Source organism: Sciurus vulgaris, assembly GCF_902686455.1.
Source record: "Sciurus vulgaris genome assembly, chromosome: 4".
Taxonomy (NCBI): domain Eukaryota; kingdom Metazoa; phylum Chordata; class Mammalia; order Rodentia; family Sciuridae; genus Sciurus; species Sciurus vulgaris.
This window is the reverse complement of record NC_136464.1, coordinates 11,955,372-12,097,942: the sequence shown is the minus strand read 5'-3', so window position 1 is coordinate 12,097,942 and position 142,571 is coordinate 11,955,372. Positions and strand designations below refer to the sequence as shown.

The 142,571-nt window shown below is 44.4% G+C and overlaps 5 protein-coding genes across 13 annotated transcripts; 2 read left to right on the top strand and 3 right to left on the bottom strand.

Annotated features, from left to right (window-relative positions):
• Window positions 1-35,597: 35,597 nt before the first annotated feature.
• On the bottom strand, window positions 35,598-44,962 carry LOC306659544 (uncharacterized protein). The gene is made up of 4 exons (XM_079137174.1): window positions 44,655-44,962; window positions 42,357-42,440; window positions 38,773-38,892; window positions 35,598-35,672 (listed from the first exon to the last, which is right to left on the bottom strand). Exons 1-4 carry the CDS (start codon window positions 44,783-44,785, stop codon window positions 35,651-35,653), a joined length of 357 nt encoding a protein of 118 aa, XP_078993300.1. The 5' UTR covers window positions 44,786-44,962; the 3' UTR covers window positions 35,598-35,650.
• Window positions 44,963-45,215: 253 nt separating this feature from the next.
• NANOS1 (nanos C2HC-type zinc finger 1) lies at window positions 45,216-48,110 on the top strand. The gene has a single exon (XM_079137170.1). It carries the CDS (start codon window positions 45,380-45,382, stop codon window positions 46,250-46,252), a length of 873 nt encoding a protein of 290 aa, XP_078993296.1. The 5' UTR covers window positions 45,216-45,379; the 3' UTR covers window positions 46,253-48,110.
• A 2,149-nt stretch (window positions 48,111-50,259) lies between these two features.
• On the bottom strand, window positions 50,260-85,877 carry EIF3A (eukaryotic translation initiation factor 3 subunit A). The gene is made up of 22 exons (XM_079137151.1): window positions 85,655-85,877; window positions 78,428-78,618; window positions 78,133-78,269; window positions 77,558-77,721; window positions 75,593-75,792; window positions 74,263-74,471; window positions 71,690-71,861; window positions 70,006-70,110; window positions 69,543-69,641; window positions 68,091-68,207; window positions 67,672-67,857; window positions 66,788-67,135; window positions 66,246-66,350; window positions 65,855-65,968; window positions 64,235-64,357; window positions 63,561-63,714; window positions 62,673-62,857; window positions 58,210-58,298; window positions 56,170-56,858; window positions 53,728-53,929; window positions 52,714-52,904; window positions 50,260-51,504 (listed from the first exon to the last, which is right to left on the bottom strand). Exons 1-22 carry the CDS (start codon window positions 85,701-85,703, stop codon window positions 51,263-51,265), a joined length of 4,071 nt encoding a protein of 1,356 aa, XP_078993277.1. The 5' UTR covers window positions 85,704-85,877; the 3' UTR covers window positions 50,260-51,262.
• Window positions 85,878-102,591: 16,714 nt separating this feature from the next.
• DENND10 (DENN domain containing 10) lies at window positions 102,592-137,383 on the top strand. 8 transcript variants are annotated; one of them, XM_079137161.1, is made up of 9 exons: window positions 102,592-102,703; window positions 105,319-105,515; window positions 107,544-107,623; window positions 111,494-111,642; window positions 112,895-113,006; window positions 115,605-115,705; window positions 117,918-118,025; window positions 118,865-118,959; window positions 121,136-122,390. In XM_079137161.1, exons 1-9 carry the CDS (start codon window positions 102,649-102,651, stop codon window positions 121,310-121,312), a joined length of 1,074 nt encoding a protein of 357 aa, XP_078993287.1. In that variant the 5' UTR covers window positions 102,592-102,648; the 3' UTR covers window positions 121,313-122,390. The 8 variants fall into 8 exon arrangements, with proteins under 8 accessions (XP_078993287.1, XP_078993290.1, XP_078993285.1 ...); XM_079137159.1 differs by lacking the exons at window positions 102,592-102,703; window positions 121,136-122,390 and adding exons at window positions 103,135-103,460; window positions 135,506-137,383 and having other exon boundaries at window positions 105,299-105,515; XM_079137160.1 differs by lacking the exons at window positions 102,592-102,703; window positions 121,136-122,390 and adding exons at window positions 103,135-103,460; window positions 132,316-132,553 and having other exon boundaries at window positions 105,299-105,515.
• On the bottom strand, window positions 124,235-142,013 carry SFXN4 (sideroflexin 4). Of its 2 annotated transcripts, none has more exons than XM_079137168.1 (14): window positions 141,702-142,013; window positions 139,951-140,016; window positions 138,044-138,118; window positions 137,628-137,654; window positions 137,486-137,540; window positions 136,010-136,035; window positions 134,927-134,980; window positions 134,786-134,842; window positions 134,564-134,629; window positions 133,530-133,608; window positions 132,437-132,552; window positions 129,213-129,298; window positions 127,049-127,166; window positions 124,235-125,054 (listed from the first exon to the last, which is right to left on the bottom strand). In XM_079137168.1, the coding sequence occupies exons 1-14, from the start codon at window positions 141,792-141,794 to the stop codon at window positions 124,977-124,979; spliced, it is 996 nt and encodes a 331-aa protein (XP_078993294.1). In that variant the 5' UTR covers window positions 141,795-142,013; the 3' UTR covers window positions 124,235-124,976. The 2 variants fall into 2 exon arrangements, with proteins under 2 accessions (XP_078993294.1, XP_078993295.1); XM_079137169.1 differs by lacking the exon at window positions 141,702-142,013 and adding an exon at window positions 141,364-141,513.
• Between the last annotated feature and the right edge of the window lie 558 nt (window positions 142,014-142,571).

Here is a 142,571-nt window from a genome sequence, read left to right as displayed (position 1 = left end):
AGCAGACCAGAAATCCTAAGTCACAGATCCTCTGAGTCTGTGGGGGGATCTGTTCCAGGCTCGCTCAGTCAATGGCAATAAGTGACATTCCTTGGCTTGGATAAGCCACCCCATTTCTACCTGCATCTTCCCTGGCTCTCCCTGGTGGACCTCTGTCCAAACTCCCCCTTTTATAAGGTCCATCCTGATCCAGAATGGCCTCATCTTTACCAGTTACACCTGCAATGGCCCTATTTCCAAATGAAGTCATATTCTGAGACTGGCAGTTAGGATAGAACCTCTGGATTTGGGGTGAGGTGACAGAACAATTCAATCCCCAACAGGCCGTTTGTGGAATAAAGACTGAGCGAGTTGGGGAGAGAGGCTAAGAGGCAGGTGAGGAGGCCATTAGGATTCTGCTGTCACATCCCCTTGGAGCCTGGCAGTCACTGAGCCCCTCAGAGCCTCTAATCTCTCACCTGTAAAGTGGGACCATGATCTGTGCTTATTTCCCGAGGACCAGAGAAAAGGATCCACATGGGTGTGATAGGACAGCCCCCCTGCTCCCGCCAGAGCCCCTGGGAAGCTCTCTGCTAACAGCCTGGGAGCTGCTCTGTGCCCCCAGGGTCAGCCCGAAGACTCGCTTTTCACTCCACAGACACTAGGGACCCAGAGAGATGTTCCCAGTTAGAGATGAGACCTACCAGACAGCAACTGCCACACTGCAAGAGAAACAATACACCTGGGTGTGGAGCACAGAGGGCCAGCAGCCACAAGGAGGGCTTCAGAGAGAAGGCCCCTCTCCAGTCCCGAAGCCAGCACCAAGGGCCACAGGCGGCCTCAGAGGCCAGTGGAGGCGAGGAAGCGGTTCTCCCCTATAGCCCTGCTCACTCGGCACTGTTCACCCAGGGCTGACCACACCCCCGCCAACTTCTGACCTCCTGATCTGTGAAAGGACGCACGCATGCTGTTTTGAGCCACTACGTTTGTCGTCATTTGTTCAGCAGTGGTGGACGAGTTCAGGTGGAGTGGACACTTGGTTCCTCCAAGGAGCGGCTCAGGCATGGGACAAGCAGAGGGGCTGGACCCTGCTTCTCAGCAGCCCCAGGTGAACTGCCCACCCTGACCACCTCACAGAAGGGGCACAGGGGTGGCTTGGGTACAGCTTTGAAGCCTTGGGTCCTCTGAACGACAGTGACCGATCTGGGGCGGAGGGACCCCAGAATGACAGTACCAGCAGGGCCCTCACACCATGACCCGACTCCTGGTGTTGCCGATGAGAAATCTGAAGAGAAAGACTCACCCCAAGTTCCATGGGAATCAGAGGTCAAAGCCAGGACGTAACAAAGGTGTCCTCGAGTCCAGACCCTAGGGTAGGAGCTGCTCAGGAACTCTGCAGCCCTCCAGGGTGGCTCTCCACTATGCAGTTCAACTTTCCAGACGAGGCATTTTACCGAAGCTCGGCTCTCGGACCACACAGGAACGCCACACTGCGTGCACACCTGGAGCCCTGGCTCAGAGGCAGCTCGGAACCCCCGGTGGCACCCACTCCGCCTGGCTCCCCACCCGAGGAAGCTCACTGCAGCTGCCCACAGCAGTTAGGCCATTGCTCGGGCCGCCAGCTAAGCTCGTCCCTCATTCCCAGGTCGGCTTGGAGGCTGGCTCTGCACGAGGACTCATTTCCACCCTCCGGCCCGGAGGGAATAAGCAGGCCCGGGTGGAGGCCTGGCTATCAGGCCATCTGCACAGGCAGGGCTCCCGGGTGGCCGCGTGCTGCATGTCGGCAGGTGAGCGGGAGAACAAGCCTTTTTTAGGGCCTGGGATCCCACTTTCTAATTTAAAGAATCTTTCAAGTCTCAGGAAACTCACTGAACATTCCAAACGGGTCCACTGGCAGAATCCTTCCCCCTCAGTACCGACTGACAACTCACCCTCCGCTCTTGGTGTTTTGTGTTCACAGAAAGCACGTCATAAAAACAAATAAGCTATTGGCCATTACGTTACTCTGTGGGGTAAAAGGGGTCTTGCACAAATGTTAAAGGATTTTTAAACACAGCATTGTTTCCAGCATGGCGGGGCCTTCAGAGGAAGTCTGGGGGAATCAGTCGCGACACTCTTCATTAGAAGATCTTGGTGCACAGGAAGCACCAAAAGTAGCAGCTTCTCCTTTCTCTCTTCCGAGCACCAGGATATTTATTGTCATCATGTGAAGGTCCATTAGTGACAGTCCTGGAAAATGGCTCTTTCAAGGTCGGTGAAACACAAGCAAAGGGGCAAGCTAAGAAATGACTCCAGATGCAGGCAGCTCTGCGGCCCTCAGTGGCAAAGGGTGCCCAGTCCAAAAGAAAGCTGGACACCGAGCTGCAAGGTTGGCTTGCTTTCGGATTAAACCAGGCACAGCCTGACTGCAGAAACCAGCTGCTGCTTTCGTGCCAGACGCTGCTAAGTGCAATGCCGGCTGGGATTCTCGGAAGTCCCGTGGGCTGAGGTCTCCGGGGGCCTCCGCATCTTTCCCTGCTCAGCTGTGTTCCCAGGGGCCCACCTAGCCCCAGGGCCCCAGCTCCCTATTGTACCCTCAGCAAGAGACTAGAGGGCGGGAGTGGAGGGCACTTGGAGAGGCTGCTCTCAGACACTACAGATGGGCAGAGCTGGCTCCTCGCCTCTGGGCCAGCAGCTCTGGCCAGGGACCCTGCTCCAGCCCCCAGCACTGTCCTTCCTGCCCTCTCTTGCCAGAGTGGTAGGTGCTCTGCTCCCTGCTGCTAGTGCCAAGGTCCTGCTGCACCCCAGGTGGGTTTCTCTTGTCCCCTCCTCCCTGTGTGGACAGTCCCTGAACTCTCCTCAGGTTTCCCACTTGAATGTCCCCTCTGTTTCCTACAGGACCTAAGTGACCTCGAGGAACCCTCCTTGGACTGCTCCAGCTCCCTCCTTGCACTGCCCTGAACACTTGAAGTCAATAGCCCTCGATTCAGAACAGAAAGTCCTGAGCCTCAAATAGCTCACAATTGTTCCAGAAGCGCCCGTGAGGAGTGCCAAGCCGCCTTGTGACCTTCAGGTCAGGGACCAGGACATCCACGTCCTCCAGTCCACACAAGGTCTGCTAAGCAGATTGAGCTGGCCATACCTGCCACAGAAGGCCCCCTTCCCTGCCAAGCTCATGGCCCATGAAAGTAGTGGCTAAGATGCCAGGTGGGGCCAAGGGTGGGCCTGGGGAGGAGAAATCTGTGAGTGACCAGAGGGAAGGCCAGCAAGTGGCATCCCGTTCCCCTCCCCACTGTCCCACCTCTTCTCTCCCCCTTTAACCAACAGCCTGCTCTAAGGCAAGAGGCAGCTTTGGCTTCTGGCTTTCCTATCCAGTGACAGGTCATCTGGGGCCACACTGAAGTCAGGAGTTGAGGCCAGGAACCCCCAGGACCTCCGCCCTGTGGCCTGGAGTTCTGGCCTGGTCCAGCAAGTTTCCACAGGCCCGGCAACCTGCAGGTGGTGAGGGGCTTGCGCCAGCCAGGGAAGGGCCAAAACTCAGCTTCACCACTCAGCAGGTGTGGTTCCTGGGTAAGGATCTTGATCTGGCTTCCCCGAAGGTGGACTCTGACACAGGGCCTGGGTGCAGGTGGCTTCTCAGGGACGCAGACCCAGGAGGCACAGGCAGCGGGTGGGGAGGTGCCACAGAGAAGGGAAGAGAGCCAATGAGAGTGAGGGAGTGGGCCTGTGCCTCCATGGGGAGTGAGCCCCACAGGGAGCCCTGGTCGCTGGTAGAACCCCCAGTGCCCACCGTGGGCGCGGGCCTGGCCTGCCGACCTCTGCCCTCCGTGGCCAGGGATCTGAGGAGGGCTCCAGATATCTGGTCTGCGCTTCAGACCAGACCAGCACACAGCCCACTACCTTCCCTCTGCCAGCGAATGCCCTTGAGAAGAGAGATGGCAGTCACCAGCGCGTGCAGGGACAGTTCGTAGGCGACCTCGGACGTGGGCTGAGGATTCACCCACAGCATGTCACTTCGCTTTGCTGAGCCTCACTGACAAGCAGGATGATGAGACTGTTGGGCCCACCCAGCAGGATGCACCGGGACGGCTCTGTTTGTGCGGCTGTGGCTGCTCCAGAGTTGCATGGCACCGTGGGTGCGGGCCTCCCAGCACGGGGGTCCCGGGAGGGACTCTGACTTGGATAGGAGGTGAGCTCCCAGCGGGAGCAACGCTGAAGGCTGGGGCCATTTTGATCAGCGAGAGGAGGATCCAATTTGATGACCAGACCTTCCCCTGGGGAATCGCTGACACTGACTCTGGAAGGGACATCAGAGGGAATCACAGTGCAGCCCTTCTGTGGAAAAGGGAGGGAGCCAGGGCCCAGAGAGGTGGGGCGACTCCCGCCAAGTTGGTGTCCTGACACTGAGGCCTGTCCCTCATCACCACCACCTGGCCTGTACTGGGCCCATTGTCCTGCCCTCAGCCTCCCAGCTCCACCTCCTCCAGATGGCCACAGTGGGCCTGAGGCACCATTAGGACAGGTGCCAGCTCTTAAAGGGCCAGCTGCCCGGTTCTGCGGTCCAACTCCCTCCTCATCAAGGATCTCACAAATGCCACTAGCAACTGTGATAAAGCCAAGTGTCACAACGCAAGAGAGGAACTGTCAGGCGAGCCCAGCCTTGTGCTCCCTGAAATCTGCCATATATGTGTCATTCTTTGGATTTAAATCCTCTCAATTCTGTAAACCATTCCTGAATACTTTTAGAAGCCAGACGTTGAGGAGGGAGGCCAGAGGAGACACAGACCCAACTCAATGACAATCAAACCATAGAAGTTTGAGGGTTAAAGGATGATGGGCAAGCAAACAAAGGAGCAGCAAGTGTGCCTGGGGCACAAAGGGCTGGCAGTCATTGGGTCTGAATGGATGCATAGGAGTTTGCCAGGAGAAAGGAAAGAAACCTTAGGAAGGAACACACGAACAGAGAAGGGAGTGTGAGCAGCCCAGGCGGAGGGATGGGCTGGGCCACAATGGAGAAGCAGGCAGGGGAACAGCGTTCGCAGCCAGGGTCCATCCTGATTGCCCAGTGCCTGTGCTTCTGCCAGTTGCTAAACAAGCTGACCATCACGCATGGTTGGATAGCACCTGGGCAACACACTGTCGTCAAAGAATTGAGGGTCGGGCTCACTTTTACAGAAAAATCCCTCTGTGAACACCGTCAGGATGGCCTGATGCTGGGGAGGGTGCAGGGGAGGAGAGCCCGGGTCTACTTGCCGGGCCTCTCCACGGAATCCTCACACAGCTGCCAGGTGGACCCAAGTCCCCACGCTGCTCGTGAATAACACTGATGCCACATCCCAGTGATATCACTGTAGCTAACTAGTGTTCCCCTTCAGTATCTGTGGCCTCTGGACTTCTTTTTTTTAAAAAAGGTTTATTGCATCAACGCTCAACAGGAGGCATGTTCTGGAAGGTCCCTCGATTCACAGGTGAGTCACCGATGAGACTGGAGCTGATGGCACATGTCCTTCAGCCAGTATTGGAGCGGCCCTCTGGGGTGAAGCAAAGCACCAGACCTCAGCTACCAACGCGGCCGAGAGTAAAACAACGGAGACCTTGGCCCTCATGGGGTTCCTATTACGGCAGAGAAATAGAAAGTAAAACAATAATTCCGCTGTGAGAGGCTCTGTGAGGGCGATATGCCGTGATTAATGGTGGCGTTGGCCAAACTACGGCCTTCTTATCAAATCCAGCCCGCAGCCTCCTCTGTACAGCAACAATCAAAACAAAAGGAAAAGAAGTGCCACCCAGAGCTCAAAACCCACAAGGCCTAGTATATTTGCCATCTGTCCCTTGACAGGAAAACATCTGCCAAGGAAGAAGCAGGGGCTCCCCACCAGCAAGGTCTGGGTTCCTACCTGAGCCATGGTTGTCTTCTACTTCCTCAGGGCCGCCTCTACCCCCGGAGGATGAAACACTGAAACGGTTCATCCAAAGTGCCCTTACTCAGCCACCTGCCTGTTAGCCAGGACTCCGATTTCCAGGCGGCGCCTCCTTCCCCACCTGCTGTCTGGGGTCTTGCTCAAGTGGCCGGACCTGAGCAGCAACAGGGCCTCACACTGGCAGAGCAGGGAGCCACACGGGCACCAGCTTCCCACACTGCCCTGGTCCCTCTGCTAGACCTCCTGCCTGAAGCCTTGGTTTTTTAAAAAAAAAAAAAAAAAATAGATGCTGCCTCAGGACCCCTCCCTGGAAATCCTAGTTGCATTTATTTCAGTCAAATAAATTTCTCAGTCCATACCTCAGATTTTAAAGCCTGGCATCAGACAACAGTCCAGCGCACCTGGAGAGGCCATAACACCCTCCAGCAGCATGGCGGAGGGAACCCACGCCGAGCAAGAAGGGCAGCCGGGCCCCTCAGCCCTCGCACCATCTGTGAAAAGGTCCATTACATTTCTGAGCTGAAAAGGAACCAAGGTGACTCTTTCAAAAAGTTTGTCGCATCAATGCTCAACAAAGTCTTTTCTCTCTCACCTGCTTGCCACCCTGGAAGGTTCCAAGTGACTGTTTCCTTCCCAGTGAAACTTGTGCCTCCGTGGAAAATAAATCACTCCTGAACAGTTAACTTTGACATGGGAAGTGAGCCCGTTCCTGAGATTAAAGAGGCTTCTGTGTCCACACAAAGTGACTGGACAAATTCTTCCTGTCGTCGGGGTGAGCACACTCCCTTTGGGGATTGTGTGCACGTGTGTGCTGGAATGAAACCCATTTGGGCTTTGCAGTTCCTAGATATGTGCTCTACTGAGCCCTACACCCAGCCCCAGAGGGGACCCTTGGAAGGATCACACGGAAGAACAAACTGAATGAGAAACAGCAGGGAACACGGTAGCTGGTACCTGATGAACCAGGATGGCTGGGTGGGGAAGCTGAGGCCCAGGTCGAGGGACTGCAGAGCAGGGACCTGGGGCTGGGGGTGTCGGTGGGGTTCAAACAGGAAAAGCATTTGCAGGTGGTCGCAGGAGGCCTCAGACCCAATTCCTTCTCCCACACTTCAGGCCAAACGCCCTCTGGCGCCAGGGGAACAGTGGACATGAATCCAGCTCTGTAACAGGGACACTGAGGACCTGTGGGGAGGGAGGAGCTGTATCCAAAACAGGAAATTGAATTACAGCTTAAATATTGGATCCGAGACCCACAGGCTCCTTCCCACCCTCAGATCTCAGACCGCTGGCAGAAACACAAGCCAGAGCTTGCAAGATTCTTCCAGGAGCAACCTGACTGACTCCAGAGAAACGCTGCAGGACCCAGGAGTTGGTCTTGTGTCCTCTAGGGACAGATGCTAGCCGTGCTTGCCCTTGGGGAAATACGTCATTTAGAACTAACCCCTGTCAAAAAACACAACTTCCTACACTTGCATTAGCTCCTGCCAGCTCTCGTTCAGAGGAGGGGAAATCACATGCCGTGTTTGACGTGTGTGGTTACAAGTTCCCAGAATCCACTTAGGTTTCTGTTATGACTGTCTCTCAACAGCTGAGCCAAATCACCCCAGAGCGAGGGTCTCAACTCTGCAATCAGAACCACCTGGGGTGCCTTAACCAACACCAGCCCCACAGTTCCTCTGTCCTGAGATTCTGATTTAATTAGCAGGCAAGAGCCAGATTTCCTAGTTTTAAAACCTCCCCCCAAAAAAGAAAATAAAAGCTCCCCAGGTGATTCTGAAGTGCAGGAAGATTCAGAAACCATGGCCTCTGAGTGAAGCAATTGACTCCCCAACTCCCATGAGAGGAGCAGTGAGCCTTTGAGAACATACTTTTAAATAAAATTGTACAAGCAATCATTGCCAGATATCTAAGAAAAACTTTTAACATGCAAGACAGACCAAAATAATCTATGTGCAGGAAACAGAAATTACACAGGAAGATCAAATATTTGGGCCAGGGGAGAGATCCTTAATTTCTCAGGCTCTCAGATTAGCACAAATATTAAATCCATGAAATCAGAATGAGACACTTAAAAAAAGAAAGAAAGAAAAAGAAACATTTAGGCAACCAAAAATAACTTTAAAATATTAGAAATAGAAAAAAAAAAAAAAAAACTCAATGAAGGCTTGGAAGCTAAAGATGATAAAATCTCCCTATAAGTAAGCAAAAGGTAAAGAAAACTAGGAAATAGGAGAGTAACCCCAAGAAGATCAACATCAAAATAAGATGTCACAGAGAGAGACCAGGAAAACAGAAGGGAAGAAAATGTCAAAGAAATAATTCAAGATGAAGGCCCCGAGTTTTCAGATTTAAAAAACTTTTCCAGGAACCTGCAGAGGATGGAAAAAACTCTACGAAGGCAGGAGTTGAGGGAATTTAGTCACTGAGTTTCTCCCCATTAGAAGCTAGAAGACAATAGAACAATCTTCTGAAGGAAAATCACTTCTATTTAGAGCCCTCTATCTAGGCAAACTGCTAAGCTACCAATTAAGCAAAGAATAGACACTTTCAGATCTGAAAAATCAAAAATGTTGCCAGGTGCATTGGTGCACCCCTGTAATTCCAGCAGCTTGGGAGGCTCAAGCAAGATTGCAAGTTCAAAGTCAGCCTCAGCGGTTTAGCAAGGCCCTAAGCAACTTAGTGAGACCCTGTCTCAAAATAAACACATTAAAAAGGGCTGAGGATATGGTTCAGTGGTTAACTACCCCTGGGTTCAATCCCTGGTACCAAAAAAAAAAAAAAAAAAAAAAAAAAAATCTCTGTCTTGTACCTTTCCTCAGAATGTTTTTAGAGATATTCCACCAAAATGAAGAAGAGGAATTAGACAGGCAAAGGAGAATATCCAGAAAACCGTGGCACCCAGGATGACCTAAGAGCAACTAATCCAGATGGTACTGGGGCTCTCCCCTGCCTCCTGTGCAGCAAAGGCCTGAGAATGTGAGCTTAGCTCCACCAATGGGCTGCATCCACAGAGATTTCACTTGTAGAGAAAACCAGGTAAAGAACAGGTGTTGATGGGAAACTACTCTCAGGAAATGACAGAGAAGGAGGCATACGACCTGCTGGGACAGTAGAGTGGATACCTGGGCATCCCTAACATCTAGCTCTGCCCCTGATGTTCAACCTTCAAACCCAGGCCTCCTCCCTCCTGAAGATTCTGGAACTGGTGAACAGCATGTAACAAATTGTTCTTTTAGCATTCTGCCATTTGCAACTAAGCTCCTGAGGGATAGAGTGTAACCAAATATTTAGGGCTGAATTCATAGCTCATGTGGCATGTAAAACATTTTGGTTCAAAATGGACCACATATAAGATAGTGTATCGAATTGCCTGGTGATGATGTAATCAGCTTAGTTTGGTAAGCACACTCTGTGACATTGACACAATGACAAAAAATCACCCAATGATATGTTTCTCAGAATGTGTCCCTGTCATTAAATAATGCATGATTGTGTACAGAAAAAGATTCAAACAAAAAGGCAATTATCAACTCCAAAGAGAAAAAAATATATCAGAAGGAAGGGTAATCATAGTGCATATACTACATGGATCGCTTGGGAGCAAAATGTTTAACCTTATTAGTGTAGCATTGAACTTGATTTAAAGTTATATCAGGAGAGGAGATAGGGGAAGTGTCTGTGTGTGTGTCAGGGTGGAAGAGGTATTAGTTTCCTGTGGCTGCTGTAACAAATTACAAATTCTACCTACCGAAGGAAGCTTATAAGTACTGGAGGAGGGAGAGAAAACAAATTTTAGCTTACAAATGTGGTAAGCTAAAATGACACAAACTTAGTCTCTTACACTTACAGGCCAGAAATCAGAGGGTCTCCCTGGGCTGTAAGCAACCTGAGAGTCAGGCTGCCTTCCCTGCCAGAGGCTCTAAAGAAGACACACTTCCTCGCTCACTCACATTTTACCAGAACGCAGCTCCTCTCAGTGAGAGGGCTGAGGCGCTGGTCCCCTTGCTGGATGTGAGCTGAGAGCAGCTCCCAACTTCTGCAGACCTCATATCCCTTTACTGGGCACATGCCTGCCTCTAGGCACCCCCTTAGCCGTCACTGACCCTCCTCCAGCTAGTAGCCCAGTTCTGTTACCACAGCACCTCGCGTGTCCCCTCTTCTAAGTCCCTTGTAAACTGAAATGGCACAGTTCTACCTACCGAAGGAATCTTACAAGTACTGGAGGAGGGAGAGAAAATAACATGACAAGCCAACCAGAGAGAGAGAGGGCAAAGACCCATGAGATGCAATGAGGCATCGACTAGACGCTCTGACAGAGAACCCTGCTTTCTTGAGAGTCAGAGAAGCTGAAGCAGAAAGAATGAGAAGGCCGAAGCTACTGCAGCCATTCTCTAACTCTCAGGATGAACCTGGAGATAGGAGCCCACACGGAAGCGAACAGGAAGAAAGAAGGAGAGAGCTGCCACATCCCATCGACAGCCCTGCAGCTAACTAGTATTCCCCTTCAGCGTCTGTGGCCTCTGGGACTTCTGATCCTAATAACAATAATTACCTTGAAGCAATGGGTGTATATCAGAATCACAAGGGACACATTAAAAAGGAAAAAAAAAACCAGGTCTGGTCCCATTCCCCCGATTCCTGATTCTCTTGATCTGGATAGGAACAGCCCTGGGAGGATGGGGAAGAGAGGAGAGTCAGGAAAGGACAGGAAGAGAGGGGGAGGGCTTCTGCCAGCTCTTCTCATTTTGATAAGGTTGGTCTGATAAGGCTTGGCTCCTGCCTCCCTGTTCATGCAAAACAAGCGCCAGGTCAATTCAGTTTCCTTTCTCCTCCCCTTTGCCTGAGGAAATGGGAACTCCCTGACATTTTGGTGGAGCAGAAGCAGAGATGGGGAGAAGGACTTTGTTCTAGAGGGCAAAAGCAGGGGCTCTGGCCCTGGGAGAACAGCATTCCACCCTCACTGCTCAGAAGGTGCTGCTGGGCCCAGGAAGCCTGAATCAGGAGGGAATAGGAGGCCATGCCGAGGCTGGGATGGGACAGGAAGGCTGGCCTGACCCCGCGGCCCTCCTGTAAACTCCCAGAAGAGCCAGAGGGAGAGCAGGTGGAGGTGGCTTGCTGGGCACAGTGACCCCACCCATGTGCTTGGAGACAGGGGCCGGCACACGCTGGCCTCTGGGACTGCTGCAGCCCAGGTGCCAGGCCAGCCCCAGGTCCTGCGTGGCCCTGGACACCACATGGAATCTGAACCGCCTGGTTGGGCCCTGAGCCATCCCCAGGTCCACGCTCAGGCCCCAGATGACAATTCAAGTACGTTAAGACGTGGGGCCTGAGCCCCTGAGACAGCACCCACTCATCATCCCTCAAATACGGCTGGGGCGGCAGGCAGGAGGGAGAAGCAGCAGGAGCCCCCCTGGGGCTTGATGTGTGCCCCGAGAAACGTCCCCAGACCCGTCCCATTCCTAAAAGGAGAAGCAGCCCCAGGCCGGGGCCAGCAGGTGTTCAGGAGGCTGTGCTGTGCGGCCAGGCACAAGGCCCCTTCCTGCCCCTGAAGATGACTGCAAGCACCTCTGGGCTCAGAGGTCCTATTTTCCTATTTGGAGGAGCAGGACTCCTGGCCAGAGGTAAGTCTGGGCCCAGCTCAAACTGACCTGAGTGGCCATCCTATGTCCCCGCTGCTGGTATCCCTACTGCTCACTCGAGAAAGGCTCTCCAAATGGAACTTCTGAGTGAATGGTAGGGGAGGCCAGTGAGGATGTAAGGGTGAAATGATACAAATGAAATGCATTACTCCTCCTCCTCCTCTTCTCCTCCTTATTCTTATTCTTTTCTTTTTATTATTTTGTACAAGGAGTGCTTGACCACTGAGCCATGTTCCCGACCCTTTTTATTTTTTGAGACACAGCCTCCCTAAGTTGCTGAGGCTAATCTCAAACTTGGGATCCTCCTTCCTCTGCCTCCCAAGTCACTGGGATTACAGGCATGCGCCATGGCACTCGGCAGCATTTTATTATTTTGACAGCTGATATCTATGTGTAGGTACTACTTTGATTATATCCATTTTGCAGATAAGGAAACTGAGGCTCAGAGATTTGCCCAAGGGTGCACAGCTAGTCCATCACTGAACAGAAGAGAAGGGCCTGATGCTGCCCAAGAAGTACTTTCATAAAAAATAATTTTGTCTTCAACAACGTCAACTACTCTGGCTGGCTCTTTCCAGCTGCAGCAGGTAACTGTGGAACAAAGTCCTCAAACCCCTCCTGGCTTTGAATTCGGCAAGGGCTGGGGCCAGGTGGTAGGAGGGTGAGGGTATGAGCCCCTCTGGTGGGGGGGGCATCAGCTGCTGAGAAGAACATACAAGGGGCCCAGGCTGCAGAGCCAGGCCTCCTCCCAGGGATCCACAGGCCCTCTCCTGCGCCTGTTCGATCTTTCCTCAAGTGTCACCTTCATGACACCCTGACCACCTGCACCAAAATCGCCACCCCTCTTCTGTCTTCCCCCCACACTTTCACCATCATCGTGAGCCTCGCTTCGCTCGAGTCCAGCCGGCTCTCCCCGAAGGCCCTGCTCCTGGCTCCAGGCTTCAGGGCCACGTTGCAGCCCAGCCCTTGGTGAGCAGAAAACCTGGCTTCTCCAGCTGGAACCTGCAGTGATCACCCAGGGACTCTGTTAATCAGGGACTGAGTCAGGAGGGCTGCCAGTCCTGAGAATCTGCAGCTGTGGTGAGTTCCCAGGATGCTGTGGGCGGGCCAGGATTGAGGCCCTGGGCCTGAGGACCAGGCTTCTTTCCATTCTCTCTTCCTCCTCCATCTCCTCCATCACTCCATCTCTTCCCTTCCCTCCTCATCTCTTGCTTCCTTTTCCCACTCCTGCCCCAGGAATGACCTGGCACCCTCAGGAATCACCCCATCCCGCTGGACTAGAAGGCCAAGATCTCTGACCTGCTCCCAAGGGGCTTGGGGAGCTGCCTGGCTCCTTATTTGCAGAGGCAAAAACACAGCTCAAGCAGGAGGCCCCGGAGTTGGGCGAGTGGGAGCTGGGCGCCGGTTCCCTCCTTAATAGCCACATAATGACTCCTATTAACGGCCCATCAAAGGCAATTACTCCTCCGAGAAACAAAGCCCCCCACAAGCCATTTTTCTCTGCTTGTAGAAAATGCGCTCCTTCCACACCTGCAGCCTGGCTTCCCGTCCCACTCCCTGGGCGGGCGGTTCCGACGGGTCTGTCTTCCTCTCCCCCAGCGGTTTCCCAGCTGACAGCTCCCAGCCACCCGCCCTCTCCCATGGCGGGTAGGGGGCTGGAGGAGTCCCCTTAGTCCTTCATCCGTTTCACATCCGTGAGGGCACTGGACGGAGCCATGAGGAACCATGGGAGCCGGGAGCCACCACGGCCTGTCCTACAGGGAAAACTCCCCCGTGCCCACGTTTACAGGAGCGAGCGTGTCTAGGCGCATGGATCTGAGAGTGAGAGGCATACCACCTGCCGAGCAGCAGCCCATGGCCGGGAACAGGCACGGATAGTGAGCCCCGAGCCCAGTTTTGCCTCCTGGGCACCTGCCCCGACGCTGAGCGCTTTCCCCTAATGCCTCATTTAACGTCACAACACTGAATGTGAGGCAGGGACAATTCCCCAGCTAAGGAAACCAAACTTAGAGGTTATTACCTGTTTGCCCCAAATTGGGTTTCACTCCACAGCTGTCAATCTCCAATCTTTAAAAAAAATCTACTAAAATTTGTTTAAAGTATAAACTATGAGAAGTAAAACAAAAGCTAGGAAGTACTTGAAAGAATATCGTCGTGACCTCTGGTTAAGCAAAGATGTTGTCACAGGGACACAGGAGGTGGTGCTCGAGAATTTTCTCAGCATATGTGCCTGCGTTCCACTTGGGTCTGGAACTGCATTTGCGGAAGAGCTTATGAAGGCAGAGAAGAGGAAACCTGTTGCCTGTGATCCCCAACAAGGTCTGAGGATCCAGGTGGTGGACACCAGGGGGTGCCTCTTCCCCAACAAGCCCTCTGCTCCTACTCTGCCTGACCAGCTGTCTCCTGACAGCAGGACCAAGAAAGGAGTAGGATTTCCTGGAGAGGTCGGTAAGGAGGACAAAGGCCCAGGGGTGGTGTGGTCTACAATCCTCTGGTGGCGAGCTTCCCCTGCAAGTCACTGGCAGTGCCACTGAGGTTCAGAAGGTCAGTGCATGCTGAAGCCTCCCAGCAAGTGCCCCACGCCAGCAGTGATGCCAGAGTTGGGGGACACTGGAAGATGCAGCTTCCTTCTGCTGCTAGGAAGAGGTGAGGGCTAAGTCCAGAAACCAGAACCCAGCCGTGACTCGTGTTCCCACCAGAGTTTTCAAGCTGAGGCCATGAGCTGTTGTAGGCCTGACCGCCTGACCCAGGCAGAGGCCAGGGTGAGCACAGGCTCCGAGGCAGGGGACGGTCCTTCGGCAATCCACTCAGGGCTGGGAATACCTACCAGGCACAAGCTCTGCACTCCAGCTGGGACCTGGCATGTTATTTCCCTTCTCTGAGCCTCAGCTATGCCCTGAATAACAAGAGGATAATAATCCAGCTTAATCCATGAAGGGAAATGGGATGAGGCGCCGTGTTCGCCCGGCTTCACCAGACCATCTCTCGGATCTACAGCTGAGCTTCATTTCTGTTCAGCTTCATTTCTGTCCACTGAGTGGGAGAGACTTACTCAAGCAAGGGAGCCCATCCCCTCGACTCCCTCTGGGTTGGCTTCCAAGTCCTATGTGTCACAGGCCTGGGAGGGAGTGGACAGAGATGCGCCCAGCTGGCCTCTGTCCAGGTGACCTCTCCTAAGAGGTCCTGCTGTGTCTGGTCACGGGGTCTGTGTGACCTGCCTGTGGGGTCTCTGCTGTCTCCCTCTCCCACACCAAGGCCCTTCAAGCCATCAGCACTCACCCTGGCCAGGGTCTCTCACTCTCATAGCAAGTAACATTTTGGACCAGATAATCCACTGTCCGTGAGCCCATCCTGTCCAATGTGGGGTGTTTAGTAGTGTTATGGTTGGGATGTGAAGTGTCCCCCAAAAGCTCACCTGTGAGACAGTGCAAGAAGGTTCAGAGGAGAAATGATGGAGATGTGAGAGTCTTCACCCAATCAGTGAATTAATTCCTGATGGGATGAACTGAGTGGCAACTGAAGGCGGGAGAGTGTGGTTGCAGGAGGTGGGCACTGGGGGCGTGGCTTTGGGTATATATTTGTATCTGGCAAGTGGAGTCTCTCTGCTCTCTGATCATGATGTGGACTTCTTCCTTCCACCACACTCTTCCACCATGATGTTCAGCCCCGAGGAAGGGAACCAACCTTCTGGGAACTAAGACCTCTGAAACCATGAGCCCTCAAATAAACTTTTTCTCCTTTAAAATTGTTCTGGTCAGATCTTTTAGTCCCAGCAGTGAAAAAACTGACTAAAACAAGCAGCATTCCTGGCCTGGACCCATGACATACAGCACATCCCCACACAACCGTAGTGCCAACCAAAAATGTCTCCAATATTGGGAGGCAAAACCATCCCTGGTCGGGAACCACAGAACAGGGCATGGAGCCCCTGCTGCTCCCCTCTGCACATGATGTGGTCTCCCAGGCACTTGGTCCTGACCCACCTGGCTGGCTCTTCTGCCCTGACCACTCTGAACTCTGAGTAGCCCAGAGCCCCCCAGAGCTCTGTGAAGACCCTGGACACCAGCTCGGGATGAGGGGGCTGGCACAGGACAGGCAGTATCCCCTACAGAAGCCTGCAAAAGATGCAGCCCCAGGCATTCAGGAACAGGCCGTGAGGAGGGGCCCCCACCTTGGGAGACGGGCTCCCCCTCAGGCTCCCTGCTACAGCGTGAATGTGTCCCCCAAGTTCATGTGTTGGAGACTTAAGTTCAACAGCATTGAGAAGTGGGACCTTTAAGAGGTGATCAGGTCACGAGGGTCCTGCCTCGGGGATGTCTCAATGCCATCCTGGAAGAAGAGGGTTACTTAACAGAGGTGGGTTTCTGATGGGAGGAGGAGACTGGCCCCTTCCCTTCTATCTTGCCCTGCCTTTCTCCAGCCTACAGAACAGGAAGAAATAAATCTGTTCTGGATAAATCACTGTCTTGGGAATTCTGTTACAGCAGCACAAAATAGAGTGAGACTCTCACCATTTCAGATGTTCAGACCAGCTGCCCAGCACAATTGCCCTGCCCTGCAGATCCTCAGGTCACTTCAGTGCCTGCCCTCATGGCACCCACGCTGCAGCCTGAGCCACTGAAGTCAGCCTTGGAGTCACTTCCCAGACGTGCACTTCCATCACCATTAAAAGGAAGACCAAAGACCAAGTGATGCCATGCGCGTGCATGAGTATGTCACGACGCATTCCAATCTTACTCAGAACCTAGTGCACCGATTTAAAAAACCAGAAGGAAGCCCGATGGGGTAGAGAAAGGAGGTTAGGAGGAGGAAGCGGGAGGAGGGGAGGGAAATAGGAAGCACTGGGAAACTGAAATGCAGCAAACCACGTTATATGCATTTATGACCATGTCCAAATGAACCCTCTATTATATACTATAATGAACTAATAAAAAACGAATTTAAAAAATGTCCCGGAACCTCCTACCATTTTGAGTGCTGCCCAACTCATGAATCGTTCTTTGCTTAAATAAACTCGGTTAAAGAAAAAAAAAAAAAAAGAACAAAATACAATTACTCTAACTTTGCTACTTCTCTCAAAAAGAGGAGCAGGGAGCCGAGTCTTGGGGTGGGGGAACAGCATCATTAACTGCAGACATCAGGAAGCATGGGATGCAGACAGAGCCAGGTGGCAATGGACTGGACTTTATGAAATCGGTTTGAATTAAAATGTGTTTTGCCTCCTTCTCTTCCAGAACAATGTCTCTTCAGAGCATCTCCTAACCCTCAGTGCCAAAAGGCAAATCTGTTCTTTTTACTGTTTTATTGGTTTTGTTTGTTTTGTTTTCTGGTACTGTGGATTAAAACCAGGGGTGCGTCACCACTGAGCTGTATACCCAGGCCTTTTGGAGACAGGGTCTCAATCAGTTGCTTAGAGCCTTACTAGTTGCTGAGGCTGGTTTTGAACTTGTGATCCTCCTCCCTCAGCCTCCTGAGTCTCTGGGATTATAGGCGTGTGCCACCATGCCCCAGTGCAAATTTGTTCTCCCATCCAAGATGGAAGTGGCTGGGGCAGCCAGGAGCCCCACAGTCAGGAGGAGAGCCTTTAAGATACTCAAGGTCTTCTTCTAGCCCAAATTCTCAGACAACTACCTGAACCTTCCACCCGCCCCTACAGTGGGGTTTGGAGATCCCTTCTCCCCGCCTTAAGGATGGACCTGCAGGACATTCTGAAATTCCCAGGGAGAACTGATTTGACAACGACTCCAAGGGGCAACCAACCACTTTGTACAAAGAACAGAAACAATGAAACACCCGTGAACCTCAACAGACATAACACGATCAAACCACGGAGGCAGCCCAACGTGGGAAGCCACTGTACCTGTGCCTCCCCTAGAGGTCTCCCAGGGCCATCTGCCGGGGGTTGTCCTGCTCTCCCCGGATAAAGCAGGCGGGCTGCCTGTCCACATGCATTCCAACAACAAGTGTGCTGAGTGTCCGCACTGTCTTGGGAGGAGGGGCTGCAGCACGACCAGGTTCCCGTTGCCTCCACTCCTCGTCCTCACGGAACTTGAGGGAGACAAACTGTGAGCAAACCAGCACAACCCTGGGTGAAGTCTTCGCCACACCATGCCAACTGCTCTGGGAGGCAGTGACCTCTGCCCTTCAAAATCAGCAGGGCATCTTGACGTGTTAAGAGACAAACTCAAGTAAGCAGAGGTGGGAGTGTGAGTAGGACACCCCCATTCCCCTGCCCACACATCAGACTCCTCTGCAATAGACCCGAGAGCTGTCCACCTGGGTCTCAGGGCCCACGTGATCAGGCTGCCTAGGGCCGTGGGAGAGGAAAATCTGGACCCCCTCACAGTCCATCTGAAGAGGACATGTGTGCCTTTCTCACCTGTATGGTCCTGGTGATGCCACTCTACCCTTTATCCCATCCTTACCAGATCCTGTGAGGGAGGCAGAGCTGTGGCCATCACACCCATTTTGCAGGCAAGGAAATGGAGGCCCAGGAAGGTCATGTGACTCTGTAGCCACCAGAGTCCGGTGGCTCTGTAGGTCCCCTGGCCAGAGCTCTCCCTGCCCCATGCTGCCTCCCAACCAGACTGGCATCTCCCAGGAGGTGACGGTCTCTGTTCCAGGAGGCTTAGGGAGTCCTTCTCAGCGGAATCAAGCTCTGGGTTCCAAGAAAGGCCCACGACCTCCCTGGATGATCCCGACTCCTGGACCCCCTGCCTGAACCCAGGCAATGAGGCAGCCCGGCCACTTTCCCCAAAAAACCTCTGCAGCTCGGAAATAACCCTCAGGTGTGCGGAACCAGGAAGCGCTCTTCAAGAAGCCAAAAAAGAGAGGACACAAGTGTGTGGCTTGGGACACTTCCCATATTTCTTTAACCTGGATGTCAGGGCAAGGGCACCTGAGAGTGGGTGGCAGGTGAGCACAGGGTCAGAGCCACCCTGACGTCCCCTGCATCTGCCATGTGGCCGAAGTCCTCAGGGCCAGCTCCAGAGGAGGAAGGTCTCTCGGGCACCACCATCTCTCAAAGCGCAGCTGTGCTTGGGTGACGGGTTTATTTTTACAGGCTACATTTTCTCCTTCTAGAACCAAGTAGCTCCAGGCGAGGAAGAGGACATTTACACTGCCAAGGGGAAAACCCAGGACAGGAAAGCCAGGACCACAGAAGCCCCCACACTAAGATCCCAGGCTAATCCTTAGGCTTGCCCTAGGCTGCCCCTACATATAGTCCAGGAATTCCATACTGTTACGGGCTGAAACATGTGCCCCCAAAATTTATATGTTGAAATCCTAACCCCTAATACTGTAGAATGTGTCTTCATTTGGAGACAGGGTCTTTAAAGAGATAATTAAGGTTAAATGAGGTTCTTGGGGTGGACCCTAATCCAATGATTGGCATTCTTATAAGAGGAGATTAAAGAGGATTCTGGGAAGGTGGCAGATTAGAAAGCAATCATACTAGACAAAGGTGCCAAAAACTTACAATGGAGAAAAGATAGCCTCTTTAACAATGGTGCTGGCAAAACTGGAAATCCATATGCAGTAAAATGAAATCAAACCCCTATCTCTCAACGTGTAGGAAACTCAACTCAAAATGGATCAAGGATCTAGTAATTAGACCTGAGACCCTTCACCAAATAGAAGAAAAAGTAGGCCCAAATCTCCATCACATTGGCTTAGGATCAGACTTCCTTAATAAGACCCCCATAGCACAAGAAATAAAAGCAAGAATCAATAAATGGGATAGATTCAAACTGAAAAGCTTTGTATCAGCAAAGGAAACAATTAAAAATGTGAAAAGAGACTACAGAGTGGGAGAAAATCTTTTCCACACACACTTCAGAAAAAGCACTAATCTCCAAAGTTTATAAAGAACTTAAACTTTACACCAAAAATACAAAGAACCCAATCAATAAATGGGCTAAGGAAATGGACAGACACTTCACAGAAGAAGATATACAGGTGATCAACAAATACATGAAAAAGTGCTCATCATCCCTGGTAATTAGAGAAATGCAAATTAAAACCACCCTACAATTTCATCTAACTCCAATAAGAATGGCTACTATCAAGAACACAATAAGTGTTGGCACGGATGTGGGGAAAAAGGCACACTCATACTTTGCTGGTGAGGTTGCAAATTGGCGCAGTCACTCTGGAAAGCAGGATGGAGATTCCTCAGAAAATATGGAATGGACCCACCATTTGACCCAGCTATCCCACTCTTCAGTTTATACCCAAAGGACTTAAAATCAGCATACTACAGTAACACAGCCACATCAATGTGCATAGCAGCTCAATTCACAATAGCTAGATTGTGAAACCAACCAAGATGCCCTTCAATTGATGAATGGATAAAGAAACTGTGGTATATATATATATATATACTATGGAATATTACTCAGCCACAAAGAATAAAATTATGGCATTTGCTGGTAAATGGATAAACTTGGAAAATATCATGCTGAGTGAAATAGGCCAAGCCCAAAAAACCAAAGGTCGAATGTTCTCTCTGATATGACGATATACAAAGAGGAGGGGTGATGGGGGAAAGAGAAGAATGAAGGAACTTTGGATGGTGTAGAGGAAAGTGGGGCAGAAGGGGTTGGGGGAAGGAAAGATAGAATGAAACAGACAGTATCACCCTATGTATATATATAATTACATGACTGGTGTGAATCTACATCGTGCACAACCATAGAAATGAAAAGTTGTGCCCCATTTGTGTACAATGAATCAAAATGCAGTCTGTAAAAATTTTAAAAATTAATAAAAAAGAAAGCCATAGGAATCTGTCTTTCCACCTAGAGAACAATTGTACTGGAAGAATTTGTCTGTGTAATTTGGAACTCTGGAGACTTTTGGAGGCTCATCACTTCCAGGGAAATTACAGTTAATTTCTGTCCATCTCAGCACAGCAGCTGCTCCCCATTTCCCAGCCCCAGCAATGTGGCCAGCAGCTGTCCGTCCGTTCCTAAGGTGACCCGCACATAGCTTATGGGAGTCAGGGTGGACAAAACTGGACCCTGTCCTCCAGATCCCAGGGATCTGTGCTCTGATCATTGACTGCTATTTGTGATCCCAGGGCGCAGACTGAGAGGCAGACAGCTACCCTTGTTGCATCCCCCTTTGTTGCAAGTCCTGCCCCTTCTGGCTAAAGTGGTTTCCATGAGATTTTAAGGGCCTTCATTTTTCTCCTTTATTCCTTTGAAGACCTTTACATTAAAGACTAGGATGTTTGAAAGCAAGTGCATATCAAGGAACACTCAAAGTAATCATGCATGCCCAAGAAAAGGTGCAGGTCTAGAAAAGATCTTTTCTCAGAAAAGAAGGCCTTATGTTAATACCTCAAGTGATCCTTGACCCCGAGGCCACCTACAATAATAATTTTTTACAAAAGTGTTTCTGTGGGGGAGAAAACTATGGGAAGTGGGGATAATCTGATTTCCAGAGTTACTATATTATTAGATTCAAATGTTTAGTTTTAAAAAAAATCACAAACATATAAAGGAACAGGGGAGAAAATGGCCTATTCAAGAGACAAATATACATACATACATATTGTCTCTGAAAGGACCTGATGTGGATCTACTACTAGACAAAGATTTAAAACAACAATTATCATACAGATTATCTAAAACTAAAGAAAGATGTAGCAAAAGTCAAGAAACGGTATATAAGCAAAATAAAAAAATCAAAATAGAGCCAGATGTGGTGGCACATGTCTGTAATCCTAGTGATTTAGGAGGCTGAGGCAGGATGATTGCAAGTTCATAGCCAGCCCGAGCAACTTAATGAGATCTTGTTTCACATTTTTTAAGAAGTAAAAATAAAAAGTACTGGTGGTGTACCTCAGTGGTAGAGTGCCCCTTGGGTATGAGAGGAGAGGAGAGGGGAGAGGGGAGATGAGAGGGGAGAGGAGAGGGGACGGGATGGGACCCCTTACATTAAAGACTAGGATTGATGAGAGGAGAGAAAAGAAAAAAGCCAAAAATAAATTCTAGATAAACTCTAGAACTAAAAATAAAAATACATGAAAAGTTCACTAGAAGGAATCAAAATCATATTTGAGCAGGCAGATGAAAGAATCATTGAACTTGAAGCTAGGACAGTGGAAATTATTAAGGCTGAAAAACAGAAGAAAAAAAAAGATTGGAGTGGACAGAGCCTAAGGGATCTATAAGACACCATCAGCAGATCAACATACACATTGAGGGATTTCCAGGAAAGAAAGGTGCAAAACTCTCTAAAGAAATAATGGCTGAGCTCTTCACAAATTTAGTGAAAGACGTGAATATAAACCACCATGAAAGCTCAATGAACTCTGAATAAGACAAATTCAAAGAGGACACACTGAGACACGTCATAATCAAACTTTCAAAAGACAAGGAGACTGTAGAGAGAAGCAAGACAGGTGCAGCTCATCACATACAAGGGACCTCATTAAGGCCATCAGCAGATTTCTTCCTAGAAACTTTGAGGCCAGAAGGTAATGAGTCAATATATATTCAAAGCACTACAGAAATATAAAAAAGCTGTCAACCAAGAATCCTATGTCCAGCAAAACTGTCCTTTGAAAATGAGGAAGAAATTAAGACACCGTTGAGGAAGTTTATTGCCAATGAACCTGCCCCACAAGAATTGCTCAAGGGAGTCCTGCAAAATTACATGAAAGGATACTAGACAGTAATTTGAAAACATATAAAGAAATAAACATCAACACAGGTAAATATCTGGGCAATTATAGCTAGTATTATTGTAATGAAGATTTATAACTCTACTTTTTGTTTTCTACATGACCAAAGAGAATATTTTTGAAACAATTAGTCTAAAAGCTAGATACTTTTCTGTAACTTTGGTTTGTAAGCCTACATTTTGTTTTTTATATAATGTAATAAATGGAGTTAAAACAGTTATTTATGTTTGGAGGCACACAATGTATACATATACACAATTGTATGACAACAGCAACTGAAAGAAGTGGACAGAGCTCTAAAGAAGAATTTTCTTATATGATTGAAGTTAAGTTGACATAAATTCAAATTAAAGTGCTATAACTTTAGGATGTTAAATGTAATCCCCATGGTAACCACAATGAAAATGGTGATAGGATCTATACAAAAGGAAATAAGAAATTTAAACATTTCAGTACCCCTCCCAAAAAAGCAAATACAAGAAAACAATAATAGAGGAAATGAGGGACAGAAGAGTTATAAGGCACGGAAAACAAGTAGTTAAATCCATCCATAAGTGATTAGTTTAAACGTAAGTGGATTAAACTCCCCAAGTGAAAAACAGAGACTGGCAAAATGGATTTACAAAACACAATCCAACTATTTGCTGCCTATAAGCAACACGCTTTAGCTCCACAGACCTGATAGCCAGATAAAGTGGCCCATGCCTGTAATTTCAGCAACTTGGGCAGCTGAGGCAGGAAGCTTACAAGTTCTAGGCCAGCCTGCACAACTTAGCAAAACCCTGTCTCAAAAAATAGAAAGGATGTAGCTCAAGGGCAGAGGACCCCTATATTCAAACCTCAAACTGCGAAAAAAAAATGAAAATCCACAGACACAAATAGTTTGGGAACAATGAAAGAAAAAGATCATTCATGCAAACAGTAACTAGAATGGAGCAGAGGTAGTTTACTAATTTCAGACAAAATAACCTTTAAATCAAAAAAGGTTTCAAGAGACCAAAAGGGCATTATATATTAATAAAAGGTTCACTACAGCAAAAAAAAACAATTATAAACATATATGCACCTGATAACAGAACATCAAAATAGATGAAGCAAAAACTGAATGAATTGAAGGTTGAAATAAATAGTTCTAGAATACAGAACTATTAGATTCTATATTAAATATAGAATTCCAACTATAGTTGGAGACTTCATTACCCCATTCTCAATAATGGCTAGCACAACCAGATAGAAGAAAGTAAGGAAATAAAGAACTTAGGCAATACCAAAAAACCAGTGAGGGCTTTCTCTCCCCCAACTCACTTTCTTTCTCCTCCTCACTTTCCACTCTCTCTAGCGCGCCCCCTTTCTCTTTCCTTTCTCTTTTCCTCTCATTTTCTCTCTTACCCTGCAGGGAGGCACTGTTTGCTTAATAAACTCCCTTATGTGAAAAAAAAAAAAAAATGAGATCTAACAGACACATAGAGACACTTCATCCAACAACAAACACATTCTTCTCAAGTTCAAGTGGAACATCTACCAAGATAGAATGTCAGGCCACAAATTAAACCTCAGTAGATTTTAAAAGATGGATATCATAACAAAGTGTCTTCTCCAACCGCAATGAGATGACGTTAACACACATAATAAGCAAAATTGGAAGAGCCACACATCTGTGGATATTAAATGACATACTCTTAACCAACCAATGGACCTAAGGGAAATTAGAAAATACTTAAGAGATGGATGAAAACAAAACACAACATACCAGAACTTACTGCAGCAAAAATAGCAGTGCTAAAAAAGAAACGTACAGCTATAAACACTTGTATTAAAAACCAGGAGGATCTCCAGTCAATGACTTAACACTACAACTCAACAAACTGCAAAAAGAACCAACTAAACCCGCAGCTAGCAGAGGGAAGAAAATAATAAAGATCAGAGAAGACGACTGGGGGTGTAGCTCAGTGGTAGTGCTTGCCTCGCACGCTCAAGGTCTTGGGTTCAAGCCCCAACAGAGCAAATAAATAAAAAGCTAAAAAATTAGAGGAGAGATTTTTTAAAAATCAAGAAAAGCAAAGTAACAGAGAAAAAAAAAATCAATGAAACCAAGGCTGATACTTTGAAAAGATCAACAAAACTGACAAGCCTTCAGGTGGAGGGACTAAGAAAAGAGAGAAACTCTCGGAAGGAAACAGAACAAAAGCTTCAGGCCAGTGGATATGACAATGACCTCTCAAGTGCGACACACAGGCACGGGTGACAAAAGAAAAAGAGACAAACAAGGTTTCATGAAAATTAAAGACTTCTGTGCATGAAAAGATGATCCCGCCAAGTGAAAAGGCAGCCCACGTGATGGGAGAAAATGTGTGCAAACCACAGGTATCTGGTAAGGGACTCACATCCAGATTGCGTCAAGAACTCCGCAACTTCACAACCCCCACAAACACTCAATTCGAAAATGGACAAAGGACTTGAGTACACGTCTCCTCCAGGAAGACGCCGACAAGCTTCCCTGAGGGACAGCACTGGCACCTGCTGTCGCAATCTTGAAGAGCTTCCCAAGTGACTCCACCTCGGTGGGCACTTGCAAGTTTGTACCTGGCTTCCTCTGGACATCAGCCAACATGCCTTTTCCACTCCCTGCTTTCCTTTGTATCCTTTTTCTATCATAAATCTTAGCCACGGATTCAATCCTTTGAGTCCTTCTAGCGAAGGACTGAGCTGTGACCAAATCTGAGGGTAATATTGGAAACCACTCCCAACACACCTGTGTCGCAACCAGCACCACCAAACTCTCGGGTCTGGAAAATGGCGAAGGGGGATTGGAAAATAAAGATTCACAGACCTAGTTCTTGAAGATAAAGCTGGGATTAGGTGGAGCTCTGCTCTCTGATGGAGATAAAATCTAAAGAGTTAACGCCAGCAATCTTTATTTATATACGACTCACTATCAGGTTAAAGACTATGCAACCATTATTCTTTGTATTCAGGAAAGTTACAGAAACTAGGACATCTATGTAGTTGTTCCACAGTTGCAATCCACAGTTGCAAAGTGCAATGTGAGGAGCTCTGTGTAGATCTCAAGAAAGTCCATTGTTTAAAGTTACCATAAGGTGGGCAGGAACTGGAGAAGCGGAGCTGGTGAACAATGTGGTGGTCTAGCATAAGAATTCCTTCCTTCCAGGGAGCTGTGTGCCTGAGCTCAAGGTTGTACAGAGCCTCCTCAGGCAGGGCATTGCTGCAGTAGCTAGGCATCCTGTGCCCTTGCACAGAAACATTCCCGGGCACCAGGCATGCCACAGCCATGAGCGCATCAGGACCCCTGCTCTCCCATCCTCCGCCACCACTCTTAACACACCTGCTTACCCTCCCCCTACAACAGCCGGCCCTTGACCCTCTCCTCATTTGGAGCATGTTCTTCTCAAACTGTGGACCCAAACCTCATCCCAGCATCAGGGTGACCAGGACAGGAACCTTCTGGAAAGCCTGCATTCATCCACACCTTGAGTTGTTGTGTCTGGAGCCAGCTCTGGACCAGACAGAGTGTTGCCTAGCGCCCCTGAGGCACTGATGCTCACTTAGGCTGGGGAACATCTGGTTTAGAGGAAGATCTCCTCTGCCCAGAATCTGGACACCCGAGTTTTAGCACCAGCTCAGACGCTGACCTGAGGGTCTCTCTTGGGCACGCCTTCTCCCCAGGGCTCCATTTCCCTCTACCAGTAATTCAGGGACTTGGCCCTCACTCAGGGATGGTAGTATTTGGGGGGGTCAAAGGGCCTTCTGGGAGCCAGATGCAAGCAATGAGCCCTCTTCCTAGGACACACACATGCACACACGCACAGAGGAATAATTTTACCTACAACCTAGAAGCTCTCACAGTTCCCATGAGAAGATCCCTGGCTGATTCACCCGGAAGGCCCACCACCCCTCACACTGATCCTACCAACAGCCCAGCCAGGCGATGAAGCTCTGTCACCTCAGACCCCCAACTCACGGACTGATGTTTTTTGCACCCTAATGTCTGTAAAATTGCATACACCAAGACTAATTTTCTCTCCAGAGTGCTACAGTCAGAGATAGAGCATTATATCAAGTACGGTTATTAAATTTCCATATTTAGATGTGCAAAGCCAAGCTCCTCCAGGAGTCCTTGGAAGCCATTCAGTTACTAATAATCAGATCTGCAGCTGTGGCAGCGAGAATCCACATTTTCATTTGGGTGGAGTGGAGGCTGAGGTCCCAATCCAGACTCACCCTCAGGTGTCTTGGCCACCCGTGAGTGCAGGCAGATTAAAGAGGAGAGATGAGATCAGAGGAAATGGGATCTCCTCTGAGAAACCCCCCTGACCTCCCGGGCACACTGGGTTACAGCCTCCTCTGGGTCTGGCACTGTGCGTGGGCAGCTCTGACATGGTCTGGCTGTTATGGTGGCTCCTGGCGTCCGCCTCCCCAGAGTGGGAGCAACACGAGTTCCAAATCTATCTCTGCATCCAGGTCAGATGCCCAGTAACCACTGAGTAGCAAGGGAGAGGGAACCAGCCACGGGGCTGAAGCCTGCTGCTTTCCTAATGTCTTCTTAGTCTTGGAAATTCGTTCCTCCTCGGCTCCAGGGGGAAGCCATGATCAAGCTCTGGTTCAAGTATGGAAACACAACCTAAGTCAGGCCAGTGAAATTCCATCCTGGGGGTTTTGTAGAACCTGTCAGAGGAGAGGCACTCTCCACTGGGGATCTGAAGCCGATTGGATGGACGTCTGCAGGTGGCCACCTCTGCTGAGGGGGTGGAGCATGAGCCTCAGGTGGAAGCCAGCTTTGAGGTTAGTGGTACTGAGAGCAGAGGCTCTGGATCCACTGTGACTGAAGCCTGGGTCATTCTAGAGCTTCCAAGTTTCGTCAGTCAGTGAATGTCCTTTTCGAGTCCATTAGAGGTGATTTTCTGTCACTTGCAAACAAGAGTCCTGGCTAAGGCTCCCAGATTCCCCACTTCCCTTGATTTACTGGGTACCTTCGTAAAGGGTACGTCCTAGGCCTGAGGGTGGTGATGGCTTGCTTGAGGTCATAGAGATGCTTAGAAAGGGGCTGAGACCAGAACTAGGTGGCCTGACTCTCAGGTCATCCTCCAGAGGCAGCACCGCCTCGCCTCTCTTCCTGGAGGCCCAGCATTGGACCAGACCCAACAGCCAAAGCCACCAAAGGCAACGAAGAGCGAGATGCTCCGTTAGCTGTATGCCACCCCCACCCCACGGCGTCCAGGCCACAGACCAGCAAAGGTGCAAACAGTCCCCATGGCAATCAGTGCAGACGCTACTTCAGCCTGAAAAGGGGCTTTCAACGGGAAGGAACCAGAGTCAGAAAGGGAACTGGGGAGAAAGCCCAAGATAGAGCCCTGAAGGGTCACCTCCACTTTGTCCATCGACTTGGCCACTCCTGCTGCTGCGGCTGTTGGAATCAACCCCAAGAACTGACCTGCCTGCTAACGTGCCTGCAGGTAGTTGCCACAGTCCCTGCGTACAGTGCACCGGGCATCCTCAGTCCTCACACAGGCCCGGGAGGGATGTTCCGGCCTAGGAGTAACACAGCAGCCCGCCTACAGGGGCAGCTGTCATTCGGGGCCCAAGCCTGTGCTTCTGGAGTCCTGAGTGTGGCTGAGACACCTGGGCATAATCTTTCTTTTTTAGGCTAACTTTTCATTGTTGATTGATTTGTAATTTTATCATGCTGTGGTTTGAGAATGTGGTCTGCATATAGGAGTTCTTCATTATTTACTGAGACTTGCTTTGGACTAGCAAGCGATAAACTTTTGTAAATACTCCACATCTGCTTGAAAAATAAACATATTTAAATGATAAAACAGGGTTAGAATTCCTTATGTTTCCATCCAATCGAGACCGATGTTTTTCAAAATTTTTTGGTCTTCTAGAGTTCTCATTTTCCAAAAGGTGTGTTAAAATCTCCCATCCGTATAGCTGCCAGTGTTTCTGTTTATTCTCATCATTTTTTTTTTTCTTGTGTGTATCTGAAATAACTTTGGTATTAATCCTGGCTGCTATTTCTTCCTCGTGGTGATTCTTCACGTTCTTTGTGATTTTAGATTCTAAATTCATCCTCAGCAGTTGCAAGATCCCTGAATTGTGAAAGAAAAAAAAAATAAAGTTCTACGTCAAGTGAGCAAATGTTTGACTCAAATTCAGCACTAGAAAGTCCCCCAACCATTGCCAGACCAGCCTACAGGCCCACAGCCCCCATAGAGAACATCATGTAATAAACTGCCCAGACTTGATGGATTGAAACAGCATCATTTATTCCACTTAGAAATCTGCATCTGGGGGCTGGGCTCAGTGGGAATGGTACATCTCTCTCCTACCTGGCCTCAGCTGGTAGAGGCCGAGAACTGGAACAGTTGAAGGCTGAACCAGGCATCTGGCAGTTGACACTGTAGGTTCAGATGGCAGGGACTGCAATAGCTCAGACTCCTCATTCACCTTGCTCTAGTTTGTGTGGCCTCCACATGTGGCCTCTCTGGAAGGACAGCTCTGCCTAGCCAAACTTCTTATATGTTGGCTCAAGAGAGGAGAGAATCAGAGAAACTGAATCCTGTTTGTTACTTAGTTTCAGAGTATCATTTCTTCCATGTTTGCTTATTTGGTTTTTGGGTTTTTTTTTTGTTTTGTTTGTTTTGGCTTTGGGGGTCCCCCCCACCAGCTTGGTCCCAGGGATACTTAACCACTGAGTCACATCCCCAGTCCTTTTTTATTTTTTATTTATTTTGAGACAAGGCCTAAGTGGCTTAGAGCCTTGCTAAATTGCTGAGGCTAGCCTCCAACTTGGAATCCTCCTGCCTCAGCCTCCCAAGTTGCTAGGATGAGAGGCGTGCACCATTGCACCCAGCTAGTCCCTTTTTAAGGCCCAAGACCAGCTCCTATTTAAAGGGAGAGACACAAACATCCCAGTAGAGGAATTTCAGCCTCACATCATAAAAGGAACTTGTGAGATGGGCTACATGGATTGCAGCCATGTTTGGAAAATATAGTCTACCCTGTCTCCTTCACAAAGAACCCTGCCATGCCACCCACATAGCCTTCCCTTATGTGACCTGTTGCCATCGGCTGGTTCCTATGCACTGGAGAAGGGGAAATAACCAGACATTTTAGGAACTGCTGAACACTTGCTCTGAACCCACATGATACAAAGTGGCCAGGGTGTTGTGGACCCAGGTCACACATGGACTCAGAAACATGAACTTCCACCAGGCAAGGCTCACATGGCTACTGATGTGTCTTCATTCCCCAGGGGAACCAGCCAGTCACCCGTGACGAGCCTGGACTGCCTTGGATCACTGTCCATCATGGACGGCAGCACTGTTTTCTTGTTGGAATTCAATCTTGAGAGATGGATTTGCCTTCCCTGCTGGCCAAACTGCAAAAACTGCCTGCAGAGGTGTCCTGGGTACCTAACTCACAGTGGTGGTATTTACTTGGGGGCCAGTGCCAGGAGGAGAGGAAGACTTACATACCTAAATAAAATACAGGAACTTGTACAACTAATACTTAACCATCATCAAGTTCAGATTAATCAAGGGTCCTTTCTGACAATTTAAGCCCAGCAGAAGTCATGTTTCAGTGAAGAATTATTTTTAAATTAATGTCCCAAGTCAAGCATGATATCATAAACCTATAATTCCAGTTACGCAGGAGGCTAAGGTAGAAGGATCACAAATTTGAGGCCAGACTCAGAAACTTAGGGAGACTGTGTCTCAAAAAAAAGGGGGGGGGGGGGCTGGAGTATAGCTCAATGGTAGAGCTCTTGCCTAGCATATATGAGACCCTGGATACAATCCCCAGCACCGCCCCTCAAAAAAAATCCTGCCCTACCATAATCAAATTTATTGAATAAGAACTTAGAATTAGAAAACAAAATTTCTAATCAATTATAGGAAAGCATTTCTTCAACTGCCCACTAAGCTTTCTACAAGTTGCAGGCCCAGAAACAAGATGACCATTTAATTCTACTTTTCAAAAAATGCATCCTTGTATTCTGAAGCCACCCTGAAAACAGTATGTCCCAACACATATCACACGAAATAAACCGGAACTTTCCCAGGAACTGACGTCGTGCATGGTCAAGGTCCCCCCGGAAGTCAGCTCTCTGACCACTCCGAACGGATCCATGACTCGGCTGTAGCCCATTCCCACAGGGGACCACTCTGACCTCCTGGCCACCCCTCCAAGGGACCAGGACAGGCTCTGACTGCCAGGTCCATCCTGGCAGGTGCCTGTGCCATGGTTTGGGGTCTCCTCCTCAGTCTGGAAACAGTTTCTCTGCCCTCAAAGCCTGAGGCACTCAGAAGGGATTGGGGAGGCACAGAAGTAGAAATGGTGCCCACTAGGGCTAGACTTAAAAGCTTCCTTGCCAGGTGAGTTCAGATCCAGTTTGTCATTGAATACAACTGTCAGTGGCTGCAGAAAGGGGCTCGAGGTGGCCACGTTGACTCACTCACCCTTTACTAAACACTACCTCCGCTCAGAGCTATGAGCTAACAGAGGAGCTGGGAGGTCCTGCCAAGGAGGACAGCAGAAAGTACCAACACTGGGCTGGGGAGATAGCTCGGTCGGTAAAGTGCTCGCCTTGCAAGCACAAGGCCCTGGGTTCAATCACCAGCACCGCGAAAAAAAAAAAAAAAAAAAAGTACCAACACTGTGACAGGGGAATTTGAGTCTCTCACTTTAGGAAGCGGGCAGGGAGGCGACCTATGTGGGTCAGAGAAATGGCGCTGGTAAAGTCTCCTTCAGAGGCAAGAAGCAGAATCCTAGATTAAACAGGTCACACTAAAAGAGATTTATTGGATCATCTAACCGGGAAATCCAGGGGTATTCTGCTTCAGGAACAGCTGGATCCAGAGGCTCAAGCAATGATGTCTTTAGTGCTCCGTCAGTATATAGTCCTCTTTTGCACGGGGGTGATCTTCCCATGCAGGCAATATGGCCACTGGCCGTCACAACATCACAGGTGAGATGTGACAAAAAAGAACACTTCCCTCTTGCAAGGTTCTCCCATCAATCTCAGGAAAGGGTCCAGTTAATCCTGGTTGAGTCATGTCGCCCATGCCTGAGCCCATTCCGTGTCCAGGGGAGAGGATTCTCAGACTGGTCTGTGATGTGACAGCAGCAGAGACATGATTGACAGCCCTACCAGGACCACCTGCCATGAGACAGGCATTGTCCAGAAAACTTGAGGATGGAGTGCGGGAAAGCATGCTTCATCAGCCAAAGGCTTGAGCAGGCTGGAACTAGCCTCGATGACCAGGTAGGGTTTACTTGGGGACTTGAGGAGAGCAGAGGGCCCAGATGTGGAAGAGGAATGACCCAGAGGATAACTGAAGGAGGAATGGACAGCAGAGGAGAGCCCAGGGCTCCACTCACTTGCTCAGCTCTCCCTCTCCAGGGCCGTCACTCTGCTGGAACCTGGGGGAGGCAGGTGGGTGCAAAGGGGAGAGGCGAAGAAGCACAGAGGACAGGACTCCTGGGTGGGCTACTCAGAGAACAAGGTCGGCACCACCAGATCCTGGCTGGAAGCCCACTCAGGTGTCCATGCTGGCAGCCAAGAGGTCCCTGCAGAGGCCCGCTGGCTGAGTCTCCAGGGATGAGGGAGGCAATCACTGTCAGACTTCCACGGCAGAGGCAGCAGCAACAAGAAGACAGGAGCTCCACATCTGGAATCTGACGTCCTACGTCCAAACTCTGGCATTTTTTTAAAAAATGGGTCAATATATAGCTAAATAAAGAAAAAGAAATACTCATAATTCCACCACCTAAGGCCACTGTTACAACCTTATATATCTTCCTATTCTTTCATGTTTTTATATAGATATACACAAAACATATAAAAGCAAAGATACATACCAATGGTTTAACAAAAGGGGGATGCGCAGTGTTTGATGACCCCACTGAACAGTGGTGGGCATCCACGTTTCCAAGTCATCGCCTGCCCTGCAGCGAGGCAGCCGGGACCTAAAGGCAGGTAGCCGCTGGCCAGGAGATCACGCCTTGGACTCCCCCAGCAGATCCTGTACAGCCCTGCACCTCAGAGCAGCCTACAGGACAGCCATGGTTCCTGCCAGGACTCTGCTTCCCAGGAGCTGTTGCCTCCTGCCCTCCGGCTGGACTGGACTACTCAGGGAGATGAGCTGACACTTAATCTTTGGTGGGAGACAAAGTGGGCATGTCCCAAGCACAGCCAGGTGGTCAGGATCCAGCAGGGGCTAGGAGATACATGCTGTGCTTTTCTTTGGTGCCAGAAGGGAGCTATTCATTAGCAAATGCCACAGAACTGGACACCACGGGCGCAGACAAGGCATCCAGCATGCTGAAAGGGAACTCCGTCACCCAGAACCTTCTCAGGGAACTAGAGGAAAGTGGACAGATAAAAGACTAGCTTGAAACACACCCAATACTGCTGCTGAGACACAAGAGCACAATCGGAGCTGAATCAAAGAGTTGGCAGGTGAAGAGTGACAGCTGTGGCATCTATTGGCCTGGGTTCAAATTCCCTTCCAGCTTTCACGGTCTGTGTGGCCTTGGGTGTGTTGCATTCCCTCTCTGAGCCTCACCCTCCACAGCTATAAAATGGGATTGACTGTAAAATAACCCTCCCTGGGTTGTTGGGAGATTAAATGAGGTAGCAGTGCTGGGTCCGCTACTCCAGGTTTTTATTACTTAGCTGGCAGTAATGCAAGATAACACATGACTGAATATGGCCACAGGATAAGACACTCAAAACTCCAAATTGTGTGTTAATCATTTTCTAAGCTGTAGTGTACATTTCTTACTTTCTTAAACAGAAAATGAAATTTAACATGTTCCCAAGAATTCAGAATTAACATTGCCAAATCACCATATTCCGCTCCATGCAGTAATACCTACAGATGCCCGTCCGCCTCCTCCTCTACCACTAACAGCTGAGAAGCCAGGTAAGAGAGTGAGTTCCAAAAGTGTGTAAAGGAAGGATTAATGGGCTCCTAGAGAGGGGCCGACCCTTCTGCTTAGCAAAACTGCAACAGCAGGTCACCTCTGTTCAGAGATATTAATCCCAGCCTTTCAACTCGCTTACCTCTCTCAAGCCTCATCCTGGATGGCCAAGGGTTGGGGGTGAATTAAAAAAAGTGACCATTACTTCCTAGAAGTATGACATACAAGTTCTTTTCTAGAAATGAGAGTTCAGCAGAACTGAATTAAAGTCTCTGACCTCTGGGTTTCTCCTTCCAATCTGTGAGGACCCTTCTGGAGATGGGCGTCATCCGGAGAAGAGCCAGCTGCAGAGGGCCTCAAGGGAACGGTGTGGGTCTCCTGAGCCATGATTTCCCAGCCCCTCCACCGGTTCCCAGGTTCCTTTCCCTGCAGTCCTGGCTTGCCCTACCCACAGACATTTGCAAAGTCCCATGAAGTGTGGAAACCTGAATGGGCAGAGTCCCTCCCTACAGAGCCCCTACCGAGTGAAGGAGCACACAGATACCAGCGTCTCCCACCTTGTGATGGGGATGTGACAGGAACAAAATCCCTGAGGACTCAGAGACAAAAGCAACCAGGTCTGCTGCGTGGGAAACGGGGAAGCTTTCTGAAGGGGAAACTAGAGTCCAGGCTTGACAGCAGACAGGAGGAAGAGGAGGGTATTCCTGGCAGAGCAAGCAGCTCTCGCAGAGGTGTGATCAATCATGCAAGCTTGTGTGGAGCTGAAGGAGGGCTGGGAGGAGGCCGAGGCCACAGTGCCTTCAGCATTCAGCTATCATCGCAGTCCCAGCAGGACCAGAAAAGGACCCAGGAATCCCCAAGAGCTGACCCTGGAGAACCCCAGTCCTGCTTTAATATTCAGGAACTGAAGGTTCCACATCAGACCCCCAGCCAGGTCTACCCAGGAAACAGGCATATCTTAAAAGTTTGCAATCATTGGGCATGGTGGTGCACGCCTGTAATCCTAGCTACTGGGGAGGCTGAGGCACAAGGATCATCAAGTTTGAGGCCAGCCTCAGCAACTTAATGAAACCCTGTCTCAAAATAGAAAAGGGTAGGGTTGGGAATGTAGTTCAGTGGTAGAGCATCTCTGGGTTCAATCCCCAGTATTGGAGTGGTGGGGAGCCTGTGGTCACCTGCTGGATCAGTAACCACGGAGGAGCAACCGGCCCTGAGTACACAATGTTTTCATAGAGAAGTTGATCCCCTGGCCAAACAAGCTAAAAATAGTCTCAGGATAGATTTCCAGACAGGACTGACGCATTCAAACCAAAGAGTCTCAAAGATTGGCACAGACGATGAAACCAAAATATCAGTAGGCTCCTCCAGCCTGCAGAGCACTTTGCTCCATCAGCAACGGATTTGCTCGCTGAGACGGGAGTGTGCACCCCCTTTAACAGACCAGGGCTTATCTCCACAGCAGCAAGGGGGGATGCATGGCCCTCCATACACCAACCCCGAGAGTCTAAGACATAGTTAATGAAAAAAGCAAAATGCAGAACTTATGGGATCTCAGCCATATTAAATTTGAAAAGAATGTCCATGTGGGCACGTGTGCATGCATGTGTAAGCACTTGGCCAAAAAAAACAGGGCGACCTCACAAGCCTGTGCAGTGGTTCCATTGACCCCACTGAAGATTCTGAGTTAGGTAACTTGACCATATGGCTCCTTGAGATATAATAACGATTGCTAAGATTCATGCAGCAATTTTTTTAAACATTAAACTCATTCACGACCTGAGTGATGGCGTGTGCCTGGCCCCACCCCTCCATGGAGATAAAACATAAAACACAAACCCAGCCCCGCCCTTGAGACGCTCACACTCCAGGGGAAGTCCGGGGAAGAAACCCCAGAGGGCAAGACCCCGCAGGCGGAGGGCGATATTAGTGTCATCTATACTGTTCATATTCTTAGAACAGGAAAAAATCCACTATTTGAATAGTTAAAACATATTTTTAGTGTTTCCATTGAAAAGTTACTTTTGCACTTGAGGTGCTTACTCTTCAAGTCTCCTACCCAACTCCCAGGAGTTTCTTTTAAATAGTTTTCGTTTTCATTACTATAATAGTAATGTGCATTGAGAAAGCAAAAAATCTAGGAAAAAATAAGGATTCTGAATGTTTTCACCATACGTAAATGATGTTGGAGGGGACAAATATGTTCACCCTGATTTGAACAGTATGTAGTAATATTTGTGTGGGGACCTGGACACAATTTGGTAGGCCCTGAAGAGAGTCATCGGCAACAGCTACTAATAATAAAAGACCAAATGCACAATTTTTATATTTTTGTGTATCAGTGAAAAAATAAATTTAGAATTTTTTTTTTTGAAAAGTGAAACACAGATCTGTACCTGTCCAGAGGGACCTTGCTACACTCCTCACTATGCTAATTGCAGACCTCACCCTGTGGGATCCTCACAGCTACACCATAGCCATTTACGGATCAGTCCTCAACCAGAGGCGAGCTGGCCTCTGAAGAACAAGAGGCAAAGTCTGGAGACATTTTGGTTGTCCCATTGGAGACGGGGACAACTGTTCCTGGCATCTAATAGATGGTCCAGGGATGCTGCTAAGCCTTCCACAAGGTACAGGACAGGGTGGCAAGACACAATGCAGAACCCACCCCAACGTCCACAGTGCTGAGGCTGGGAAACCCTCAAGGCAACACCTTGGCCAGGCGCCGTGGTGTACACCTGTAATCCCGGTGGCTCAGGAGGCTGAAGCAGGAGGATCGAGAGTTCAAAGCCAGTCTCAGCAAAAGTGAGGCACTAAGCAACTCAGTGAGACCCTGTCTCTAAATAAAACACAAAATAGGGCTGGGGATGTGTCTCAGTGGTAGGGTGCCCCTGAGTTCAATCCCCAGTACCCAAAAAAAAAAAAAAAACAAAAAACAAAAAAAAAAACAGACAACAACTTGCCCAAGGGCACACAGCTAGTGATGCAGGCAGGATAATAGCATCCCAAACCGGAGCACACACTGCCTTCCATGCCAGGGCAAGTAAAGGTGGAAATAAGATTACAGTTCCTAGTCAGCTGAACCTAAAATAGGGAGACATCTGAATTACCCAGGTGTGCCCAAAGCAATCACAAGGGCCCTTATGAGAAAGAGGTGTGTGTCACAGAGGTGCAGAGTGGGATTGACTCAACCCAACGTGCTAGCTTTGAAGACAGGAGTCCTTCAAAGCCTAGCTTGTGACCGATGTTCAAAGAAGGGGGAAAAACGATCTGTAATCCTGTATCCCAGGGAGAACCACTGTTACTACTTCAGAATTAGATCAGTTGCCGATTTAAATTGTGAGCATTTGTCCAGGTCATTAAAAAATTAAACCATAACTTCCACTGACTATATAATAATAACCACCATCACTGAACTACACTTATTTTTTTTTTTTTTTTTTTTTTTGGTACTAAGGATTGAACCCAGGGGTACTCTGCCACTGAGCTACTTCTCCAGCCCTTTGCATTTTCTATTTTTAGCAAGGTCTCACTGTGTTGCTTAGGCCAGCCTTGAACTTTCAATCCTCCTGCCTCAGCCTCCTGCCTCTGCCTCCCACGTATTGGGGATTACAGTTGTGTGCCACCCGCCCAGCTGTTCCTTTTTTTTCTTGGCTATTAGGTTGTTTTCAATTCTGTACTATTACAAACAATCCCACAAATAATTTTTTTTTGGTGTAATTTCTGAGTGCATCTTGGGTTACAGTCATGCACATGATATTTTGGCCAACAATAAATGCATAAGATGGGAGAGCCATAAGATGATATCACCTAAGGATGTGACGGTTATCTTGATCTCAGGATGAGGCAATCATCCCACGAGACATTTCTCAGGTCAGGTCCCCATTGAAAACAGGACTGTTTCCTCAGAATGAATTCCTAGAAGTCAAATCACTGATTCAAAGGGAAGGAAAACACCGAGACTCTTAACAGACCCTGCCGAAGGACTCTCCACACAGGAAGCACAGGAAAGTATCCACGTCATCATATTCCTCAAAAATCTAAAGAATTTTGAAAATATAATCTGATCAGTGAAAACAGTATCTTGCTTAATCTGCCCTTCTTTGGTTATTAGAGGAGAACTTTTTTCTCTTGTAGCTACAAATCGCTTTATTTCCTCTATGAATCTTTTTCCTCCCCCCACTGTGTTAACTTCTTTATTGATTACCAAACGGGGCCCTCAAGAGGTACACCAAACTCAAGTCTTCTGACGCTCCTCCTATGCGTGACCACCACACTCATGCAGCTGAAGACTAGTTAACAGAACCGACAGGAGATACCCAGGCCCTGGCTCCAAAGGCTGCAGGACGAGGGCCTAGCGCTAGCACTTCTGCCCAGGGGACAACTCTCCGGTATAAATTCAGCTTCTGGTCTTTATGCTTTGGTCCTGGGCGGTTTTTACAGCAAATCCATGAGTTGTTTTTTGTTTGTTTGTTTTTGTTTTGTTTTGTTTTGTTTTTCATATACTTTGCCCATCTTCTACTTCTGGGTTCATCTTCTAATCAGTTTGCTTGGATTGGTCTTTGCCAGTGCTGGGGATGGAACCCAGGGCCTACATGCTAGGCAAGTGCTCTACCACTGAGCCACAACCCCAGCCCTGTGTGTGTGTCACTGGAAACTGAACCCAGGGGTGCTCTACCACTGAATTATAACCCCAGCCTCTTCTATTTTTATTGCAAGACAGGGCCTAAGTTGCCTACGCTGGTCTTGCAATCCTTCTGCCTCACTCTTCCCCAATAGCTGGGATCACAGGCGTGCACCATCATGCCCAGCTCAGTTTGTTAGGGTAAATATCAATATGCAAGAAAGTAACCCTGTATTCTCATATGTGCAAGAGACATTTTACAAAGTATATTTGGGGAAGGTATTTGCCATGCACATTTGTCATGTTTTAGGAAGCTATCTGCCATAAATAGTTGTTTGCTATGGCCTTAAATTTTAGCACTCTGACATTGTTCCTGTTTTGTGCCCTCTTTCTCCCAAGTTCATTAGATCTATTGCTTTTTCCTCGGGAACTTCATCATCTAAATGCCTTTCAAGACCCTCCCAGTTCAGAGAAGGAATAAATATTTACATGCATTTCCTTTAGGTTGTGTAGTACAGTTTAATTTCCTAAACTTAACTCTTTAATTTACAATCCATTGGACCATAAAATGCCAACCATGAAGACAACATTCTTGCAACATTTCAAAATTATAAACAGCTGGAAAAGTGAAATTACAACCCCAAGAAAATTTTGGCCAAAAGTAACCTTGAATGTGACATACACTAGATTGCAGGTGTCCTTGCTGTGGTCCAGCAAGGCTGTTAGGCACAAAGGTCAAGCAGATCACACGGGACCCCTCCAGCAGAAGCATCCCCTATCCTCAAACAAAGCCCTGGTCAACTTCTGCCTCACCCTGAGATTCCCCAGGGCTGGACACTGGAGTAGATGCTGATGGTTCCCTGGGACTTCCTCCTCCTACCATGCCATGCTCAAGTTCACAAAGAAGCCAAAGGCCTTGCCTGGAGCTGCCCGAGTTCCACCTCCCTGTCCATCTCCCACACCCCAAGGAGAAAGGATGGAAGCTCCTCTAACCTGCTCGCAAGTGGAGATTGGCGTCTGCCTGGATAGAGAAGCGGGGTCATCAAAAGGTGATGGTGCAGCCTGGAGCAGTACTTCCCCTTCTCCATGGTGTTCCTGAGTGTTGGTGCAGTGCTGCGGATGGAGCCCAGGGTCTCTCACATACTAGGCGAGTGCTCTCCCTAACTACACCCAACCCTGGAGCAGTGATTCTCAAGGACAGCGTCTGGCCAGTATCTACTAACGATAAAGAACCCAAGACTGCAAATAATTCACTTTCCCAAAACTTTTTCCCATTTTTAAAAATTGTTTGTTGATGGACCTTTATTTATATGCAGTGCTGAGGACTGAACTCAGTGCCTTGCACATGCTAGGCAAGTGCTCTACCACTGAGCCACAACCCCAGCCCCTCCCCTATTTTTAAGACATGGGGTCTCTCTGTGTTGCCCAGGCTGACCCCAAACTCCTAGAATCAAGTGATCCCCCTGCCTCAGCCTCTCAAGTAGTTGGGACCGCAGCACCACCACCACGCGCAGCAACTTCCCATTTTTAGTATGCAGCTTCAAAAGACAATCACAAAGAAAAGAGTGAGGTGTACAGAAAAACTACATATAAACCTGGTGCTTTTCCATCACTTTCAGTGGCTCTCCCTGGTCCCACACCGTCCCTAGAGCCCCAGAGCAACAATGTCCCAAGTCTCCCAGTCATTCCTTGCTCTTCTCTACAGTTGTACCAGATATGTTTCAGTTGTGCATGATTTTTGGTATTAAAATTTCTTAGACCAATCAAATTCAGTGAAGTGTGTTGGAGCAAAACAAAAACAATTCTCTGGCCGGGCAGCTCCTGAAACCAGGACAGCGTGATCAGACCGAACTTCCAGGAGAGCAGCAGCGAGGTCCGGAAAACAACCTAATTATCTATAGCCTAGTCAATCAACCAGTCAATTGGTTACAGATTAGCTAGTTAATTGCTTACAGCTTAATTGGCTACAGGGCCTCCTGCAACCAACCACAGCTCAGTCACTGCAATTAAGCTCTATTGGTTTGGGGTGTGGGGCCCAGTGCAGGTGCACCTAGAACCTATGGTCTCCTGCAAAACACGACTTCCTATATTTATCAAAGTTGAAACGGAGTACATTTCATTCTTTTGCAATCACACTTTTTTCATTCAACATTATGTTCCTGAGGCTCACGTTTTCTCACCTACTCTGATCTACTCATTCATACTGCTCAATGTGTCCCACTGAATAAACACATCACAAGTTATGTTCACAGTTTACTGTTGATGAACAGTCGGGCTGTTTCCAGTTTGGGGCAATTAAGAATAGAGCTGCTGTGACCATCTTTTACAACTTTGAGGTATGACTTATATCACACAAAACTTTCTCATAATAAGTAAGCCCACTTAGAAATGGGCATAATTGTGCATCCCTCACCACGGCCAGTTTTAGAACATTTCCTTCACCCAGGAGGTCCTTCATGCCTGTCTGCTGTCAGTCCCACCCACCCACCATCCATAACCCCAAGAACTGCTAATCTGCTTCCTAGCTCGATACCACTGTCCTTTCTAGAAATTTCATACAGGTGGAACTGTACAATATCTTTTATGTCTGCCTTCTTCCACTTGGCATGTTCTTAGAATCATCCATCCTGTTGTGTGTACCCATAGGTTTTCCCTTTTTATTGATCAGTAGTAGACCATTCTGTGGATGGTCTACTAGATTTTGTTTATCTATTCACCAGTTAATGGGCATGAGAATTATTTTCAGGCTAATAGGAATGATGCTGCTAAGAATACTTGTGTACTAGGCTTTGGACCTGTGTTTTCGTTTCTCTTGGGTAGATACCTGCTCTACAACTATGGGTCATATGGTAAATTCATATTTTGTTTGTTTAGTTTTGGGCAATGCTGGAGATCAGACCCAGGGCCGCACCCACGTCAAGCAAGCCCTCTGCTGCCGAGTTACACCCCCAGTCCTTTTTATTTTGAAACAAAATCTCACTAGGTTGTCTAGACTAGCATTGAACTTGCGACCCCCCTGCCTCGGTCTCCCAAATTGCTTGGGATTACAGGAATAAGCCACTATACCCCATCGGAGTGCTTTTAAATGACTTGGTTTTGTTTGGGGGACATCTGACACAGAATGGGATGTACCTATTTTGACCATTTTCCCCCAAATGGTACTCACTCTGTTCCTTCCCACTGTTGTACCATGCTGGCCCTCCCAACCTTCCTAGCAGAATCCCAGATGCCCCAAGAACGACCAGGTGCATCTGAAGAGGCACAAACCCAGCTTGGAGTGAGAGAAACAGGTGCAAGTCTCAGTCCTGCTACTTCTTAGCAGCTTGGGTCTCTGCAGTAGCACGAGGGAGTCAGAGACCTGGCCTCACAGAGCAGCTGGGCAAGGTGGGGCTGAGACATGGAGGAATCACTCCAATTAGCTGGGAGCCTCCAGCCCACAGGCAGGAGAAAAAGGCCATACCCCAAAGCACCTGCCCCCAACTCCCTAATCCTTCGAGACCTTGTCTACATGCACACGACTGCGTCACAGCAGCAAAGCATGCCTTTTTGACAGGAGTACCAAATGCATTTTCTTTGTGTTACTACGGGTTTCCATTAAAACAAAGTCAGCTGCAAGAATACCCAGCTCCAAGTGGCTCAAACAAGTCACTGACACAAATGTCACCAAGGCTTTTCTTTAGCTTCTCCCGGAAGTCACCACCAGTTTGCCAACTTTTTGTCCTGAAAACTTGTCACCTCAGGGCTGCCACAGCTCCATAACCTGAGCTTCAGAAGAGGAATTTCCTGGTCTGATTTTTGGGTGGTTTCTTCCTTTTTAAATTAGGGACCAAAATCATTCCCAGATTCCCCCTAACAGACACCAGCTCACACCTCAAGGGCCAGGACTGGGTCAGCAGCCCTCTTCTTCCCCCCACTTTGACCAGGGGAAATGAGTTATTTTCTGCTTGTCCTAAACCTGTCACAGCTCACTCAGGGGGCTGAGGGAAGGACTCTAAATAAGCAAGGAGGGTAAGCAGTTGCCACTTTACATGAGGAGTCCCTTCATTCTCAAGGAAAGAGCTGTGGCCTAGAGGGGTTAAGTCCCTCATCCAAGGCCAACTGTGTCTTTGCAACCTGGCTGCGGGGCCCAGCAAGCTCCCCGCTTCATCAAGGGGTGCTTCCAGAGGCATGACGTGGACAAAGTCATACCCTGCAGGCAAGATCTCCCCAAGTGCCCAACCACGCCTCACCCCTGCAACCCCACAGCTGGGGCAGCCAAAGCACGTCCGGCCCCTTGCAAAAGCTTGGCAAGCAGGCCAGCAGGAACCCAGAGTCTGACAAACGGCAGCTCCAGAGCTGCTGGACACCAGCCGAGCTGCCTCATTCCCCAGGGCTGACCTCATGCTTCTGAAGAGCCTCAAGATGCCCAAGGCCTGTGTGCAGCCTCTCAGGGTTCAGCTCCGCTGCCAGCAAAGGAAACAGCCCTGGCGGGGGACGTGCAGAGCAGCGGGAACGCAGAGCCCAGGCAGCCCACCCCACCACCACCCAGAAGAAACGGAGCAGCACCCCTAACTGCTCAGACGAGGCCCGATGCCCACCTGTCTTCTTGTCCTGACTGTCGGAGGGTGTCCTTTGAGGAAATGTTCACACTCTGGCTGTTTCCATCCGCTTCATTCAGACTCCTGGAAAGTGAACACAAGACAGTCAGACTTCACGGGACACAGCAAGAGCAACTCTCGAGTCAGTTCTCCCACCTCAAAGAGCTGGCAAGCTCACAGCCAGGCTGGGGCCTGTGCTTGGTGACAAAAGTAACAGTTTATTTTACCCAGAGCCGGAGCAGCTGCCCACTTTGGCCCTTCTATGGCTACTAACAGCAAAGGCTTCCAGTACTATGCCCAGCATGTGCCCAGGGTCCAACACCTTCATGTACTTCACTTCCACTTCAGACCCTCCTTTGGAGCCAAACACCTGCTTGACAGTGAACAACGGTAACAAGGGGCAAGGTGAACAGCCGTGGAAATAGCACAAGGCCAGACTCCAGAACATACATGTCCCTTCCCTTCTGGGGCGTCTCTGTCCCATCACCACTGCCCACTCACTCAGGCTGCAGGTCCCAGGCAAGGCATTTGTTCTTATTCAAGTTCATGTAAAAGTTTCTATTCTCCTCATTCAATCACAGGAGCTAAGAACTGTGTGGGGCAAGAAAGGTCTCATTTGTTTGCCTTCCTCCCTTGGGCCCCACCCAGAGGGAGCAGACACAGCAGCTAGCAGTTTAAAATGTTCTTTGTTGAAGTTTTTCTCAGAATGATGGTTTCCACTCTTTAGAGCTCAAAAAGTCTGCAGGCCTTGGAGGTATGCAGGCTGTAGGGCTGCATGATCAACATGGAACTGTCCACTTACAGAATAATAATCTTCATACCACTCGGGAGGCCAACTTTCTCATGGTAAGAGTTCCAATTCAGGGTCAGCAACCTGCCAGGCCTCTGCAGGAGCCCCACGGCACTTGGGCTCTTCTATTTATTTTTGGTGGGAGAGAGGGAGGAAATAAAGGATGGCTTTTTAACTTGAATGCCAACACACACTTGAACAAGGAACTGTGTTGGCAAGTGCACTGTATTCCTGCCTGGTTTCAGGTCTCACATCACCTTTTGTCAGAGGCTAAGAGGTGAGACAGAGCCTGGAAAAGCCCTAACCCAACAGGTGATCAGAACAGGTACCACTTTACTGCCTCAAGTCCTTCCCTGAGCCTGCCAGCAGGCCCTGGATTGCTTCCTGCAGGTAGGGGCCCATGCCAGAGGCACATCAGACCACCTCACTTCTCTTTCCAGCATCCCTGTGCTCTGCATTTGAATTCTGTCAATGTATGTGCCAATTCCATCTGAAATACCTTCTGGGCCTTGGTGTGGGAGGCCCCAGTGTGATCTAGGCCAGAGTGATCAGGCCCCAGTCCTGGCTGTGGCTGTCACACAGTTACTGTGTAACTCAAAAGAAATCCTTCTCTTCAGAGGCTCATTTTCTTCATCTGTAAAGACTAGAATGAATGATCCCAAAGGCCTCTTCCACCACTGACATTGATTCACCCACTCATTCATTTTAACGTCAGCTCAGGCCAGCATTAGCGTCCTCTGTGGGGCCACCCTAAACCTATGGATACAGCCGGACCTGGAAGCATGGCTTCCAGCCTCAGGAGGGCTGCCACTGTCAGGCATCCCATCTCTTAGTTTCAATACCCACCACATGGTCCACAGCGGGGCAGGCAAGCCTTGCCCTGCCACTGGCCCAGCTACCAGGGCAGGTATTGTCCTGGGCAATAACCTAGGTCACATCCTAGAAGGGCCCTCAGGGCCTCAAACCTGTCCTTCTTTTGATCTTAAAGGGAAAAAAAAGTTACCTGTCCCTGGGAAAGGCAAGACTACTTGTCATCCTCCCAATCACAAAGTATCTTAATGTTGTTCTTCATGGTTTTTACCAAAAATATATATATATATTTGTTTCAAAGCATTAAATTATAATGTTGGATATGCTATTCTTCATGTTGCATACACCCTAGATTTCAATCCAGATGCCCCAGGGGTGAGGGACTTCACACGGGTCCATCACCACTGTCCTAAGCTCTGTGGCCCGCGGGAAGATTTTCTGGCCCAGTCCCCACTCCTACCTAAATCACCAGCGAATGGCCCCAGGCTGAACACCTGTTGGAAGGCTGCTGCGCTGTGGGAAAGTCCTGTGTCCCTCCGCTACTTACTAAGGCAAAACCATAAGCTCTCTGAGCCTTGGGGGTTCGTGAGGATTTCATTCGGCGGAAAACGTTTGCGAGCCCGGTGGGAACGGAAGTTACTGGGTCGCTGGGCGTCTACGATGTAAGAGCTGCGTCTTAAAATCGCGCCTTGTCCTACCTCCCACGGCTTCTCTTGCTGATGTTGGCAAGAAGCCGGGAGGCAAAAACAGGGCTTCTTGGTTCGCGGGCCCGGGGCCATTCAAGGCTGGGAGGTGGGCGCGCAATCCTGGGGCATAACCCGGTCGCCATCCGGAATCCGGTCCTCGGCGACCCTCAACACTAGATTCGGGGAGACCCAGCCTGGTCTCCCGTTCCAGTCCCAGGGTCCCGCTCTGGGATCAAGGCGAGCCTCCGCCCGGGGCGGCTCTCCCCTACTTTCCCTAAGCTCCCAGCTGCGCGCGCCGCGCACGCCCCCTTCCCAGCCGCAACCAATCAGCATCGGGAGCGGCGCCCGTGGCGCGGGGGCTCTGGTCCGCAGCCAGTTAGCGCCGCGGTCCGAGGCGGCGCCTCGCCCGCCCCCTCGCAGAATGAAAGGCGCCCCGCAGCTGGCGAGGCGGGCGCTGCGTGCGGGGCGCGGGAGTCGCGCGGGTCGGAGTGGAGCGCGCGCACTGCCCGCCCGCCCGCCTCCGCTCCGCCTCCGTCCGGGGCGCGGGCGAGGTGGCCCGGGCGGGGGAGCGCAGGGGGCAGGGCCGCGGCGGCGAGGAGGAGCACGGGGAGGAGCGGGCCCGATAAAAAGCAGCGAGGCGGCCCCACCCGCGGCTGGCCGGCGGGCAGGCTCGGCGCGTCCCTTCCGTCCGGCCTGCGCCGGCGGCGGGGAGGCGGCGCGCGGCCCGCAGCCCGCCCATGGAGGCTTTTCCCTGGGCGCCCCGCTCGCCCCGCCGCGGCCGCGCCCCCGCGCCCATGGCGCTCGTGCCCAGCGCCCGCTACGTGAGCGCCCAGGGCCAGGCGCACCCGCAGCCCTTCAGCTCGTGGAACGACTACCTGGGGCTCGCCACGCTCATCACCAAGGCGGTGGACGGTGAACCGCGCTTCGGCTGCGCCCGAGGCGAGGACGGTGGCGGCGGCTCCCCGCCCTCTTCGTCGTCCTCGTCCTGTTGCTCCCCCCACGCGGGGGCTGGGCCCGGAGCGCTGGGGCCGGCGCTGGGGCCGCCCGACTACGACGACGACGACGACGACGACAGCAGCGATGAGCCGGGGTCCCGGGGCCGCTACCTGGGGGGCGCGCTGGAGCTGCGCGCGCTGGAGCTGTGCGCAGGCCCCGCCGAGGCTGGTCTGCTGGAGGAGCGCTTCGCCGAGCTAAGCCCGTTTGCAGGTCGCGCCGCCGCGGTGCTGCTGGGCTGCGCGCCCGCCGCCGCCGCCACCCCCGAAGTGACGCCGCGAGAGGAGCGGGCCCCGGCGTGGGCGGCCGAGCCCCGACTGCACGCTACCTCGGGGACGGCCGCCGCCCGGCTGCTCAAGCCCGAGCTGCAGGTGTGCGTGTTCTGCCGGAACAACAAGGAGGCGGTGGCTCTCTACACCACCCACATCCTGAAGGGCCCCGACGGGCGAGTGCTGTGTCCGGTGCTGCGTCGCTACACGTGCCCCCTGTGCGGCGCCAGCGGCGACAACGCGCACACCATCAAGTACTGCCCGCTCTCCAAAGTGCCGGCGCCGCCCGCCGCGCGTCCGCCGCCGCGCGGCGCCAGGGACAGCCTGCCAGGCAAGAAACTGCGCTGAGGGCCCGGGGTCCCTCTACGGGCACCTGACGACACCTGGGTCCCTGCCTGCCCCCGGTTCTGGTCTGCGCACCATCTTCTGCCTGCTGGGGAGGCGCTGAGCTGTCGGCACCGGCTCAACACTGAACATCGTCTGGGTTTTCAAAAGAAGTCGGCACAGAGTACTTCCTGTCGAGCGATTGAGACTAGACGTCGAGATTTTTTTTTTTTTTTTTGGGGGGGGGCCGTCTCTAGTTTCTAGTTTGCACACATCCAGAACGGCGAAGGAGGCTGGGTGTGTATTTCACTAACTGAAATATGGCAGCCGAGAGACGCTGTTTACTGTATACGTCGACCTATTTTAGATGCGCATTGGTATGAAATTGTCTCTAATCTTGGATGTTTCGTTTTATGAATGGAGGCACTTTACTAGGTCTAGTATATTTTTTTAATAGCCTCTGAACTGAGCTTAAAACTGACGATTTTATGGAATGTCAGCAAAATGACTATTTTATTGTTTGATGCAATATTTTAGTTGTCCTTAGTTATTCTAATTCCAGGTGAAGCAAGCAAGCCCTTGGTAGCTTCAGCATTATGAGAAGTGAAATTTAGTTCTTTCCAGTATTAATTTGGGTGGGTATTCCCTCCTTGTGGCTTGTTTCTGTCCTAACTGGAGGTGTAAAATGCAGTCTGTAGCAGGTAGAATACAGCTCCTTTTATGTACCAGATCTTTTATTACTGAACTAGCAACTAGCCTTTTTCACCTTTAAAAATTGTGCCAAGTCATAATCATATTGTGTATACACTTGGAGATGGTGCTGTTTAAAAAAAAAAAAATCGTGTATTTATACAGTAACAGTATATGATTTCATAGCATTTTCTCTTCATGCCCCCCAAATCCCATTTCCAGTTCTTCACAAATACTAAGAACAGTGTTCAGGCTCATCCTGACTTGCTTGATTTCAAGGGTTCTTCATTAGTGGCCACTGTCCTGCCAATGTCCCCCAAACTAAAATAGAAGATGAGAAGACTCATTTAATAACCTGTATTGAAGATTCCACTCCAAGTTATCTGGCTTCAGATAACCAGTACACCAGAAACTGGCACTGATCAAAAGAACTGTTGGAATTGGAGAGAAGGAACAGCTCCCCTCCTGTAACCAGTCTTCACAGAAGACCCTGATAGCTTCTGCAACCCTGCCAGTTATCGGTGAGAAACCTGATTCACAAAGGTTCCTTCCCCACCTGACTTTCCAAGCTCATTTTAAATTCACCATGCTGAATGCCACACTATAGCACGAAGCTACCTTCCATGAAGACAGATGTAGGAGGCAAAGACCACAGTGAATTATGAGGAACTCATCAGAAATGCACAAACAACTATCTGAAAATACCACCAAGAGATTTAGTCTAAGTACATAAAGCTACCAGTAGGCAGATTTAGCTAGGGTATTAGGAGTCAGACTCCTTTGGTATTAAACAGCTAACTTCCTCCATAGCAAATTGACTTGATCTGGAACACTCACTTGAAGACAAGAGGTTGGGGTAAATAATGCTGGGTAACTGTGGGCCCTTTTGGAACCAAAGGGAAGAGGTAGACAGGCAAGCTGTTATTTTACCAAGAAAACAATCACTGGTGACTCTTACAGCTCCAGACCAGGGAACTGCAGATTTGACTGGACCTGAGCTTAAGTAGCTTAATGAAACCACTAATTGTTCTTTTCTTGTTTTTTGTTTTTGTAGTACTGGGGATTGAACCCAGGGTCTTGTGCTTGAAGATGCCAATTTAAATGAGCTTTATTTGGGGGGATGTTTTGAAGGTCAACATGAAGTTGTTACCTCCACTGTTCTGTGCTACCTTTTCAAAAGGGTCACTATAAACAAATCAGTGCATTTTCCAGGCTGAAAGAACTGGACACATGACAGGACCAATTCAGCTACTTTGAATTTTTTTAAGCCAACTTATACTGCTTCAGATTATACATGTTCAAGCAGGAAACACTGACATGTCCTTAATACATGAGAAATCCCTGTGATGGGATATAAATGATGATTTGCTTTTTTTCCTTCTGTACTGAGGATCTATTTTAACCCAGGATTCTCCCACAACTCTGGTCAAGCTCTACCACTGAACTACTCCCCAGCCCATTCATTTGCTATTCTGACATCGTTACTATTTTACCAAAACTGGGAACACTGAGCATGGAATTTGTTGTAAAGTCCCAAAGCCTAGAGAGTATTGGGCAAGGTCTCCTTACAATTAGTTGGTTGGCCATTATTTTAATCCATTTAAAGTACCCCATATCACACCCCTGGCCCTGGCAAATCTGCCTCAGTTTTGCAGCTAACATTGAAGTACTGAGAGCTAAAATATGAACAGAGAATACTGCTACAAAAAAAGTAATCCCTGGAACTTGACATGAAAACAGTAACTAAGCATTTTGCAAAATTGTTTAAAGAAATTCAAAGTTTAAAAAACAAAAGTTATCAAAAGAACATGTTGCTAACAATATAAGAACATGCTAAGTAACAAGTACATGAAATACTCTGAAGACTTTTTTTTTTAACCAAGTGTGGAGATAGAGATTGCCTTGACCTGCTTTCTTCTGTTCAGACTTTATTTCCAGAGGCTTTCTGGTCCTTTGGGGTTTTTTGTTTGTTTTATTTGTATTATAGTTTTCCTCCAGTCAGTCTTCAAAGTTGCAGTTACAAACTTTGATTAGTATTAGAACAGATGTCATAGATTAAACCAAAACCATACATTTTAAATTATGACAAATGTGTATTTCAAAGAGAAAGCAAAGTATGTGTTAATCCTAATTTTCTTGATAATATTCCCTCCAGTGCCCACATATTTCAGTTATATGAAATTAATAAATCAATCTACAATCAAAATGCTTTTTAAAAAAAACACCAACTGACATCCCACACATACAGATGCCAACTCCCTCCAGGTATGCAACTATGGACACCCAGTGGATAACTCGGGGTCTTTTCTGGACCCATGATATTTCCACCCTCAGACCATCTATATTAATAACAACATTCTCCCCTTTTAAAAATGCAGAAGCCATGAGAACATGGGCACCTCCTAGCACATCAGTGAGTGGGTTGGTTGTACGGCTTTAATACCTTAACAGTGGGCGAAGGGAGGGTCAGAGTCCAGGACAGCAGAAACACAAGACCTGAATTACAAACCAACAGCATCAGACTCTTTCTGCCCTCCCGCTGTGCTCTCAGTTCTCACTTCCAGGACAAAGAAACCCTGAAGAGGATGTCTGGGAAGTGGTCCAAGAATAGGTGGGTTTGCAGACTGGCCCTGAAACCTGTTGCGCGCGCTTCTATATGACTCACCTAAACAAGTCTGATAAAATGAATGTTGACTGGGGCTTATATGTGACGTCACATGTACAGCTCTGCTTTACAGGAACAAACTCACAGCAGGCCATTGCCCCAAATAGTCACTGATCTTGAAGTTTTTATTTATTATGAAAGAAAAGATTCCCCACAAAAGACCTTTTAAGATTTCCACATGTTTGATATACCAGAAATGAAGTGTTTAAAAGTGATTTCCATCCCTGGTAACAAATAGAAAAGCTGTATTTGATTAAGTCAAAAAGCATCAACACTCCCTCTTCTGGCCTTGTAACTGTTACCAATAGGAATTCTCATCATTGCTCTGTAATAATTTCCAGTGTCCATAGCCACTAAAACTTAGTGAAAAACATTCTCTGAAATTAATGGGTTTTCTTCCCTAAGTCCAGGTGAAAATCCAAGATGGTCTCTCACATACACCACACACACACCAACTCAGATGACAGAATGACAAAGAAACTAAGACATTTCAGTTAATAAAGGAAGAGTACTTTATAGGAAATGTCCTAGCTGCATTTCTGTTATTTTCTATTTTCTTTGATGTTGAACACTGAGACATTTAATGGTACACTGATAAACTCAAGTAAAATAAACTCAGCTGAATATGCAAACTTACCATTATAAAACACTTTATGATCACAAATCAACACTAAAACAAATTCTGTAAGTATTTTATTTATCACTGAAGAAAAAACACAGCAGCAAGTTCTGTGTTGGCTTCAATAAGACCAAATAGTTAATCTTTAACATAGCTACTACACTCCAAAAATTGAAGTCAACACAGTCATTACTACAAATTACTTGTTGAAAGAATCTATTCTGAAGAGAAAGAAAATTAGGAAAAAGAATTTAAACAATTCCTCTAAATCGCACATTTATAAATATTGTCATATTTAAAATGCTTGAAAGGCATGAAATCTCCATTAATGGAAAAGCAGTGTGCTATTGGCAACAGAAAAAAACAGCGAGTTTACCAAATGCTTTAAAATTTAAAAGCTGTACTGTTTTGGGTTTGCACTTGAACAGTATTGTCATTACAATAATGACTGCAAATTGCTTTATACTCACCTCCTCTTAAGTAAAATCTACAGAAAAGCCCACTGTATCCAATGTCTGTAATATTTACTGCACTTAGAGTGAACCTAAAAACTTTCTAAATTTAGTTAATAGTAAATACCTCAAAATACCTAAAAAGGTATGTTTCAACCACTAATGGTGTGAAAATTGTTTCAGATTCACTGGTTTAAAGGGTCTTCGAATACATTTTAACAGAAGCTTACACCTCATTCCAAATTAATATCAGATATTTCAAAATCAAACAAAAAAAAGATCAATTCTATACCAAGATACAGGTGTTACTCCATACCCGACAGGTTCACATTTTTAATTTATTTTTTAGTTTTTTCTTTTTTGTAAACAAATGATTGATGAAATAATGCAACACCTTAAATTCCAGAAAATGGCGTGGTTTTCCAACCTTCTGTGGATGCGGTGCATGATCAATCTATTATATAGGATTAATACAAGTTCATGCTTTTTGTGTTATGGTGAAACAACATTAAAGAATCCAATTTAGATTGGTTGAAGCACAAGTATAATAATCCTTGAATGTGATCAAACCTATGTAAGACACGAATCTGAATCCATCATCTTGGGACTTAACGTCGTACTGTGGTCCATCCATCTTCATCAGTCTCATTTTTAGTACGACGAAGGGACTCCCTATCCTTCTCGGCTCTCCATGAGGTTTTTTCTTTTTCACCTTCTCGGTCCCGGTCCCGATCCCGGTCCCGGTCTCTTTCTCTATCTCTTGAAAGAGCTGGAGGAGGAACTCGACGAGGGGGATCCCGCTCCTCGGCCCGGTCATCTTTTCTATCATCAGCACGTCTCCAAGAGCTTACTAAAAAGTTCATAGAAAATAAAGCTTAAGTATCTACCAAACCTAACTCAAGTAAAAGCAATTCTTCCGCCACAAAGAAATCCCACACTGAAAATTAACAGTACAGAATCACAACTTTAAAAAAATATATACAAGTTCTGTACATTTTAATTACTTTGACTATTAATTCCTGACAAAATCTTTAACATATTTAACAGATATAACTCGAAATATGAAAACAAGCAAAAATCATTGGCCTAGGAAATATACGAAGAGTTATAAAAGTTTAACAAAGTGACAAAACTCTGGCTACGCCAATGAGTGTGAAGACACACACAAGCTTATAATCCCAATTACTCTAGAGACAGAGACAGGAGGACTGCAAGATCAAGGACAGTCTGGGCAATTTTAAACTTTAGCAAAAAGTTTTTAAAGGACTGAGGGTGTAACTCAGTGGTATACTGCTTGCCTAGTATGCAAAAGGTCATGGGTTCAATCCCCAGCACCAGATGGAGGCTATGAGGTGAATGGACATTTTTAAACTGAAAGCATTTGGAGCTCTTATTGAAAATTTTAACACCAAATTAGCCATAGAAATATGACATTTTAAATTAATGGCTGCAAATAAACTTAAAATCCTGCTGTGCAGACGAAATACTAAGTGTGAGACAAGTACTTAAGTGCAATGGGCATTTTAAATACATTAGAAATATTTTTTAAAGTTTCAACTATTAAAATTTCAGAAAAAGAGGGGCTGGATTGTGGCTTGTGGTAGAGCACTAAGCCAGCATGTGTGAGGCACTGGGTTCGATTCTCAGCACCACATATACATAAATGAATAAAATAAAGGCCCATCAACATCTAAAAATTATTTTAAAATAAAATTTCAGAGAAAGAAAGTGTACACTTTGTGCTTACCTGCCAGGATCTTAATTCTAAAATAACTGATAAAACTGCTTCTTCCTTTTCACTAAATAAATTTTATCAATACATATTACTCATTATCTAATTTGGTCTATTAGCATACTTTAAATTTTAGAGATTTTTCACAGCTTTACCATTCAGTGAATGAGAATCACAAGTTCCAAACTGAAGTAGACTGTTTACCTGGTTTTGGGTGTTGATGCAAATTTACAAAGTAATTTGCAAAACCCAAAGTAACTTCATAAAACCCAAACTGCCAGAATGGCTGTTCTCCAACACTCCAGCAGTTGTAAATAACACCCATACCTTCTTCACGTTCTGATCTGAGGGGAGGTCCTCTCCGGTCTCTGTCATCTCTGAGATCTCTTCTCTCTCTTAGATCACGTCGATCATCTCTCTCACGACGACGATCATCCCTATCCCTGTCATCACGGCGACTTGAATCTCTCCAGCTCGAAGATTCTTCAGCTGGTCCTCTTCTCCAGCCACCTTCATCCCTGCATTCATTTAAAATGACAAGTTCTTGCTGATGGTAAACTACACAGACAATTGTAAGTGAATACATCATACTCAACTTGGTGCTTACTTTATGAACATTACAAGGACAAGGTTTAAACTCATAACTGGACCTCAATCTGATATTTCAGTCATGGAGAACAAAATTAGGATACCTAGACCTGGGATTCCCACATGGTATCACTAACCACATGTGGCTACTTAAATTTAACTTTAAGAAAGGAAAAAAAACAAAAAAATCAAGGTAGTTCCTTAACTATCTTCCCAGTGTTCGATAGCCAAATGTGACCACTGGCTACCAGGTAGTACCTATATAGAAAATTTTTATCCTTACAGAAATTCGTACTTAATAGTGCTGAGCTAGATTTATCAATGCCAGGCTACTTTGGCAGGGTGAACCACTAATAAAAGTAATGGGTTTTTGATAATTTAAGCTCAATAAAACTTGACTGCTCTTGGGGCAAGAGGTGTAGCTCAGTGGCAGAGCACTTGCCTAGTACGTGTAAGGCCCTGAGTTCAATCCTCAACATCACATAAAAATAAATAAATTTAAAAAAAAAAAAGGTATTGTGTCCATTTACAACTTGAAAAAAATTTAAAAAATAAATAAACTTGACTGTTCTTAAAAACTTTTTTTTACATGATTTAAGAGATAAATGAGAAAAGGTTTCTTGAAATTAGTTTGGAATACACACAAAGAGTATTTAAAAGAATCGTAACTGTAACTCTACAAAGAGTTCAGTTAGAAACATTCAACCTGGAAAAAAGAAAAAAAAGAAAAAAAAAAAAAAAAAACCAACCAACCTAGGTCTTCTAAAGCGATCCTCACGATCCCCTTCTCTCTCTCTGTCCCTCTCTCGTTCAGGGTCTTTCTCATTCTCCTCACGATCTTGACTGTCTCTGTCCCTTTCTTTGTCTCTATCCCATTCACGTTCTTCTGATGGTCTTGATTCTCGAGGTGGACCCCAACTCTCTTCTCTAGCTTTTTCTTTCTCTCTCCATCCACCTATTTTTTAAAATAAGCAGCAAAAACATTTTTCCACTCAAGAAACAGATTGGCAATCATAAACTATCTTAATGTTGACATTAATTCATCACCATTTTAAATGATGATTTAAGACACTCCAATTTCATTTAAGAAAAAATCCTAAAGCCATTGTGTGTCACTGCACAGACTACCTGGGTCCCATTAGATAAAAAGATCGTTAAATTCTTACTGTAAGCAAAGTTTTGGGTATACAATCTGTCCTGATGATAAACAGACTGTTCAATTTAGCACAAAACTTAAGAGCTTTCCTCTTAAAGCCCAAATTATGAGTCATTTATACCTTGCAACATTCTCAGAATCTTCATTACCAAAAAAAGACTTTTCATGTTCCTGTCAACCACCACTTACCACCCACCATCTAGTCATGAAACAAGGACAAATGCTTTGATCCTGCCCAGTGTCTTGAATGTAGCCATGGATCTGAATCTACAAAGAGGTCAAAGGAAGCAAACATTTCAGTGAAAGCTTATCACAGCTGCACCACCAACAATTACTACTGTCGCCAACACTTACATTACCATAGGCAAAGCACTAACCTAAACCATATGCCTAAATTGCCTTGATCAATCCTATCAATAGCTGAGTTGATCTCTATTGTCAGAGTCTGTGCTTGCCTAAAATTAGCAACCCCAACATTTAGTCGTTAAGGCACTTTTACAGTCATTCCAGAGCAGCAAAAACTGTGAGTCACCCAACACACAATGACAGCTACAGTGGGCAGCTCTCTGCCTTCCAGTTTCAGCTCTTACAATAACAAGTGTCTTTTTCAGGGATTATTTATTTAGTGCCATGTTTACATTACCTTTGGGAGGTTTGCTGGTGACTTCGCTGTTTAAAACAGCCCAAGCATACCACTGAAGTGCTATCTAGTGTCCCCAATGCACAAGAGATATGAATCATGTCTCTTAGGGAGAAAATAAATTATGTGTCAAAAAAGCTTTGCTCAGGCATAAGTTACAGTACTGTTGGTAGTGAGTTCTAGGCTCATGAGTCAATATTTTGTTTCAAATAAGGTGCCCTGAAACAAACACATAAACATAGGTGCATAATGACTGGTTGACTAAAATATGATCAGAGGCCCAAAGGAACCTAATATTATACTTCCTCTAGGATTCCTCAGTATTCATGGCAACTTTTTATAAGATGTAACTACCACAATTTGATGAGAATCTATTGTACTGTTAACTCCATTTTATAGGAGGCACACAAAAGTCACTTGCCCAAGGTCAGAACAGAAAAGAGAGAGAGCAGAAACCAAAGGTAAAGGTAAGGAAGCTGTTCGCTTAGATCCAAACTTAGAATGGATTTTCACAGCACAAAGAAAAGAGCTGGAAGTAGGAGAAGCAGCAGAGACAAGTCGGAAGGTAAAAACAAGAGCTCAAAGAAATTATCGTGGCCCAGACCCAAGTTCAAGCAGGGAGAGTACAAAAGTGGGTAGTTTAAAGAACATCAAAAAGGCAGAACTGAACTAAATCGAAGATTAAAATAAAGGATGACACAGAGACCAGAGGAAAGGAGAGTTCCCAGATATCTAGATTATGCAGTTAAGACAGCAGTGACCCTGCAGAGAAGTACAGGTTTTAAACAAGTTGAGTCTGAATATCAATGAATTTCCCAATGGAGACATGTCATGTGTAAAAAGCAGCTGTCACCTATGTGCAATAGGCAGACATCACCTAAGACGGTCACAAACATGTCACAGACACCTACACAACTGTATAAGAATCATAAAGCAAAAAAAAAAAAAAAAGAGCAGACCCAGCACTGAAAATAGAAAATGAGTTCTTCCACCTATAATCCTATGGCCGACAGGAGTGCGCACAAATATCTAATAATTGTACATTTTAAAGATCTATTTTCAAGAAGGCTGGCCTGGGATAGAACTTGAACATATAATACTTAAGTGACGGGAACAGAAAACTAGCTGTCAAACCAGCAGACATTAGACAGAAAGAAAACATGACCAACACCTCTAGAGAAGACAGAAGTGAGGTTATCTGTTTCAGGGTGTGGGACAACAAAGGAAGTTTTAGACTTGAAATTCACTGCATAAGGCATTTATGGAAAAAGGTCTATTTATAAACAGGAAATAAGAATATAACCTGATGTCATTTATCCATTAAAATTTAACTCTGCATGTGACATCAAGCAGATTCCACAAAGCATCTCAACTAGTTGCCTATATACCAGAATTTTACCTGGCTTAACAAATGGTCTCCAGGGACCAGGTCTGGAGTCTTCACTTCGTCTGGGAATCCGATCATCTTCGTTACGCCTGGAGATCCGATCATCATCCATGTTTCTCCAAGGCCCCCTGTCATCATCTGCACCACGCCTGGAAATTCTATCATCATCAGCATTCCTCCAAGGTCCTCGGTCATCATCCAAGCCTCGCCTGGGGCCCCGGTCATCATCCATGCCCCGCCTGGGGCCCCGGTCATCGTCAGCATTACGCCAGGATGATCGCTCATCATCGGCACCTCCTCTCCTGGGCCCCCGGTCCTCATCCATCCCACGTCTTGGTCCTCTGTCCTCATCAGCTGTGCGCCAGCTTCCTCTATCATCATCCAGTCCTCGTCTAGGGGGTCTGTCATCATCTGCATGACGCCAGCTTCCCCTGTCATCATCACCAATTCGTCTGGGAGGCCTGTCATCATCTGCATTACGCCAGGAAGGACGGTCATCATCTGCTCCACGGCGAGAGAAACGCTCTTCGTCAGGACCACGTCTAGGGCCTCTGTCATCATCCATGCTACGCCTAGGGACCCGATCATCATCTGGTCTGAGAGAGGATTCTCTCTCTTCATCATCTCCCAAACGCCTTGGTCGATCTTCATCTCTCCTATGAGGCCTCTCTTCGTCGCGCCCTTCTCCACGTCTCCACTCCCTAGAGGAATAAGCCACACATTTTTAAGGTCAAGTATTTTCACAAAGCATACCATCGTTCAGGAACCGTATTTTATTTCACTGCCTCTTAAAAACCCCTTAAGGCCAGTATGGTGACACAAGCCTAAAATCCTAGCAAATCTGGAGACTAAAACAAGAGGATTGCAAGTTTGAGAACAGCCTAGGCAACTTAGTGAGAGCCTGTCTCAAAATATAAAAAGATCTGGCGATGTTGCTCAGTAGTAGAGCACTTCTGAGTTCAATCCCCAGTACCAAAAAATTTGAAAATAAAAACCACCTAGGGACACTAGTACATGCCTGTAATCCCAGCAGCTTGGAAGGCTAAAGCAAGAGGATGGATCGCCAAGTTCAAGGCCAGCCTGTGCAACAAAGCAAGGCCCTAAGCAAGTTAGTGAGACACTGATTCAAAAGGGGGAGGGATGCAGCTCAGTGGTTAATTACCCCCAGTACCAAAAAGAATAATCATAATAAAAAATAAAAATTAAAAAAAAAAAAAACACTTCTGTCTGAATTCAATATCCTGATCTTTAAGAAAAATTTTCCTTTAAAAAAAAAAAAAAAGTGGGGGAGTGAGGGCCACAAACCTTTGCAATTTTTAAACATTTTACATTGAGTTTTCTAAACCTAATTTCTGTACAGGAACTAAAAAGCTGGCATTCTTATCTACCACCAGTAGTTATTTCAAGGACAGCTACATCTACTTAACAAATCTAAAGGATAAGTGTTATGGGGCTATGCCTTCTTATTCTCTAAACTCAATACTATTAGAGAATTTAAAGAGCCGAAGCAAATATTTCTTAAGATGTTTGGAGGTTAGTCACCATAGTAAGATTGGAATAAACAAGCAGGCATGCATATAATTCTCAGCTTTTCCTTTCTGCATCCCTATAAAATAGATTTTTAATTCTGTAGTTGTAGATGGACAGAATGCCTTTGTTTAGTTTTATGTGATGGTAAGGATTGAACCCAGCGCCTCACACATGCCAGGCAAGCGCTCTGCTTCTGAGCTATAGCCCCAGTCCCTAAACCTGATTTTTAAAACTACTGATAGATGTCAAGTGTGGTGGCACACACCTACAATCCCAGCAACTTGGAATACCAAGGTACAAGGATCACAAGTTCCAGTCTCAGCGACTTAGTGAGGTCCTAAGCAACTTAACAACACCCCGTCTCAAAATAAAAAATTTAAAAAGGGCTGGAGATGTAGCTCGATGGTTAAATATCCCTGGGTTCAACAATCCCAGGTACTGAGGAAAACAGACCCACACACAAACACACACCAACAAGAGTATTACCAGGATCCATGACAAAAATTCTGTAATTCTACTTACTTCTCTGGTGGACCTCTCCTCCACTCAGAGTCAGTTTCAGGTCCTTTTCTCCACGTGCCTTCAGAATCTCTATCTCCCCAACGAGAATCCTGCATAAGCAAAGCAAACAATGGTTCATAATGACAACTGCTGATATTACCAAACATTTTCAAAATTAACCTCAAGCCCTTAAATAAAAGCATGTCTTAATTTTTTTTTTTAAACAGCAATCAGACTGACCATCAAACTAATATTCTCAAATATTGTACCTGGCTTTATAAACACCACCTGAAATCACTCTGAGAGTACCCACCTGGAGCACCTAAAAGAGCTATAGATTACCATTGACCTAGAAATTCCCTTTTGAAGATGATGATGTAGAAAAAAGGCCAAGCGCTCTGAAACATACCTCACAGTTCCTACGGAGTACAAGCAAGCATGAGCACACACACACATACACAACAAAGGGTAGAATGAAATGAAATGTCTCACAGAATGGTTACATTAACAGTGTTTCTCTTTTGAAAGCACTGTATTAAAAACCATGGGAAGGGTGTCAGGAGATATTTAATACCCTACAATGAAAAGGTAAATCTGGCACAAACTTTTCATGAATGGCACACTCCGATGCAGCTTGACTGCTCCTACAAACATAACCTAAGGCCACACTCAAGGATGTAGGGCCCTCTGGAAAATACTGGCTACAAATGAGAAGCACCGAAGGACACATGGCCAGATAATAATTGTTCTCCTGTCATCATGGCTGACTCTGGGCTACTAAAGAGGGAGGCTATGCCAAGAGACTTTTCCCAAGTGGATACTGAGAAAAAATACAAACTTAAAAGTCAATGTAACTCATGGTCACTCCAATGGAGGAAACATACATACCCAGAAGACCATAATTCTCCCACCTCTTCACAATCCCCTTAAAGCTTTTTTTCTTTTTCAACTTTGCCTTTTCAAGGCAACATATTTTTACTCGTGTCACCTTTACACACACAAAAAAAAAGAATTCAAGACATCATCGTCCCCCAACCCCCAACCCCAACCCCTACCCCTTTCAGGGAGGGTGGTACTGGGCCCTGAATCCAGCAGTGCTCTACCTACACTGGGCTACATCCCATACCTTGATTTATTTTGAGACACGGTCTTGCTAATTTGTCCAGGTTGACCTGGAATTGTAATTCTTCTGTCTCAACCTCCTACCAAGTAACTAAGATTACAGGCATGTGCCACAATGCATGGCCATAAATACTGTGAAGATAGTAGAGCAAATAGTGGAATGGGCCATGCTAACAAACTAAACAGGAATTTCAGAGAACCTAGTACAAAAAAAAAAAAAAGATGGTAAGAGTAAAAGAGAAATTTTAAAAGACATAATTCCAGGCAGTGGTACACACCCATAGTCATCTCAGCTAGGAAGGAGGATATAAAGCACAAAGATCACAAATTCTAGTCAGGCCTTAGCAACTTAGTGAGACCCTATCTTTAAAAAAAAAAAAAAAAAAAAAAAACCTGAAAAGGGTACAGCCCAGGTGTGGTGGCACGTGCCTGTAACCTAGTGACTCCGGAGGCTGACGTAGGAAGATTACAAATTCAAAGCCAGTCTCAGCAACTTACAAGGCCCTACGCAATTTAGCAAAACCATGTCTCAAAAGAGAAAAGGGACAAGAAAAGGGTTGGGGATGTGCTTAGTGTGAAGTATTCTGGGTTCAATTCCCAGCACTAAAATAAACCAACAAACAAAAAAAAAAAAAAAACCACACAGAAATAAGAGAGGATTTTGAAGAGAAAAGGGAAGAAAATTCCTTAAGTTAAGATGGTCTTGTTTTCTCCAAGGAGTGATATCTCTGATTTTAAGAGCAAAAATGCCAACAGTGAAGAACAGAAAAGACCTATCACAAGGAACCTAGCAGCATCAGTGAAATGATTAAATTCCTTAGGGACAGAGAAGACTACAGAAAGTTTCAAGGAATAAAACAGAATCTACAGAAGTAACAAGACCAAGACCAGTAACAAGAATCCTCCCCTGTGTGATAGTGCATTAAAAAGAATAGAAGATTTTGAACTGCCACACACTGAACCATTGTTCAAATATGACGAAAAAAAACCCCAAAATCTCAAGATACACACACGAAGACATTCTTCTGAAAAAAACCTAAGATATACAAAATAAAACCAAAATGTATTGGCAAAAGGGAAAACATGATACAGTATAAACATATTTAGGACTAAATAACACTTGTAAGTTTTTTGTTGTTGTTGTTTCCTGTTTTCATTTAGTTTTGGTTTGTTTAAACAAAGCTTTGCAGCTTACTTGGTTGGGCATTTTTCCCTCAAGAAAAACTGGAGAGGGCTGGGAATGTAGCTTCGTGGTACAGCGCTTGCCTAGCATGTGCAAGGCCCTGGGTTCAATCCCCCGCAGTACAAAAGAAAAAAACAAGCTGGAAAACTATCTGCCCTTGATTTTGTTGTGCAATACAAGTGTGTCTCCCAGTGTACTGGTTTACTGTTATGACCAATATATTGGAAATACCTGAATTAGCTTCTTATTGATAGACACATTAGTAATACCCTAATTATTACTGAAATAAAACAAATGAATACCTTAAAAATAAATAACAATTGCTAAAGTGGCTATAAAACTTATGCTAAGGAGTCCTAAGTAGATGGAGAGTCAGTTTTAATGATCTTGAGGCAAAAAATGCCCAGCAATATATAGCAGTAATACTTAAGTAAGCAATGCTCAGAATTTGGTTTTGTTCTGTGGAAGAGATTTCTAAATTTATACTATGAAAATGTAGACAGATTTTAGGGGGAATTAGTGGTAACCACAAGAAGAAAAGAGGAAATAAAGTAAAGTTCTTATATTTGCCTTAAAGAAAAAGGGCTATCAGGGACATGGAAATAGTGAAAAAAGAGGCATTATAGTAACAGTATTTTTTTTTAATATTGTTAGATGTAAATGGACACAGTATCTTTTTGTGTGTTTATTTTTATGTGGTGCTTAAGGATCGAACTCCGTACCTCACGTGAGGCAAAGGCTCTACCACTGAGCTACACTATAGCCCCAGCCCGTTAACAGTATGTTCTTACAACCATGGGGGCATGACTTCAAAAGAGTAAAATGAATAAAAGGACAGACAGCTGGATTTAGGAAAGTTAACTAGAAGAAATTTTTACATCATAAATTACTGCAGGTCAGTTCTTCTCAGGAAGACAAAATTCCCATAAACTAAACAGGATGTAACAGATTTTAAATAACACAACAGTTCTAATTTCATACACATATGCAAAACTGTGTCCAACAGAATAAAATATTCACAAAAACCTAACCATGTATTTTGGAATACAACAAAAATTCCAATACTGAAAACACAGAAATAAAATTGGAAATTAGCAACAAGAATAAAAAACCTATAAATCCTGTAGGGTACAGTGGCACATGTCTATAATCCCAGCAACTTGGGAGGTTAAGACAGGAGGATCATTAAGTTCAAGACCAGCCTGTGCAACCCAGTGAGACTATCTCAAAAAAATAAAAAAGGTCTGGGGATGTAGCTCAGAGGTGTAAAATGCCCCTGGGTTCAATCTGTGGGTGGAAGCCTAAATATCTGTCCACATACATTGTAAAACAGAAAGTAAAGACCATATAGTATGAGGTCCTTCCATAAAGTTAAGCATCTGATATGAATGTGGCACAGACAATGACATGCCAAGCCATTTCTCTTACTTTAAAAATTAACCTGCCAGGTGTGGTGGCATACATGGTAATTACAGCAACTCAGGAAGCTGAGGCATGAGGACCGCACAAGTTCAATCAAAACCTCACTAAGTTCAGCAACTTATTGAGGCTCTAAGCAACTTTGTGAAACGCTGTCTCAAAATTTAAAATTTTAAAAAAAGGGAAACGGGACTGGAGACATAGCACAATGGTTAAGCACCATGGGTTCACTCCCCGGTACCAAAAAAATTTTTTTAAATGTTAAAACAATTTTTGTCTAAAGAGCAAAGTGGGTACATTCCAAGGAAAAGGAAGGACAGGTTTCAGACAATAAAGCAGAAAGAGAAGAAAACGATGACAGAAGAAACTAGTGAAAAAGGCAGTAAACCATGAGAAGCCTAATGTAGGAACACAAAGAACAGACTCAGAGTTCTATGATTAAGTGGGTAACATATAACCAATTAGGAAAAGGAGTTCAAGAGACAAAGACAATAGAGGCAACACAGGTCAGTTTTGGAGATGAGATATGTATTATAAATATTTAGAGCAGTGTTTGAATCATTTAGAAATTTAGTTGAAGGACAGATTCTGAATCATGAAGTTTGGGCATGGGCCTGAGTGTGAATCGTGAACAAGCTGGCAGCTGATGCAGACTGTTGTTCTCTATGCAAGGTAGAATTTGTGTCACCCTCTAGGTATCATGCAAGAATATTAGCTGATAAGCATGAATTTCATTAAAACAAAATAATTCTACGCTCACCTTCCTAGAAAGTGGGTCATCACCAAGTCTTCTCTCCTCTTCTCTGCGGCGTTCTCTCTCTTCAATTTCCAACTCCCTTTGGCGTTTTTTCCTCTCTACTTCTTCTAATTTTTTGACGCGCTCCTGGTATTCTCGAAGCTCTTCCTCACGCTTTGCTCGCTCAGCCTTCTCTCTCTCTTCTCTCTCTATATAATTTATTTGGTTACTAAGTGTTCCTCTCACCAGCACCTTTCCCCTAGTGTTAGAGCTAATCTTCTATGTTAAACAGGAAGCATAAAGTAAAAGTAAATTTTAAAATAGCTAAATGGTCAATATTCAAAAAAACAAGTCTATGCTATTAAACATAAGTTCTGTAATGACTTAGGATGAGATTAGATTTCCTCCCTCCATTCCTGCGAATCTGGGATTCCAGACACAGGGCCATTTGACAGCCTTTCATCTGGTATTCATTCATAAATAAATGTTAATACCTACACAAAATACAGTGATGAAAGACAAAAAACTAGTATGATTTTTTTAAAAGAACATCAAATAAGACTCAGGAGGCTGAGGCAACAGTTGCCCAAGTTTGAGGTCAGCCTGGACAATTTAAGACCTTGTTTCAGAAAATAAATAAAAAAGACTGGGGATATAGCTCAGTGGTGGTGCCCCTGGGTTTAATCCCAGTACTGCAGGGGAAAGGAAAAAAACAAAAGGGATCGAATATGTGGAAACAAGTTCACAGAGGACACAGCATCTCCAATGTAACAACCTGAGAACAGTTTGCTACAGTGCTAAAAAGTTACTTACTTATCTGGATACCCATATTTTCTATGAAAGGAGACTGCCAAACACTACATCTGACATCAACCAGCATCCAACCCTCCAACCTTGTCTATGTGGTTTTACCTTTCAGCATTTGCTCCTCTGCCCTCCTCTGCTCCTCCTCCTCTTTCTCTCTATAGTATGTTATTCTGCGCTCTTCTTTCCGTTGCCTCTTCCGTTCCTCCAAGCGATTATGTCTTTCTTCCGCTAATCGCTCTTCAAACTGTTTAAGTTTTTCCTACAATTAAATGGTTACACCCCCCAAAAAATCTTATTTTTTCAGAAGAACTTAAGAAGATATTTTCACAGATTTCCAAAAGAACTGTACATTTCTTAGAACTAGAAAAAGGAATTTCTGAAGACAAAGACCAGAATTTCCAACCAGATAAAATTTTATATTCATGCCAAATTTCTTTCATTTTACATTGTTGATTATGATACATCCAGTGAGTTTATTTATACAAAATAAATGAATAAATTAGAATGCCTAGGTACTTTGATCTCAAAGTTGCTGATGTTTCATTTCTGAAACATTAAACCTGTACAAAGAAACTTTCACACCTTTAGAAAAATCTGTTCAGGTAGCTTACCATTTAGCTTGTAAACATTTCCAAAAATTTTCTACTAAAATAACATTTGAGTACTCTTTAGTAGACATATTAACTCAGGACAAAATATACCACTATGTTTGCAGAGAATACTTAAGGTAACACTAAAAAGTTCATAAATATACTTTTCCTTAAAACCAGTAAATTCACCTCATAAACTGACTGTCGTGCCGCTTTGAGTCGCATCACAAATAAATCTCTGTCTTCAAGCATTCGAGACATTCGAGTCTTATGTTCAAGAGCCTTTTCCCGTTCTAGTTGCATAGTAGTAATCTGCAAGTACACAATACAGTTAAATTTGAAAGTATTTATTTTACTGATTACTAAATCACTCCAAATTGCTGACATTCTTAGAACAATTGGCAGTCACTCCTTTCCCCCTTCCATCTTCCCTTAAAAATGGCAGGATAACCATCATTCATGCCCACAGGTCCCCAGGAAGGCAATTAGGACCAAGGAATCCTGGGGCATCTATCAGTTAAGACATAGTATTTATTTATTTATTTAGTATCATGATACCAGAAATTTCTATGAGATAAATTATAACATATATGGTAAGATGAAAAAAATGCCACACATAACAAGCACAATGGTTTAATTTTTAAAGGCTTTTTCTTCTCTAAGAAATAACTGAGATTAAGGCAGGGAAAGGTTTTTTCCTTTGTGCCCTAAGTAAAAAAATGTAAGGCTTCAGATCATCCCAGATGTTACTTGTCTGCTATACTTTTCTAATTAGTTTACATATTAAGAGAATTATAAAAATAACCCAACTTTTCCTCTGAAAATTGGAAGAATCAACAACAGTGGGCCCATAATCTCCAGATGGCAATAATTAGAAGGAACTGTGAAGCTGTAATCACCAGTCAACAAGTGTGTACTCTCGCTCCTGCTTGTTCCCCGCAAACCAAAATCAGTTCACTATACTTCAATAGGCATTTGGCCACCATAGGCATTTCCAACTCTGCTTTTCTATCATAAAGTAAATATAATACAGACCAACAAACAATAGAATGAGCAGTTTAATCACAAAAGATTGCAAAGTATAATGCTTAGGAAATGTCCAGAATAATATAAGAAAGTGGATTCATAGCTGCCTAGAAATAAGGTTGTGGGAAGCAAATATGGGACTGACTGCTGATGGCAGTTTATAGTTTTGTTCTAGAATCAGATTGTGGTGATGATTGCACAATTCTGTCAACAGAATAGAAACCATGAATTACATACGTTTGCCATACAGTTCACCCATTTAAAGTGTACATACAGTTGTTTATTAAATAAGTATTCTAGGGGCTGGGGAGATAGCTCAGGTGGTAGAGTGCTTGCCTTGCAAGCACAAGACCCTGGGTTCGATCCCCAGCACCGCATTCTAGTTGTCCTTTGTGTTACATACTCCATTTTTAATCTCTACCATGAATTTCTTTTCTTTTTTCTTCTTCTCTTTGCTATTAGAGATTGAGCGCAGAGTGCTTTACCTCTAGATATATCCCCAACCCTTTTTATTTTGACACAGGATCTCATGAAATTGCTGAAGTTGGCCTCAAATTTGGGATCCTTCTGCCTTAGCCTCCTAAGTAGCTACGATTACATGCATGCAACACCATACTTGGTTCTACTGTGAACTTTCTACTTTTCCAATCTGTTAGTAAGCCAATATTAAATCATCATTTTTAGCAAAAGAATAAGTCAACTGTGAAACCTTGGTCCCATCAAGGGCAAAAGATTTAATTATATAATTTACAACCTAAAAAAATAGTTAAATGAAAAACTCACTCTTTCTTCTTCTTGTTGTTCCCACAGATCCATGTCTTTAATCCTCTGTTCCTCATAAGCACTCTTTATCAAAGGAATTTCTTCCAAACGTTTAGCTCTTTCAAAATAGTCAATCTGAATGGCATGAAAATAAATGCAGTTGTTAAAAAACAAGAAAACAAAAAAACATGTTTTTCAAGTTCCAGGGCTTGAACCCATGTATACCAGGCAAGTACTCTACCAAACATTCTTAGCCGTTATTTTATTGAGACAGGCTCTCACTCAGTTGCCCAGGCTGGCCTAGACCTTCTGATCTTCTGCCTTAAACTCTCCTGAGCAGGATTACAAGGGTGTACCACTGCACCAAGTTCCTTTCAATTTGAGTTGAAAGTTTACCAATCCTCTCATCTACCTTCTTTTCTTGGTTCTTAAGCCGTTCTTGAAGTTCCTTCTTTTCTTTCTCCAGCTGTTCGACTTGTTTAGCCATGATGAAATCTGGATCCAATTCTTCAAGGTCCTAAAAGGTAATATAAACGTACCATCATTAGTAAGAACATGAAAGAAATGCCCAATAATCAACAAAACAGTGCTTTCTAAATTAAATTCAAAATTATTGTTTTGACAATGAATGTTAGTTTAAGATATATAAATACTTCAATGACTATGTAGGAAAAAACACATACAATCTTAACATAGCTTTCTGTCTCCTCCAGTCTACATCCACCCAAACTGACACTTTATAACCTGAAGACACAGGTTACAAACTGCATAGAGCAACTGAAACCAAATGCTTACTCTCAGATTAAGTCACCAAGACAGCTGTAAAAAAAAAGAATGCATGAAATAACCTAATAACCCAAAATAAACCAAAAAATAGCAAAAAACTAATGTTGCAAGAGTATACACAGAAGACCTGGGTCAAACCATGTTCTTAAAGAGTGATGTTCTACATACTTCAATGTCAATATCTTTGAATGCTTTGGCACCCAGCTCTGTCTTCTTGATCTGCTCCAATCGCTCACGAACAGTTTTCTTTTTGATCTGTTCATGTTCCTGTAAGATTCGCTCCTTTTCCCTCTCCTTTGCCTCCTGACGCAGTCTCTCTTCTTCAGCCTTGCGTACTTTCTGAAGTTCAGCTTCCCTCTGTTCCAATTCCTCTTTCTCCCGCTGAATATTCAGACTCTCAAGTCGCTCTTTCCTTTCCTCAATTGTCTGACGGCGAGCCAGTATACGCTGATGTTCCTTCCGTGAATTTTTAAGGTATGCAGTCACTGCCAACTGATGTTGTTCTTCTTTCTCTTGCTTCAAAAACAAATGCATTTTTAAAAATGATTCAAAGCAAAAGACTCGTATTAAATATCAAAAAAAACTTACAAAATAATTCTCATCCACTGCCCTTACCTGTATTTGCATTGCCCAAGCTATTTGTTGGGGTGCTACCCCTATTCAGTCACTGATAGCAATGACCTACTAAAGAACCATCTCTATTTGATAGGTCAACTTTTCTGAGCCCAAATCTACCTTAAATACTCAAGGAATACCGAGTTCACAAAAAAGCAGGAAGAAGTGCTATCACTGTACTCCACTATTTGAGGGTCATAGTATGTACAGCCTGCTGTTTTAGATCACATGATCTGTTATTACAATACCTCTGCAGCATATTTTGGGCTATGAAAGGTATTAAAGTGATTTATTTATCTAAGAAATTTGATAAAATAACAAAACTACCAAGTGAATAGAAAATTTATCACAAATCCATTCTCTCAGGTATCATCTCAAGCCCTTTTGTGAAAGACAAATCACAAGAATCCTCCATTTCCCCCACTAAAGATGTTTACCAGTATATGAGCTGGCTTGATGACTTCAAGTGCCTTTGCAAGCACTGAGGACATGGCTGTGAGCTGATTTCTTATCTGTTCTGAAGGCATGCTCTGCAAATGAGGACCAATTGGTGCATCTTCTCGGGTAGCATAATTCAAATCAGATCCAAAACTCAGGGTTCGAGAAGTGTGGTCAATACGAACCTTGGTAAATTAAATTATCAGAGATTAAATGGATACATTAATATGAAATCATTCTACAAGTAGTTTCACAAAAAAAAAAAATTCAACTGAATTTAGGAAGTTAACAAGAGAATGTTAAGTACAAAAGTAGTTTTAAAAGGTGTCACTATACCAGAAGCACAGAAAATAAGGAATGTGTCTTTCTAGTCCTTTGAGGCTTTCTGCCCACCTCAATGATTCCTTACAGTACACACCTGTAGGTCACAGTGCCTAGCTGCATCTACTATGGCCCGTTCCAGTTGGAAAGCATCAACAAAAGGAACCAGAGAAGTCAAACGAGAAAATTCAATGCTCTGATAAATCTGTGCCACCTGCATAAAAAACACAGGGTTAATAATAATAGCTGCCATTTATTCAGCACTTTTGATGGGCACTCTCATTCATAACATCCTACCATTCAGATCAGAAAAACAAAACTGAACCTCAATTATCTTCACAGTACACTGCTGGAGCTAGAACTCCAATTCTAAACTATCAACCCCAAATCCTACGCTGCAAACCATCACATCATCTCCTCCTCAAGTGTGCCATCTTCTGAAATCAAAGTTTCATAAAACAAAACTAAGGTCACATTAATTCCCCAGTACCATACACATGCAAAAGGTCACATATTTATTGATAAGGAATTGCTACTTACCTAGTACCTTTAAACACTTTTTATTATATTTTTGTCTGAAGGAGACTGGCAGCATTACTATTTATAGTTATTCTGCTAATTAGCCTTCAACTATTTGTGTAGCACATAAGAAATAACACTGCTCACATATACAAAAGAAAGCAGGTCAATAAAATGTGCATATCCTTAAGGGGATATATAATTGAAGAACCCCTCCCGAAATGAAAACAAAAACAAGAGCATTTAAGCTATTACTAAATGTAACGTTTCAACTTACTCAAGAAGTTGGATGAAAGTATGTCAAAATATACTAATAACGAGTGTTAACAAAGAGAAAGGCTGCCTCATTTTCTACTGGATGGGCAGAATTAGTTGAAACTTCTGAGAAGCCATTAAAATTTAAAATTGTGTAAACCAATTCCAGTTCTTATGCTCGAGAAAATCCCATGCTCATGCAAAGACACATGTATGTAAGAATACAACACTATGACATTCTAACAGTAAAGGAAGAAAAAAACTACAAAAAACTATAAATACCACCTGGTTATGAAAAACCATGTAGGTATTAAAAGAAATGAGAAAACCCTTACAGTAGCCAGGTGTAGTAGTGCAGTCCTGTAGTCCCAGCAACTTGGGAGGCTGAGGCAGGAGGACTGAGGGTTCAAAGCCAGCCCAGCAACTAAGCAAGGTCCTAAGCAACTTAGGGAGCGCCTGTCTCAACAATAAAAAAAGGGCTGGAATGTGGCTCAGTGGTTAAATGCCCCTGGGTTCAATCCCTGGTATCAACAAAAAGAAAGTCCTACTTTAGTAACAAGGAAAATGCACAAAGATAGGGTTTAACAAGAAAGTAAACATTCTGTTTCGTTCTGTTTTTCGAAACAAGAAATCACACTAATTTGGACAAGGGTAGAATTGGTGAAAGTTTTCACTTCCTAGGCAATTCTAAATTTTTCCAGCTTTTAGTTTTGTGATTAAAATACTCAAAAGGGAAATTCCAGTTTCTCCATAAAGCACTCATTTGTATTTTTACCTGCTGTAGAAGGCGTAGTATGGTATTGTTCTGCAGTTGAGGCACATACTGTTGCAATTCTGGTTCCTTTTCAGGTTGTTCCCTAACCCAATTGAGAACCTACAAAATCCATTAAGAATTATACTATTATGAAACAAATACTAAAATATCTGAAATGCTTCCAATTTTTTAATACAGAAAACATAAAATGCAAAGAAATAGAAAATTTATTATGAAGCTTCCTGACACTTGTCTGAAGGTGACTGACAGCAATGGCTAAGACAGTCATGCTGCTAATTTACCTCCACGTTTGTTTAGCACATCAGAAATATCTTTTCTCTTGATTTAAAAAGAAAAAAGACAATGAAATGTGCACTGATGCTAACACAGGACAATACTCTTCTCTTAACAGATAAATACAACCCAAAACTGCAATAATACCAGCTACATGGTAACAACCAAAACAAAGAAAAATGCTTATTACCTTTGTGACTCTCTCACAGAGTTTTAATGGGTTAAATTCTACTTCCAACCAGTTGTAAAGGTCTTTTACTTCTGGGACAACATATTGTAGTACATTGAATCGGACCTATGGTAAACAAAACACAAGGTTTAATTAGTCGAAAATTTCCCACTGAGATTCTAACTGGGTATAAATTAGAGAAAACAACAGGGTTGGAAATCTGTGAAATGACTGGAAGATTGTCAGCCTGAACACCTTAAATTTACCAAAATTTATCCAACCATAACCCATGTGAATTTCTTGCCCCACATTATACATCTTTATAGTGAAAGAAAAAGGAAGTAACTGTAAGTCGACATATAAGATATTGGCACAAACATGGCCACCATATAAAATTTATTACCAGTAGCCAATCTATGCAAATTATCACAAAAATTAGGGAAACACTATTTATATTAGGCCTAAACTACAGAAACTTCAAATGTCCATCAACTAGACAGTGTTGCATTCATCTACCAGTAACATCCTCAAGATTACCCAACTATATGCAGGAAATATTGGAGAGGGGAGCTACACCTATAACTATATGTGTACTTTTTTTTTTTTTTTAATTGGAGATTGAACCCAGGGCGCTTAACCATCCAGCCACATCCTTAGTTCTTTTTATTTTTTATTTTAAGACAGGGTCTAAATTGTATAGGGCCTCAATTAGTTGCTAAGGCTGGCCTCACACTTGTAATCCCCCTACCTCAGCCTCAAATCCCAGGATTACAGGCATAAGACACGCTCGCAGCTACTTGTACTTTTTTTCTTATCATTATTCTGTAAACAGTGTAACAGCTATTTACAAAGCACTCACTTCGTGTTAAGTATCATACATAATTCTAGAGATGATTTTAAGTTTATATGAGATGCAAATACTACACTATTTTAGATGAGGGACTGTGGTATCCACAGGGAATCTGGAACCAATCCTATGAAGATCTCAATTGTTGCTTTATACTTTAACTGGATAACAATGATTAAGAACCACAGCTAAAAAAAACATAAAATGATAGCTGGGCACAGTGGCCCACACCTATAATCCCAGTGGCTCAGGAGGCTGAGGCAAGAGGATTCCAAGTTCAAAGACAGTGTCAGTAACTTCGCAAGGCCCTAGCAACTTAGAAACCTTGCCTCTAAATCAAAAATAAAAACAGGGCTGGGGATGTGGCTTAGTGGATAAATGCCTCTGGGTTCAATTCCTGGTACCAAAATAAAAAAAAAAAAAAAAACACATTAAATGAAAAAACACATAAAATGAAAGTTTAAGAGAAAAAGGGTAAAAATACCTTGAGCGTTCAGAATCAGGTCCAAAGCTTGCCTTACCTTTTCTGGGCCCCTCATCCACATGTGGAAGTGCTATATATGTCATCTTGCTTTGTTTTCCTACCACCCGACATAAGCCATGACTACTCTTGCCCATTACAATTTCTTGGACTGACTATCCCACAATATTCCTCAGAACCAGTCCATGTCTTATATCAAAGCTCCCAACAATTAAACCCACTGGAACCACCTGAAAGTACCCCATTTATACCAGTGGTTTCCTGTTCATGACTGAGAACCTCCTTTACAAACAATCAGAATTCCCAGTAATCACAAATTATTCAACTTGATCACAGTTTTCTGTCCAAAAGTGTTAAATACACAAACTTATACTAACCATATCATTAATAAGGCCAATTCGAGTTGGTGGGGCTTGAAGACCTAGTAGTGTTGCAAGGCGACGTTGTTTTTCAACTATAATACCATCCATATCCAGAAGTCGAGCAATGTCAGTACGCTCAGGGGTAATAGGGATGGACAGAGTAGCCAAAAGGACTCGAGTAGACATTCTGTGGTGAAGAAAGTTAAATCTGTTAAGTCAAAATGTTGCCCGATAAGCAGGTAAAGCAGATCAGCAATTACCTTTCTCTAATCATAATCATATAGTATGACATGCCAGTGTCAGAGCATGTACATCACACCTGTAGAGAAACTATGCTCACATTATCCTATCACAGGATGGGATTAATGAAAAGAGAACTGGACCGTGCTTAAATTAATACTCATAAAATCTATTTCAATCCACACACTCACTACTGCTATGGCTTTTTTTAACAAAACTGTGGTCAACAGGAAGAAAAGACACATTTCCTAAACCCAGGAAATAAATGGCAATAAGGAGGAAAAATTAAGGCCAGGCACAATGGCACACTCCTGTAATCCCAGCACCTGGGAGGCTGAGGCAGGAAGATCACAAATTCAAAGTCAGCATCAGCAGCAGGACTTCAAGTTCAGAGCCAGCCTCAGCAAAAGCAAGGTGCTGAGCAACGCAGTGAGACCCTGTCTCTAAATAAAATACAAAATAGAGCTGGGGATGTGGTTCAGTGATCAAGTGCCCCTCACTTCAATCCCTGATTAAAAAAAAAGTCCACCTCGGCAACTTAACAAGGCCCTTAGCAACTCAGCAAGACCCTGTCTCCAAATAAAATACAAAAAAGGGTTGGGAGGCTGGGGTTGTGGCTCAGTCATAGAGCACTTGCCTGGCTGGGTTCGATTTCCCAGCACAACATATAAATAAGAAAAATGCAAACTTTAAAAAACAAAGGGGGGGGATGTGGATGTGGCTCAGTGATTAAGTACCCCTAGGTTCAATCCCAGGTACCGCAACCCCGCCCCAACAAAAAGCGAATACTATTGTGGTAGCAAATGGAGATGGAAGGCAAAAGCTAAATTTGCACTTCCCTGAAACATAAGATGTAAGTCACTGAATTCTGAACACTGTATGACACTAAAGATTGCAGGCTATAGGGGCTCAGCTTCACTATTTCCAAGACTTGTCACAAGGTCTTTGTGAAAATTAAACCAAATAACATACACAGAAGCAAATAAGTTAATGCTTGTTACTATTACAGTACCTACTGATGGAACAGTATCAGTATCATACAGGAAAATAAGTTTTTTCTTATATCATGAAACATAGCATTATATCATGAATGTAACACTGTTACATTCATTATGTAACAGTGAATGACAATGGATATTATCCTTAAGATTTTCAAAGAAAGTAGCAAAATATTAGCAAATTTAATTGTTCCCATATACTACAATAAAGTTGAAGAAAAATAATTTGGTATACATAATTTTACAGAAAGCCAAAATAAAAGGGTCAACCAACTCAAGGAAAAAAGTGGTATGTGAATTGCCTCAGTCCAAATGAAATATATTTTTAAAAAAGTAACTGAAGTATGGAGTTGTGTCACTGTGGTAGAGCACTTGCCTAGCAGTTGCAAAGTCTTGGGTTCGATCCCCAGAAGAAAACCCAGGTAGTGGGTTCTTTCTGTCAAAAGAACAACAACAACAACAAAAAAAAAAAAAAAAAAAAAAAAAACTGAAAGAAAATAAGCTATATGTAATGCCCTTTAGGTTGCTGGGTTATATTATAGATTCTTCTTGTATTCGTAAAAATGTTTTCATGTGTATATATACAACTCTCAACTACAGATGGTGCCTAACTTAGAATGTTTCAACTTACAATTTTGGGGCTTTACCATGTGATAGTAGTATACAGTCAAGAGAAGCAGTACTTTGAATTTTGATTTTAACCCAAGTTAATGGTATAAGCTTTGATACTCTCAAAATGATAGGCAAAAAAAGAAAAAAAAATAAAAATAAAAACAGGGAGCCACAGCTTCCAGTCAGCCACACAATCATGAGGGCCAACAACTGATATCCTGAAATGTACTATGCTGTAAAGCTACAATGTTGTGTGGATCAGATTTATTAAATGAGCTTTTTATTTATCATATTTTCAACTTATAATAGTCTTATCAGGTCATAACCCTATCTAAGTCAAGGAACATTTGTATTCTACAGTTAGGACTATATAATTAGGAAAAAAATAACTTGATGCAATAATTATCTTAACTATCTCATTTTTTCCTAAGAATAGACCACCTGTACATAGAAAGTTCATGCCTCTCACATCTGTACATAGATAAAAGGCTCACTGTCTGTCTCTCCTAATGGGTTTTTAATGGAGTTGGCTATCAGATAAAAGATGACTCCCAAGACCAAGAATATTACCCAAGAAAATGCCTGGTGACATTTTTGGTAGTCACAACTAGGGGGGTTGCTACTGGTAGAGATTAAGTGATGATGCTAAACATCCCACAATGCAGACAGTGCCCTGAACAAAGAATTATCCAACTGATCCATAATTTCAACACTACTCTTCAACTACAACATTCTTACCTTTGCATCTCATCTTGTGTAAGATTCTTTCTCATTTCTCTAGACAGATGGTAAAGACGATGGAGTGTAGATGCATGAAAAAGAGCATTTCCAGACTTCCAAAACACTGTTGAGACTTTATTATAGTAATTTGCCATCAACTGAGGCTTAGGTGGTTTTTTAGACAAAGAGAATAGTCCATGAATATCTTCCACAGCTTTGAATGCTTCCTAGAATTAGTAATATAAATTAGTCACTAAATTCTGAAACAAAAAAATCTAGTTCAAATCTCTGCATGAAACCTAAAACACAAAAACAATAATAAAAGCAGCAAACTGCCTTCACATGTTGTTCTTTTTATTTATCTACAATTTAAAAATATTAACTTCGAATTTTTCAAAATTCTTTAGGAAATATGTAAAGTAAATAGAATATTCACATAATATCATACCACTTAGTGCAGTTTATAAAGGAAAACTGAATGATATGCAACAGCAGCATAAACACAACTTCTGAGTGATGTAACAATGGGAAAACATTTAACTTATCCTCCTTTTCCTAAAATGAGCATGTTTATTTGTCCTCTACAGGTAGTATTTTGAGACAGATGTTCCTATAAGGGGAAAACATTATGGAATGAGAGAGGGAAATCAAGTAACTTTGGCTTGGCTGAAAACTCCCAATTTTTAGTTGGTTCCTTTGTAATTTCAATTAAATATTTTGCATCAAATATATAAAAGCTTTTAAATATTTGGTATTCACTGTGCATACTTCCTAATCCACGGTGCTTATGGAACACTCTAGAGCAGCATCTCTCTACCTCTAATAGAGAAGTAATTTCCAATCTGTCACCAACAAAAACTTTTATGAAATAGTTACTACAAAAGTGAAACAGAAGATGAACTCATTTTTCATTATCAGATTAGGGAGGAAAAAACCTTTGCAGAGGCTGGGGATGTAGTGCAGTGGTAGAGCACGTGTTTAGCTTGTGCAAGGCTCTGGTTCAATGCCCTGCACCCAAAACAAAAACAAAAACAAAAAATTCTGCAAATGCTTTTCTCCTCTACACTTATTTCATCACAGACAAAATAGTTCAGTTCAGAATGGCACCAGTCACAGAACCACACTTTGAACAGCACTGAAAATGTACCATTTTATACAAAAGAACTAACTCTGAAAGAGATTACATGACTGGGCCCAAACTTCACAGGCCCGAAAAACTGAGAATTCCTGTCTAGAACTCATCCTGTTCCATCAGACAGTCCTCATACCAAGATGAAGATATTCATTAAAGGGGAAAAAAGTAATGCTGATTATTACAGGAATAAAAAGCTAGTATTTCACAACATACCTGCCACAGTTCCATGCTGATAGCACTGTCCAACTGAACAAGCCTGGTTTCTAAATGCATGGACTGGCTCTCTGGATTATTAAGATTGATAGCTGTACTTTGGTTATGGTGGCGCTGAATCTGCGACAAGTGCATTCTCAAATTGTCACACAGCTTACGGAATTCAGCCTTACGGGTGTACTGGAGGCAGAATTTGAAAGCTACAAGCATAATTGACAAATGTATTAGACATTTTCCACCATCAACTTGAATATTTGAGGTTTTATTAAGATCTGTTATGATAACAAGATTCACCAAACTCATCTTAAGCATTTGAATGTATTATAAAGGGACGCAACCCCCTCCAAGGGCCCTGACTACTATTTTGAACTCTGACAAAACCAAAACAAACGGTGTCATCATTCCTGGCTTAAGACCAAAATATGGTTCTGAGAGTTACAGATGGTAAAAGATTGGCATTTAGATTTAGGAAAGACTCACGTGCTTCAAAGACCTAGCACTTCAATACTAAACAAGTAAAATATTCTAGGCTAAAATACAATGAACTTACATATCTCACTGACAAAGAATGCAACATGCTTTCATGCTAAAATTACATAGTATACATTGGGTATTTATAGCAAGCTGATTTCAACTGTATACAGACATGCATATGAACCACTTGCTCCATCATTAAAATGTAATAATCTTATTATATCTATGGAGTATTAGTATTCCTTTGCTCTTTAAAAAAAAGTAGTACTTCTATTTCAAAATGCCTAAGTGGTGAAAATTAACTTCAAATTAGTATTAATATCACACTGTCCAAAAAGTTTACTTCTGGAAAGTGAAAATTCACATTTGCTAGCCATGTAAACAAAACAAAACAGCCCAGTGGCTCAGGAGGTTGAGGCAGGAGGATCACAAGTTCAAAGTCAGCCTCAGCAATTCAGCAAAGCCCTAAGCAACTCAGTGAGACCCTGTCCCTAAATAAAATTTTTAAAAAGGCTGGGGATATGGCTCAATAGTTAAGCGTCCCTGGGTTCAATCCCTGTTACCAAAACAAAAAACAAAAAAACAAAAAAAAAAACCCCCACAGGACCCAGTATTCCTAGTAAAACATTTGTAGTTAAAAAATCATTTTGCATTTGAATGAAGAAAAGCCCATCATCTCTGTAAGACTGGCATCATGAGCTTGTCATAAGGGCAAAATACAAAAGGCCAAGCGAACAGTCATATACAGTAAAAAGGCTGCACTCACCACAGGAAAAATATAACAACTGACAATAAGGGAAAAGAGGAAAGACACTTTCAATATAGTCCTTCCTAAATTAAGGGTATGCAGAAAAATGATTAGATATTAAGATGATCTTCAGTCACCAAGAAGGCCTAATTCTATATTGTTTTACTGTGTAGGAAAGAAAAATATGCAGGGCACAGCGGTTCACACCTAAAAATCCCAGCAACTTGGGAGGCTGAGGCAAGAGGATCAGAAATTTGGGGCAGCCTCAGCAATTTAGTGAGACCCTGTCTCAAAATAAAAAATAAAAAGGACTGGGGATATGGTTCAGTGATAAAGCATCCTTGGGTTGAACCGCCCAGTACCCCGCAAAAAAAGAGGGGGAATGTTTTCCACGGAATTCTTTAAAGCCAGAAGATTATCAAAATTGGAACTCAAGTTTACCAGAAAAACAATGGGAAAGTTTTGTTTTGTTTTTTTCCAGTCACCCAGAGAATTCCAAAATGACTTTAAAAACTTTTTAAATGGCATCAATGGAATAACGTTTCATATGGAACCTTTACTGGTAATGTATTTTTTATTCAAGTCATTAGTTTAATACTCAAATAAATGTCAATCACATTTCAATAGAGTAAAACTACCTTGTTTCCTTAAAGTACCTTGGAGAAAAGGTTAAATTTCTGGAAAATCTATTCTAAAAACAACTTTTCAAATCAGTTTATTCAGATTTCACATTATCATTTTACCTTGCTGGGCAATATCATGGTAGAGGCGCTCTACTCTAGAATTATTTCGAAGAAGGTCCAAACATTGTCTGTATGATTCCCACAGGAACTTTACCCAGGGAGTTAAAAGTAATCTGTCAGTCCGATCCTGAGTGTCCTCCCCACTTACAGCACTTAGGAGAACACTACAAAAAATTTAAAAAACAATTTTTAAATGTTGAAAACAATGAGACATTTCCTACTTAGTTATATGATTAAAAAACCAAAACCAACAATGATCATCACAAAATAGTAGTTTCTTTCTACAACTTCATACACACTTTAAAGTTACCTAACTCATCGTCTACACCTAATTCCCAATCTGTATTACAGCTGTTTTAGCATATGCCCTTCCATTCTACATGCTGGTATTTTCCCACTTTTATGAATTTTCAATATTACCTAAGTAACTGATTGGGCACTACACATTTAAAACTTTAAATAGTGTTTTTATTTTTTCCTGATAAACATCTTCTTCAAGTGGAGATGATGGAGACCCATGTAAAGAAAAACACTGAGTTAACTATCAAAATATTTATTAAAGGTTTGACCCATACCTCTCAGGAGTTTGAATATTATCCAGATCTTCTATATCTAACACCATCTGTTGGGATTCTTCTTTAGCAGCTTCAGTTTTTTCCTCTGCCAGTTTCAAATATGCCCTAACAACATCCTCTAAAGACTTAATGTTCACCTAAGCAGGAGGGGGAAAAAAAGCTTAAACCATTTTTTCCCCAAAACAACAAAATGTTTAGAGTAAATTTTATGATAGAAAATAAAACTTTGAAAGGTAAACCCTTCTACAAATCACTAAAAGCACTTTTAAAATATAAAACTGAGTTCTGGTTGTACCTGCTGACAAATGTTCTTATACTGATACAATCCTTCCTTAGCCAAGTGGCTCTTACGAAGATCCACGCAAAGTTCCAAGTATTTCAACATAATCGGCTCGTGTATCTTTTGCCATGTTCTATGTTTCTTACTTTTCATAACATCATAAAGAACATCCAGAGCAGGCTGCTTTTTGCCAACCTCAAGAAATTCTGAAAAAAATAATTCGGGAGAATTGGTCAGTTACATACACAAAAATCTAAACCTTGCTTTCTTAACTAGTTGCTTTAATTTCTTATCTCATTACAAACTTTTTAGATCACATGTATTTTTGACATCTAAAGAAGCTATGCCATAATTATCCCAGGTAGAACAATGAAAAGTGTGGTACTACCTCAAAATGTATAGTGTACAGGTAAAACAACTTCAGCCAATTCCACTGTGACTTAAAAGTTCCAAAAATTGAAGCCATGAGGAAAACTTATCAACTTAGAAAAGTTCAACTTCAACGTCACTTTTATCTGACTGATGAAACTTTTGCTCATTTACACTATCACTTGAGGCAGAAAAACACTTCAGATTGCCTTTACAACTTAAAATCAGTTGACAACACTGAAGTGGGTCATTTCTAGGCTTCCCCCCCCATTCTTTCTCAATAAATTATTGTGGCTAGTCTAATCACACTGTCTTGATTACTGCAGCCTTATGATAATGTCTGGAATTCAGGTAAAGAGTGTGCCATCTTTGTCCTTTAGTTTTGTGCAAGCTAAACTAGGTTCTTTGCCTTTCCGTACATATTAGTTGGTATGGAATTAGTTGGTAGTCATCTTCAGAATAACTTGTCAGGATTTTGACTGGGATTGCATTGAATCTATAAATGGAAGTTTAAAGAACTGACATTTGAGTTTAAGAATTTGCGAACATGGCCTATGGTCCATTTATTTACCCCAGTCTAAACATGAGAAAAATATTAAGATAAATTCCAACTATAAAATGCTATGGTTTGAATGTGTGTTCCTCCAAAATTCATGTTGATACTTAAGCCCTAATGCAACCATATCGAAGAAATGAAAAGGCTCCACCCTCATAAATGGATCAGAAGTTTTACATGAGGGAACTAGGTAAGACTGAAGGGATACGTCATTAGTCTCTGACAGAGAAGGCAGTAACAAAGCACCACTTTGGAAACAGAGAAAGCCCTAACCAGACATGGAATTTGCTGGCATCTTGTTCTTGGACTTCACACACTCCAGAATGTGAAAAATAAATTCCTGTTGTTACAGAAGTACCCAGGATGTACTATTTTGTTACAACACAAATGCACAAAGAACATTCTACAAAATACCTTATCAGTACTCCTTAAAACAGTTTCTGATTTTCATGAGAATATAAGGAAAAGACACGCAACCACCAGGACTGACACAATGTAGGATTACTAATGGGATCCCAGACAGAAAAGGACACTAAGGAAGATAGGAAATTCAAGTACAGTATGAACTTAAATGTTATCAGTTACTGGTTAAGTTGTGACAAATGTACTGTATTATGGAACAATATGTACCATATTGTTTGTTAATAGGTTCAACTAGGTATAATGTAAATGAGAACTACTATTCTCAACAGTTTCACACTGTTCTAAAATTAAGTTTATTTTAAAAAAACTGCAAACCGTATAGAACAGTAACTTTTGAAAAATTTTGGAGTAAAATAGAACAAATTTGAATTTACTATTCCTAAACCAGAAGGCATTCCGATTGTGGCAACATTTCAAAATCCAGTTCCAGCAAGGCACTGTGGCTCGTGCCTATAATACCTGCAGCTTGGGAGGCCAAGATAGGCACATTTAAAGTTCAAAGCCAATCTCAGAAACTTAGCAAGGCCCTGAGCAACTTAGACCCTGTCTCAAAATAAAAAATATAAAAAGGGCTGGAGATGTGGCTCAGAGGTTGAGCATCCTTGGGTTCAATACCAGGTACCAAAAAAAAAGGGGAGGGGGGGGGAGTCCAGGTCCTATCTTAGTTATATGTATACTGTTCCTTTGGAAATTCGAGAGAGAGAACTCAAGGGCAAACTCATATTATTTTTTTCCTCATCCTTTATTTCTGTTCCTTAGTAATCAGGGAGATAAAAAGGTATTTTACCCAAGCCAACTGATTAAGTTCAGCTTAAAATTCACAATTACCAAATTTCACACAAACAGAAAAATCTTCCAAATGCACATCTGAAAAATAATTTGAAGGAACTAAATCACTAACTTACACTACAGAAGTCTTAAAACACTGCATCTTCATTTTTAAAACTATTTCTCCCCTAAGGGAAAAAATCTTGGACAAAGAATTCTTGTTCTTGTACTTAATCTGGCTGGGAAGATGGGGGGACACAGAACAAGCATGTTGGAAGTCCTGGGTTCAATCAGCAACATTAAAAAAAAAAAAAAAAAAAAAAAAAAGGCTAACCTAAAAAGTTACAGCATTATCAACCAAGTAACTGTGCTAGGCAAACGGTTCCTTACTTGGGGGTTTTACTACATCTACTGATACAGTAATTTTCTACTATTTCTTCTTTTAACTACCACATCTTTCAGGAATGGTGCTTCCCAACATCCCTTCCTCCAATGAAACTACAAACAATATTCCAACTCTCTAAAATACTAAAAAGTTTGGGCTAGGCATGGTAGTGCACGCCTGTAATCTCAGCAGTTAGGAGGCTGAGGATGGAGGACCACAAAGTCAAAGCCAGCCTCAGCAATTCAGCAAGGCCCTAAGCAACTTGGTGAGACCCAGTCTCAAAATAAAAAATAAAAGGCCTGTATATAGATGTGGCTCAGTGGTTAAGTGCCCCTGGATCAATCCCTGCTACAAAAAAAAGCCAAAATTGCATAACATGGCAAGAAATAATTATCTTTACACAACACCCTAAATCATCCCTTAAAATACCAAATCTTCTTCACAGACAAATATAAAACCCACACCATTATAGGTGAAAGCCTATCTTCAATTGAAATTGGTCTTTTAAAAAAAAACAACTTACTAACTTAAAGTACAACCAGGTACTTTATTAGAACAAAAAGCCTCTCCTGTTTTAAGAGGGGCCTACCTATCCTCTTCCTGGGAAATGCATAAGATTATTTTCTAAAACCCACTGATACTTCAGATTTTTTTTTTTTCTTTCCTTCCTTAGTATTGGGGACTGAAACCAGGACCCCTTAACCACTGAGCCACATTCCCAGGTCTTTTCATTTTTTGTTTTGAGATAGGAAGGGTCTTGCTAAATTCCTCACGGCCTCACCATGTTGCTGAGACTGACTTTGAACTTGCAATCCTCCTGCCTCATCCTCCCAAACTGCTGGGATTACAGCCACATAACAGAAGTGCCTGGTGCTTCAGGAGTTTTCCAAAGCTGTTTAACCAAAAGTCTATCACCCAAATTTTTGGAGTAAATGTCTCTAATCAAATTTATCCTTTACATTAGGAAAACAACAGTAGTAAGGCTAAAATGACATATTTAATTCACACATGGATTTAAATCTTAAAATACTATATGTAAAGGCTGAGGATATAGCTCAGTTGGTAGAGTGCTTGCCTCGAAAGCACAAGGCCCTGAGTTCAATCCCCAGCATCGCAAAAAAAAAAAAAAACTATATGTAAGATGATCAATATGCTTATAATATAAAAACAAACAAGTTGAAAGCAGAACCCACCACAGTGATGACAAAATATGAAAGTCTAAAAAATTTTAAAAATAATACATTTACCAGTTTTTAAATGGAAGTGTAGTTTCTTAACAACATTCTTAAGTTTTGTTCAGAGATAGAACTACCAAGTGCTTTTCACTTCCTAAACAACCAATCAAAATTTTACTCCAAGTGGGGCCTGATGAGACACACCTGTAATCCCAGCAGCTTGGGAGGCTGAGGCAGAAGGATCTCAGGTTCAAAAAGCAAGCCTCAGCAACTTAAGTCCCTAAGCAACTCAGGGAGACCCTGTCTCAAAATAAAAAGGGCTGAGAATGTGGCTCAATGGCTAGGCACCCCTGGGTTCACTCCCTGGAACCAAACCAAAATTTATGACTCCAAATCCCATACTTTCTAACTTTGAAAGTTCAAACAAGCCAAAGGAAACACATTAAAAAACAAACTTAGGGGCTGGGGCTGGAGCTCAGCAGAAGCACTTGCCTTGCATGCATGAGGCCCTGGGTTCGATCCTCAGCGCCACATAAAAATGAATAAATAAGATAAAGGTATTATGTGCATCTACAACTAAAAATAAAAAATAAAAAAAAATAATCTGAGGAGATACCCTCTCCCCAACCAAATTAAAAAAAAAAAAAAAAAAAAGATATGGATAGCAAAGGATGTTAAAACAAAAAACTGGAATGGAAATAGATTTTTCATAATTATTCACAAGGGTGAGTTTTCTTGTCTTTATCTTAACTTACATATGAGGATTCAGGTCCTCAGAATTAGGTTTATTAGGAGTGGAGGGAGTTTTGTGTAGGCTGGAAAGAACTATCATACATTAATGATTCTATTCCAATATTTAAAAATGTTGGTTTCCAGAATATTCTATAAATTAAAATTTCGGGTCTGGGAGTATAACTCAGTGGCAAGCATCTGCCTAGAGAGCACAAGGCCCTGGGTCTGATCTCCAACACCACAATCAATCAACCAATCTAGAATTAGGAGGGTGGGCATTCTCAGTTTTAAAACTATGTATTAATAAAGGGAAAGTTTAGGTCAGGCCTTTTTACTAATCTGTGCAACAGACCAACTACATAAGCTATAATGTTACTCCATTGTGGGGTTAATACTTTTATTTTTTTAAGACATTGGTTGTAAAGTGTAAACTAAAAATCTGTTATAGGGTTAGGAGCACCTAGTTTGACACTACTAATAACAATCTGGAAAGGGGGCCTTCTCCCAATGATTAGGTGATATTAATTTCTGGCCTGTGTAACTGCTGAGCCAACTTCCCACCTTTCTGAACGATTACTGTGACTTTTTCCAAAAATAATGCCCTGATACAGACTCAGCATGACTTGAAGGTCTATTCCACTAAAATATATTATTTTATTAAGATAATGCAATGGATTGGATCTGTTTGGTGTTACAATGTTATAAATAAAACATTTGATGAAATTAACTTCCAATGAGTGAATTCCAACTTAATGTTTGGTAAGCACTGCCATGTGCCTTGCACGATCTGCACACTTTCACAGTTTGAGAAGGGATACCTCACTCAAAGATCCAACGTAAAGCTACTGTTGGAAGGTAAAGCATCTCTACCACAAAAACCACGAGCCTACAGCTCAACAATACTGCAGCAAGGACTCAGTACAGAACTGTAACAACTACACAAACATCATTAAGTGTTCCCCCACATACCCACTTCTTTTCTTGCCTACTTTATACTCTCACTTTCCCAAACTTGCCTTTATGAATCAAATTTCAACTTAGAAACTGAAAAAAGATTTGAAACACATTACATCCTTTTTATTTTTTAAAAAGTTACTGAAATAAGTTTATGTGAAGATTCCAAATGGAGTGATAAGGGAAACAGTTCTGAACACAATGTAGGCAAAATTTAAGCCTTGGAGAAAACAGTACTTCAGCCTACTAGCATGAACAAGGGTCTGCTGGCGAGGCATGCAACTGACCAAAACTCATCTACAATAACTATGCAGAATAGTGATTTCATGCAAGTTATTTTGTGTACCACTATAAAATTCTAAGTTTCAAAACATCAGAAAAGTCATTAACTTTGCTACAGTTTTTAGTCTGTAGTGATCAATTTCCACTTCATTATATTTTCTCTCCTAAAAAAAAACTGTTTTAGATCTTAAACTTATTGTCTGTTCTAACCATTAGAGTACTGTTTTGGATGAGTAGTGACCAAATCTATGTTGTAGTTTTAGTACCTTTTAAAACAATTATTTAATGCAATTAGTCTATTCCATAGACTATTCTCTCCCCACAAAAACTCAGGTTTTAAAGTAAATGACAACATATTTTTAGTTCTAACATTATTAGCAGTATATTAAGTGTTGACTCCGACTGGTCTTTTCACAAAATGAAATTTCCAACAAACAAACAAAAAAACTCTTGAAACATAAAACTGTTAAGACACTGTATACCCATCTACAACATGGGTAAGACCCAAAACTTGTTTGGATGTAGGAAAGATGAAAATAAGAGCTAGGAATGCTTACAAAACACTTGGGTGTTCGGTTTTTTTTTTTGTTTTTTGTTTTTTGTTTTTTTTGGGGGGGGGGGAGAAACCCTGAACAAGAAAGTTTCTAAAGACCAGATACATGAGTAAGGCATTGCACCCCCATAAAGTCAATGTAATAAGTGCCTCTGGAACAGATCAGGGCGCACAAGTTTTTCCTGCAAGCGCCAGGGTTTAACTACACACATGGAAATAGAAATAGCAATCAGCAGCGCTATGACGCGAAGAAAAAAAAAAAAAAAAAAAGGACTGATTGGGAAGTCAAGAGACCTTGGTTTTAGTCTCCCGGTTCAACAACTAACTCCAGGAGTGACCTTGGGGAAACCATTCTCCTTCCAGGCCTCAGTTTCGGAAGGACCTAAAGTCCCTTTATAATATTAACTCTGTTCCAACTTCCCATGTTTCGGAATAGGCTTTCGGACTGCCCCGATCAATGCCCGGCGCGGGGGGGAGCAGGAAACGGGCTAAATGGGTCAGAGGCCCCAGAGTGCACCTAAGCGGCTGGAAGGTGAAGTGGACCCTGACCTGGCAAAGCACCTCGCGGGCCTCGGGGGGCCTGGAGGTGCGCCTGCCGGGCTCCCGGCCCCTGGGGGAGGTGGGGCCGAGGTTCTCGCGTGCATTGTCCCCGGGAGGGAGCCATATTTCCTCCTCCCGGGCACTCCCAGATGGCGGTCGGGGGCGCTGGGCCTAAGCAAAGCAAAGCCAGGTGATCCGGAGAGCCAGCCGGAGACGGACGCCGGGAAGGAGCTGGGCCCCGGCAGGCCTGTCTCCTGGACCGCCGCCCCGCGTCGCACCAGCAGGCAGGAGGAGGAAGGGCCCGGGCGACGGTTCCGATCCACGCCTCCACCCCCAGTCGCTTGGAGTGAGAAGGGAAGCCGTGCCAGACCCGGGACAGGGCGGCGGGTCAGGCCGCAGCCACCTCGGCTCCGGGCACAGCCCGGGCAGGGGGCAGCAGGCCTGGGCCCTCGACCTCCGAGGCCTCGGGCTGCCCCACGCCGGCGCGCCCAGATCCCCTACTCACCGTTGGCGCGTTTGAGGGCATTTTCCGGCCTCTGGAAATAGGCCGGCATCTTGGCGGCAGGCGCGGCTCACCCGGCGTCAGCGAACTCCCTAGCGCCCGGGCCGGGAGAGGAGACGAAGGGGAACCAGCGCGAGAATCCACGCGCCTCGCCAGCAGTCGCCCGCGCCCAGCCGGCCAGAGACGGAAAGGAAGGAGCCACGTGACCCCCGCGCGGCGGCACCGCCGCCACCTAAGCCCCGGATGTAGGGGCGGGCCTCCGTACACGTTCCGCCCCTCCCTGCGCGCTGGCGTCACGCGCGCCCGCTGACGTGGCGGCGGCGACGGCAGCTATCTCGCGCGCGCGGGTGTGGAAGCGCGCATGGGTCGTTAGGGAGATGCTTCCCGGACTTTCGCTCCTCCAGCGAGGGTCGAGGTGGGAATGGTGAGTCTGGGTCCAGAGCTTCTGCAAGGACACGAGGCAGCCGTCTACGCAGACTCATTTTCAGCACGATTTGTGCGGACTCATGCCAAGCTACCATCAGGTCCCCAGCCGCGAGGCCAAGTGAAAACCTGAATTTATTTAAGGGAACGTGTTGATCAGGTGTCGTTAGGCCAGTGCTGCTCTCCACCGGCCAACAGCGGTGGCCCGTCCCCAACGCACCAGCATGGGGAGGTGGGGCGCGGTGAAGAACAAACGAGCAGTTATTTCGTAACTTGGTAAAATAAAGTTGTTGTCACAAGGACTGCCTGGGAAATGGAGGCGCTCAGAAAGGGCGAGCAGGGGCAGAGCAACCTGTCCTAAAGCAAAAGCCCTGGAGCAGAACAGGCTTGCATGTTTGAAAATACATGAGTGTCACTGCTTTTACATACAGCGCACGTCACAAACAAATATAAGAGAAATGAGTGTTAGTGGGGAAAAAATGCATAATGCTCAGATTAATTGCTGAACTCAAAAGCCATTTAAACCGAATCAAATTCTCAAGCCCTTGGTGTGAAACTAAGATGATTTCAGACGGAATTGTAGAAAGCAGTGGAGTAAATTTTGCAAGTATACTACACATTTTGTAGACGGAATATATGAATTAATGAAGGAATACTACACCAATGACAGGAAAACAATACATGCACACAACAAGCATTTCCCCTCATTCCTTCTCTTCAAAGAGGTGTTTTATTATTATTATTATTTAACTAAATTTATCACGCTAAAGAAAAAATTTGAAAAATGCAGACTTAGACCAAAAAATTTTTTTTTCAAAAAAAAGCTGTATTTAAATTAGTGTCAGACAGTTCTTTCTCCAAAATGCTAAGATCGTTCTATATGCATTAGCTTCGTTGGCCCCAAAATAAGAGCCAGACAGGGTTGATATAAAAACCCCACAGGTACTAAGAAGCTGTAGGAACTGTTTTATGGGCGGGCTCAAGGGACTTGTTTATGTATATTATAATTAAGTAAAAATTTAAGAGCCAAACATAAAAGCAAATGGTTCTTTCATGTACTATAGGTTAAAAAAATAAAAAACTATTTAGTAGACCATAGAAAGATGCAAACTGAAGAAAATAAAAGGAAATCGGGCCTAAATATCAGGAAAATGCTTTCCAACATTCTTGGCTTTCCATTACCTCAAAGAAAATGGCAAAATGGACTCCTTTATTATTATTTCATAAACCTACAAGCAAAGAAACACTAGAAAGTTGAGGGTAAAGTAAAATCCAATATTCCTACACATTGATCCTTTACCCTTTCAAATCATTTCAAGTATATAAAGCATTTGGCAATATAATAGCCAATAATTATGTGAGTAGTTATTTAAATAAATAAAATTATTTAGAATCTAAGATGGGGCGCAGTGGCTCTAGCCTGTAGTTCCAGCAGCTCAGGAGGCTGAGGTGGAGGATCACTTGAATCCAGCCTGGGGAACATACCCTGTCTCAAAGAGCACTCTTTTTATGAATGAGTAAAGGAATAATGTCAATTTCCAGAATATTACCTATTTCAGTCAACCAACAGTTCCAACTTATTTGGAACCAGCTGAGAATATTGAATGCTAGAGGTAAAAAAAAAAAAAAAAAAGAGTTATGATACCCTAGTGAAAATAGGGACACAATGAGGGTTAAGATGGGGGTCTAATTTGACCAAGAGAAAACGATAATTGCCATTGCTCGCTTAGTAGAAAACAGGCAAACTGAATATGATGGTAAGTACTCTAGACATGGTGAAAGAAAGGAGTCAGGCTGAAGATCATTAGCTTAATCAAGTTACTTTTGTAATACATATAATGGATAATTTATTTAATACAGTGTTTTAGGAGTTTGATGAGGGTTTTTCCTTTTCTGTTGTTTTCTAGTTTGTGGTACTGGAGATAGAACTCAGGGTCTCACACATGCTTGGCAAGCACTCTACCTCTGACCTACATCCCCACCTCTTTTTTATTTTTTATTTTGAGACAGGGTTTCAAATTACCCATGTTGGCCTTGAAGTTGCCATGCTCCTACCTCAGCCTCCCTTTACAGGTATGTGCTGGGCTTGTTTCAAGGTTTATTTCCCAGCCTTTAGTGAAGTAAAGCTTCCTCCAAAACCAGTTATTAGGGACATTACAAAGGTACTACATTATCCATATTCACAACATGATATCAAGCAGCTTTAAAACAAGTATTGTAAGACAGGTGTGGTGGTGCACCTATAATCCCAGCTATTGGGGAGGCTGAGCCAGAGGATCACAAGTTTGAGGCCAGCCTCACCAAGTTTAGCAAGACCCTATCTCAAAATAAAGAGGCCTCATTGGGGATTAGCTCAATGGTAAAGTGCTCCTAGGTTCAATTCCCTGTATCAGTTATGTTCTGCAATTGCAAACCGCTTTCACATTTATTAGTAAGAATGTGGTTATAAGGGTAGTCATATTGATGAACATAACGAATTTCAGAGAGATAAACTATGACTCACAGTAATACATTCATTCAACAAACTTTCTCGAGTGCATACCATGTGCCTTGCATGGTAGTTACACCTGTCACGATACCTGATAAGTATGAGTCATAAACGTGGATGAGACAGACTAACATCCTGCCTTCCAGGACTTTGCAGTTTTAGGAAAAACCAGACTTCAAACATCCTAGAAGCTCCATGAAGAGAGACACCACTATGGCAGTGGCCCAGGCATCCTTCAGCCCTTCACCACCCTCGGTGTCTTTCAGTGCTCTGAGCAGCTCCCCCTGCAACTCAATGCTTGCCATCAATCACTTGGAACATTCTTCGCTATCACCCATTTTTTGCTCTTACAACAACCCATTTCTCTATCAGGTTCCACTTACATGTCACTTAATTCATGATTCTTCCCTTGGCTCCCAGATTAGCTTAGATGCCAAGGCAGTAAGCACCAATAACATCCTATCTTAGCCCTGATCATACTCAGCTCAGAGTGGGGAAGGGCCAAATTTGTGTTTCTCACTACTAAATTCCCCATGCCTGTCAGAGCAATGGGCAGATGTCTGCTCTGAAAAATGTAGGACAGAGAAATGAATGATTGCCCCATACATTGATATAAGATACTTCCTATTGTATCTGTGGGGAAGTAAGAACATGTTTGAAAATCCAATGTGTCTTTAGTTCATAGAGCATCTACCCAGCTACTGTGAGCTACCAAGTATACCAAACCACCAGAATACAAATATTAATGAAAACACAGTAATATACCTCGCTCAAAGCTTCTAATTGCACTGGTTCTGAGTCTCCAGATAACACCAAAGTCTCTTTGTGATTTTTGTGAGGGCAGCATTCAACAATATCATGCTTTCCTCCACCTCAGTTTCCTTTCCCTTCTGCCTATCCCACCCACTCTGACCTCACTGACTGCTGCCAGTACTTCAAGCGTCAGCTCAAAACCTTCCTCTGCAAAGCCTTTCCTGACTGTAGGGCAGTTTAGCTGCCCCTTTGGCTACGTTCTTCGCTGATGCCACTATTTATTCCACCACTAACCCCATCCCTGGGCACCCTACCAACCCAGCAGCCCTCTTAAGGGGTGGCTGAATTCCTCCCTCAAATAACTGACTCCTGGAGGTAAGATCAGGAACCAAGAAGCTCTTCCCACTAGCTAACTCCGTATCATTGTCTATTCCTCCTCCCTTAAACTCTGACCTTTGAAGATCATACTGCTGTCAAACTAGACCACCTGGTACTCTCCTGAGTTGCAGCCTTTATAGGGTCTACAGATCACAGTCCACATCCTCCATTCCTTGACTCAGTTCTGGCTCCTGTCACTCTTAGCAACACCATTGTCATAATTATTGATGATTTTCTTTCTTTTTAGATGATCCAATATCCTGGCCATTTCACCTTCATAGCTGTGTCCTCTGTCTTACCTCAACCACTCCCACATGTGGTCACCACACCTAGAGTCTGGACCAGAAGTTGTCAAACTCTGCAAAGGCCAGATAGCTTCGCCAGTCAGGAAGTAAGTCTTCCATTCTTTGAGCTAGTGTTCTAGGCTGAAAGGACAACAGTAAGTTAGTGTCTGTCTGTCTGTCTCTCTCTCTCTCTCTCTCCCTCATATTTTAAAATGTAGAGATCATTCTTACATTGTACAAAACCAGGTATCAGGCTGAATTTTGTCCACGGGCCAAAGTGTGTTGACCCCATGACTAGACCTTGTCATTCCTACAATCTCAGTTCCTAAAATCATGATTTCTGGCCACCACCTCCTGTGTTTATTATGCCTAAACTTCAGCAACCCTCCTGCTTCATGGGGACCTGCAAGCCATCAATTCTATGTCCCTAAACTGGGCACAGTTAACTCAGTAGCTATAATCCCAGCTACTTGGGAGACTGAGGTAGGAGAATCATAAGCTCAAGGCCAGCCTGGGCAACATTACAAGATCCTGTCTCAAGAAAAATTCCGCATCCCTTTCACTGCCCCTCCTCCCCCACGTCCCATATTTCCTCCTTTCCCAGTTTAGATTCCATCATTTGGTTCCTTTCTTGCTGCTCTCTCCCTTTATTGTACTCACCTGGCAAACCTCCATCCCTGGCCAACCTTTACCTATTTCTTCCTACATCCTATTTTGGCCAGAGAAAGACCTACGACCCTGGTGGCAGGTCTCACTTTGAATAGTGACTAATAGTAAGACTACAGGCCTCAAGGAGACCCTGTCAATGATATGCAGCTGTCCTGTCGCCCTTCTCTAGGCCACTTTGTTGCCCTTCACTCTCCCCTTCTCCCCAGCCCTCTAAGGCCTCCTTTCTCTGCTTCCTCTCTGCCCATGCCCCACTTCCCTATAGCACCGAAAACAGTGGTGCAATCTGAAGCGCGCTCCGGCCTCTGCCGTCTCCTACCCGGCGGCCTCTGGGCTCCTGCCCTTGCCTTACCTCTCCCTGCAGTCTCTGGCTCCTGGCTCAAGCCAGCCCTGTGCACAAGTCCTTCTGTTGTCTTCTCTCACACACAGGCTCACCCCCTCCATTGCCTTGATGCACTTCCTCCACCCGGCTTCCAAGATCACCCTTTTTAAATTTTTCCCCTATCTTCGCTGACAGCTACTCACCTGTGTGTCAACACTCTGATCTTTGAGGTTGAAATATCCCAGGGCTCAAGTCTCTGGACCGTGTCCCTCCTCCAACTATACTCATCTCTCTGTTCTAGCTCATGGCTTTCAAAATCACCTCTCCACTTATAAGTTACAAAAGTGCCTTGTCAGCCTTGACCTCTCTCCTGAAAGCCAGACTTTTAACACCCGATGCCCATTTCACACATAGGGTAATATTTAGCACACTGTATGCACATTACCTGCTCCAAACCAGAATCCTGGTCTCCTCTATCATCTCCATGTTAATGATAGCAACCTCATTCTTCCACTTGCTCAGGTAAAAAATGTTGGGAGTATCCTTGACTTTTTCTGTCACATCCCTACCTCTAATCAATCCATCCGACAAGACCCCCCCACACACACAGCTACCACCTGGCTGAAGTCACTAGTGCTTTTTATTTGCGATGTAATAACCTGTTAACTTGTCTGTTTCCTTCTTGGCTCACCTTCTCTTTACTCTCCATATAGCAAATGGAGGACCCCTTTTCAAACAAAAATGAGAGCTTAGTCCCTTGACCAAGGTACTGGGGATTGAACCCAAGGCCACTTTACCACCAAGCTACATCCCCAACATACCCCCGATCTTGTTTTGTTTTGTGAGAGTCTCACTAAGTTGCCTAGGCTGGCCTGAAACTTGTACTCCTTCCTCAGCCTCCTGAGCTGCTGGGATTACAGGCGTGCACCACCAAACCAGTTTGATTCCCAACCTCTTTAAATTATTAAAGTAAAAATAACTTCCCTTTCCCCATACTTCCTAGCACTCTTTTTTATTTTCCTTTATAGTACTTATCATTATTTGACCCCCAATATATGTTATTTATTTTTTGTCCATTCTTGTGAAATATAATAAACTTAATTAAGGCAGGGGTTTTTATGTACGTTTTGTTCTCTGCTGTATATGTAACACCTATAACCATGCCTGGCACATAATAAGCATTCAATAAATATTTGCTGCATAAATGATCTAGTTGATTACAAGAAACCTCCTAAACCAGGCAAGGAGGTGCACACTGTAGTTCTAGCTATCTGGGATGCTGACCCTGGAGGATCACTTAAGTCCATGATTTCAAGACCAGGCTGGGCAACATAGTAAGACCTGTCTCAAAAAATAAAATAACAACAACAAAACAAAAACCCACCTACATTATGGTTGCCCATTTGCATGTTGATATTTGAAGGTAGCAACTGGGACAGTTCATCATTGTGCACAGACAGTGCCTGGCACGTGGTCAACACACAGAAGGTGTTTGTAATTTTTGTCTGTAGATGGACACAATACCTTTATTTTATTTATTTTTATGTGCTGCTGAGGATCAAACCCAGTGCCTCACGCAAGCTACACAAGCGCACCGCAGTCCTAGCCTTGCATTCTTAACCATGAGTGTGTCCAGAAGCGGTTGAAATCTTTTCAACAAGGATATAACAAGGGCGGAGGGGAGCACACATTGTGCCTGTACCAGGCAGTTCTCATTGGATCTTTGGGTTCTGGAAATTTAAAGCAGGAAATTTGGAATGCAAATTCGATTGAATATATTTTTAGCAGAAACAGATCCTGGCAGGGTTAGCTACTTATTGGGAGAAATGCATCTTGGGCTCAGCTGTCTTCACCCATTAACATACTGCTGGGCGTCAGGAGAAGGCTGAGGGGAAGGGGGGAGCATGTTCGTGAGAACTGGCACAAGGGACTGCTCCCTAATTTGTTCATTGAGCAACACTTGTCGCTGCTGGCAAGCCACGAAGCCCAGCTTCTGCTTAGGGATTTGGGAGGCCATGTCCAAAGCTGTACTAACTAAGGAGGCCACAAAAGAGGAGTGAGTAAGTCACTGTGCATAGAGATTCGGGGTGTGGTTTGAAAACAAGCTTCTCTGTTAAGTATGTTAAACAGGATTACAAGGAAACTGGAGCCATGGGGTGTGAGCTTTGTGTTTGGGAGGCAGAGATTAGATCATCTTTGCGTGGACCTTTTCCTTGTAATATCTTTTCACGAAGCAATTTTAAGTGGCATCTCCTCAGAGAACCCTTTCCTAACAATTGCATCTGAAGACCACGCTGTTGGAATTCTCTGCAGAGCACTCACGGTTAACGGATGGTTTTCTTCATTTCCTTGATTACTGTCTGTCTCACCACAGTAGATGGTAAGCTTTAAGGGGTCAAGTTTGGTTCACTTTCGTGTCTTGCCTGGTACAGAGCAGTCACTCCATAAATAATGTGATGTGTGAGGGGCTGAGGTTGTGGCTCAGTGGCAGAGCACTAGACTCGCATGTGCGAGGCACTGGGATCAATTCTCAGCACCACATATAAATAAATGAATAAAAAAAAAGGTCCATTAACAATTAAAATAAATATATAATAATAATAATAATATGATGTGTAAATAAACACAGGAGTGAAGACTGGTTAACAGAATTCTAAGATGTCTCCAAAATTCCCATCCTCTGTTGTACAGGGGGTTCCCATGCCCTAACTAGTCCTTGGGGATTAGGTTATGTTTTATGTTACAATTGACCTTAAGAAGGGGAGATTATTTGAGCGGTCCTAACCTAACACAAAAGCCCTTTAAATCTTGGCCAGTAGGTCATCTGAGCCCGAGGAAGGACGAGAGGCCAAGCAGGAGCAATAGCACATGAAGGGAGCCCAGTGGCAGGAAACTGCAGGTAACCCAGAAAGGCTGAGGGTGGCCAGTGGCCCTCCACAGAAGCAAAGGTCTCCTTCCCACCACTTCAAGGATCTGAATTCTGTCAATATTCTGAGCTTGGAATTCCTTCCCAGAGCTTCCAGGGAGGAGTGCAGCCTGGCTTTCACCTCACTTCCAGCCTAGCAAGATCCTAAGCAGAAGACCCAGTCACCTGGACCACTGACCCACAGAACTAGGAGCTCATGAGCAGGTATTGCTTTGCTGCTTTAAGCCTCTAGTTTGTTAATTTGTTATGCAGCATTAGAAACAAATACAGAGACCTTAACAGTTTTCTCATATTAACTCTTAGAGAAGCAACAGTGAAATGCTAGTGGAATTTAAAATTCTAAAGCTACTTTGCTCAGGGATGTAGTGCAGCACTAGAGCACTTGTCTAGCATATCTGAGGCTCTGGTTCTGTCCCCAGCACTGCAAAAAGAAAACAGTTTAAAGCTACCTGGCCTTGTGTGAAATGAAAAAGAAGGCACCATTTAGTGGAGGAAAAGGACCAGACTGCTCAAGGCTACAAATTCAGTCTGCTCAAGCAAAAAACTCGCAGGGAATCTGAGTCAGTGAACAGGCGATTGTGTTTCACATTGAACTGCCCCTGTGGAAGATGTAGGGGTCCCTTGTCCACAAGGCCAGATGGGTTTGGGCATTTTCTAAATCTGCGTTAGCGCCAACAAATTCTTATCTTTTCTGTGGATCGGGGAGTGAGCAGGCCGTGCAGTAAATCAATGACAAAGCAGATTTGGGACTGATGTCCTTGGAAAAGCCTGTTGGCAAGATAGGCCCTTGACTGGTGACTGGGAACTTGGATTTCACCAGTGGTCCACCATTCCCAGAACTGACAAGAGTGATTGACTTTCCTAAACTATGCATATAAATTATGGGATTCATGCTAAGAATCTGGAATTTAGGTAAGTGCTATGTGTGGTGGTGGTTGTCTACGTGACTGGTCCCCAATAAAAACTCTGGGCACTGAGTTCTAATGAGCTTCCCTGGTCCACAGCATTTAACAAGTGTTGTCACAACTTGTTGCTGGCATCCCGTGTGACTCCACTGGGAGAGGACTCTTGAAGCATGGGCCTAGCTTTCTCTGGGCATCACCCCTGTCACCTTTTCCCTTTGCTTCCTCTGGCTGTAAGAAATCACAGCCATGAGAACAGCTACACGTTGAATCCCATAGTCCTTCAGACAAATCATCGAATCTAGATACGAAGTTATCCTTATCTACAAATGTTGCATTATGATTTTCCTTGATTGAAGCCTTTATCAGGGAAGCACAGAGATGAGTATGATTAGTTCCACTTGATCATGGAGAAAACAAGCACAGCACATCAGCATGAGTGAGGTTTCGCAGCTAAGATGGTCAGAGCTAGAATTGAACTCAGGTAGTCTGTGTCCACACCCCAGTCTTTGACAGCATGGAGATCAGTGGTATAGCTAAAGGTTTGTATGGGGATGCCTCCCTTCTCCTCCTCTCCACCTACTCCTTTCCCCTTAACTATGGTGAACCTGTCTGACAGGTCTGACAGCACAAAGTGATGAAATAGGAGGGAGGGAGACATCAATTCCAGTCAACTGCCTTCCTATAAATAATGTCTCCACAGCTAGCCATGTGTCCCACCCCTTCAGAGCAGAGACAGCCTTCGTTATCCTTCCCCTCCTTGCACCCACCACCATCTCCTTTGTTTCCTTCTCCTTCTCCCTCATTTATTTTTTGAATTCTATGTGCCAGAGACAAAGATGGCACCTGTGTGCCTTGGCCACATGGGGCTGCCCTAACTTGTTCATTGAAGAAGTATTTAGAGTGCCTACCACAGGGCAGGGACAAGCAGCAAGGAGAGGCAATAAATCCAACACTTCCACCCCATGCCACTCCTGAGACTCTCTGCCTTTTTCTCTCACATTTGGATGTCAACGTCTGAATTTCCAGAAGCAATAAAACTGGTCATGACTGCCTTCTCCCCAGCCTGATCGTGAGAAGGGTATAGGCAAGAAATCTGCTTTGGTCACCTCTGTATCCAACTCTCTACCCTTTAGCCATGTCTCAGCCTGTTTTGTGAATGTTTGCACAGTGCACATTATGCAAGGGAAATTGTTATACTAATCCTGTGTTCTTGCAAATTTAGTGAAAAATTATTCCCCAAACCCAAATACCACACAAAATTATTTTGAGATACACATTTTGAAATAAATGTGTCTCTGTGAGATTCAGTCATTGATCTTGAAAAGATGGAAAGAATAGTAGATCTGGGGTATATGGATTTTACATATTCTTAAACATTTTTTTGTGGGGGGTACTGGGGATTGAACTCAGGAGCACTTGACCACTGATCCACATCCCCAGCCCTATTTTGTATTTTATTTAGAGACAGGGTCTCACTGAGCTGCTTAGTGCCATGATGTTGCTGAAACTGCCTTTAAACTTGTCATTCTCCTGCCTTAGCCTTCTGAACCACTGGGATCACAGGCATGCGCCACCTAGCCTGGCTGTTGCTGCTGCTGCTGTTGCTGCTGCTGCTGTTGCTGCTGCTGCTGCTTCTTCTTCTTCTTCTTCTTCTTCTTATTTGTTTGCCTTGTTTCATTGAATCTAGAAATGCCATTAATGGTAAAGCATCATTATTGTATATACCACTAAGGGGAGAAAAAAAAAAAACCCTTCTACCAATTTGTAATTATAAAATGTATTGCAATTTCAGAGAATATTTAATTTCAACTACTAAAAGTAATTAAATACAGTATTTTAAAATTTTGAAATATAAATAAAAGGAGGAAGGAAAAATTGCTGAAGTTTTGCCCAGCTCAAGAAAACAATGGGACTAAGGATGTAGCTTAGTGGTAGAGCACATGCCTTACCACATTAGCACTAGGTTCCATCCTAGTACTGAAAAGAAAGAAAAGAAAGAAAGGAAATGCTGTTATTAACAAATGAGTGTTTTTCCAAACTTTTCCATGATATTTTTATAGGCATGGACTTAAATGCAGGGTATTTAATGCATACGTGTGTTAAACATATACTTTAAATATTTGTAAATATTTATATTTGAATTGTTATTATATGGTTCCTATATGAATATTCTCATTTTAAACGATTGGAAAACTGTGGGGTGCACACACCAAACTTCCCTTCACATCGTCTCCCCACCCACTTCCTCTGAGGTAACAATTATGGCAGTTAGTTACCTCATCCTACAAATGACCAGATCAGCTTAGGGGTTTGCTTATACATGAGCTCTTAGTAAGTTTGTACACTTATGTCTATTATTGGACTACAGGCCAGGCTGCTCGCCATTGGAAAGCCAATATTAGGGAGACAAGTTGGAAGGAATTGGGCTTATGCAAGGGCCAGCATCTTGAGAAGATGGAGGGGCTGTCCCCCTCAAAGCTTCATCTTGGAGGACTCAGAGAGGGTGAAGGGAAGCTGGACAGGAAGGTCCATGCTGAGGGGGATCCTCATCATCCGGGACTGTGTCTCTTTTTTTCGTTCTTTGGAATAGCACTATGGAACTTGATCTCCTGAGACTGGTTTCTGTAGTCACTTCAAGAGAAACATATTACTTCCCTGCAAGTTAAATCTCCCAGCAATTTACATATTCTGTGTTAGTTCATGCACAGGGTTAAAAGAACGAGTTATCTAAAGGCCACCAGATATCCTGGACTGGGTAAATCTAAAGAAAGATTATTTACCAACTACTGCCTTGACGGTTTAGGTGGGCCTTCTCTTTAGAATTCAGAATGCTGGGTAAAAAGAAAAGAGGTATAATGTTTGCCAAAGGGGTTAGGGAGAGGAAGCAAACCTGCAGAAAGGCAAAGGGAAGGAAAGCAAAGGTAACTGCCCAGGACAACTCCCAAAGTGTCAGTCACTGTTACATGTCCACCTCACTCTCCCTACATAGTTGCATAACACTCTATAGTATAGAAGACACCATCATTTTAATTAATTTATTTAGTTTTTGGTACTGGAGATTTAACCCAAGGGGACTTTACCATTGAGCCACATCTCCAGTAGCCAAGGGCACTGAGTCACTGAGCCACATCCCCAGCATGCTTTTTTTTTTTTTTTTTTTTGAGACAGGTTCTCACTAAGTTGCTTAGGCCTTGCTAAATTGCTGAGGCTGGTCTTGAACTTGTGATCCTCCTGTCTTAGCCGCTGGGATTACAGGTGTGTGCCACCATACCAATTTGCATCATCATTTTTCAAAGTTTCTTCATTAATGCACTATTTTGGTAATTCTCACATTTTTAAAATTACCAGCACCACTGCATAAACATCCTTAGACAAGCATGTTTGTGTGCTTGAGTGTTTCCTAAAAGTGAATTGCCTGGAGCCAGGCACCTGCAGTTCACTAAAAATAAGGCAGATGGATACTTTAGAATTTACTAGGAAAGATAAAAATAACATGACTCTAATGGCATATTGTGTTTGTGGCAGTTCATACTGATTTCACTGGGAAATGAGTAGTTCTATTCAGTACAGGTTTTATGCAATTAAAGTAAAAGTGGTAATGAATGAAGCCTTTTTAGAAGACAGGTCTCACTAAGTTACCCAGGCTGGCCTTGAACTGCAGTCCTCCTGCAGTGTCCTCCAGAGTAGCTGGGATTCCAGGCATGCTCCTCCGTGTCCAGCATATTTCTCAAGGGTTTATTTCCAGTCGCCACATGCTATGGTCTCTTCCCAAAATTCATATGTTGAAATCCTAAGCCCCAAAGTGATCGTATTAGGAGGAGGGGTCTTTTGAAGATAATTAGATGATGAAGGTGGGACTCCTCAGAAATAAGCTTATAAATAGGCCCAGACAAGACCTCTCATCCTTCTGCTGAGTGATGTTACTGTGAGAAGACAGCTGTCTATGAAGAAATGTGCTTTCATCAGACACCAAGTCTGCTGGCACCTTGATCTTGGACTTCCCAGCCTACAGAACCGTAAGAAATACATTTCTGTTGTTCAGAAGCCACTCAGTTTATGGTATTTTGTTATAAAAGACTAAAGGGACTAAGGCATTTCAGAGCCCCGGGGTTTGCTCTTGGACCATCAAACAAATCCAAGTAGATTATGAAGAAGTTCTGGGTCACTTTGTGACTCTCACAGCCTCACAGATCACTGTGGAAGACTGAGTCTGTATGATCTGGGCCCCAGTATCTTTACTCAGAGCACAGATCTTTCCCCTGGTTCTTGGAGGAGGATGGAAGAATCTCACTAACTGATAAAGTCTGTAAACAAGGACTCTTGCACTGGCCCCTACACCCAACCCATGCAGGGGGACTAACTGTCCCAGGAACAGCAAATCAGGACTGGTTACAAGGTCCATCACTCCACATACACATCTCTTGTCACCTTCTCTCCTTAGAGGTATTGGAATTGCCTAGTGAGTCTAGTACATTTCCTCTTAAACCCTCCAAACACAAAAGAACGTGATCATAAATCTTAATTCCAGACAAGGGAGTGACTGTCTGTTCATGGGTGATTGTCTAGGTAAACTCAAGGGTTCAGACCTTTACTGCAGAGAAAAGCGGGGCCCTCCTTTAATGATTCAAAGTGTTTTGTTTTTGTTTTTAGCTGCTCTTTTGCAAATGAAGAGGGAAAATACCCACAGAAATACAATCTCTCTCCAGGCTCCACATATCCAATATAGATTGCCTAAGAGCAGCTGGGTTGGTTGGCTAGGGCAGTCCTAACAAGTTTCTCAGAGTTCTGAAAGCTAGAAGCCTGAAGTCAAAGTATGTTGTCAGTTTGGCTTCTGGGCCCTCTCCTTGGCATGCCGCAGGACCTATTTGTGCCGTCTTTCCTCTGCACACACATACACCTGGAACGTCTGTGTGTTCATGTTTATTCTTATTATAAGGTCACTTTGTTAAATTGAATTAGGGAACACCATAATGGACTTCTTGTAACTTTGTCACCTCTTTAAACGCCCTGTCTCAAACACACTCACATTCTGAGGTACTGGGGGTGAGAGTTTCAACATTATTTGAAGGGACACAATTCAACCTATAATAGTAACTGAAATATGTTAAGATTTTAAATAATTTTCCTGGTTGATTGGATGGTGGTCCCTTCACCAAAAGTATGTATGTATCATGCAGACTGATGCAGATTCATGTGAAGGTTGTTAAAGGGAATTCACAAGAGTGTTTATTTTCCTCATAAATGCTTTGTAAAACCTTACTAAAGATTGCAAAGGCCAGTAACACCTGAGTACAATTATATACTTGGCTTTCAAACTGATTCTCCCCAATACTGCTTGTTTTCTATGAGAACTAGATATATAAATAGCTACTCACTATGACAGTAAGCACAGGAAATCCAAAGGCACATAGTTCATGGTGCTGCCCTCCAGGAATTCAATCTAATGGGAGAAACAGGAGAGCCATATACACACCTACACATACCCCAATGTGAAAAATGCTATCCTAGCTCTGTGGCCAAATGCTGTCAAACCCTGGAAGAGGAAAAGTTAGTTTTGCCTAGGTTTAGGGCAGAAATGGCATTGAAATTTTAATGATGTCAAATTTCCCAAGGCCAAAAGCAAGCAGAAAAGGAAACTTGCACAAAATATGGCAGCATTATGATAAAAATGGAAAACGAGAAACTAATGTCCATCAATGGACAATGGAAATAATATTTTTTTCATATACGAAATCATAGCTCAACAGTTAAAATTACTGAACCAGAGCTGTATAGAGCTTGGATAAACTTGAATAAGTCTTTTAATAAAAGGTTGAGCAAAGCAAGCAAGTTACAGACAAATACAAATGGTACACCACAGAACAGGAGGCTGTGAAGTGTAGCGATCAGCCATGTGACTGGAGTCCCAGCGCTTGGGGCTACTTTCTGGCACTGTCACTAGCAAGTGGTGTGAACCTGGGCAAGTTGCACAACCTTTCAGTTTTCTCATCTGTAAGCTGGGAGTCAGAACAGGACCTGCACACATGGGTAATGTGGGGATTTAGGAAGTGATATGAGCAAAATACAACAGTGCCTTGCACTCAAGAAATGTAACCTACTGTTAAATTGGTGTAAAGTTTCAAAGTAAGAAATAACAATATTTTGTGGGGTGATATATGTTAAAGTTTAAAAACAGGAAAATAACAACCTCAAGTTTAGAATGTGGTCACCTCTGTGGTATAGACAGGGGAAGGGAATTGAGGAAGACTAGGGGTAGCTTTGACTTCATTTGTGAATTTTAATGTCAGGTTGGTTGGTGACTATATGTCTTCCTTAGAATATATTAAGTAAAATAAAATCTATAGGAGTCCATTGTTTTGGACTAAGCGCCTGCACTAAGCCCAACAGAACAGAGCAAACCAGAAGGAAGTCACTCATACTAAGTGCTGAGTAACCAAACTGAACTTGAAAATGGGGCCTGTTTTCCAAAAAACAGTCATTTCATAGTGGCCAATCAGAAGAGGCCCAATTTTGGGCTGGGGTTGTGGCTCAGTGGTAGGATGCTTGCCTAGCATGTGTAAGGCACTGGGTTTGACTCTCAGCACCACATATAAATAAATAAAGGTCCATTGACAACTAAAAAAAATTTTTAAAAAAAGAAGAGGCCCAATTTACCTATGCAGCAGAGAAGGCAGAAAGAAAGCCTGTTTTAATCCCCCAAAGGAAATAACTTTGAAATGACCAATCCCCTTTTTGTTCTCCATTTCTGCTTTTTTTGGTCTTTTTCTGCCTATAAAGCAATCCTCTTCTCAGCTCAAGTCAAGCAGATCTTTAAATTTGTTGCTAGTGCAGAGACACAGGCCTGTAATTCCAGTGACTAGAGAGACTAAGGCAGCCTCACAAGTTGGAGGATGCCTGGGCAATTTAGTGAGACTCTGTTCTAAAATGAAATAAAAAGGGTTGTAGCTCAGTGGTAGGGCATCTTGGGTTCCATATCCAGTAGCTAAATAAATCATTAAGTAAACTGTTGTGATTTTGTCTCTTTATGCATGTATATTTCAGAGTAAAAGACACTTTTTTAAAGATATGAGATTGGGGTGGGATTGTGTGCTGACAAACATGAAGACTTCTCCATGGTTTATTTTGTGCGATTTGGAGTTGGAGGAGGGCAGAGAATCCAGAAGGATCCTGGAGTCGCCCATACATTTTGTTCGGTTTCTTCCCATCATTCAGATCTCGGTTCTGGAATCCCTTCCTCAGGTCTCCTTGACACCGGTTTCAAGCAGCACACCTTCATTCATCAATACACTGCACTTTTTTCGTTCATGGTACTTCTCATTCTGACCCGTCCTAGTATTACTTGTTTTACTTCGATAGTTGTCCATCTTCCCCACTAGAATGCTTTTGTGGTCAACACTGTTCCTGATGTATATTAGGTTCTCGGGGTTTTCTTTTGTGTTTGAATTCAATTTCTGAAAAGCTGGATGAACGAGTGAATGAATGAATGAATGGAGACCATTCCCCCATCCTCAGGCCACCTCAATTTTCAGGAACTAGGTAACATGTCCCTTGGAACCAGACTGGGGGGCGGAGCTGGAATGAGGAGAGTATAAGGAGGGTAGGGAGGATTGGAGCGGGTTGAGGAGCTGGCAGATGAAGATCTGGGTTAGGGACACTGCGAGGGCCCCGGTGGCTGGGTCGACGGCCCAGGGCCTAAGCCTGCGGCTGCAGGAGGAAGTCAGACCAGCCCAGGCGGAGTCGGAGTTGGGGCGGAGTCGGAGGAGGGGCGGGGCCTCCGGGAGGGGCGGGGCCCGGCGGAGGGGCGGGGCCGGCGCGCCCCAGCCCGAGCGGTGCGCGGCGGCGGCGGCGGAAGATGGCTGCGGCTGGGGCTGCGGACACTCAGCTGATGCTCGGGGTCGGGCTGATCGGTGAGGACGCAGGCGCCCTGCCCCGCAGGCGCCCACCCCAGTTCCGTCTCCGCTCCGCTCGGGCCCGGGCGCTCCCCTCGCCGCCCGCGTGGGAGGGCACAGCCCCTCGGTGTTGGGCCTGGGCCGGGGGCTACGGGGCCCGGCCTCCTAGGCGCCGTGGCCTGGCGCTCCGCTCTGGCCTGGTAGCCCCCGGCCGCGCTTGGGGCCTGCCCGGCCGGAGGCAGCCCAGGCCCCTCGGACGCCAGCACGCCCGGGATTGCCCAGCGGAGCCCGAGGTCCGGGCTGCCGGAGACTGGGGCGACTGCCGGGGTGGGGTCGGCCGGCGGGAGCCGCTCCCTGGCCGCGCGGCGGGAGGTGGCGGGACCGTCCGGCCGAGCAGCGCCGGCGGCCACCTCGGAGCCCCGACCCACCGGGTGGTGGGATCCAGCGGTTGGAGACCTGGTGGCTAACAGTGCCGGCCCCGGGTGGTGGGCGTTACACGCGGATTAACGATACCCCGGTGCGTGGTTCACCCGGGGTGTGGGTAACATCGGATGGAAGCCCAGGGTGCCATTCGTGCTCAAGTGACAACCAGGATTGGGACCCGGGCAGAGCAGCCCAGAGTCCCCGCCCACTCGTACCGGAGGAGAACTCCAGCATCATATGATCGAACTCGTGCGCGGAGCTGGGGTTCCTGCACACTCGCCTGTGGGATCCCCCTTAGCTTGGAGGCGTTATGGGTGGGGAAGTTCGTTGGGATCTCCGAGCAAATGAGAACGTGTGTGCGAGCCATGTGCAGCGTTTCTTTTTAAAAAAGTGAGATTTTTAAACACCCTTAAATACTCTTTCTATCCCCCGCAATGTACAAGAACATTGCTTAGACTTAGAAAACTGGAGAAATGTGTCGATTGTTTTTTCATTGTCTCAAAAGAGTGCATTTATCTGGGAACAGCTTCCTGAATTCATTTCAGTGTGATTTGAAAACGGCTTCAAAGCAAAACCTAAATCGGGCGTCTTACTCCTGCAAGAAGGTGCTTCTGAATTAAGGCCGAGTGAGACTCTGACTTTGCCTAATAACAGGGAAGAAAAAGATAACATCATATTTTTAATTCAGAAGATTTTTGTTTTTTTCATATGACACGCATTTAGAAGGAATTTGTTTCAAATTAAAGGGGATGCCAGTGGCGTGGTGACATATTTGTAGTCCCAGCTACTTGGGGGATTAAGGCAGGAGGATTGCTTGGTTCAAACCCAGCCTGAGTAACATAGCAAGACCCCATCTCTTTAAAAAATATAACCAGTCCGGGTGGCCCACCCCTGTAATCCCAGCGGCTCCTGATACTGAGGCAGGAGGATCAAGTGTATGAGGCCAGGCTCAGCAATTTAGTGAGTCCCTAAGTAACTTAGTGAGACAGTGTAATAATAAATCATAGAAAGGGCTAGGAATGTAGCTCAATGGTAAAATTCCCCTAGGTTCAATCTCCTGTACCAAAAAATAATAATAATAAAATTAAAAATAAAAATTTTATAATGAAAAAGGAAAAGACCAGGTGATGATAATTATTGAAGGACAGTGAAAGGAAATTAATTTTATTATTCTCTACTTTTTTACATCAATATTTTCCGCAATAAAAGAGCTTTTAAAAATGTATAGATTGAATAAAGAATAATTGCAACTCTTAAAATCATTGCATAAAGCTATAGATTAAAACTAGGGTTAAAAAATTCATATATATTTATGTATATATGTATATACATATATTTTCCCCCATGCTGGGTATTGGTCCCAGAGACAAACCTAGAGACTTGCACATACTAGTTCAGTCCTCTACCACAGAACTGTATGCCCCAACCCCCTAATGAAATTTTCACTCCTATATGTGCAGTAGATTGTTTCTCTAAAGTTACATTCTTTTAGCCTTGCTTTTTTTTGTCTTCTCCAGTGCTGGAGATCAAACCAGGGCCTCTTGCATGATGCCAAGCACTCTACCACTCAGTTACACCCGAAGCCCCTTGAATTTTTACTATTAGCCAATATTTCTGTTTGTAATGGAGGTATTTGGTATTTGATAGTTGGATGTGTTACATACAACTGGGTAAAACTTTATTATTATTTTAAAAATTTTAGGGACTGGGAATTTGCACAATTGGTATGTAACATGATTTAAAAGAAACGACACTATCTTCACTTCTTGTCTTTGAGGACTTTTTTCCAGCACCATGTGGTGCTGGGGATCAAACCCAGGTCTTCACTGGAGTGCTCTATCACTAAACTACATCTCAGCCCTCTTTCTTTTTTCTATGACAATTCTTTTCTTTGTATTTATTAGAGATTCTTACTTAGATAAAAACTTAGTATAATTATAAGTAAATAATATTGGTGTGGGAGGAGATAGGGAGGATATACCAAATATCTATGGCTAAATTTTTATTTGTGATTTGTCATGAAAAACTTTTAACTCTGGTGGCCTACAATGCAAAATCATGAACTCATGGGAATTGGGGTCTCCAGTGCTCCGGGTTGCTTTGTAAAATGGGGTATTAAAACTGATTCCAGTAGGTGCCTCTGAGTAACCAATCAATTCACTTCCTTGCTGCTGTTTGGCATTCTCACAGTGACCATCTTTCCACCATAGAAAAGGACACAAATGGAGAAGTTCTGTGGGTGTGGTGTTACCCTTCCACGACAGCTGCGTTAAGGAATCTGCTGCTCAGAAAATGCTGCCTTACAGACGAAAACAAACTTCTCCATCCCTTTGTCTTTGGGCAGTACCGAAGAACTTGGTTTTATATCACAACAATTGAAGTTCCAGATTCTTCAATTTTGAAAAAGGTATCACTACATTGAGGTCAAAAAACAAAAACTAAATTTCAAGTGATGTAAAATTATTCCAATATCTCAGCTTTAGATTATTTATGGAAAATATTGCTACTTTCATTGGGAAGTTCTCTTTTAAACTTCACTCATTAACTCTGTAAGTAGTTTTTGTGGGTGGTAGCGTGGTGACCAGTACTGTCACGTGTGGTCTCCTCTATCAAGGTTACTGTCTGATGGAGTAAAAATGTAAAAGTGGTTTTTAAGCCATGACATTAAAAGGGGAAAGAAGTATTTTTCCATAATTAGAAACTATTTTAGAGGATATAATTATTCTTGGCAGAGTTAAGGTTTTTTTCATTTGCTTGTAGATAATAAAGATAAATTAGGAATTTTAAAATGATAATTAAGGAAATTCATGTATTAAGTAGGCTTTTATTGGTGTGTTGTTTCATAAGAGTAGTATCAGTGTAGGACTGGGAATGTAGCTCAGTGGTAGAGTGCTCACCTAGCATGCACAAAGCTGGGTTCAATCCCCAGTACTGCCAAAAAAAAAAAGTAATAATAATATCAATGTGACATGGTGAATCCATTACATGGTTGTCGTGGACTTTCTAATCACAAGCAAGCAGCTTTTTCCAAAGGAAAGAATATTGGAATGAAGTACCTGAACCTCTGGCATATATCGCAGGCAATTCTCTTCTCTTTTCGGGATTAATCTTTTCAGCTGTAATGGAACTGTATGAAGCATGTACAGAAAATAAATTTTAACTTAAGAAATTACATTTAAAGTATCAAGAAGGCAACAATTTAGAAATGGTTACAGGTTTGAAAGGAAACAGAGACTTATAATTAGAAAGTGTAAATTTGCAAGAAGAGAGGTTCCCAGCTGTTTTAAGATCTTTTGGTGTCTGTTCTTTAAGTTTTTGCTGAGAATTTTTTGCAGCCTTCAGGGGACTTATCTCGTGTTTTGCATTACAGACTGCCAAGTTACAGCAGCATCTCTGTCACATCTGACAGCAAGATATAGAGAAAGTTCTTATACTTCAAAATGTGATTTTTTTTAAAAAAATGTATTTCTTCAGTGCTTTTGCTTTTCATAAGTTCTGAATTTTTTCTTATTAATGGAAATATCAGGCATATGATATCAGAAATTGATATTTATAATAGAGGCATAGAAGTAAGTGAAGCTTGTTAGAATAATACTATTTTTTAAAATTGTTTTTAATGTAGATGGACACAATACATTTATTTATTTATTTGTTTGTTTGTTTGTTTATTTATTTATTTTATGTGGTGCCGAGGATGGAACCCAGTACCTCACACACGCTAGGCAAGTGCTCTACCGTGAGCTATAACCTCAGCCCTAAAATAATAGTCTTTAGAGCACTGTCCAGAGAGTTGATTATTTCAGAATTTGAGATGTATTTTGCTGGTTTCCATTTTTCTGTCTCAACAAAAAACAGTTTCTAAATTGATAGGTCTGATTTTTTTTTTTTATAATGATGGGATTTTTTTAAAAAAACATTTTTTGAGTCACAGATGGACACAATATCTTTATTTTATTTGTTTACTTTTTATGTGCTGCTGAGGATTGAACCCAGTGCCTCACACATGCTAGGCAAGTGCTCTAGCAATGACCTGATAGGTCTGATTTAGCAGTCCTAGTTTTGCTTTGATGAGTGTTTCTGAACAAACGCTGGCTACTAAAAACTTACCTTTTTGATATTTGAATGAAATATTTTTGTGTTTTTGAAAAAAGATTTCTAAAACTATGGTATTTTATGTAGGTAATTAAATATCTGAATGTAGTATATAACTAAATACATATACACAAATAAATATATATATATTATAAATAAATATATACAAGTAATAGAGGAGCAAGTAAGGACTTTTTATATTTTCATCTTTTCCTTTTAATGCTGGTATTTCTTGTATAAGAGGTTTGCTAGATTACATTAATAAGTTATCTTTCTATTAAAGTATCTTAAATTCTATTAAGGTATCCTTAAAAGGTGTACTTTTTTTGTTTCTTTTGGACAGGTGACTCATTTTTCTATTGTTCTGACCGCCAAAGATTTTAATCCAGAGAAATATGCTGCCTTCGCTAGGATATTGTGTAGGTCTGTATGAAAACTGTGTTAATTGCTAATATGCCAAAATGAAGATCACAATCAGTAAAGCTGATTTCTAAGTGGAGGACACAAATTTCAGCCCTGTTTCTCTGACTTGTCTTCCAGTGGCCCTCCAGACCCTGTTTAGTAAAGAGGGACTTTCTGTTCTGCTTTGTTAATTTCATCTCTGATCTGGGAAAATGGGCTAAGGGAAGATAAAGTGTAGTTCACATAACTGTCGTAGTTCCTGGGTGCCTTGGGTTACTTGCCATTTTTTGTCTGTTACTTCTCCTGAGTTTTAATCTAGAAGTTTCCTTTGAAGGATGGATAAATTAGATTCTTGATGAAGTGGTAAGCTGGTTCATGTGTGTCCATGTCTATGTGTGGCAGTGATTTTGGGTAAAGTTAATAAACATTTTGAATTCTGCTAAAGCACAGAAAAATATTTTTTAGCTGGAATGCTGAGAGATTGGGAAATTGTGATTGATTTGTTAATTGTGGTTCAAATAGATTCCTTTAGTTTCAACCCTGCTGTTGAAAATATTTACCTAAAATATACCAATCTGTTTTCTTGTCTTGTAAAGTGTATCTAATGGACTTAATGAAATCTTATCTAATATTAAGGACATTGACTCTTATCTTTAATGATGAAGGTTTCTATAGGGTTTTAGTTTTCATGTTGTTGTTCTTTTAATATTATCACTAGATAGAATTGTAATTCTGGCTATTATGTATAGTTTTGTGGAAAACTGGAAGAAATTGTTTTTCCCACTGTAAGCCCAATAAGTGGTTGCTTTGTGGTTGCTTTTTTGCATTTTTCATGCTGCTTACCCCCACATACATGTACACCAGATAGAAAATTAAAAAACATAAAGCAATGAAATCCTCATTACTTAAGGTTTCAGTTAGATTGTGTTTTTACTGAGCTTTTACCATTTGTGCAGCTAGCTACAATAAGACAGACCTCTTGCTGTCGTAAGGTAAATTCCAGGCATCTGGCTCACTATGGACTATAAACAACTGTCTGCTGTTGTGGCACTGACACAGAGGGTGCTTATGATTCCTAGAAGAGACGCTATCCAGACCATAAACTAAAAACACTGCAGAGGTATTTTTGAACAAACACTGGATTCCCATTTCATTTGATGGAGTCAGAATTAGGATACTCAGTTGAAATCACTGGGAGATACTCAGGGTCCAGAAGGCAGGGTTGCTACTTCCTGTCCAGGAGGAAGCTTCTGCAGTGCACTGGACATAGTCACAGGCATGGGCATGGGCATGGGGTTCTCTCCTCCCACCATGGGGTATAATAAACGAGGACTTGGTGCTCTTGCCAGCTATCTCCTCTGACCCTGCCTTGCTTGCACTGTGTGCTCAGCCTTGCACGTGCACAGCCCCACACAGGCCCACACAAGTGTCTGCATTCCCATGCCTATGCCCATGCCCATGCCTATGCCCATGCCCGTGCCTATGCCCATGCCCATGCCCATGCCTGTGCCTATGTCCATGCCATGCAGTTGCTTTTTCACAGAGGTGAGGTCAGCATGGAGGTTCTCCTTCCACTTCGGGCAGAGAAGTGGCAGGCTTGCCTCCCACAACATGCTGCTCATGGTGGCAGCAGAAGCCACAGGCTGCCACAGGCAGCAGAAGCCACCCACTCCCTGGGTGGCACCCTCTGCCATGACCTCCTTTATGCTCGAGTCCCTACAGCAGTGGCCCTGGTAAAGAACCAGGGTTTGGGGGCTGGGGATATAGCTCCGTTGGTAGAATGCTTGCCTTACACGCACAAGGCCCTGCCTTCATTCCCCAGCACCACAAAACAAAACAAAAAGAACCAGGGTGTTATGCACATTTGGACTCAGTTGTGACAGATGTGACTGCCTATGGGGTCTGTCTGGACAAGACTCACTGGGTTGCACTGTGTGGTTCTCCCATGGAGTAGCTTAGGGATTTCTTTCTCTTGTTTTGTCCCTCAGCCCAAAGTAGCCACCTAGGAAGTCATCTTAATCATTAACATTTATGTTTGTCTTCTCCATTACTGTACATTGTATCTGTTTTATAATGTTAATGGCATTTTTGTTGGTGGTAATAAAACACATAATTTTTTAAAGGTCAATAATACAGAAGAGTATACAGTGAAAACTAAGATCCCTCCTCCCTGTTCCCCAGCCTCCCATTTTTTCTCCTGACTGCCCCCACCCAGCCTCTGTGATCTCTTTACAGCCCAACAAAGATGTTTCCTTCATGTATAAGCTTGTGTTTGACTTCATGGTTTTCCATTATGAGAACCCACTGTATTCATTGTTCTTCACTCCCCCACCATCAATTTGTTTGAAATTAGACAAAAACAAACAAACAAAACCCCCCCCACAAGTTTTGATTGACAAAACTTGGTAACCAGTTAAAACATTAGCTTTTAACTCAGTCCCAGTCCCTACACTCAGGAGGCTGAGGCAAGAGAATCCCTTGAGTCCAAGAGTTTGAGATCAGCCTGAGCAATATGAGACCCTGTCTCAAAAAGAAAAAAAGAAAAAGCGGGGCCCAGTGGTGCTCACCTATAATTATTCCCAGCAACTGGGAGGCTGAGGCAGGACAATCACAAATTCAAGGCCAGCCTTAGCAACTCAGTGAGGCCCTAAGTAGTTTAGCAAGACTCTATTGCAAAAGAAAAATTAAAAAAGGTCTGGGGATGTGGCTCAGTGGCAAAGCCCCTATGGGTTCAATCCCCAATACCAAAATGAAAAAGAAGTAAAAAATACTAGCATTTTTCAGTTAGTCTACAATAAATATAATTTTCAAGTGTTTTTTCTTGAACATCAGTTTTATATTCTTCCCAATTTTCTATCCTATCAGCTCCTGAAAGGCCCAGTTAGACTGAGTCATATCTTTTTTTTCTTTTTTCTTCTTTTGGAGCTGAAGATTGAACCCTCACGAATGTGAAGCACACACTTTACCACTGAGTCACACCCCCAGCCCCCAGTCTTATTTCTTAAGCAAAATTTAAGTTTAGTTGCTCACAGGAAAAAATTTCAAGGGAAAAGGCTGACTCCATGTGTGAGCTATAAATGCAGCCGGTTTCCTGTCAGCATTTTCTGGAAGTCTTAATTTGATGACAAATGTCTCTAATGCGCATTTATCACTGGAAACTTAAAAGAGCTTGGATTTCTTAATTATCTAAATATAGCTACCTTTGGGAACTCTGATAATAAGTATAGGTTCTACAACTAATTAATGCTTTCTCTATGAACAACGCGTGAAACTCTTCTTGTCAAAGGAAATTGCAGCAATAAAACAAAGTTGTATGACTAAAAATACCAGTTGTGGACAAAGACATAAAAGAAGATAAGAATATGATATTTTTGAGAATAATGGGGACTCAAAGTCCATAGTCACTTCTGCTGTAGGGGATCATAACAGTCTTCTCCAGATGTAAGGTCAGAGCTGCTTTCAAAGAACTGTTTAAGATCTGTCAAGTGTTTTTTTTTGTTGTTGTTGTTGTTACTTTGTTTTTTGGGTACCGGGGATTGAACTCAGGGGCACTCAACTACTGAGCCACATCCCCAGCCCTATTTGTTTTTCATTTAGAGACAGGATCTCACTGAGTTGCTTAGTACTGCACTGTTGCTAAGACTGACTTTGAACTCTCCTGCTTCAGTCTCCTGAGCTGCTGGGATTACAGGCGTGTGCTACCACACCCGGCTGTCAAGTGTTTTTATTAAATACATCTGTTACATAAATTAGAGAAGCAATCCATCTGAAAAGATCCCGGCACCCAAGTGTATCAGCAAGGTGGCTTTAGATTCTTTACAAAGTACCTGTGCCTAGCCTCTGTGTAATGCTGCCAAAGTAAAAGCAGTCACCTTTTTCCCTTTCTTACAGAATGTACCTGAAACATGGGAGTCCAGTTAAAATGATGGAGAGTTATATTGCAGTTCTTACCAAGGGGATCTGCCAGAGTGAGGAAAATGGCTCTTTCCTTAGCAAGGACTTTGATGCTCGAAAGGCATACCTTGCAGGCTCCATCAAAGGTAAATAAAGAAACAAAAGGAGAAAGAAAGACTCAGGCCATGGACAGAATCCCTGAGCCAAGGCCATCCTCTTGGTGAACTGTGTGCCGCCTCACCATGCATTCCTTTCACCTGTGTAACGTGCTTCCTACACCGGAGAATATTTCAGCTCCCATATTTCCCATATTTTAGGTTAGAATTCTGTCAAAGGAAACTATTTTTGTGGTATTACTTCCCATACCACTGTTACCATAGAATGTTCTTTCAGCCTGGTGCAGTGGCCTTGCCACACCTGTAATCTCAGCTGCTCAGGAAGCTGAGGCAGGAGGATCTCAATTTGGGGGCCACACTGGGCACCTTGGCAAGACATGTCTCAGAATAAGATAAAAAGGGTTAGAATGCAGCTCGATGGAAGAGCACTTGCCTGGCACCTGAAAGGCCCTGGGTTCAGTCCCCATATCTCATACACTACAGAATGGAATGTTCTTTCTCTAGCAAGTTGAACTTCATGGCTCAAGATCTCTGCTGACTTCCACAGTTTTTCTTTTCCTTTGATCTTATCGGTTAATGCTCCCACCTGGAAAGCTCAAGTCCTCATCTAGCTCCCAGCTGGGAAATCCAGAATGGCCAAAACCCTGGGCTAAGCCCCAGGCTTCAGGGTCCTTAGGAGGGAGACCTGTTTACCTGCCTTTTGCTTTCGTTCTGTTGTCCTTTGTGGTTTCTGAGCATCCTTTTAAGGGGTTCAGTGTTCTTCAAGCTTGCAGAAAAAGAACCGAAGTAATGGGTTTTTATTTTAATTAGCTGATTGTTTTTTCTTTTCTCTTTTATTTATTTATTTACTTATTTTTGCAGCACTGGGGATTGAATCCAGGGTCACTCTATCCTTGAGTTACATCTCCAGCATTTTTTGTTTTATTTTGAGATAGGGTCTCACTATGTTGTTCAGGCTGGCCTCAAACTTAGAATCTTCCTACCTCAGCCTGGAGGCAGAAGTAGCAGGAGTTATAGGTGTGCACCACCATGCCTGCTTAATTAGAAATTTTTATGAAACAAATGTTGGTTCTCCTTATCATTTTGGTTTCATCTTTTTAACCAGCACATGGGTAAATATGTCCATCCACCAGATGAGGTGCTTTTGTGCTTATAACATTTGCCTGACTTTTTTCTCTGTATTAAAAATAACTTTGCATTCATATGATAAGAATTCTTTCTAATAAAAACTTTATGCCATTATGTAATGGTGGATATAATAACATTATCATTTCTCTTTAAGACATTGTATCTCAATTTGGAATGGAAACTGTTATCTTACACACTGCATTGATGCTAAAAAAACGAATTGTCGTCTATCACCCCAAAATAGAAGCTGTTCAGGAGTTTACCAGGTATTGTCACTAATCATCTATCTTTTTGTGTGTGTATGTGGTATTGGATATTTAACCCAAGGGTGCTTGCTCTACCACTGAGCTGTACCCCCACCCATTTTTTATTTTTTTATTTTGAGGCAGAGTCTTGCTAATTTGTTGAGACTGGCCTTGAACCTGGCATCTTTCTGTCTCAGTCTCCCAAGTCACTGTAATTATAAATGTGGGCTACTGTACCTTGCTCTTGTGATTAATTATTAAAAAGTACAAACTCTTGGCAGACAGTTCACAATACTAGCTGGTAACGTGCTCTGGTCTGTTGCACATTTGGTATAAATAGCATGTATTACTCTGATGGAAATACCATCAGGGTTTAATGTTTCAGTAGATGCAGTGGTTGAGGTCACTGAATTTGAACAGATTCTTCTTTAACTTTAGAAATGGGTCTATTGAAAAAATGGGACTGTTTTAGAGCAGGAGTTAGCCAACTTTTCCTTACCAGGAAGTAAATATTGTAGACTTGTGAGCTACATGATCTCTATCCTGATCGCTTGGCTCTTGGCAGCACAAAAGCAACCATAGACATGTAAGTGAATGAACATGACTCTGTCAGTAAAACTTTATTTACAAAGAAAGGGAACTGGCCCATAGGCTATAGTTTGCTGATCCTTATTTTAAGGATAAGTTGTTCCTTCTATTCCAGTTGTACCAGACTCTCTTACATTAAAATAAATGTACTTTTTTCTTTATTTCTTTAGAATTTTTGTTTACTAAATCTAACTTTTTCTTAGATTTTTTTGAAAAGCATGTGGAATTAGCATTTGTAGTGGGTTTACTGGATTGTATGTAAGACACCTTAAATTATTACTTGGATAGGAACTCTGCAAGAATGCATCATTGCCTTATTTTGTGAATGAAGAAATTGAGACTAAAGAGGCTAAGTGGTACGATAATGAGAAGGAGAAAAGCTTTGTAGTCAGGAAGACCTGGGTTCAAATCCTGGGAGGGCAACTTGTTAGCTCTGTGACCACATAAAAGATATTGAGTGTTTCTTAGCCTCAATTTCTCTCTGAAAGGAGGATCATAATACTTCATATGCTGGTTTTTAGGACTGAGCATAATTTTTACCATGTGTTTAGTGTGTGTCCTGCCCTTCATTCTTGATTTGTAGGTGACTACTGTTCTGATCATGATTGCCTCATGGTACGTGAGAGGGCCAGAATTTTCACCCTGCCTATCTCGCTTCAAATCTCTGTATTTTTCTCCCCCATTACTTGTTCTCCTTACTTTGATACTTCTTAGTGGAAGTAGGACACTTTTTTTGCGGGGAGGGGGCAGTGCTGCCCCTCGAACCTGGGCCATCTATGTGCTAGACAAGCACTCTACCACGGAGCTGCACCCCAGCCCACACAATATACTTCTTAAACTGCGGTGTTCACGGCTTCTGAAGTATGTCACCAGGCACCAGAGGATTCCCACAGCCACAGTTCAGTCGGCACATCTCATAGTACAAGTTTTTTTTTTTTTTTTTTTTTTTTTTTTATAATAAAACCGACACTATGTGAAAACAAACACAATGTGGTTTGCAAGTTTGACTGGAGTTTTAGATTTAATTAATTTTTTTTTTCTTTTTACGAACTGCATTCTGATTCATTGTACACAAATGGGGTACAACTTTTCATATCTATGGCTGTGCACAATGTAGATTCACACCATTCATGTAATCATACATATACATAGGGTAATACTATCTGTTTCATTCTGCTATCTTTCTGTCCCCCACCACCTCCCACCCCATTTTCCTCTATACCATCCAAAGTTCCTTCATTCTTCTCTTCCCTCCATCACCCTTCCTCATTGTATATCGTCATGCACTTATCAGAGAAAACATTCGACCTTTAGTTTTTTGGGCTTGGCCTATTTCACTTAGCATGATATTTCCCAAGTTCATTCAATTACCAGCAAATGCCATAATTTTATTCTTCTTTGTGGCTGAGTGATATTCCATTGTGTATATATACCACAGTTTATCCGTTCATCAATTGAAGGGCATCTAGGTTAGTTCCACAATCTAGTTATTGTGAATTGAGCTGCTATGAACATTGATGTGGCTGTATCTCTATAGTATGCTGATTTTAAGTCCTTTGGGTATAAACTGAGGAGTAGGATAGCTGGGTCAAATGGTCGGTCCAGTCCAAGTTTTCTGAGGAATCTCCATACTGCTTTCCAGAGTGACTGCACCAGGAATTTTAGATTTAAAAAAAAAAAAAAAAAGATTTCCAGAGGGATGGGCCACTTTGGTTTTTATTGCCAGTCTCTCTCTCTGTGGCAGTCTGCAGAGTGGGATGTTTGGAGGAACTTTAGAAGCATCACTCTTTGCAGATCCTTGAAAACCTCACTTTCAACTTTTTGTAGCCAGTATGACCCCCGAAACAGTTTCAAGCATGGCATTGCTTTAATGCGAAGCCTGGGTGTGTTAGCACACTTGGGGCATGGTCTGACCTCTGCTGCAGGACTCTGCCCTCTGAATTTCCTTCAGGGGAGGAGAGGAAGAGACAGGCAAGTCTCTAAAGTGTGGCCCAGCACCCAGGTGATTGAGTTTTTGCCCTAATTCCCCAGGACTCTGCCTGCCCTGGTGTGGCATCGACAGGATTGGACCATCCTGCATTCTTATGTGCACCTCAACGCTGATGAGCTGGAGGCCCTGCAGATGTGCACAGGTAGACAAGAGCATTCCAAGGAGGAAGGACCCGGCGTGAAAGAGGGTTTTAATGTTTTTGTTGTTTTATGGTGCTGGGGATTGAACCCATGGCCTCACATGATAGGCTAGTACTCTACCACTGAGCTACATCCCCACCTTGGGTTTCTGTTTTATATGTGTGTGTGTGTGCGTACATGTGCATTCATAAAGATGATCCTGATCTTTGTTATTCTTTGGTAAATGCAATAATCATTTTAAAAAATATTTTTATGTAATCCCAGTGACTTGGAAGGCTGAGGCAGGAGGTTCACAAGTTCAAAGCCAGTGTCAGCAAGAGAGGCGCTAAGCAACTCAGTGAGACCCTGTCTCTAAATAAAATACAAAATAGGGCTGGGGAATGTGGCTAAGTGGTTTAGTGCCCCTGAGTTCAATCCCTAGTACCTCCCCCCCAAATTTTTGTTTTAATTTTTTAAAAATTGTGATAAAATGCAATAATAAAATAATAAAATAATAAAATTTATTATCTTAACCATTTTTAAATACAATTCAGTGGCATAAATACATTCATATTTTTTTGCAACCATCACCAAAATGCAACCTATTTTTTTTCTTTTTGGTACCAGGGATTGAACCCAGAAATACTTAACAATTGAGCCACATACCCAGCCCTTTTTATTTTTATTTTTTTTAAATTTTTTTATTTTTTTTTTTTGCGGTGCTGGGGATCGAACCCAGGGCTTTGTGCTTGCAAGGCAAGCACTCTACCGACTGAACTATCTCCCCAGCCCGCCCTTTTTATTTTTTGAGACAGGGTCTCACTAAGTTGCTTAGCGCTTCACTCAGTTGCTGGTGCTGGCTTTGAGCTTGCAATCTTCCTGACAACCTCCAGAGCTGCTGGGATTATAGGCATGTGCCATGGTGAATTCTTATTTTAATGTATTGGAATTTATTAGAGGTTTATGATTTTACAAAAAAAAAAAAAATCTGCATCACAAGGGTAAAAACATAGTCTCCCCCTTGCTCTTGTTTTTTTTTTTTTTTTTTTTTGAGATGGGGTCTTGCCATGTTGTCCAGGCTGGCCTTGAACTCCTCAGCTCACGTAATTGTCCCACTTCAGCCTCCCAAGTAGCTGAGACTGCAGTGCACGCCATGGCACGCAGCCTCTCCTATATTTCTAATCAAAACTGTTTTTCTTGCACATTCAACTCTTATTCTTCCTGGAGTTATTTTTTTGTGTAGTCAGTTTGACATCTGATTTCTCTTTGTGTGTGTGTGTTGTGGGGATTGCTGGGGATTAAACTCAGGGCCTCATGTGCTAAGCATACACTGTACCACCAAATTACACCAGAGCCCCTGATCTCATTTATTTTCCACATAGATAACCACTTGGCCCAGGACCTTTATTGAGTAATTTGCTCCTTTTTCTAGTAACCAGCAGTGTCATTCTGGCATGTATCACATTTTCTCATGTGATTTGAGCTGGGTCTAACTTTCAGCAGTGGGTTTTGTTTTCATTTCTTTTGTTTTTTGAATATCTTTACTTGGTACATAAAACTTTGTGGGCTGGGGCTGTAGCTCAGTGGCAGAGCGCTTGCCTAGCACTGGCTTCAATCCTCAGCACCACATAAAAATAAATAAAATAAAAGTACTGTGTCCATCAACAACAAAAAATTTAAAAAAAAAACAAAAACTTTGCAATGTTAAAAGAACCCCAATCTTTTAAAAATTATGTTGCTGTATGAAATGAAAACAATCTGGGAACATTGTCTTAACAACAATTCCAGAAGTCTGCTACTTTTTGAGTTGCTGGGATTCCTTTAGTATTTATGATATTAGCTCTGAAAGTAGAGAAAGATGATGCTCTGTCCATATAGTCCCTGAGAACCCTGTATTTCGCTCTGATTCCCTGGGGACAGATCTGAGGTGGAAACGTTGATTAGGTGAGTCCATGCTACCTTCGGCCTCCTCTGGTGTTGTTGACCCAAAAAGCAGTGACTGAACAGTAAATATTTTATTCGAGCCTTAGCCTTGATGCTGAAGTCAAATTTTGGAACATTTTGAGTTGCATGAATTTCTTTGGGCAACTGACAATCTTACAATCTTAATAAATGTCACTGAGTACAGCAGATGTTCCCAAATAAATAAAACCACAAAGATAAGCAATTCCCTTTTGATACATTCACAATATAATTGCTTCCTGCTCCAGTAATTTGATCCTCTTTGTGAAGCAGGTTACATTGCTGGGTTTGTAGACCTGGAGGTGAGCAACAGACCAGATCTCTATGATGTGTTTGTGAATCTGGCAGACAGTGAGATCACCATTGCTCCACTTGCAAAAGGTTAGTTCTCTGTTGTCGACAATGTGATATAAGCCAGTGGCTGCACTTGAGGCCTGCTTAGCCTGCTCTGCTGAAGCTGGAGGGATTTTTCAGTGTCTAACCCCAGCACTTATCCCTGTAAACCTAGACCGTTAGCAGTGCAGATGGAATTACTGATCCCAGCCTTTGTGTGGTCACTTACCTTTCTCCTAAAGGTGGGGACAGTTGAATGCCAGCTTAGTAGGGGTCATTGCTACACAGATTTGTCCTTTACTCTGGATCTATAAGATGGGTTTATCCCATGCAGCACCATCTGAATGGAGGGGCAAAAGAACTTTCTGCTAATGATGCTGCAGCAGTGTCTATGTCATGTCCCTTGGGTTGTTCCCTTTGCTCATTTTTATGGACTTTAACACATGGAATGCTCGGTTGGCTTTGGCAGAACTGAAAGGAAGCACTTCTTTCACAACATTCTTTTCATAAAGTTTTTTTTAATGGAAAAAAAAAAAAAAGACAAGAAAGCCAGGCTCTTGCCTTAAAGTCACAGCTTAATTGTAGTCTAAAGTTTTCATTAGATTTTGCCTAGAAGGAAAAATAAAATTCATATCAGGTAGGCGTGGAGGGGAAATTTGGTTTGGAATTGACGTGCTTTTTGTTGAACCATGAGGCACTTACATCCTGATTATACCCCACCCCTAGCATTTGTCATGTTTGCATTTGGTAGTAAAGTGGAAGTGTGGGGGGTTATCTGCTGCCTTGTGCTTAGTATGGTCTTTCAAGTTTTCAGTTAAATGGCATGGCTATTGTTATTCTTTAAACCTCTAAATATTCACACAACTTATTTCTCTTGCTCTCACCAGAGTCCATGGCAATGGGAAAACTGCACAAAGAAATTGGCCAGCTGATTGTTCAGTCTGCAGAGGATCCAGAGAAGTCAGACAGCCAGGTTATACAGGTAACTCTTTGATCCGCTGACTCACTGGAAGTCCTCAGCAGTTTTGCTGAGCAGCACACCTAGCTTGTTCTGTGCTGTGCACATTAGCAGAGTGAAGTACCCGGGGTCAGGCCAGCAGGGGGCTCAGGTGGGGATTTGCAGTGTGGCCCTGGTGATAGTGGACGAGCAGGTGTGGAGCTCCTGTGGCCTGTCCGTTATTGGGCTCGGGAAAAGGTCATTGCAGGGGCTGGTCTGATGCCAACCACAGGTGGTAAGAAGCGGACTGGGATGCACTTTGGCCTGGCCAGTGCATTTCTCCTCCTAGAATTTTATGGAAGAACACATTGTTAAGCTGATTGCTGCTGAGCATAGGGAACCTGACAGACTCTGGTAATTGGCTTTGCGGTATTGTCTTTAGAACAGCTGTAGCCATGGAATCAGGACTGCTGTCACACCCTGCAAAGACACTCCCCTCTGGGAGCTGACCAGTGTCCACGTGCACCAGTTGGCACCCTCTCCTCTGCCCTTGCTGGACTGGGATGGCAAATGGCTTATCTTTCTGGGGCCTTTCCATGTGGTGCCAGAGTCCCACTTCTTCTCTGTTGCCCAGTCTCCTCCCCTCTTGTCTGACCCCTTTGTATTTGGCCTGTTCCCAGTCTTGCTCCTATCCAGAGTACAGCCTGGCTTCTTCCAGAAGCTGCTCATCTGGACCCTGTCTCAGAGCCTGGGACTGGGGGGCCCTTGTCTGCATCTGAGCCACCTGGGGTCACCGCGATAATCAGGCTGTACTCACCTTGTCCCACCTGGCGCATTTCTTCACTTATTAACTCAACACTCAGTGAACAGTGTGGATGTGGCATTGAGCAGAGGCCCTGCCTCACAGCTGTGTTTTAGTGGAGCAGACCAACAAAAACTAACAACAGGCTCATCATGAACCATAGTAAACACTGTGATAGTAAATACTGCTTTACGTGGAAGGTGTTGGGGAAGGGGTGAGACAGCCCTCTGAGCAGGATATGAGGGGCTGCAGGATTTGGCGGGGACTGTTCTTCTGTTCAGTGCTGGTGGCCTGTCCATCTGTGTTCAGGAAGAGTGGACAGGTCTTGTCACAAGGACACGAGACAATCTGCAGATGCTTCTTTCCTGCTATGTGAATAGGGCTTGTCCCCCATCAACATAGTAAAAAACACTATAAGCAAAGTTGTTGAAATAAGTAAATTTGAGTTTGGGATATTTGGATTTGAATTGTTTTTCATGGACTAAAAGTGATACACAGATGACTCAGTATAAAGTGTGAGACCTCAGGGAGGGCAAATGAAAGCACAGCTTGTTTAGGGATTCTGAAATAGGACTGAGTTAATGTCAGCAAACCAGGAAAAAGGCATGAATGTAATGTGAGCTCCAGTGAGTTCTCAGCCACTCAGAGGAGAGTCAGTGAACAGGAGGAAAGCCCGTGGCAGGTGCTGGGTTATTTGTCCCTGGCAAAGAGGGCTACTGAGAAGAGATCTATTAAAAAATAATCAGCGTGATTCAGCAATGCCTTCTAGGTATGTATCCAAAAGAACTGAAAGCAGGACTGTAACAGGGGTCTGTACCCCAGTGTTCCCCGCAGCATTACTCAATCCACACGAGGTGGAAACAACCCAGGTGTCCACCAATAGATGAATGGAGAGACAACAGGTGGCACATACATACAATTACGAGTATTATTCAGCTTCAGAAAGAATGAAGATCTAACACATGTTGCATTGCGAATGAACCTTGAGGACATTATGACCTTATGCTAAGTGAAATAAGCCAGTCCAAAAGAACAGTTGCCATATGCTACTTAGATGAGGTACCAGAATAGCCGGTTCACTAGAGAAGCAGAATAGAGCCCCTTCTGAAGGTAGGGAGGGGAGAGGAGAGAAGGGAGGTTATTGTTTAGGGTGATGGTATTTCTCTGAGTGGGATGGTGGAAAATTTCTAGAAATAGTGGCGAGGGTCGTGCAATGTGGTGAATGAACTTAGCACTACTGCAGTATATACTTAAAAATGGCTACAGTGGTTAAAAAAATCAATGATATTTTTGTCAATTTGTTTCATAATATATAAAGTTAGTATGATAAATTTTAAAATCCCAGAAAGAGTTCTAGGGAATAACTGTTGACCCTTTTAGGTACTAACATTTTGCTTATTTTCCTGTTCTATTATAAAGGATATTGCCCTAAAAACAAAAGAAATCTTCACCAACCTAGCACCGTTTTCTGAAGTTTCAGGGGATGGAGGAAAACTAGTCCTCAATTTGGAGGCACTAAAGCAAAAACGATTTCCACCAGCAACAGAAAATTTCCTTTACCACCTAGCAGCAGCCGAACAAATGCTCAAACTCTGACTGCGAGATCGGATGTGCGCTGGTGACTGCTAGAACGCTCTCCCTTCTGACCATCCACTGACTGTGGAAAATACTGGAAATAAGAGGAAATGTTATATTTTTAGTGATTTCTTTGAAAGTATTGAGATTTGACCTGAAAAACACTGAAACATATGAAAACACTTGTGATTTTCTCCCAGCTATTAGTTTCCTGCCTGCTGTCAGCGCCTGAAAAGTGCTGTAACTACTCTGGGTAAGGAATGACTGCCCAGTGTCCCGGAGTGAGGGGAAGCTCTGTCCTTGTGCAAATCACAGCCAACGCGAAAGCCTTCCTGATTAGTTCCCATGTGTCTCATCATGTACTATAAACTAACAGTTTGTTACCAGAAAGCTGCCTGAAATTTTGCTTTGTAATTCTTCTAGGAAGAACTTTAATTCCTTACGAGGAACTCTTCTGAGCCAAACTAAGTTTTCTGCAGAACTGTCTAAAAGATCATTCAAGAGATCCTGCAATTGCACTTTCTTATAAAAGAAAAAATTCTTTTCTTGGCCTTTGAACATTTTGCCTATATTATGAGGGTTTTGCATAGGTTTTATACTTTAATAATCCATATTTATACTGTGCAGAAGTGAGCATTTGGCAGCTGAGCCATTAGACCTCTGCAGCTAACCCTGTTGCTAGCACTAGTCTTCAGAGATGCTAGTCCTTATTTGGTAGAGTCAATAAGCCCATTTTGAGTATTAGTGTCTGCAGGACTGAAACAGTGATTTTTTTTTTTTTTTTTTTATAATCGGTAAAGGAATGTGAGAATCAGATTCTTACAGGGGCCAAACAAAAAATGTCTTCAAATGACTCCAGTAAAAATAATTTGGCTACAGATCAAGGTGACTATTCTTGTTCAGTTGTGTACTTTCATAATTGGAGAGCTTAAAATTGCCAAATAAGCCTGGAGGTTGAAATTATGTACTTGTTATTTTGTTATGTATATTTGTATTAATTTTGAAAGATTAATTTTCACTCAGAACTGATGTCCCTGGAAATCTTATGTGGAAATGTTTGCAAAACAAGCTGTCTATTGGATTTTTCATTTTTTTCTTTGTTTTTTTTTTTTTTTTTTTTTTTGTGGTGCTGGGGATTGAACCCAGGGCCTTGTGCATGCTAGGCAAGCACTCTACCAACTGAGCTATATCCCCAGCCCTCATTTTTTTCTTGATGTTAGACAACTGTAAAAATAAAAATAGCCTCCCCCTCCCTCCCTTGGGCAGGGACAGGGAGGACCTGAAATGAGATGTTTACTGAGGCAAATGATTGAGAATTAAATCTACACTTTATGAAAATGAATACTAGCATCTTTTTTCCCCTTTTCTTCTTCTTCTTTGGCAATACTATATTAGCTAATGGTCAAAGTTGCTAAAATTACAAATTTACGATGCAGAATTAAAATGGCTCTCTCATTCTCCCCACTCCAAATAAAAGAAAATTTTCCAATTGCCAAGGCACTGAGGAGTTATGGAAACACCTGTGTGGCAGGTAAAGCTGTCTCCAAGCTACAGTGAGGCTCCCAGCCTTGCCCCCTTCCAGGAGAACTTCTGGCTCCTGTCCTGGGAAGAGGCCTTCATGCTTCTACTTGCGCCTCTGTAAGTGGCTGAACTTCCATCTGTGTATGTATGTGTCCTGGGATTAAACCCAGAGGCACTCTACCACTGAGCTATATCCCCTGCCCTTTTTATTTTGAGTTAGTGCTGCCCTTGAACTTGTGATCCCCCTGCCTCAGTCCCCGAGATCATTGGGATTACAGGTGTATACCACTGTACCCAGCTCAGCTCCCCTGTCCCCTGCTCCCCATCCTCTCCCAATGCTGGGGATTGAATCCAGAGCCTCCTGCATGCTAGGCAAGTGCTCTACCATGGAGCTATATCCCCAGCCTTTTTTATTGAGACAGGGTCTTACTAAGTTGCCCAGGTTGACCTCAAACTTGTGATCCTCCTGACTCAGCCTCCTGGGTAGCTGGGATTACAGGCATGTGCCACTGCTCCCAGCTCTTTTGCCCATCTTGATCTCTACCCTTAATTTAAGGTAAGCCTATGGCCAGACAAGCCATCTGGTAGATAATTTTTACTGATTTTGTCCTTTAGGCTTCTGTGAAACTCCTCTTTACTAAGTTTGGAAGTAACTGTTATTCTGACCAAGGGAAAACTGAGTGACAGAAACAATCTTTGGTGGTCTGGGTAGGGCATTGGAAATACTGCTCCAGTACCCAAGTGTTTGGACACCTCTGTGCCATGCCCTGGGCTGTATCCTGGAGCTACCCTGATGGTATGATAGTTCCTGCTCAGCAGGCACAGGAAGCCTTACTGGGAAAATAGGATCAGCCAAGAGGTTGTATTTCATTGTGGCCAGACCTAGATCCCATATAGGAAATGTGGGGCACTACGGGAGCACATGGCAGGGGCACCTAGTTCAGCCCTGGGAATCCTGGAAGCCTCCTGGAGGCAGTGACTGTCTAAGCCCAGAGCAGAGGGAAGAGCTCAGAGAAGCCCATGGAGGAAGACTGAGGAGAGGGAAGGGCAAAAGCTCCTGTGGGGCACGGCAAGGCATTTGGACTTGATCTTCACATACCAGGAAGCAGACGAGGAGCACCAGCAGGGGGGACTGTTGCACTGAGCTTGGCGGCAGCAGTCACCATGGAGTGTTCTGGACCCTGGACTAGATCGGGCCAGTCTACTGACCAGGAGGGAAGGAGATGGGTAAAGGCCACCAGGGCTCCTGTCCACACAGCCAGTGAGTGTGAGGAGTCTGTGGGACATTCCCAGAGACAAGTGTGGCAGGCAGCTGGATTAGGGCCTGTCAGAGGGCCCAGCAGGGTGGCAGTGAAGCCTTTGGATGAGCACTGACGAGCGAGCGCAGTCTCAGCAGAAAGAAGCTGGCCTGACACAGTGGGCACCAGCTCTTTAAGGTCTGGCTGTGGGTGGGTTTTTGCTTTTTTAATGAGGCAGTTTAAATGCTCCTGGGGAGGAGCCAGCACAGAAGGAGGCTGAGGCCAGAGGGGCCTGCAGAGGATGCAGCGCAAGGTCCCAAGACCCAAAGGGATGAGCCCAGAGAGGTGACCTTACAAGGACAGGCTGGGTGTGAGTGGAGGAGGTTTGCTGATTTGGGACCAGCCAGGAGGTCACTGCTGGCCAATATCCTTGGTTTTCACGTGGATGGAGGCAGAGGGTCCCTGTCAGTGTGCAGCCGGTTCAGCACAGCGGGCAGTGTGGTGAGACTCGCAGGTTGTCCAGGATGGAATGAGCCCGGGAGGGAGACAGGGCTGCCTGGGGCTGGAGGCCTTCAGGCTCTCCAGAGCCCACTGTCTGGAGTGGGATGTCATTTTAATGCCCGTGTCCTGGACAAGGTGCACCTTCATCGCACTGTTTGAGCGCTCAGCTTCAGACAAGTTCATTAGTAGTCCCACCCATCTTCTCACAGGCTGATGCCGATTCCTCACTGTCCCCTCAGCAGCCTCATGGGGTGTCAGTCAGGACACCTTCCCATCACTTCTTCCACCAGCCTCAAAATCCCTGGAAGCCGTCCTGCTGGGGAGGCACTTCTGGGGCTCCAGGGGACATTTGGCAGAGTTTTCTGAACTGAAACCTGGAGGGGAGGAAGGTCTTGAAGCAGGAGCCAGAATCCCCAGAGCTGGTCCTAAACCCCTCTGCTATAGAACAGTTCCGTTTCTTCTGTCAAAGCCTGAATTTCCTTTTCAAGTTTGCTGTACTTTATCTGAAAAACAAAGTTAAATTCTCAGTATTTACACTCATGACTTCTGCTTTAGAAGCCAAGTTTTTAAAAAACATTTTCTGAAAGTAAACATTTCACAGTCCATCTCTTTCAGTGATGTCCCATTGATAGCAAAAAAGGATCACTAAACTCCTTAAAAACTTGTTAAGGAGAAATTTCAAATACAAACAAATGTAGACGGGGTGCAGTGGTGCAGGCCTGTAATCCCAGTAGCTTGGGAGACTGAGGCAGAAGGATCACAAGTTCAAAGCCAGCAATTTAGTGAGGCCCTAAACAACTTTAGTAAGACTGTCTCAAAAAATGAAGAGGGCTGCATGTGGCTCAGTGGTTAGACCTCCCTGGGTTCAATCCCTGGTACCAGAAAAAGGAAAACAAACAAAGAAACAAAAATGTAGAAAGAATATAATGATCCTTCACATGCTTATCACTCACAAAAACCACTACTAACAAGCTCTTGGTCTTACTTCCTTGAGTACCTCCCACACCCAGAAATGGGGAGGGGTAGGTTTTTTTTGGGGGGTTGGTACTAAGGATTGAACCCAGGGGCACTTAACCAATGAGTAACATCCCCAGCCTTTTCTGTTTTTTATTTTGAGATAGGGTCTCTCTAAGTTGCCAAAGCCGGCCTTGAACTCAAGCTCCTCCTGCCTCAGTCTTCTGAGTTGCTAGGATCACAGATGTGCACCACCATGCATTTTAAGGCAATTCTCAGATGTGCCATTTGACCTAGAAATACTTCAGAATGAAATTTCAAATGCTATGGTAATGATGGTAGTTATGTAACTACTATGCTATTACCACACCTAACAAAATCAATGACTGTCACTTAACACCATCCAATACCCACCTCTAGGCTCATGAGGCTGTACTTGTGCTCCCTGGTGGTGGCAGGCTGACTTTGGAGGGATGAGCTCCCAGGACAGGGTCTAGAAAGCACTGCAGCCTGTGGTCTGCCTGAGGAGACGCCCTGGGCACAGAACTCCCAGCCTTAGGCTCTGTGAATGCAGTTGGTCATCCAGGATGGGACAGGGAAGTGAAGACTCCAACAGCCCAGGACTGGCATTAGATACCTCCCTGTCCATGTGGAACCAGCAAATCTTGGCAGTTGGGGCTTTACATGGAGACAGACTCCACTTTCTGCCTCTGCTCTGGCCTCTGAGATTTCCACACATAACCCACTGCCCTTCCTGAAAGCACCTGTTGCAGAGACTGTTATCTGTCCCCCAACGTCTGTTCTCTTCTTCCCTAGCAGCAGAACTTTAAATAGATATAGAAAAAATACATAAAGAACAACCCTATTGGACTCTCTTCAGTAGATAAACAGAAAAGTGACCAAGATAATGGAGAAGCTGGGAATCTGAATCGAGTATTCATGACAAATTATATTACAATATTATTAACTACCTATAGAACTGCTAGTGCAGTAATCACTAGCTACATGTGAGCACGTAAGTCAAAATTAAATTTAATATTCTTGGGCAGAGGACAGATACCCCTATCCAGGGGTAGATACTTGCCTAGCGTGTGTGAAGCCCTAGGTTCTGTCCCCAGCACTGGGGAAAAAAAAAAAAAGTAATAAAGTCAGTCCCTCAGTCACACTAGTCACATTCCAAGTACTTGGTAGGCACACATGCCTTGCGTTTGGCACACTGGGTATAGACAGGGACCACGTCCACTACTGCAGAAGTTGCGACAGGTGGGGAAGTGCTATGAAATGTTATGGAGAATTTAAAAATTCTTTAATATCTTTTAAAGTTTTTTTTTTTTTTAACATCCTAGAAAACTGTTTATGATACACTGTTATGAAAAACAGAATCCAAAACTGCACAAGATATTTGGGAAATGGAATTATATCTAAATATTATTTTGTTTTATACTTTGATAAACTTTATTTTTAAAAAATTATATTACTCTCATGATCATGAAATAAAAACTCCATTTTTCCTATGAGAAGAAGTCAAATACAGGGGACTTACCTGTCCAATTTGTGGAAACATACTGAAAGACACAGGCACCATCAGCCCCATCACCAGGAGAGTACAGGACAGTTTTAGGGTCCATAAGGATTGTGGATTTTGCAGGAAAAACTGGGTTCTAGAAGAGACCAAGTACAGCTCACAAATGGTACTAAGCACTTCCGGGCTGGCCTGCTTGCATGGTGGCTAATCCCACCTCTCATGGAGCTGCAGGTCCAGGCCTTGGCTACCACCCAACCCACAAGCAGGCAGGTGAAGCACTGCACTGAGCTCCACAAGCAGCGCACATGGAGGCGAGTGATCTTGCACTTGCTCATCTGACTCCAAAGCCTGGGAGAGCTGGATCATCATCCCCTCCACGGAAATGAGGAAACAGAAGCACTGGCTTCTGTTCAGGTAGAGCAACTTCCCCAAGCTCCACAGCACAAAATTGACAGGTCAAAGTCTCCAGAGCCTTAATTGGTCAGACAGGGACGTGACACTGATCTTGACCTTTGGAGAGTGCAAGAGAGTGTGTACTATGCACAGAACGGCAGCCTGGCAGTCTGAGATCTGGGGTCTGGCGGAGACCAGAAGTGTACCCTCCACCCTCAGGCAAGCTGTCTTCCCCTTTGAGCCTTGGGTTTTTTCAGATGCAAAATGAGGGAGCTGAATGAGAAGTTTCAGGAAGGCCACTCTAGTTTGGATACCCTGTGCTTTCTTGGCTCTGGGATGGTGTTTTCTTTGTGGTCACCTGATGGCATAGTCCTCCCAGACCTGCATGCCCACTGGGAAAAACAAGGCCCATCCCTCCCCGCCAGGCAGCCTCCTGGGAGGAAGGCATCAGCTTAACCAGAGCCCCAGCATCGAGGCAGCCAGAGCAGCCCAGGAAGAGTGAACTAAGCAAAAGTCTGTGCATCCACCTCGCCAGATCTACTCTGGGAAGTGCCAGCTGGCTCTACTGAGCACACTGCCCAGGAGTGGTCCTAGCAGGGGCTCCCTGGACTTGCTGTGCTGGAGAGTGTCTGTGGTCCAACTGGGAATCTCTGACATGAGGGCAGACAGCCCTGACTCTCTTGGGTTTGCTGTGTTTCGGTCTCTGATCAGAAGCCTGAGAGATGAGTTGGGAGTGACCAGTACTTGTGTCCCTCCTCAATGAAGCCAACCTGGCAGGAGAGGAGGATGCCAGCACCAGGGAGCAGAAGAGGGCAGCGGCCAGTCAGAGCTTTGGTTCAAGTGGCTGCAGGCCACACCTGTCTGCAGCTGATACCTAAACCCTGCATCCACTTCTGGCTTATGCTACTGCAGGATGGGTTTCTCAATCTCAGCAGCCCCAGAACCTCTGCCTAACAAGCCGTTTTTTGCTTCTCAAATGGGGTGAGGTCTACTGGATCTGATGCTCATTTTTTTTTTCTTCTTTTTTGGTACTGGGGATTGAGCCCAAGGACGTTTTGCTATCCCCAGCCCTTTTTATTATTTTACTTTGAGATAGGTCCTCGCCAAGTTGCCTAGTGTTGGCTAAGTTGCTGAGCAGGTGATTCTCCTGCCTCAGCCTCCTGACTCACTGGAATTACAGGAAAGTGCCACCATGCCTGGTTCTTTTAGCTCATTTAAAGCATGCTCAGAGTCGGGGGAGAGGGAAGGCTTGACATCAGAGCTAGGAGAACCTGTAAATCATCATTCTGGAAGTGAAGGAAAGTGGCTCAGAGAGTTCTTTGACATGCCCAAGGACACAGAGGTGACCCAGGGCAGGGCCTGGGCCAGCTTCCAGGCTCGCTGCAATGTGCATCCTGGATTTCCACACCTCCCCTGATCAGTCATCTTAACTCTGGGGAAGCGCTTAGCAGGAAGGTCACTGAAGCCCCCTCCTCCCACCCCTCCACTAGGCTCAGTATCAAACAAGTTTTATAAGGGATTTGACCTTCAAAATATTATTCCTACTTGGGGAGATGAGTGTCCCTCTTACCTTTTTTCTTCTTGGTACCAGGGATTAAACCTAGGAGTACTTAACCACAAAGCCACATCCCCAGTCCTTCTGATTTTTAAATTTTGAGACAGGGTCTCATTAAATTGCTTTGGGCCTTGCGAGGTTGCTAGGGCTGGCTTTGAACTTGGGATCCTCCTGCCTCAGCCTCCCGAGCTGCTGGGATTACAGGCATGTGCCACTGCGCCCAGCCCCTCTTACCTTTTAAAAAAGTAGGCGAAGACTTCAGGAATCAAAGCTGAGGTCCCAAACAGCACTGCCCTGGAGACTGCTGTTTCTCTAACAGCCTGGTGAAAATGCAGAAAGACAGCTGAGGACCCGGAGCTGAGCCAGCGCGACGCCCTTTCCCACCCGCAGAAGGAAGGCACCAGGAAGGAGTGGGTGACCCCGCCTGTGCTCTGCAGGCCAGGTGCAGCAGGACGGCTGGGCTGGTGGCAGCACTAACCGGAGCAGATGTCCCTCCCCCAGAACCCACAGGTCTCCATCAGGCCACCACACCTGCCAAATAAGCTACCAAGGCAGCTTCCAGACAGAACCTCGCTTAGAACCAGGTGCAGCCCCGCCTGAGGGAACCCTGGATCTGCTACTTCCGTTCATGGTGGATTCTCCTCTCAACCCAGGTCTCTGCCTCCTAGCCCGAACCCGCTCCCCAGGGATTCCCACCCTGCCCGCGGGGATGCCAGCAAAAGCCCAGCGGAGTGCACTGGTGCAGCTCTCAAGACCTGTCAGGACCCAGCCTCACCTGTGTAGTAGTGTTCTAGGGACGAGGGTGCAGCTCCATGGTGGAGGCTTGCCAGCATGCACCCGGCCCTGGTTTCCGCTCCCAGCCCCATGGGAGATTTTTTTTAAAGTGTCATCTTTTCTATACTATACCTTCCTCCATGTATTAAATATGAACAAACATTAAATTCCATATATTAAGTCAGGTGCATTGGTACATGCCTGTAATCCCAGCAGCTGAGGAGGCTGAGGCAGGAGGATCACATGTTCAAGGTCCCAGCAACTTAGTGAGGCCCTAAGCAACTTAGCAAAACCCTTTCTCAAAATTGAAAAAAAAATAAAAAAGGGCTGGGGATGTGGCTCAGTGGTTAACAGGTGTGGGTTCAATCTATGGTACAAGAAAAAAAAAATTCTATATATTAAACACCTAATAATGTATGGGTTATAAGCACAAACCCATGAATCCTTGAGGGCAATTTAAGGGGCTTTGAAGAGAAAATTTGACTTTAAATGGTTCACATGTTAACTTTATTATTATTTTTGGCTGGGAGGGGTACCAGGGATTAACCCCAGGTATGCTTTGCCATTGAGCTACATTCCTAGCCCTTATTATTTTTTAAAAATTTGAGACCATTTTTTTGCTAAATTGCCCAGGCTGGTCTCAAACTTGTGAACCTCCTGCCTCAGCCTCCTGCATCGCTGGAGGAATAAAGCACTGTGCCTGGCTTTCCCAAGTTAACTGCAGAGCCAGCCCCCGGGCAGATACCAATAGCACGCTTCTGTGCTCAAGAACAGGCAAGGCTGGGGACGTGGCCCAGTGGAATGACACTTGCCTAGCACGAGTGGTCCCTGGCTGCCAACCCTAGTGGCACACCTACCCTGCCTTCCCCAGCCGTCTGCTATGATCTGCTACAACCTACCTTCCCAGGCTCCTCTCCTGCTGCCCACAGCCTGCTCTGCTCACACCACCACCTACAGACCATCACACACGCCACACTAGACTCCAGCCATTCGCCGTGCAGGGATGGCCTTTCCCCACACGAGATCAGAAGGAGTGGAAAGGGTCATTTTAAAAATAAGGTTTCGAGAATATGAAGTAAACTCCTTGGCTTCAGAAAGAGAACAGGGGCTGCTGAGCATGCGGTGTTTTCACGCTGGTAGGCAAGGTGCCTCTCTCCATCTGTCCAGTGCGTAAGAAAGGAAGGACATTCCAACAAGATGCCCATCACAGGGAGACACACTCCAGTTTGCGAGTGAATGACTTATAAGGCCAGTGGGGGAAACCACTGTGACCAACCTCCTGAAATCTGATCCAAGGTGCCTTATTACAATCAGATATTGCTGGTTACGCAGTTTCTGAAATTTTAGCCAAAGAGAATAAGCCTTTCAGTGACAGGGAAACATAAAAGACTGCTTATGCTTATGCACAGTGGCAGACACTATTCTTAAGAGACACATACTTTTTTTTTAAAGTAGACTATCTTTTTTTTTTTTGCCCTAAATTGGCCCTTGTATAAGAAATGAAATTCCTGCTGGTGAGATTGACTCGATATCCATCAGGCCTGAGTTCCCTGCCCTTGGAGGGCAGGCGGGTGCACCTGGGACAGGGGTTCTCACTGGTAAGGGCTTGGGTCTCTAGAGCCCAGCAGTGCCAGGCAAGCAGGAGGTGCTGGGCAGCCACGTGCTCATGAATACTGCCTCTCACTCTACTCTTCAGCTTTACGAATGGCTCAAGGCAATACTGCCACCTGGAAGTTAAAACTGAGCTGAAGATCTAGAATGCACAAGGCCGTGGGTTCAATCCCCAGTACTGTAAAAAACAGCATATACACACATATATATATAAACTGAAAAAGTATATATACACATATTTATACATATATATAATATAAACATATATACATACATATGTAAACAGGTATGTATAAATATGGGCATATATCTGTATATGTGTGTACGTATATAATTTCAAAAGTTCACCTCCAAAATGAAACTACCATAGACTATTCTAGTTTCTTATACGTGAAACATGCACAGAGGCAACTTGCTGAATTGAACAAAAGAATAAACTATTTAATGGTAAAAATGATTCAGAACTGAAGACATTTAAATGAGTTTGACTTCAGAGGCTGGATTTCCCAAGTCTATCCTTGACAACACACTGGTCCCGGTAGGAAAATCTGCTGCGAGGTGGAGAGAGCAGGAGGCAGGGCAGGCTGGGAGGGGGCAGGCTCCGAGAGGGCCCCAGGCAGCACATGTAGGAAGGATGGATACCAACCAGAAGTAGGAGGTCTCACCCTAGCTCCTAAGATGCCTCCCCGCTCCTGCCCTGTCATGGTCAGACTTACAGGCCAACTTGGCAAAAGTACCCAGTTACTGAACCAAACACTAATGGAGCTGTTGCTGTGGGGGATTCTGCTATGGGATGTGTTAACATCTACAATCTGTTGACTTAAATAACATGCTCCACAATGTGGACGGCAAACAGTTGAAGACCTTAAGGGCAAAAACTGAGGTTTCCCAAAGAAGAAACTGCCTCAAGACTGCCGCACTATCTAAACCAGTGCCGTCTTGTAAACTTCAGGGTGTAAAATGAAGAAACTCTCAGTGGCACGAGGGGGGGGATGGGAAAAAGAAAGGAGGAAACAGAACATCCAACTCTGGGCCCAAAGGGCCAGCAGCTGAAGTGCCAACAGCCCCCATACCTTTCTCCCAGCTCTTCTGGAATGCCCTATGACATTGCCTTCTTTGTCCATGACCTCAATCCCTCGAATGGGCTCCAAACTCCGAGATGCAAAAGCATTCATTCCACTGACTTGCGCTGTAGATGTAAGGAAAACAGGACACCAAAAGGTGAGTTGCAGTCCAGCACAGGGACATCTTTAGAGGGCTGCGTCCACCTCCAAGCCCTTCTTAGACAGGTGCCCTCCTCCTGACCCTCAGATGGTCACCTGCCACAGGCCTGGCTGACCACTTGGGCTTTCTGTAACAAAATTTTTCCAATGCTGTCATTCTGCCAACCCTTCAAACTGCTCTAGTTCCCAAACCCAAATGTGGAACATGAACTGGTGAACTCGCGGGCTGCTGAACACAGAATATTCAGTGAATACCTCTGCCACCCCTCCTGGAGTCTGATTACGAGGCTGCAATCCCTATACTAGTGCTTGCTTGCTGTGTGGCCCTCAGTAAGTGACTTCAGTTCCCTGTGCCTCAGTCTCCTCACCGCTAAGTGGGAAGAATATTTCCACAAGTTGTTGTTGTCAGGATTAAGTGAAGTGGTACGAGGGGAGGGTTTGTGCAGTCTTTAGATGTAATATGTGGGGGCTGAGGGTCGGTTCCACAGTACAGCACTTGTCTAGAATGCACCTGGCCCTGTGTTTGATCCCTAGAACTAAAGAAAAAATAATGTAATTTGTGTTTCCAGACTTGTGTTTGTCCTTTGACAATTAAAAGGGTAACACAGGGGCTGGGGTTGAAGCTCAGTGGCAGAGAGCGCTTGCCTAGCACGTGTTAGGCACTGGGTTTGCTCCTCAGAACCACATGAAAATAAATAAATAAAATAAAGGTATTGTGTCTATCTACAACTAAAATTTTTTTTTTATAAAAAGGGTATCTACAGAGAAAGTGCCGCCTCTCAAACCACAGACCCCATTTGGGCTTGAGGACCCTGGCGGGCTGCAGACAGTGGGCACCATTAGTCTTAACATGGCCAAGGGACGCAGGGTCTCTGGTGAGAGAGGAGAGCCCAGAGCCCACAAAGCCAGGCAGAACTGCATGCTCCTAGCCCTTCTTGCTCACCAAGAAAGATGATCGGCAAGGCTCTTTTGACCCAGGGGTTATCCAAGGAATACTTCATTTGGACCAAATGAGGGATTAACTAGAAAATAAGAGAGAAAGATTCTTTTTGCATGGGAACAAAAAAATCAGTCAAACATACCCAAAAACAAAGCTCAAACACTGACCTAGTCCTAGGGCTGATGGTGGCCAGCGCTCACATGCTTTTTTTTTCTTTTAATAGAGCTGCACAGGCTAGGTAAGTGCTCCACCACTCAGCTACGCTCCAGCCTTTTTTATTTGTTTGAATTCTTGGAACACTGAGGAGTTATCTTTGTTCGCTCCAGGAGTAGGGGAGGGCTTAGGTTATGTACTCCATCCAGAGTCACAGAGCTGGGAAGGGCTTGAGCTGGGCTGGGAATTCAGGCTTGTCTGACTCGAGTCTACGTTTTTAACCATTTCAGTGTCTGGGCGTTCAAAGAGACATCTAACTTGTACAACACATTTGTGTAGCACAAACTAATTTTTAAAAAGATAACAATACTGAGTACAGTCATCCCTCGATATCCATAGGGAATTAGTTCCAAGACTTACCCAGGACATCAAAATCAGAGGCTGCTCCAGTCCCTTATACAAAATGGCATATTATTTACATATAACCTATCCATATCCTCCCATATACATACTTTAAGTCATCTCCAGATTTCCTATAATACCCAATACAATGTAAATGCTATGTAAACAATTGTTACACTGTATTGTTTAGGGAATAATGACAAGGAAAAAAACATTTGTATGTGTTTGGTTTAGACGCAAGTTTTTTTTAATACTTTCAATCCACAGTTGGTTGAATCCAGAAGTAAGACTTGTGGCTATAGAGGGCCTGCTGTGCACGCCTAGAAACTCAGAGTGACGATTCTGAGGTGACAGGAGCATGGTGATTTTCCTATTCATACTTCCCAAGTCGTTTAGGTTAGAACACTAGATTTGTAATCAGAATAAAGCTTTTTTGATTCTGAGGAATAAAAGAAGATTTCACAGGTTGTAAAAATACCTACCCCAAAGAAGGTCGAAGAAGCAATTACTCCTGCTCCTAATAATATTTTTGCTGGTAGACTGTGACTCTAAGGAAAAGAGAAGCACCTAGTTAGCAAATGCACAGTTTTGCCCAGCGAGAATAATTTAAGCAACAACGAAAACCCAGCCCACAAAAACGAAAAACAAAACCTCCAAAAGAAATAACACAAAATCACATCCTTTCTGGGTTTCAGGACACTCACGTAGCTCGCGTTTCCATTGGTGATAGTGAACCCCGTGGTGTAAGCATATAAGGAAACCTGCAGGATGAAAAGGCAGGCAGATCACAGTTGGATTTCAAGCAGAACAGAACCCAACGACCCGGAAGTAGAAAGAACTACTACCTGGGGTAAAACCATGGACTTCATCCCTTTTGCCGGCATCATCGACAAAAAGACCTGGAAGAAGAAAGCAGAGCAGAGCTGCACATAGTCTGGAGGAGGCAGGGCTTGCAGCAGCACAGAACTTACCAGGGGAGGCGTAGCACTGAGCCCCGGGGGGTCGGGACAGGAGCAGGGTGGCAGATGTGTGACTGCCAGTTGGACAAGTCTGTACTGGATGAGCGCCCAGCAGGCCCTGAGGACATTGGGGGCCTCCCTGCCTGACCACATGCACTGGCCAGGGCAGGCAAACACGGGGCAGGAGTGGAGCAGCGACCATCCAGGGACATGACGAAGAGCACCTCCCTAGAGTGGGAGGAGCCGTGTGGGGGAGGACTTGGGGAAAGAGGGTGCTATTAGTTTAGACCTGAATGTTTCCCAAAGGTGCTGTAACTGTGTGTTTAAGGCTTGTCTCTAGTTGGTGACACTGGGAGGTTGTGGACACTAAGAGGTGGGCATGGTGGGAGGTCTTTGTGTGATTGGGGGCATGACCTCAGGGGACTGTGGGACCCCAGTCTCTTCTTTTCTCTCTTTTGCTCATAGCTGCCAGGAGATGAGCAGCTCGACTCCCCCACACACTTCAACCATGATGTGCTGCCTCACCACAGGCCCAAGAGCAATGGGGGCAACTGATCATGGACCAAGACCCTCAAAGCCAAAGTAAAACTTTTCTTCTCATAAGTTGACTATCTCAGGTATTTGTAATAGTAACAGAAAGCTGACTAACACAGAAGGTAACAGATAATCAAAGGCAGCTTGTGACCAGTCACACATCTTAACTCACTGGCCTCTTCTATGGTGCTTTGTGTATGGTAGGAGTCCAGAAAAAGGACACCCTGGTGACATGGGGCTTTGAGAAGCCTGAGGCCTGACTGGGTAAGTGGGATGGAGGTGTGGATATAGGAACAGCAACAAAGGCCACAGGTAGGGGTGCATGGTCATGTTTCAGGAAGGCCTGGGACAAGGATCCAGAGCTGGGAGACATGGTCAAGTTCAAGAGATGGGTAGACATCTTCCCAAACCTATGGTGAATGAGAGCTTACTCACCATGGGCACCGTCAAAGGCAGGAAAGCTGGCAGAGAAGAGCAGAGCGTCAGTGACTGCAGCTGCTAAGACAGAGGGGGCCTCAAGCGCTCTGCTCCCTGAGAGCCCTTCTCCAGCCTCCCCAGGGCTCAGGCCTCAGGGAACAACTTACTTTCCTTTTTTCTCCCCAATAAAAATAACAACTCTGTGAATACAGCAGCAAATTAAAACAGCACAGTAGGGAAAGACCAAAGCAGAGGGCTGCCACCAGCATTCCCGGCCCTCTCTCTGCAGGCAAGCAGCAGAAGAGGCAAGACCTCCAAGTCGGTGAGGTCTGGGATGGTCTCTCAGGGTATCCACAGCTGTCTCGTGGACGGCCTTATCATCCATGCAGGGGCACTATGCACTGCCTATGCTTAGCTTTCCCCACTTAATGCTTTTTTTTTTTTTTTTGGTACTGGGGATTAAACAGAAGGGTGCTTAACCACTGAACCACATTCCCAGTCCTTTTTAAAGAAATGTAGTTTTTTAACTTTTTAAAAAAAACTTTACTTATTTATTTTTATGTGGTGCCGAGGATCAAACCCAGAGCTACACATGTGCTAGGTAAGTACTCTACCCCTGAGCCACAAACCCAGCCCCCTTTTTTATTTTTGTGACAGGGTCTTGCTAAGTTGCTGAGGCTGGCTTTGAACTTGTGATGCTACTGCTTCAGACTCCTGAACTGCTGGGATTACAGGCGTGCGCCACCATGCCTGGCAAGGATCATGGATTTCATTGCCCTCATCTTAGGTAAGATGAAAAGGACATACAGGACTAAATGACATCCCTAACAGAAGTAGCCCTTAGGAGTGGCTAGCTCTGATCCAGCTTTGACAAACTGAATCATGGCTTGTTCCAAGTCTGAGGGTGAGGGTGGGATTTATCCACAGGCCTGGCCCTCATCCCCAAAGCCGAGATCTTTCATAGGACTGAATCAGCTCTGGGCCCTAAGCCTGCTCTTCACTGTCAACACCAGACCCTTCGAGGATTCTTCTATAGCTGTGGCTTCCAGAATTTCCATCAGAAATCCCTTCAAGGGAAAAAAATAAAGCAGACAACCAGGGGAGGTGGCACAGGCTATAATCTCTAAGACAGAAGGCCAAGGCAGGAGGATCCTAAGTTCCAGGACAGTCTTGCAACTTAGCAAGACCTTGTCTCAAAAAATAAAAGGGATGTGGGTCTGGGGCTGGGGCTGAGTGGCAGAGCACTTGCCTGGCACATGTGAGGCCCTGGGTTCCATCCTCAGCACCACATAAAAATAAAATAAAATAAAGATATTGTGTCCATCTACAACTAAAAAACTGTTAAAAAAAAAAAAAGGATGTGGCTGAGCAGTAGAGTTCCCCTGGGTTCAATCCACAGTACCACAAAAAATCAAACAAATAAATAAAGCAGGCAGAGTTTTCTGTTACAAATCACAACTTCCCAACCTTCTTCTGAAATGAGAACCAGCTCACCTGCAGGTCGGAAAAGAACGGGTATCAGCCTGCTGCTATCAGGATGCACGGTTGACTTCAAAGGGGCAGATGCAAAGGTTAGTTGGCTCGTTAGTTTTGTGATTTTAGGAGGCTGAAAACTAGAAAAGGGGCTAAAACTTACAAGGCTTCTCTTCCAAGCATCTTTAATCTAAAAAGAGAGGAAAAGAAAAAGCAATATTTTTGTTTGTTTGTTTGTTTGTTTTGGTTCTGAAGATTGAACCCAGGGGTGCTTTACCACTAAGCTACATCCCCAGTCCTTTCAGTTTTTTATTTAGAGACAGGGTCTTGCTAAGTTGCTAAGGCTGGCCTTGAACTTATAATCCTCCTGCCTCCACCTCCATAGTCACTGGGATTGTTACGAGATGGAATTCTAACTACATTTAACAAACTAACCCAGTTTTGCAAAGCTGATCCTGGGTAGTATGCATGATAGACTGATGGCCAAAATGCCACCTGATTTCACACCATGCACGGTAGAACTATCTAAAGGCAACTGTGCCTGGCCTTGAACTGTGTACAGCTGAGCACGAGACATACCCTCTGGTCATCCACATCGAATCTGTATGCATCTTCACTGGTAAACAACAGTTGCCTCGAATTTTCTATTTTTTCCTGTAATCAAGAAATTAATCATCTCAATACTGTTCAGATTTTCACACACACTGAGGAGTCACCAGTATTTTATCTGCGCACCTGATTTCAGTGTATAGACTGAGGCTCTCTATCCTGAAATTTTCCACTAGGAGGGACCCAATGTCACTGGGATTTAAACCTTAAAGGTCCCTAGGCAGCTCCAGCAGCTGCCCCACTGGCGTGGTCACTTTCCCAGCTCCACGTTCCTGGTTGCACAAAGCAGCACACTGGCAGTCCCTCCTGTCCTACCCGCCCCGCCCCGGGTCTAATCAGTTCAGTTGCTCAGATTCCTCTATCCTTTTTTTTTTTTTGTGGTGCTGGGGATTAGAACCCAGGGCCTTCTGCATGAGAGGTGAGTGCTCTAATAACTGAGCTGTATCCCCAGCCCCTCCTTTTCTTAATCTGAGAAAGAAAATTAAATACAAATACTATAATCTTAGTATGACTGCACACTGGAATCGCCTTACCCAGAAGCAGCAACTATGAAATACTGTTATATTTGCTTTCATTTTATTTTTCAAAACCAATTATTCCATGCTGCCACCAACACCACCCCAACCCGACTGCCCCATCTCATCCCTCCCTGTCCTATCAGAGGAAACCACTATTATGAGTTCAGGTTCAGATATATCTTTCCAGTCCCTTTTTTACACTTATATGTACATGCATGAACACGTGTATCCATTAACAAATAGCATAAGCATAATTCTTGAGCATTTTTGTTATAAATGTTATACTTTCTGCACCTTGTTTTTTCCACTAAACTTTACAGATATCATGTTTTTGCATGTATCTATGCATGCATACAATCAAACCCAGGGTCTGTGCATACCAGGCAAGCATGTAACCAATAAGCGACATCCCCAGCCTTCAGTATTAATGGAAACTTAAAATATATACAGCGTTAAATACAAAAACAGAGCTGGGGGTGTGGCTCAGTGGTAAAGTGTTTGCCTAGCATGTTCAAGGTCCTGGGTTTGATCTCCAGCATCACAAAAAGACACACACACACACACACACACACACACACACACACACATTGATCACTTTTAATGGTTAGTCAGCATTCCACTGCACAAATATGCCAAGTTATCTATTTCCCTACTGATGGGCAGGCAGGTGGTTTCTGGCTTTCATAATAAAACTGTAAGAAAATTCTTGAGCGTAAATATGCAGCGATCCTTAGTGTCGTACCCTGAAGGGTTGTTATTGGTGACAGGGCATCTCCTCTTCATTCCCAGTGATACTGGTTCAAACATTCATCTTTCATTAGGACAACCGGGCCAATCCCTAGAATGGCCTGGCCCTCAGACTGATCCTTCTGGTTATCACCGCACAGAGACAAAACCCTAATCACTTGGCCCCAGTGGACAAATGCCAACCCTGCTCAACTCAGTGACATACAAAGTTGTTCAAGATCCTCCTGCCCCTGCATTAAAAGCCCAGTGAGCCAGTGCTATGGCGCTCTCTCTGACAGTTCTTCCCTGGCTCTCATCCCAGCCTTCTCTCACAGTTCCAGAGTCCTGTTTCTCTCAGGGCCTGAGTCAAGGCTGATGACCAGCTTTGCTGCCTGTCCCGCTACACAGAAAGTTTGTCTTGATTCCTTCCAACTCTGGCACCAGGCACAGGCTTGGTATTCCCCCTGCTAAACAGATGTATGCTTTTTGTTTATCACCCTTCCAACCTAACAAGCTCACTTGAAAGGAATAAAATCCAAATACACACACACACACACACACACACACACACACACACACACACAATCTTTGAATTTCAAAATAAATTCATTATCTCTGAAAACAAGAACTTACAATTGAAGTGATCAAATTTGTAGGATCTAACAATTCTGTCCACTGAAGAAATCTTTGAACAAAAGACTAAAGGAGAAAAGGACCAGAAGGGTTAACACAAAAACAGACATATGATACTAATAACTGTTAATTTTTTAACTTATTATGGTCTTGTCTTGTGTTCTGCCTTTTAAAGGAATCATCTGGAATCCTCATGACATGCCCATTTTAGAGGTAAGGAAGCTGAGGCTTAGAAGGACTCCTGGATGGAGTCAAGACAACACAACCAGGATCACTCAGCAGTCTGTGACTGACCACTCAGAATGGAGCTGCCACTGAGTGTTAACATCCCAGACTCCTCAGTTCAAATCGCCTGCATTCACATCCCACATATGACCTCAGAGGAACAACCTAGAAAGTTCTCAGAACCTCTTTTCTGGCCCTCTGGTTTGCTGTGAGGCTTAACTCCAATAGTACAGAACAGACACTCCAGTAAGGCCTCAGTAAGTCCAGCTCAGTAAGCTCAGGTCCACTGCAGAGAAAAGAAGCTCCAAACTTTGCAGGGGTTCGCGCTTTAAGTTCTGGCCCTACTGGGGCAACTTGAACTCCTTCTCCACTTGTCCGGCCCAAAATAAAGCTAGGATTTACCTTAGGTCAAGGCTGCAAGGGAATGCCCTGGGGCCCCACTGTCCAGCACTGGCCTGTGTGTTATGGAGCACTGCGTGGGGCAAGGCTGTTGGGATGGGATTGGGTGCAACAGACACACCTAGCTTTTAAGAACTGTACCAAAAATGAGTCAAACAACTCTTATGTTTTTAAATTACATGTTGAAATGCTATTTTGCATCTGTTGGGCTAAGTAATACTTTATTAAAACTGATTTCACCTGTTTATACTTTTTAACTGAAGCTTCTGGAAAATTGTAAAGTACCTCTAGGGCTCATGTCATTTTTCTATTGGACAGCGCTGCCCTGGGCCATGGTGGGAGGTGAGGCTGTCACCTCCTGAGCACTGGGGAGGTGGGGGGAATTGGGGTCTCACTCTGGGCGGCTGGGCCTATCAAGGGTAGGGGGCCAGGAGGTCCTGGGAAGGCCTGTTTCTCCCCGAAGTGCTGCCGGCCACGACTCAGGCAGCATACACCACTGGGACCAGGTTCTTCAGGGCGATTGAGGTGGTGACCTTGTGGCGACCCTCCCCACAGTCTGGGGAATAAAAGGTGCACACTAACGGCCGCCCGGCCACCGGCAAGCTTGTGTTACCCCTCGGTCCTCCTTCCAGCCTGAGATGGTGGCGGGAGGGGGATGCGCTCTCCAGGGCCGTTCTGGGACTAGGAACTGAAGGTGCAGGGCAGCCCCCTGGGCCGCCAAGGTCGCCGGGGCCGGGAGGCTTCCACGCGGCGCGCCCTCCCGCCCCCAGCCGCGCGGCCCGGGCGTACTCGGCGTTCCGCGATCCAGTAGCGCACGTTGGGCTCCATGCGTGCGGCGGCGCTGGCCTCGCGCTTCCTCCTCTTGCTGGGACCTACGGAGTGGCTGGAGTGGCGGTCGCCGCCAGGCCCGACGCGGAGGAGGAGCCGGGCAACGTGCCCCTCCCAGGCCCGCGCGCCCGCCGCCGCGTGTCACTACGCGCACGCGCCCCGGCTCCTCGCTGGTGCCCAGGAGCCTGCCTCTCCCGCAGGCCGAGTTCTCCCGACCCTGCGGTGCCAGCTCCGCATCTTCGGGGAGCGGGTCCTCCCAGGCCCGGAGTGGGTCGGTCACGTGGGGACTCAGTACTTACAGCGAAGACCCTGGGAGCACTGCGGGGGACCGGGCACACCCTAGCCCCCGGGTCCTGCCGCGCCTTCCACGGTGCACCCGCGCTTTTGGACATTACCCACGAAAGTCCCTTCAGTTGCCCGTCGTGTCCAGGATACACTTGGTGGGTAAACTCTGAGCGAGCCACCTAATTTGCAAAGCCCAGTGAAAATGAAAGCGAGGGACCGTATGCAACACTGACAATTTCAAAAAGTCAAAGGCATAATATCAAACCAAGAGTGGGGACCTGCTGCCGGTGCCTAGAATCCGGCTCTGGGCACATCGTGCTATCCTGTCTTTTCCAGCGCTAGGCCAACTCTACTTCTTTAGTCGAATGCCATCTTAATTACCCCTTCTTCGTCCCATCCCTGTCCTCCACATCAGGGTGAGTGGAAATTGTGTGCACTTGAGTTCATGGAAGCCGGAAGTGTGAGTGGTTGGTTCAGGGGACTCCAAAGTCCCAGCCTAGGGAGCCTGCGCAACACTTCGCTGTGTGACGCTGTTCAAGTCAATGTCTCCAAGTCTGTGTTCTCATCTAAAATGAGGATAACCACTGTCTCAACTTTGGGGGTTTGTTAAAGATCAAAGGAAACACGACCTATAAATCACCCAAGGGCACTGGATCCAGTGCAAGCGCTCAGTGTTGGTAATTAACACAGCTGCCTAAGCCCTCCCTGGCCTTTCCACCCGGGGCACGTCCACTCAGGGGTTTCTTCAGGTCTGCGTGACTTCACTCCTGTGTTTGCTCTGCTCTCCTGGCTCACGGTCCACCGCCTTCAGCAGTTCATCTCTTCTGGGAAACCTTCCCGCCCTCCGTAGCTGCGCACGGTGCGCCCTCTTCAGTGTTCCTTCC

What these genes read in the sequence shown, in the direction of transcription:
- LOC306659544 (XM_079137174.1), bottom strand. Translation starts at nt 44,785, where the DNA reads ATGGCGACCGGGTTATGCCCCAGGATTGCGCGCCCACCTCCCAGCCTT. An exon ending in AGCAAGAGAAGCCGTGGGAG is followed by an intron (nt 42,441 to 44,654) that starts GTAGGACAAGGC and finishes TTCACTTTCCAG; the next exon opens with GAGTCTGAATGAAGCGGATG. An exon ending in CAGTCAGGACAAGAAGACAG is followed by an intron (nt 38,893 to 42,356) that starts GTGGGCATCGGG and finishes CTCCATCCGCAG; the next exon opens with CACTGCACCAACACTCAGGA.
- NANOS1 (XM_079137170.1), top strand. Translation starts at nt 45,380, where the DNA reads ATGGAGGCTTTTCCCTGGGCGCCCCGCTCGCCCCGCCGCGGCCGCGCC.
- EIF3A (XM_079137151.1), bottom strand. Translation starts at nt 85,703, where the DNA reads ATGCCGGCCTATTTCCAGAGGCCGGAAAATGCCCTCAAACGCGCCAAC. An exon ending in CCATGATATTGCCCAGCAAG is followed by an intron (nt 75,793 to 77,557) that starts GTAAAATGATAA and finishes TTATGCTTGTAG; the next exon opens with CTTTCAAATTCTGCCTCCAG. An exon ending in CAGATCAGAACGTGAAGAAG is followed by an intron (nt 51,505 to 52,713) that starts GTATGGGTGTTA and finishes TGAACTTTTTAG; the next exon opens with TAAGCTCTTGGAGACGTGCT.
- DENND10 (XM_079137157.1), top strand. Translation starts at nt 103,237, where the DNA reads ATGGAAGCCCAGGGTGCCATTCGTGCTCAAGTGACAACCAGGATTGGG. An exon ending in ATCTCCGAGCAAATGAGAAC is followed by an intron (nt 103,461 to 105,298) that starts GTGTGTGCGAGC and finishes GCATTCTCACAG; the next exon opens with TGACCATCTTTCCACCATAG. An exon ending in GGCCCTGCAGATGTGCACAG is followed by an intron (nt 115,706 to 117,917) that starts GTAGACAAGAGC and finishes TTTGTGAAGCAG; the next exon opens with GTTACATTGCTGGGTTTGTA.
- SFXN4 (XM_079137168.1), bottom strand. Translation starts at nt 141,794, where the DNA reads ATGTCCAAAAGCGCGGGTGCACCGTGGAAGGCGCGGCAGGACCCGGGG. An exon ending in CAAATTTGATCACTTCAATT is followed by an intron (nt 138,119 to 139,950) that starts GTAAGTTCTTGT and finishes TCTTGATTACAG; the next exon opens with GAAAAAATAGAAAATTCGAG. An exon ending in CTTGCCGATCATCTTTCTTG is followed by an intron (nt 132,553 to 133,529) that starts GTGAGCAAGAAG and finishes TTACATCTACAG; the next exon opens with CGCAAGTCAGTGGAATGAAT.